General features: G+C 40.9%; 13 protein-coding genes across 19 annotated transcripts; 8 read left to right on the forward strand and 5 right to left on the reverse strand.

The window, feature by feature from the left end:
* Positions 1-43,841: 43,841 nt before the first annotated feature.
* Positions 43,842-50,227, forward strand: TTLL4B (Tubulin tyrosine ligase-like 4B). The gene is made up of 7 exons (XM_002059230.4): positions 43,842-43,999; positions 44,535-45,191; positions 46,130-46,583; positions 47,346-47,726; positions 48,169-48,355; positions 48,419-49,598; positions 49,858-50,227. Exons 2-7 carry the CDS (start codon positions 44,562-44,564, stop codon positions 50,026-50,028), a joined length of 3,003 nt encoding a protein of 1,000 aa, XP_002059266.1. The 5' UTR covers positions 43,842-43,999; positions 44,535-44,561; the 3' UTR covers positions 50,029-50,227.
* Positions 50,228-50,742: 515 nt separating this feature from the next.
* On the forward strand, positions 50,743-59,402 carry LOC6635694 (lysine-specific demethylase RSBN1L). Of its 4 annotated transcripts, none has more exons than XR_004304747.2 (10): positions 50,743-51,203; positions 51,317-51,662; positions 51,752-52,029; positions 52,789-53,877; positions 53,938-54,078; positions 54,140-54,279; positions 54,916-55,055; positions 55,239-55,529; positions 55,589-57,214; positions 57,479-59,402. XR_004304747.2 is itself a non-coding variant. In XM_032438662.2 (10 exons), exons 2-10 carry the CDS (start codon positions 51,084-51,086, stop codon positions 57,121-57,123), a joined length of 4,080 nt encoding a protein of 1,359 aa, XP_032294553.1. In that variant the 5' UTR covers positions 50,743-50,953; positions 51,074-51,083; the 3' UTR covers positions 57,124-57,450. The 4 variants fall into 4 exon arrangements, 3 of the variants coding, with proteins under 3 accessions (XP_032294553.1, XP_032294552.1, XP_032294554.1); XM_032438662.2 differs by lacking the exon at positions 57,479-59,402 and having other exon boundaries at positions 50,743-50,953; positions 51,074-51,203; positions 55,589-57,450; XM_032438661.2 differs by lacking the exon at positions 57,479-59,402 and having other exon boundaries at positions 55,589-57,450.
* Positions 58,359-60,673, reverse strand: ScpX (Sterol carrier protein X-related thiolase). Its single transcript, XM_002059232.4, has 5 exons — positions 60,517-60,673; positions 59,938-60,261; positions 59,685-59,875; positions 58,750-59,630; positions 58,359-58,684 (listed from the first exon to the last, which is right to left on the reverse strand). The coding sequence occupies exons 1-5, from the start codon at positions 60,559-60,561 to the stop codon at positions 58,494-58,496; spliced, it is 1,632 nt and encodes a 543-aa protein (XP_002059268.1). The 5' UTR covers positions 60,562-60,673; the 3' UTR covers positions 58,359-58,493.
* Positions 60,674-60,729: 56 nt separating this feature from the next.
* Positions 60,730-68,452, forward strand: LOC26530634 (zinc finger protein 431). 2 transcript variants are annotated; one of them, XM_032438668.2, is made up of 2 exons: positions 60,730-61,317; positions 66,527-68,452. In XM_032438668.2, the coding sequence occupies exon 2, from the start codon at positions 66,581-66,583 to the stop codon at positions 68,450-68,452; it is 1,872 nt and encodes a 623-aa protein (XP_032294559.1). In that variant the 5' UTR covers positions 60,730-61,317; positions 66,527-66,580. The 2 variants fall into 2 exon arrangements, with proteins under 2 accessions (XP_032294559.1, XP_032294558.1); XM_032438667.2 differs by lacking the exon at positions 60,730-61,317 and adding an exon at positions 65,413-66,464.
* LOC26530823 (oocyte zinc finger protein XlCOF28) lies at positions 62,117-65,328 on the forward strand. The gene is made up of 3 exons (XM_015169073.3): positions 62,117-62,271; positions 62,351-62,777; positions 62,844-65,328. The coding sequence occupies exons 2-3, from the start codon at positions 62,430-62,432 to the stop codon at positions 64,905-64,907; spliced, it is 2,412 nt and encodes an 803-aa protein (XP_015024559.1). The 5' UTR covers positions 62,117-62,271; positions 62,351-62,429; the 3' UTR covers positions 64,908-65,328.
* Positions 68,453-68,487: 35 nt separating the features above from the next.
* On the reverse strand, positions 68,488-69,603 carry cag. The gene is made up of 2 exons (XM_002059233.4): positions 69,223-69,603; positions 68,488-69,162 (listed from the first exon to the last, which is right to left on the reverse strand). The coding sequence occupies exons 1-2, from the start codon at positions 69,315-69,317 to the stop codon at positions 68,574-68,576; spliced, it is 684 nt and encodes a 227-aa protein (XP_002059269.1). The 5' UTR covers positions 69,318-69,603; the 3' UTR covers positions 68,488-68,573.
* A 253-nt stretch (positions 69,604-69,856) lies between these two features.
* LOC6635697 (zinc finger protein Paris) lies at positions 69,857-71,381 on the forward strand. Its single transcript, XM_002059234.4, has one exon. It carries the CDS (start codon positions 69,995-69,997, stop codon positions 71,222-71,224), a length of 1,230 nt encoding a protein of 409 aa, XP_002059270.2. The 5' UTR covers positions 69,857-69,994; the 3' UTR covers positions 71,225-71,381.
* Positions 71,382-71,447: 66 nt separating this feature from the next.
* LOC6635698 (protein YIPF6) lies at positions 71,448-73,019 on the forward strand. The gene is made up of 5 exons (XM_002059235.4): positions 71,448-71,608; positions 71,678-71,894; positions 71,968-72,139; positions 72,587-72,744; positions 72,809-73,019. The coding sequence occupies exons 1-5, from the start codon at positions 71,591-71,593 to the stop codon at positions 72,919-72,921; spliced, it is 678 nt and encodes a 225-aa protein (XP_002059271.1). The 5' UTR covers positions 71,448-71,590; the 3' UTR covers positions 72,922-73,019.
* On the reverse strand, positions 73,016-79,644 carry Tps1 (Trehalose-6-phosphate synthase 1). Of its 2 annotated transcripts, none has more exons than XM_015168899.3 (5): positions 79,411-79,644; positions 78,511-78,690; positions 74,121-75,554; positions 73,441-74,062; positions 73,016-73,366 (listed from the first exon to the last, which is right to left on the reverse strand). In XM_015168899.3, exons 2-5 carry the CDS (start codon positions 78,642-78,644, stop codon positions 73,127-73,129), a joined length of 2,430 nt encoding a protein of 809 aa, XP_015024385.1. In that variant the 5' UTR covers positions 78,645-78,690; positions 79,411-79,644; the 3' UTR covers positions 73,016-73,126. The 2 variants fall into 2 exon arrangements, with proteins under 2 accessions (XP_015024385.1, XP_002059272.1); XM_002059236.4 differs by lacking the exon at positions 79,411-79,644 and adding an exon at positions 79,186-79,338.
* Positions 79,645-80,759: 1,115 nt separating this feature from the next.
* Positions 80,760-81,727, forward strand: Psf2 (DNA replication complex GINS protein PSF2-like protein). The gene is made up of 2 exons (XM_002059237.4): positions 80,760-81,070; positions 81,132-81,727. Exons 1-2 carry the CDS (start codon positions 80,826-80,828, stop codon positions 81,532-81,534), a joined length of 648 nt encoding a protein of 215 aa, XP_002059273.1. The 5' UTR covers positions 80,760-80,825; the 3' UTR covers positions 81,535-81,727.
* Positions 81,712-82,881, reverse strand: LOC6635701 (uncharacterized). The gene is made up of 3 exons (XM_002059238.4): positions 82,723-82,881; positions 82,082-82,657; positions 81,712-82,015 (listed from the first exon to the last, which is right to left on the reverse strand). The coding sequence occupies exons 2-3, from the start codon at positions 82,633-82,635 to the stop codon at positions 81,775-81,777; spliced, it is 795 nt and encodes a 264-aa protein (XP_002059274.1). The 5' UTR covers positions 82,636-82,657; positions 82,723-82,881; the 3' UTR covers positions 81,712-81,774.
* Positions 82,882-82,981: 100 nt separating this feature from the next.
* Vps53 (vacuolar protein sorting 53) lies at positions 82,982-87,934 on the forward strand. Its single transcript, XM_032438664.2, has 5 exons — positions 82,982-83,263; positions 83,445-83,926; positions 83,987-84,499; positions 84,563-85,731; positions 86,290-87,934. Exons 2-5 carry the CDS (start codon positions 83,834-83,836, stop codon positions 87,194-87,196), a joined length of 2,682 nt encoding a protein of 893 aa, XP_032294555.1. The 5' UTR covers positions 82,982-83,263; positions 83,445-83,833; the 3' UTR covers positions 87,197-87,934.
* Positions 87,927-119,762, reverse strand: Traf4 (TNF receptor associated factor 4). Of its 2 annotated transcripts, XM_070209507.1 has the most exons (3): positions 119,477-119,762; positions 118,406-118,472; positions 87,927-89,850 (listed from the first exon to the last, which is right to left on the reverse strand). In XM_070209507.1, exons 1-3 carry the CDS (start codon positions 119,728-119,730, stop codon positions 88,654-88,656), a joined length of 1,518 nt encoding a protein of 505 aa, XP_070065608.1. In that variant the 5' UTR covers positions 119,731-119,762; the 3' UTR covers positions 87,927-88,653. The 2 variants fall into 2 exon arrangements, with proteins under 2 accessions (XP_070065608.1, XP_002059276.1); XM_002059240.4 differs by lacking the exons at positions 118,406-118,472; positions 119,477-119,762 and adding an exon at positions 98,559-99,128.
* Positions 119,763-121,896: the final 2,134 nt, after the last annotated feature.

A 121,896-nucleotide genomic window follows, 5' to 3' on the forward strand; every position in this document is an offset into this window, starting at 1 on the left:
CATTCGGGCTGCAGGTTAATAAACTGCACGACTCAAGATTCAATCTGCGCTCTGCACTGTGCGTTCTTCTGGTTGAGGCGGCGGGGGCCTGGCGAACGGGGAGGGGGGGGGGGGAGCGTATGTGAAATGTCGCATCCATCTAGTTGACAATTGTCGCCTGACATTTCACAGTTGCACATTTCAATTTAACAAAATCTTCGACTACAATTGGCGACAATGCGACGCCAGTCGCCAGTTTAGTCATATCCATACCCTGAAGCCAAGGCAAAATGCCTAAAAGGGGTTTGATGTTTCAGATGGAAGCATCTCCTAAAGCATATAGATTTATATTTGTGTTGCTAGAGAGTTTAAATGTGGTATATATATTCATCGATATCGATATCTGTTTCCATTCCCTATTCCCATCGATAAATATAGATTTTATTACTTAATTTCTTAAACATATCTCGAGGACGTGTAGGTTATTGTATTGCATGGGAATTAAGAAAGTTTTAATTTTCAGATTCCTGCCTCCAATCCCTTTAAAATTGGCAAAATCTTCAATTTTTTTGGCAGCGCTTTGAGCTTTAGTATACGTTAACTTTTATATGCTATATTTGATTCCTGATATTTTCATAAAGATCGGTCTACGAATACCAGAGTTACTAGAGAACGCTTTACCCATATATGTTCTGGGACAAGTTGAAGAAATAAAATAAAAAAAACAGACACTATGCAATCTTGCGTTCGTTCTTGCTTTCCATACTCTGCAATCAGAGTAGCTCTTCAAAAAGGGTATCTTAAGAATGTGGAATTCTTCTTGACTTCATAAAGTATAAAGACTTAAGATCTGAGTTCATCTAGCCTCAACGAACTCGGAGACTAGACGAACTAGAGACGGAAAATTTGGTATGTAGGCTCTTATATGCCTAAGTCATTTAAAAAATAACTCAAATTCGCAAAAGAAAAAATATCAATACCTTGATTCTTATTGCCTTCAGTTGAGGGTATCTGAAAGTCTTGCCTTTCCGCCGCGTATGCTTGCAATTGTTTTGTGTATGCCCAGTAGCTGAGCATAAGAATCAGAATCAGAATGAGATTATCCAATTCAGTTAGTTAATGCGCGCATTTAGATAGAAGTACCACACATCGTATATATATATATAGACGAGACATATGTACTTATATATGTTCATGTCTTATCTGGTTGCAACATTGTGTTGTTGCAATTTCAATTGGGCTTTGTGGCATATGTTTTGCCTGCTACTCAATTCCATTCAAGTTGCCAATTATGCGACCATTATTCAATCAAAGTAAATTTATTTGTTTGTCTCAATTCCACGTAAAAAAAAAAAAAAGCTGAAAAGCTGACGAGAAGCCAGTTCGCGAGCCATCTCAGCTAAGAATCTGTTCCATCAATTTGTTCGCCTTACGCGACGGATTATGCTCTCTGTATAAACATTTCGAGTGAATTATCCTTATATATGATGTCACATATAGTTGCCGCAATTGCCAGTTAAGCTGAATGCGTCCGCATGACTGAAGATGAAGATCTCGCCGAAGTTCAAGAAACTCATCTGTTCGATGGACATAGCACAGATGTGTGTAAGATCCACATAGATCGCGGCAAATGGCGCCAGTTTTTCTGGTTCTTGTTGTTATGATTTATAAACTGCGACTGCGGCAGTTGCAATGAGAAGATTCATCGTGTGGCCAGTTTAATAGAAATCAACTGATTAACTGGGCCTGACTTATGTGGGCTAAGCTTCGGCAGGCTGAGGGTTCGAATCGCCGTGAATTTGGCACAAAAAATATATATTTAAATTTATAGAAATTTAAAGTGATTATCTTTGAAAGGAATGTCATAAATATTATTATGCATAACATTCTTCCTAAAAATAGATAATTATAAACATTATTATAGATAAAATTCGACCTAATAATTGAATGATTTAATTATTCTTATATTTTTGATTTTTTAATATTATTTGATTATAAGTAAAATTGAACTTAATTAATTGATTTAATCAGTCAAATAATTCCAATGCATTCCGCCAAGTTGGTTAGTTGGGAGTTATTCAAGTAATTTGCAGACATAAGGTCTCTTAATAATCATATGCCACTTAATATTTATAGCTTTTTATATAATTTGTATATTTATTTTCTTTCTGACGTCCTTATTTTATTATTATTTGATTTTCCCAACTTATTCCCGTGAAAAGTTCGCATTTGCCTCAGTCTACATTCGACAAAGCTGGCACTTAAAATTCCCAAACAGTTAAGCACAATGCTATTATCTATTTTCTTAGACATGCTCCAATCAAACGCTTTGAGCACGAAGTTTGGGGTTCGAGCCTCCGTAAGGGCATATATTTTCTATGATAAAGGCAAATGTTCTAATGATTTTTCAACTATTAGGACATGAAATATATAATATATAACTATAAAACCGAATAGGCCTGTCTCTTGTGGATTGTCTAGATAAAAAAAAAACAGCTCATGGCTCAAGTGAGCTGGCAACTTGTGTGTAAATAGATTGTGGCCAAAAGGCTGGCTACTGCAATTAGATCAAAATGGGGGGAAACAAAAGCTTCAATTGGAATGTTGTTACCAAAATGGAGAGAGAGAGGGAGAGGGAGAGAAACTGCACGCTTAACAACCCAGTCACGCCCTCCGCCAGGGCCACACCCATTTGGCAAATGGTTCGTCATCGTCATCGTCGCCGCCGCCGCCGTCTGCAACTGTTTGGGGATTTGGAAAACCGAAAGACTTCCAGACTCGACATGGAAACCACATGAAAAGGCAGGCAGCGAGTCTGTCATGAATTACAATGTTCAAAATCGCTCATTAGGAGCGAAATTTTTGTGTAAACTGAATGCGATAAAGATCGACTCACCTTCGCACCCTGCGCCGCCGCCGCCCCCCCTTCAATTCGAGCCACTGGAAAGGGGGAACAATGGAGTCGCGCGAGCGTGTGGAAATAATTTGGTTACAATTAAATAACAAAAGAATTTGTTTGGCAACTCTTGTGCGCATTTTGCGCCAACAATTGCTCGAAGCTCAGGCCAAGAGGTGCCCGGTGGCAGGTGGCAGCCAACCGGCGGCGGCATTACAAAGCAAAACTCCCCCCGCCCCCCTGCCCTTCCCTGCCCTCCACATGTGCCCCTCTGGCCAGTGCAGCCATTCATTGTCCAACGTCAGCTGCCGCGCTCCAGATTAAGTTCGCGGCGTTTATAATTAAGCAGCGGTCAGCAGCGTTGACGACGTCTGAAAAACTGTCTGTTTACCATAACAATGAGGGCGCGGCAAGGAAAACACCTTTACAGTCCAACCACCCCCACCCGCTCACCTGCCCGGCTGCGCAGGCGTATCAGGTGTTAATGTCTGTGTTTAGGGGCCTAAGTGAATAGCCGAAGAGATGTTGCCGACTTATTTGTGAGCTGCGCGCAATTATGGTCATTAGTAGACGTCTACCTAACCGTAACCCCTACCCCTCTGCCTCCCCCCCCCCACACTACCCGTCCCCCTCGTGCTGTGCGGCATTGTTCGGCTGCCGCTTTAGTTGCGGCTTGTTGTGTATCGATGTGCATGCTATAATTTGAAAAAATGATTTCTTCATGCCCAGTCACAGTCACAGAGACGCGTCACACTCATCATAATACATAATCATCATCATCATCATCCTCATCAGCATCAGCAACATCATCATCGTCATCGTCATCCTCATCATCCGCAACTCATCTCTGTCTCCGTCTCTGCCTCGTCCAATTATTACAGTTTAGCCCAAGCCGCAAGTCAAACAAAAGATAACCCCAACTGCCGCTCACTTCGGCACACTTACTGTTAAATTTGTATCCTCCTTTTAAAGTTTGACCAGCTTTTAATTATATTATGCAGCGCCATGTTTGTGAATTGCACTAAATTTGCCATGCGCATGCATATTAAAGATGCCTAGAAGCTTGATAGAGAGTTATTCGATTTCTGGAAAGTTCAAGTAATTGGATTTTATCGGGCAAATAATGTCTGCTTTTTGCTTAAAATAAAATTTAACCCAAAAACTGGTTCATAAATTTATAATATTCTTTTATCTCAATTTGTTTAACGCGCTTGCTTGGGTAACTTAAGTCTATCGTTATATATATATATATATATCTTTTTCGTCTAGAATGACACGGAAAATCTTTTGACCTTCTAAAAATCAATTTTTGCGATAAAATAAGTTCGATTTGGAAATTAATTGATGTAATTTTATGTAACTTAATTTATAAGGTTCAAATTTTTATGTTTTTAAAAACCTTCTTGTTCTTTTATTTATAATAATTCATTCAGATATGATAGATATATCAGGAAATAGCTAAGTCGAAGTAATGCATCTGAAAGTTCTTGAGATCTCCTCAATAGAAAATAAATACATTTAAAAAATTATAGCTGAAAACACTTCATATACAAATTCCAGATCTTTCTTTATGGAATCACAATCTTGAGATAATACTTTTTTATTTACATTAGATCTATAAAACAAATCAAATTTTTCTGTTTAATTAGTTCTATTTGCAAGAGTTTTCCTAGTGCAGTTGAGCCTTTAATCATATGAGAAGCAAATATTGTTGTTACCAATATCTGATACTTGCAAATTAGAGTCGGCAGCGAGTAATATGCGATAAGCCTTCCCATAAGAGACTTATAGATTTCGAAATGAACTTCGCCTGGTTGGGCACGTGTTAGATAACAGCTGAAATTGAATAGCTTTCGGGTAATTCCTGATCTTGCGCTCGGATTTCGATTATAAATCTTTTGTACTCCTTGGAATTTGCTAAGTTGCACAACTTTGCCATTGTTTCGCACATAAAGTGCCACATCATTTATCGTATAGATTTCAATGAACTACTTAGGGAACAGCATATCCTTTACCACAATGCAGTCATTAAAGGATAACTCACTCCTCGCTGGCCGCAACTGGCCAACAGCGATTGGGTCAATAAAGAAAATGGCAACACACGGGCAAAATTGCAAATGTTTTTCGCTCTTTTCTTTTCACTATTCGCATTGCTCAATATTATCTAAGGCAACAAAAGGTCAAAGGATCTGCAACTGGATATCCTGGAATAAACCGGCTTAAGATTGCCTTTCAACCGGCAGCTGTAGCCAAAGTCTATTTCTTTTCTTTTTTATTTTTGGGTAATACGAGCAATAATATTTTCTTAGTTCAAATTGGCTTAAGATTGTAATTTTGTACTCGTTTCTTGCAATACCCTGAATTCGTTTCAGATGGCTAAGAGGGGGTATATTGTTTAGGTGCAAATTTATGTAACGGGCGAAAGGAGGAATATAAAATCCTATAAAGTATATTTATGCTTGATCAGAAAGAACTGGAAGATTAGGAGGATATTGAAAGATATCGAAAGATATCGATAAAGACTTGAAGCTTCTAATTTATAATCCCCTTAACCAAACTCAAAAAGAGTTTATTATAGATTCTCGCTACGATATTTGTCTGATATCGATATGGCATTTGCCTCATATCGATAAACATCGATTTCAGATTTGATTTTTTAAGCATAACTCGAGAATTATATGAGCTACGAAACTTGGTATGTAGGTTCTAGTATATTATATATATTATTGCACTTTTATGCCACAGTCTAGGGTATCTACTAGTCTCCACTCCCAGTTGGTTGTTTTGTTGTGGGGTTGAGTCTGGGAATTGTTGTTGCAGCACAGCACTTGCAGCTGTTTGTGGCAACAGATTGTAATTTCCTGGGAAAGCTTTTTAGATTGCCAGCCAAAACACTTGAGCACTTAAAAAGGCGCATGAACATGAGCCAGGACTCCACATCCTGACTTCCTGGCCAGCCCTCGCTTGCGGCTTGCCAGCCTGTCCCTGTCCCTGTGCCTGTGCCTGTGTGAGAGTGTGTGAATAGTTTGATGTGTGCGGCAAACAAACTGATTGTTTCAATGGACGTTTTGTATTGTTGGGAAACAGTCGAAATGGACTCATTGATTCCAATTGACTGACTTTCATTGCAGTTAAGTGTCTGACGCTGCCAAATGCCGCGCGTCCTGCCACAGGACTCCAGGTCTCGAGCGTTGAGCCTTGAACGCCGCTGCCTTGTTGACTTTTTGGGCGGCGGCGCTGGCAGCTGAACGTTGATCGGGCATTTGCTTTTACAGCCGGGCATATGAGCTGGGCTGGGCAGCATGTAACACAAATGATGAGGAGAAATGAAGGTAAAACTTGAGCCACATTTGTATTAGTTGCTTGAAATTCGGATAAATTATATATATAAGTATTATAGTATGCTAAAGTGTTGCTTAGAAAAAAATAAAAAATAAATAATATGCTGGTCCCATCAGTGAGTAGGGTATCAAATATTCGGCAATCGAAGGCGCTCTGCTGCAACTTGGGGGTGACTGCTGCCTGCCGCATGGGTTCAAGTTGTCGAGTGCCCTGTTGGCTGCCGGCAAATGTGCCACACAAGTGGCTCACATCAGCGGGGGCAACAATATGCCGCTTCCCAAGAAATCGCAGAGCTCAGAGCTAGTCCAAGACCAAGTCCATTCAATTCGGGGCGGGCGCTGGCAAAGTTCAAAGTTGCCTGAAGTCGCTTCCGTTCAATTGACAATTGAACTTCTGGAAGCAGCAAACTGGAAGCGGGAGACGTGACCAGATGCTGGAGCTGATGCTGGAGCTGCCAGCTCAGGCTCAAGCAAGTCGTGTACTTAATTTCCCGTTTAAAACGCCATTCATTCAATTAAGCCAATGAATTTGAGGCACGCGAGAGACAGAGAGAGGGACAGCCAGAGTGAGAGGAAGAGCTGGAGGCTGCACAACAGATCTTCAAGTTGTCGTGCTCTCCACTTTTACTAATCAGACGCGGGTCAAAATATTTACCACTTGACCCTATTGATTTAATTAAATAGTTGCAAGACATTCAACCGTTTGTTGTCGCACAAACCCGAAACTCGAGGCCCCAACGACAGATACTCGAATATACTAAGTATATACAAAAACAAAAAAAATATATATGCACAATTTGTCGTCGCGATCTTTAAAGATCTTCGTCATCGGCTGTCAACACAGATTTCGCTTTGCTGCCCAACTAAAGACGTGTTAATTAACGAGAGTTAACTAATTGTTGTTAGCAAAATATTTTCGTAATTTGATACTAAATTAATGTTACGCTCAACTGGCTCGTTCTGCGCTTTTGTGTCGCGTACCCAACCCAATGCACCGTGGTGCTAGCTAAGCTCAAATATAATCTGGTTTTAATTGAGTTAAACAAAAGCTGGCTAATGAAGTTCACAGTTTGTTTGGAATTCATGTTCTTTGTTTTTAGAGAATATCTTAGAATTTTATTGTACCAAATTCTTTGCACATTTGCATTATTTTTAAAAGAATTTTCTGAGTTTATATTTTTAAAAAATATTTTCATTAAGCTACAAATGTTTGCATACTTAGTTCCTTTATTATATTTTTGGTATTCTATGTATTTACTTAATTTCTAAATCATCTTAAGCCATACACTTAAGCTTCTCAATGCGATTCGCATGGCTAAAAGAGAAACTTTAAGCTTTCAAGCTTTTTAATTGTTGGACTTATATTGAGTTATAGTTAAAAAAAAAACAGAATTTTAATTAAGTTATTGTGGCTTTTTAGTACAATTTTAGTTAATTTAAAGCCAATGTCACCTCTCTCTGCAATTCTTATTGCAGCAACATATAAAATATCAGCTCTCTATAGAATTCTCATACAATGTAAGCCCAAAGAATATTGTGTAAGTTGTTGTGGTTTTCATATGAGCATAACATTTAAAATAGTACCTCTCTATGCAATTCTCATAATACATTTATATTTATTTACAAAATCATTTACGAAACTGCCATTAATATTACCATCACATTTTCAAGCTAGAATTGTTGATATTTAAAAATTGTAATATTAATTGTCAAGTCCCTCACTCACAATAATTCCCATCGATTTATCAGCCTTGCCCCACTGTGCCTCCAATGCCGCTACCAAGCAAACGTGGTTGTCAGCTTTGTTGTTGCTGTTGCTCATGTCTTGAAACTGGGAATTGGATACCTGAGCAGTGGCCAATGGCCACAGAAATGTTTTGTTGTGTTTGCAATTCGCGCGCGCCTGCCTCACGGTCTCCACTCGGCGTCTGTCTTTGGGGCTAAAGCGCGGCAAAAAAACAACCAAAGCTGACGAGGGGCTGGCCAGAACAGACAGGAATGAATCGTTTTAGGGCAACGCCTTTAAGGCCTTATTGTTTTAGCGGTACGCAACCAGCGCCAGGCAGAGAGAGAGAGAGAGAGAGAGAGAGAGAGGCTGCAGCAGGACATGCGTTCCATAAATCAAAATCTATAAATGTTTTAATATTCATGAGCAACGTGTGAACAGACAGGACTAAAAAGGAAACGACGCAATGTATTTATTACATTTATTGCCATATTTATTCACATGACAAGGAAGCGCTGCAATTTAACGGCATGGCTGGAAAAACGGGAGCAGGCATTGCGACATATAAATGACAAGGACACACCCATATTTAGCACATTTTAGCATTTGGGCACAATGGCAACTGTGGCCAGGATATGCGCTGCCTGCGCCCGCTGCATGCTGCCTCCTGGTGGTGGTTCATCCTGAGCAGCACCCTAAATTTAACAATCACAACGCGGGTTAAATGAAATGGAGAATGCCATTCCTAATTATGTGTTCCTCCGCTGTCCAGCACCCTCTCCCTGTCTCTCACTCTCTACCCATCTCTCTCTCTCTCTCTCTCTCTCTCTCTCTGGCTGTTATCCTGGGCACCCTTTAATTTTGTTTGCAGCTCGGTCTGTCGTCGCAGCCATTGTTGCTGCCAGCCGCAGGATCAGGCACATTTCTGTTTCAGTTGCTGCCCCATTTTTTTTTTTTTTTTTTTTTTTTTTGTTGCTACATTCGCGCTTCCTGCCGCAGCCGAAGGATTCGTTTTTGTCCGCCAGCCGCTTTTATTTATTTGTGTTTATAATACAACAAAATCAGCTACGCTTGCACCCTGCTCGGACATGGCCGCTGCCTCAATATCAAACTGGTTGCCACAGCCTCAGCGTCAGCCTCTGGCTCTGGCTCGGCCTCACCCCAGTTGGCAACTTGCAACCTCCCGTTTGCCACGGCTTCGATGTTGGCTTTGACTGGCATCGTCGACGTGATGTTTACATTTATGGATTATTGTTTCCGTATGTCCTGGGTCCTTGTTTTACGCCGTCGCACCGCTTGCCGCCTCATAAGTTCCGCACAATCATGCTCATCAGCAGTTTATTTTTTTCTCTCTCTCTTCTTTTTTTTTTATTTTTGGTATTTGCGTGCCATACTTCACTGTGCACAGTGGGCCGCAATTCAAAAATATCTGCGCCCGTCTCAAGTGCCGAGAGCTGTTGCTCGAAAGCACTTCACATGCAAAGTTTTCAACGTGAAAGTGTTTTGCAATTTTGTCGTGTGAGAAAGTTTTCAACTTTGTTCAGTTTCCTTTAGACAGCTAATTGGAATAAAGTTTACGATTTATCTATATCATAGAAGAAATTGAGCCAAGTGTCTAAAAGTTTATCAAGCTCTTAGTTTAATTAGGCTCCTTTTATCCTACAGAATGTAGCTGAGCCCCAGGTAGCTTCAATTAATAATCTTACAAGCTGCATTTCAATCGAGCCCCTCTATGCGCTTCTCATTTCTTCATATTTTAACAGAATCATTTTTTTTTTCTATATGAAGCCATAATACACCCTCACAACAATAAAAATGTGCTTGTGGAACGTATTTGGCTGCCGTATTTAAATTAGGTTGTACTCATTTCTTATACTTTTGCACCACTGTGCGTTCTGCAATTGCCAACATCAGCATTGACGACTCTTTCGTGAGCTGCTCCACCTTTTGGCTTTGCGTTTTCCACTTGAGTTGCATTTGATTTGCTTGCGACGGCTGTTTTCAAAGTTTTCTTTGATTTAACATACACACACACACGCTTGCACACACACACTTTTGTTTCAGTTGCTGGATTCTTATTGAGATTCAAATAAATAAAATAATATTTGGAATTTCGCACCCTAAATACCGAGGCGAGTTTCAGTTGCCCGTCGCTTGGCTACCCGTAACCCCTGCCTTTTCCCCTGCCAACTGCCTTACCCGGGCATTAGTTCGGCTTTATAACTGTTAAAGAGACGTTGACGTTGAGGTAGTTGTTAATATTTCTTTATACGTATTTTTTTTTTATGATTGTTGTTGCTGTTGTGATTCGCTACGACATTACACACATTACACACACACACATATATATATACGCACTTATATATATATGGCATTCTGCGCTGAGGTCTTAATCTGACCAAAAGTGTAAACCAGGCAAGCAACCCCGAGGGGGTTTCTGCTTACGCGGCATATGCATAGGTCCCCGAGCAGCGCATATGTTGCGAAAGCAGCCCTCTCTCTCTCACACACACACTCCATCTCTCTCTCTCCCTTTCTCTCTGCTGTCTGTGGCGCATTACAGGGATTTATATTACGCTCTATTGACTTTTGCTTGCTGCTGCCAAGTGGCCTTTGGGTAACGAGTGGGCTTAGTCGTGAATTTGGGATTGGGATTCGGGTTTGCGATTGGTATTACCATGTATCTCCCCCTCTCCCTCGCTGTCTCTTTCCTTCTCCCTCTAGTTTTGGGGTGTTTGCCGTAAACGCAGATTAAGACATTAATTTAATTGCCTGACATTGTGAGGTGCGAATTCTGAGGCGGCACAGTTGAAAAAAAAAAAAAAGAAATGCATTCTTGCTTGTTGTTTGCGCATTTGATTAGCGGCTCCTGTCACACTGTCAGTCGGCTAAATTCTGTGTTGATTTATGTACTGTTAGTAAATGTTGATTTTTCCCATGGTCAACACGACGGCAAACACGGCAATTGGCTGTGGGTTGGGGACAGGTTTTTGCACTTCTTCACACAGCAAAGTTTGAGCCGAAGATTAGAGAAATAAGCAAGACGTAGAAAACTAGAGTAAAGGAGAGATAAATTGCGAGAGAAATTGAATAATATTACATTTATTTAAAGAGCGAAAGAAAGAGAGACGACGCGAGAGAGGGAGAGAGAAAAAATTCGTAAATATAACTGATAAATTATTTCTTAAAATCCTTTATTTTTGTTTGTTTGGTTGACGATAACGATAACAAGCTGACATTACAATCATTTACTTATCGATAGTATTTATCGATAATTTACGATATAAAATTATTTGTTAGCCTTAGTAACAATCATTAACTTATCGATACCGATAGCTTTTTAACATGACGATGATTAACTTATCGATCATTATGAGCCCTTAAGGAGGCTTTTTGTGGCATCTTTCTCTCTCTGCTGCTCTTTATATGTGATAAAAAGCTCTTAAAGCTGATTAAAGCTGCGGTAGATGTCTTAAAGCTCAAAAAAGCTTTGGAAACAGTATCTGAATGGGCAACTACAGCCCTGTATTAGCTTTTTAACAGACTATTAAAAGAAATTAAGTTTGCCTTTCGGAAAGGACATATTTATATATATTTTATATAAACCGAGATTGTTTTATTTTAAGAATTGTCTAGATGAATCTAGTCTAAAGTGAGACACCCTTAATATAGTTAAATCTACTGCAAACATATTTGTACATTTGCTACCAAAATGGACTTAAAACAATCTAATCCAGATCCCATCTGGCCACTGAAATGCTACTGATTCCGAAGAGTCAACAAATTGAGACATTTACTTGGCACTTGGCCTAAAGGCCAAAAACTGTTCGTACCTGTTCGCTGTAGCTCAGCGGCACTCGGGATCAGTTAAGTGCCTGGCAACGAAAATATTATCAATAATAATTTTCACATTTTCAACTGCAAATTTCACACACACACACACACACACAAGCACACACAGAGCCAGAGAGATTGAGAGAGCCTAAGCCCGAGTATGTGCAGTCTGGAGTTGGTTAAGCAGCTAACTTGGCCAACTGTCCGAGTGGCTGGCAACTGCAACTGCTTCTCGTAAATCGCGCTGTGAAGCCAACAACAACAGCATTCGAGGCACAACTGGCCTGGGCAAAAAATGTTAATTAACTTTTCAATCCTTAAATAATGAATGATCAACGCATCCGCGGCGACACGCTGAGTTCCTTTTTATCACTGAGCCTCAGCGAGTGTCTCCGCCCGAGCCTGGCCGCGCCAGTCCCAGAGTCAGAGCCAACTAAATGAGCCGCCGCCAACAACAGCAGCGACAACAAGCAGGAACAGCTAAGCACAAAACAACGACAGCTGTATACCCTTTTTTCACATACATAGCGATCGATTCGTTAAACTCTTAAGATAACTCTGTTAGTTTTCTGTCTACTATTCGACTACCCAATTAACATAAGAGATATGCGTGATAGGGACGTGAATTAAGAAACGATAATTATCGATTTTACGACAATGTTAAAGCTTATCGAAAGGAAAGACAAACTTGCTTGGACTTTCATACAAATCTATTATGAATATTATTATAAGTGGAAAATCGATATTGGCTTATATTTATAGAAAACCATAAAAAGACGCAGGTCTTATACTATTTGAAGCTTTCCCAAGCAGTTGATTCTCAAAAACCGATATTTATCGTATTTGGGAAGGGAATAAAAGACAAACTTTCTCTGTATGTGATCTGATACGATATGTCACATTATCTATAGTTCTCTTTATGCTATGTATAGATAATAATCCAATAATATTTATAGTTTATCAGTCTTGGGAAGTGGAAGATTTGTATGAAAATAAAATAAAAGCTTGCTGTGCGTAAGAAAATCCTTGCAACTACCCAAATTAAGAGTGTTTATGGTGCCCAAGCGACTTTGCTCTTCTAATAGATCGTTTTAGCTGCACTTAATTGTGCTTCCTAAAAGAACATAACATTTTTTTTTTGTGATGGTAGTTAAATTATCAAATAATTTAATCAGAGTTAACGCGACTTGTGTAATTAAAAAAATATTTCTTAGCTAATATATAAAACACAAATCAACCTAAAAGAATGTCTTTAAGCTTTAAGGCTTTATAAATTTTATGACAAAATTATAAGACCTTCTCGAAGAGTATAACACGAGGCAGATATGCACTCTCCCGTTGTTGTTGTTGTTGTTATTGTTGCTCTGCTGATCTGGTGATATTGCCTTATATATAATTTATATGCAATACGATAAATTTATGCGCTGTGCGCGCGCATGCGCCTACCGTCGAAGGAGGATGTGGCGGAGCAGGAGTCAGAGCAGGAGTCGGAGCTGCTGCTGCTGCCGTCTAGTTGCCGGCACGAATCGCATTCAAATGCGAAAGGGAACGTCTCTACTATGGCCAAAATGTCAGCGGGTGAGCCGAGTGTTTACACGCAAATTTACACTCTCATTTGTTGCCAGCGAAATTGTGTTGTTGCACATCCGCAAATCGGTGGCTGCCGCTGTCGTTGTTGCTGCCGTTGCAAGTTGCAAGTTGCAAGTTGCCAGTTGCCAGTTGTCCCGGCCACCGCTTGCCATAAATAAAGTTTTGTATTATGCGCACTCGCATTTGGCAGCGCATCCCACAACAGCACCCCCTCTCCTCCTGCCCCCTCTCTGCCACTGCTGTTAGTAGTTTTGGGGGCATGGCAATTATCGCTCACTGTGCTGAGAAATTGGTTTTTGCCACTTCGCACTTTCATGATTTTCAATCACGTTCAATTTTAATTGAAAATATTTTCAAATGCTAAGCAAGAAAATAAATAAATAAAAAAAAAATATGAAACGAAACACAACAAAAATAAATAATTGCAACATTGTAGCGTGCCACATGCAGAACGTACTTGCTGCAGCTTGCAACGAGTCTTATGATATGTGGCAGCTACTGTGGCGCGTTCTTACAAAGATGCATCCTGAGGCATAAGAATATGACTGATGGGAAATGAATTATTCTTAATTTTATTAGTTAGTATTTTAATGAAAATACTTATTAAATAATATATAAAAATTGACAGTTTTTGCTGGGCTTTGAACCAGCGACTTTTCGCTTCTTAGTTTGACTCCTAGCACATTTATGTCGCTGCGTTATTCTTGAGGTGTTTTATACAGACTTAACCCCATATTCGTTCTCTAAAGTTGTTTCGGAACTTTAAACCAGCGACTTTTCGCTTCTTAGTTCGACTCTTAGCACATTTTTGTCGCTGCGTTATTCTTGAGGTTGTTTTAGACTCTGACCAATCTTTTACGCCACAATCGACCTCTACATTTGTTGCTGAGCCTTGAACTAGCGACTTGTCGTTTCTTAGTTCGACTCTCAGCACATTATGTCGCTGCGTTATTCTTGAGGTTGTTTTAGACGTTGACCAATCTTTTACGCCACATTCAATCTCTAAGGCTTAGCTATGAGCCAAGAGGAACAAATTTCTTAGTTCTTATCCCTTAGTCGGCGCAATCTCTTTTATGCACATGTAGATAATATGTACCTAAATCTATGTGATCACAAAGATATGATCGAGCGACAAATCTGAAAAAACAACATTTTAAATTGATTTATAGTTAGTTTTTAGCTGATGTAATCTTTATTTGAATAGGCTTTGAGCAGACATAGTTTATTTACCCCTACTCTATCTCTCTCCGTCTCTCTCTCTCTCTGTCTCTCCCTATCGCCCTCTCTCTCTCCCTTTCATTACACGAACTAATTTGCATAGTTTTGCCTACAACAATTAAATAGCTGACCACATTTGCCCAAGGCACGCCTTGCCATATAGAGCACAATAAGCTATATCATGGCTCTGTTCTGGTACTAAGTATATAAGTAGTCCATCTCGCTCGCACCCGTTGCCACTCTGCCGTGTCTGTCGGGCTCGAACAATTGCATAGACGATTATAAAACATAATACTCTACGTATTCGCCAGGTATTTAGACGCCGCCCCGAGTCTGGCACCTCTTTGCCAGCTCGTGCTACCCTCTTGGGTAGCCTGGGCTGTTTGGGTCGGTTGGGCTCCTTGGCCCGGTTAGTTGCATAACGTGTATGTAAAATGTATCGAGTTACGATCGCAGATAAGCTGCTGTACAAATACATATATAATATTTATACGCAAACTTGCTCAAACAACCAACTGACAAACGGACAAATGTGAGCTGTGTTCTAATAAACAATAAAACAAATACACGCAATTTGAGATGGCAGCGTGAGTCGTGTTTTCTATCGTTTACGTGTCAATTAATCGCACTTTCGTGCGTGTTCGCGGAAAGTTGGGTTATGTGGAACAATGTGAAGCTAAAAATGATCAATTCAATGGAATAAATTGAATACTTTTCTAGTTAAATATTAATATAAATAGAATTTTATATTTATTTCAAAAAATATTCAAATTAAATGATTAAATTCCTAGCTAGACGTAATATTCTTAGCATTTCCTAACAAAGGTCAACTTGTTTTAATATTATTTTCCTTTGCTTTATTATACTTTCGAGTTTCAAGAAATTTTGTTTCTTGACATTTGCCCATTTTCGAATATTCCTTTGAGCTCGTCTCGTGCTGCCTTTTTAACCATCTCTAAATGAAATACAAATTATTTGCTGGAATGGGAAACTGCAAATTTGTAACGATTTTCTAATAATCAACAAACGACCCTCCCCTTGTTGATACGCATACAAAACTGATGTAGATGTTGTGCCTGGGCCATATCTGTTGAAAATCGCAACAACAAACACAGCGGCCAACAATGAAACCAGAGAAATCTCAACAGAAATGTAACAAAATGCGGATTACTCCGCCGAATACCAAATGCCGCATATATATGCCAATCTATCGAGTTCCAAGTCCGAGTGCGAGTGCGAGTGCGAGTTTGAGTCGCACACATTAATGAGAATATTGTTAAATTAGTGGGCTTTGAAATGTGATATGCCCAACCACAGGCCGGGCACAGAGCCCGAGGGTCCTGCTCCGACTGCTTGACTTTGCCAAACGAGCAGCTGTGTCACCAGAGGGTAGATCAGGGCAGGGGAACAGGCAGAGGCTAGAGGTTAGAGGGAGTTGTACATTACATTTGCACATTGGATTGTAAATGTCATAAAAATGGGTTATTTCTATAGCTTCCCAATCTCTCTCTCTCTCTCTCTCTCTCTTTCTCTCGCTTTCGCTCTCTTTTACGCTTCTGAGCTTTTTGAGCTGCTTTTGGCCCAAAGCTGCCTTTAATAGGCTTATGATAAACATGACACTTGACTTTTGTGTGCGCCGCCGCCGCTGCCCAAATTGCCAGTTGACACTCAATTTGACACATGAGACCCGCAAAATGCCTTCAACTAAAGCCGCGTCCTGCGTCCAGAGCACATCCTCAACCTCAAGTGTGTTTGTGTGTGTGTGTGTGTGCTCCATGGCAACTCGTCTTGGCTAATGATGTGTGTTGTGTGCCCGTTTGCGGGCTGACTTGGGCCTGCATTCGGTTACGTCTACAATTTCCGGGCCCAGACATATGAATAGCTGAGCATTCGTCATTATGGCACCCAGCACACAGCTGACTCAACCGGCAGTTACAATTACAATTACAACAACTTGTTAGAACTTGCGGATTTGTGTCGAGTTGTCTTCAAGTTTTTGTTTGTGTTTGGTTGAGCATGCTTCAGCAGCTGAAGGGTAGTCGGCATGAAATAGAGCTAAAACTGTTGGGGAAAAACAGGAATATAGCCCAAGTAAAAGTGCTCTGGCAAATGCAAACAATCCACACTATGTAAGGGATATGCATTCCTGATTAACTTGGGAATGGGCTGAAGTATACGAAAAGTGAAATGGTTCCAATCTGTGTATAGTTAAGTAGAGACTACATACCAAGTTTGGTATAGCCCACCCTTATAATCTTCGAGCTTTTAAGCCTTTAATCCAAATCGATATTCATCGATATTAGCAATATGGACAAAGATATCGATAAGATATATTACACTCGTTCTGTATTTGGCATAGAAGAATATATATTTCAAATCTTAGGTATATAGCTTTTGTAGTTCCCGAGATTGAGCAATAAATAAGAGTCAATCATATTTTTATAATAGGAATAATATAAAATGTATTTAGCCGAGTCCGGACAGTACAAGCTACATAATATGGCCTGGTCTTATATCACAAGCCTGCCCCACAATGCCCGACAACTGCATTTGGAATCCTCCATCTATAACTCACAATGGTTAAGCCATATTGTGCTCCACATAGCTTGTTTTATTGGGCCGGAGGCGCTGTCGACACCGTCGCCCAAATCGTTTCCAATTGATCCACATTGGGCATCGAAACCAAACTAAGCGGCACCTCATCAACACATCAGCATTATCATCAGCATCGGCGAGCCATATATTATTTGGTCGAATGCACATTGGGAACCCGGCATAATGCTAGCCATAATAATAATAATCAAAAAAAAAAAAAAAAAAGATTTCAAACCTTTGGGTTTTTGTGGCATTAACAACTCGCCTCGACGCATTGAGGTACAAAAATATTTATGATTATGAGAAATACACGGCAGGCTTATTATAAAATATACAACAACTTTTCCGAAATCAAAAGAAAAATCAACCAAAGCCGACGCACAGCACAGCCGACGATCGACTCGAACCGAGTATAGAGTTTATTTAAATATTTCTGTTCCACCAATTCTCTTAAGTAGCCTCCAAACGGTTCGCTCAGTCGCTGTCGTTCGCTTTTGGCCATATCGACAGGTAGCCCAAATATTTATAGTGTTCAATAATTGAGATACACATTAATGAGTCTGGACCTGGTGCTGGAGTTGGAGTTGGGGTGAGGGTTCGCCTTTTCGAGTTTCGAGTCAGAATAGTAGTAGCGCCCATTATTTCATATTGAATAGAGCTGGCTTTGCCCTTTCATAGTTGACAATCAGGCGGGCAATACAGAATTCTCATGCATTTGGTGACTAGAAGGGTCAGCCTCTAAGTTTCCGATATATATAGAGTATAGACTGAGCAGCCGACATATACTGTCGTGCGATGTCTGTTAATGTCCATTTTGTAAGCTCCCATATACCAGACGCAGATTTAATGAACCTCAGTCTACTTTACATAAATATATATCTATGCATATGGATGTATGTATGAATGACAAAACACAGTCAAATTGTAGTCCATTTTTTTTTTAATTATCGCCCTACTATGCGATTCTCATCAATTCAAGTAAGGCTTTGGGCTTATATTGTATCCGCTTATTCTTTTTCTCTTATTAATTCTCTTGCTGTCTAAATATCTTACAATCTCTTTCCATCTCTCTGTTTCCCTTCCTCTTCTCTCCTCTGGCTTTTCCTCTCTTCTCTCCTTTCTCTCTCTCTCTCTTTCCCTTATATTTTATGTTATGGATAGGACTTTTATCAATCTTTTTAATATATATCCTATTCCTATTATATATATCCTATTCTCTGAAGATTGTTCGAGAACTTTGTGCTCCAAGTATATTATAAATGGCATTTATTTAATTTCTACCTTCATCTGAAGAGTATATTGGCTTTCGTTGTTTGAGCATTTGGTGTGTATACTCATCGTGTTTTCAGTTCGATTTTGGTTGTCTGTTGTTGTCATTGTCATTGTTAATTTAAATAATAATTTTGCTGTATATTTTAGATGCCAGCTTGGCTCCAATGTATCTGCATCTGGGCATCTCTATCTGTATCTTTTGGGGCGCTCGCTGCATCTGCAGCGGTGCCTTTTGTCGGCTCGCATTCGCTTTGATTGCGCTGCAACTTATTAGTTGTTGTTATTTGTTTGACTAGACACAGTCATATATAGTTGGTATCTCTCCTGAGAACTAGGGGGGCATTTGTTATAAAAATGTCGAATCGGTTTCGGGGCGAGTTGCCAGTTGGAAGCTGCCGCTGTCTGTGGTGATAATGGGACAAATGTCGTGAGTAGAAATAACCGGGCTTATAATCTTCAGGTGTCTCTCTCCCACTCTCCCTTTCTCTTCCTCTCTCATTTGTGGCCTTTTCTTTGGCGTTGTCAACATATCTGGCTTATATGTGAGTCAGAATTATGTGACGATCGTTCGCTCTCGCAGTCGGCCTTTTTGAGGTCCGCACAACTTGCCACATGTTGTTGCAGCTTTAATAAAGACATCAGCCGCGTATAATTATGGATTTGTAGTAGCTGTCCCAGTCTCCACTCTCCAGTCTCCTCCGACTCTCGACGATTCTCTTGCACACAAATGCAATTCGTTCAGCTTCGTTTTTCAGTGCCTTCCTTCATAAGTCGTAGATTGGCATTATTGTCATGAGCTTGGCTCTGGACGTTGTCTGGACCCTCGCATTCCTCGCCGCCTACCCGTTGCAGTTATCACTTAATTCTATTGCATTCCATTTCCATTTGCAGTTGCCGTCGCTTTTGTCGTTTATTTTTTTTTTCTCCTCTCTAAACCAGATACGATCCAATGCAAATGAGCTCTATTAAATTTATATCAAATATATGCCCACTTTTGGCTACTGCGTGACTCTTCGCCAGATCCACTTAGAGGGAAGCTAGTTCAGCTAAGTGCAGTTAGTCTCTGGCTTTTAAAATCTAATAAAGGTTTTGTTTTCGGTTACTGTTATGCCTGAAAAGCTATCAGAATGTTCGCTTTTTGTTTACTGTTTCGAGTTTTTGTGATAAGAGAAAAGTGCATTTGTGAGTTAATTGTGGTAAAACAATTTAATTAGTTTGTACCAAATGGCATATGCCTCATATTTCTGCAGACTGAGCGGTAATTGGAAGCATGTGATATCAAGTGCTTAAAGGAATTTATATTTAAGTGAGGTTAAATTATGTTTTAAGATTTGTGTAGATTATGCTTTTGATATAAAAGATTGCACAAGGCTTGTTGGCAATTAAAAGCGAATAAAGTGTGCACATAACTATTTTATGCCAAAAAGTGGTTGTTGTTTTTCAATTCAACAGTAATAAAAGCAAAAGTTTATATGTTTATCCTGCTCTGTTATATGCTCAATAGTTTATAGACCTTTGAGATACAATTTATGGGAATATATATATATATTTATCAAAAACTAGCTAAGGGCTAACAGAGAATAGTTAAATGAGAATAAAGTGGCATAAACTTATAATCTTGAGCTTTTATTGTATATACTACTTGCTGTCTAAAAATATCTCAAGTTTTATGCCGTCGCAATTCATGAAATATAGAAAATCTTTGAATTGTCTTTCTCAGTAATAACATGAAGCCCGAACTAATGGCTGCAATGGAAACTGTCAAATTGATAATGATGCAATGTAGTTTGTTTTTTAAGAATGTGTCTCGAGTTACTTGGGTATGTATAAGACAATATACTATATACCTATATATACTATATACCCCATGGGTTTAATGGGTTTGATTGACTTCAAATTAAGCCAGGACGAGCTAATTATCCAGTTATACAAAAACAGAAGCAATTGGCGAACACTCATTAAATTGTTCTTAAAAATATGAAACTTTCTTTTACTGAACGCAATTTTTTTTATATTTTTTATTCGCAGTTGCAATTTCATAAATATTCCAAGCCAAATCGCATGCGATAAACTTCAACTAACTACTCAATTGATTTACAGACAGCTTTGAAGCTCGATTGTAGCCTGTTTTTCTCATGAGTCTCTGCCATTTGTATCGATGCGATTTTCGATCTTCCCATGAATTGCCATCCAGCTGTTTGGGAACTCGAAAAAAAACGCTCGTTTCTAATAATAATAATAATAATAATCCCCACAGCCGTTGACAAGCTGCGTTGATATGGCTGTCATAAATACATAGATACGAGACGCTTTAATCCGGCATCTAATGGCCGACAAACACCTCTTATCTGTGGCGACACCCCCGTCGCTCTGTGGGGCTCCGTCAGGGGTGAGGGGGAGTACCGGGTGCACAGTTTGTGCAACGATGTTGAAACATATTAAAATTAACAAATGTGTTTTAATCTCCGACAACAAATTTGAATTGTATTTTGTTGGAATGTGTGCTTCTTCATTTATTTATCTTGTTCTTATTTTTTTCTTGTTCATATTTTGAGCAAAATTCGTTGTCTCGAACACCCGCTGCTCGTCAGGTAAACTCCGGGACAGGACAGGGAACAACTGAGAGCCGTGATCCTCCTGTGCGCTGCTGCCCGGTTAAATGCGAGTTGTTGTTGCTGCTGCTGCTGCTGCCATTGTTGAACAGGTCGATCGATCTATGACAGATGAGATCATGTTGACTTGGCACAAAAGCAGCCCGGGGCAGCAGTTCCAGCAGCTCCGAGTCGTAGCTGCCGGCGTTCCGAGTCCTGTTGCTTTCGATGATGTATCGCTTTGGCGTTGGGCACACTCGCTCGCCCTCTCCCTCTCTCTCTCTCTCTCTCTCTCTTCATCTCACTCTTACTCCTTACCCTGCCCAGTTGGCTTCACGCTATGCTGCGCTCCTCATCTCTTGCACAAATTCTCATTCGAAGTGACATTTATGCCATGCTCTACACATTCCAGGCGATATGATTTGACTGCCTTGTGAGTTTGAACCAGCGGCCTCTCTCTATACAATACGCTACTTGCTGCCTGCTGCCTGCTGATGGGTTCACTCGCCCTGCCACAATAGCTGTTTATTGTTGTTGATTTGTGCCTTATTTGTTGACAGTTTATTTGGCTTATCAATTGCATTCAGCCACGTTTTGTCAAGGGTGTGCAGCCACTTTTCGCATTAATCCTACTGTTTTTTCGCCCAAAAATTAGCATTCCATACACTGAGCACAATTTATGAGCAAGAAAATTTATACTTATGTGAGGAATATGCTAAAAACTAAATTTAAACAATAATAATAATTAAAATACAATTATTTATTATTATTAATACAAATAATAATAATAATAATGAGAAAAACAATTATAATAATATTAATAATAAAAATAATTAGAATAAATATTATTATTAGCCTAGCCAAAACTCTAGATATAAAGAAATTTTCCTTAAACATTTGTCTGTATTCATATAGAAGTTTTAAAATCAATTATATTTTACCTTAATATTTTTATATGCAGGGCTGCAAGGGCTGTCGTTCCGTTCGTGGTTTGAACCAGCTTCCTGCTTTGATATTCGGTTCCTGAAACTGGTTTTTCAGGTCTATAAAGCCAAGTTTTGTTTGAAATTTGAGTCATAATTGTCATGAATTTTAAAAATGTTATAAAAACAATTCACAGTATTTGATTTTCGAGTTTAAGCTTAATTCTTTCTCGAGCTACAGACTTGGTTCAAGTTTCGGTTTATATCAAAAAATAAACTAATATTACGGGCTCGAACTGGCTCGATACAATCCAATTTTAACTCGTATTCATATAGTAACAATTCTTAAAGCATTTCTCTTTAATTTTGCCGGCTCCCATTTTTTGTTCTTGCATTAACCAGCTGCAATTTCTCTCAGTGCACAGCACAATTTGCATGTGCCTAGTGCGGCTTGTGCAGATTGCCAGTTGCCAATTCACACACAAAGTCACAACTACATGCACACACACACACACACACACAAACACACACACGCAAATTGAGTTCAAAGTGTGGACATTTTTTTTTCTTCTTCGGCAACAACAACTGGAACAGAGCCTTCTGGGCCTGGGCCTGGGCATGTCCAGCTGACATTTTTGTTGTGCTCTTTCATATCAGCAGCTCCGCCTGTTTTGTGCGAGCTACCTTGCAGCTCCTTTTGGGCTGTTTTCGTTCGCCAATACCCTGTTCAGCAAAGACAAGAGAGCGTATATTCGGCGTAAGGCTAGACTGAAATTTCACAGTTGGACTACACACATTAAAGCGAGTCACAAATATTTGCAACTATGTCCATAAATTGCAATAAATCTAAACTACGCTAATTTACAGTAGAGCTTGGCAATTGGTAAACTGTTTGTTTCTTAATTTTTTTTTGAGTATTTTGTTGACCTATTTTATATTTATATAAGATTTTCGGCTCCGAGCCTAGATTTCAATTGATGTCTGGTGTTTTTCTACATTTTCTTCAGATTCTTCTCGAGAATTTGTATTATCTTTAAATTACAGTTTGAGAGATGGCAATATGAGCAGATGTTTTTTCTCTTTTTTGCTGCTTTCAACTCTGTGTACAGAGTATGTGACAGTCATTAACACCCGACTCACATTTACATTTATTTCATTTTGCAACTGTTCTGGACACTGGACAATGGGCAATGGCTGTGCAATTGTGGGCCAGTTTGACGTATGCGCATTTCTTGTGTTCTGTTTGTTTTCCAAATCGTGTTGACAGCCCGTAGAAGAAGAAGAAGAAGCAGAAACAGCAGCAGCAGCAGTTGCAGTTGCAGCAGTTGCAGTTGCAGCAGTCGCAGTTGCCCCGAGCAGCAATCAATCAAGTTGGCCTGTTCCACATAACTGGGATGGATTTTTGTACAGTGCCCCATGGGGAATTTGACAGGGGCGTGCAGTTTTTGTTGTTGTTGTATTTATTTGTATTTATTTATTATTTATTTTTTTCTTTTTTTGGTCACAATCATCTGGAGTAACCGCATTCGGCGTAATCAATTGTTGCTACCATAATTCCACAGGGGGGGCACGTGTGGCAACAATAGATTCTAACGGTTAACAGCTGTTGTTGTGCCTTGTGGCTGGTCAAGCCTCGCCCCCTCGCCGCCCCCCTGGTGCCCTGCTTCCCCCACTTTAAAGGTCTCCCCACAGCGCCGTGCATAATTACAATTTAATACCTAACAAAAATGTAGAGAGAGAAAGAACAACAATTCAGCTTCAACAACAACACCAAGTTTACCCTACAAAAAGTACAACTCATACTCGCACTCACACTCACGCTCACACACACACACACTCATAGTCATACTCATAGTCATACTCAGACTTTATTCATATACACTCATACGAGTATCATTTGGCGCGCCAAGCCGCTTTGATCACAACAACAATGCTTGCCACAACAAAACAACTTCTTTGGCTTTGTGTTGCCCCTTAGTGGACCAGGGAGAAGGGAGTGGGTAGAGGGGCACAGAAGAAATGTGTGTGTGCGTGTGTTTGTGTGGAAAATAAGAAAAGAAATCCATCTTCGCGAGCGTTTCACACTGATCACACCACAAGCCCAATCAGTGTGTTTCAGTGTGTGTGTGTGTGTATGTATGTGTGTGTGTGTGTGTGTGTGTGTGTGTGTGTGTGTGTGTGTGTGTGCAGCTCCATTTAGTCACACAATGGCCGCCGCGGCAGCTATGGCCAGTCGTAGATATACCCTATAAAAGCGTATAAGCAGGGCATGATGTGCCTAAAAGCTGTGCAAATTTCATTAATGCAAGCTTTGGCCTCACAGTGGCTGCCACACTCTTAAATACCCTATAAATTTCAGTCGCTATTCAAATTTTATTTTGTAATGTCAAGTACAGGGTATCTCACACTGTACACTTTACAATACCCTATAAATTTGAGTCGAAAGGGTAAGGGGAAGGACATACATTCATTTTCATAAGTAATTTATCATATTAACCTTTTAATATCTTTTATTTGACTGAACTCAACCTCTGTACAGGGTATACTCGCAGTCGAGCACGCTCCATTAGCCATCTATGACTCTTTTGTTTTTTTGGTAGTAGCCCGCGCCGAGTGGTAAAACATTTCGTACTACTTGAATCATACATTTGTAAACAAATACGGCCAAGCGGCAGCCCTGACTCCTCCCCTCCCCTTCCCACTCGGCTAGCCTGGGCCAAAAGCAAGCGGCATTCCGTTTACAACTACAATAAGAGCAGAGCTGTATTCGTATAGTACCGCAAGTATGTGGCGTTTCCAGGCATCGTAATGATAATGGATGGCACATTCATCGCACATACCAGACATACTCCACCCGGGCACAGTGGAACGAATGTATGGCAAATGCTGATGAAATTCAAATTGACGAAAATTATGATGTAAGGAGAGCACAAACATATAAATGGAATTTTCTATGAATTTACAGTAGAGTAGTTGGCCAGACTCTGTAGTTAATAGTATTCTCTCTTCTTTTACAAAGAGTCATAATTTGTCATGGCGAAGATTTAATTTCAGCCTTTGGATAACATTTAGCTGTGCTTAGGTCTTCGTTAAAAAATTATATATGATAACTATATGAGTCCCAAAATATAAACTAAATAATATATATTATTGGGGGTCGAGGATCCTGAGATTTGCTCATTTACTTAGTTTTACTAATTTTTACTTTTTATATTATCAAACAATATATATAAAATTATTATGACTCTTCTTAAATGCAATACAAACTTACAGTCTTAGTTATGTTTTTTTTTATTTGATCAATTTTCTATTTAATTTTTACTTCACTTAAAAATTGACTTCAACACTCGTTATGCCTGCCCCACTGTGGCCCAAGCATGGTTTCCAAGTGCTTTGGCCCAAACAATTCAATAATACAATAACAACAATCATAATAATAACACAAAACACCAGCAACAGCGGCTACAATGAGAGAGTATTACAACAAACCAAACATGCAATAACAACAACAACACGAGAGAGTTTAAAAGCGCAACCACATCAATACACCCCCACAAAAAACACACTGAGAAAGAGAGAGAGAGGGGATCGGGGTTGACGGGGGGCTGCACATATAAACATACATCATAACGCACCGACGACGCCGACGACTGATGAACGTCGCGACGTTCAGGCCGAAACGACCTTATTCCACTCACAATCAGTCAAAATTGAAAATTTATTGAATAACCAACTGAAAATACAGCAACAAAAAAATAGCAGGCAAGTACCGACTGCGCAATACCCTGTACACGATTTGATTTGAGGACTAAAGCAATCTAAAAGCTGACCAAGACCATTTACAATTTATGGAGGAGGTCAAGCTAGGCTATCAAATTCCAGCCAGCCCTCGATTGGGCGCCCCCAAGACTTTAAACCATTTTTTTTACCAAGCCGGTTCAAACTCGGAGTTTAAATATCTTTTGGGTATGAACCGATCCCTTGACCAAGCACAAAGACAGCCAAACCGAAACCCTATTCGAAAATTAGTTTCATTTTTTCAATATCATAGAAAGGCTTTTAGACATTGATAAATACTTATTGCTTCGAACCAGCGACTTTTCTTTAGGGCGCCCCAATTGGAACTTTCGAATAATAGTTTCATTATTTTCAATATCAGAGAAAGGCTTTTAGATATTTATTAATATTTACTGGTTCGAACCAGCGACTTTCCTTTAGAGAGCCGCATTTAAATGAATGTCTTTTCAACTCTTCAACTGATATAGCTCTTCTTACTTTGTGAACAGCGTATAAAAAAAAATTGTATGTCTTGCCGTGATCTCTCTGTGTGAGTGTGTGTGTGTTTATGTGAGTGAGTGTGTGTGTGTGTGTGTGTGTGTGTTTGTGTTAAGATCAACAAAGGATTTCTTACCAAAATAGCTCGTGTCAAAAGACTTTGATCCATTAATCAATATGGCGCAGCCGCCGTGTGCGAAGGTTTTGCCAGCTTGCCTCCCCAACCCCAGCGCCCCCCCCCCCTCCCCCCTGTACGCTGCCCCCCTCTGAACTGTTTGTTGTAAGTTTGTTTGATGATGAGTCCCCGAGACAGACCCCCAGTCAGTTCCAGTACCAGTCGTCAGTTCAGATACAAAAGCCCGACTGCGAGTATTTACCTTCTTTTATTGTATTTTTTTTTTTTCTTCTTGGTGCCCGGTCAAGATCATGATGAGGCTGTTATTTGTTGTACTCGTATTTTGGTTGCCCGATTCACGGTAGGTATTCACAATGTGCCGTGCCGTGCTGGGCCCCTACCCCCTTCGGCATCGCCTGCCGCCCATTGTTGTCGTAATGCTCGACAAACCATGTGACATGTGTAAGTGATAGCGTTAATGCCCGCTCTTAAGTAGTAATTACTACTACAATTGGTCCTTGAAGTTGAGTTTGTTGAGTTGGGTCCGTCTCTGGAAAACTATAGAAAAGACAACACTTAGGAATTTTTCTAGGTTAATTACAACTTGAAAGCTTACATATTTTAATTGGGTTCCTTTTTTCGTATCCTAACAAACATTTAAAAATGAGATTTCCTATACATACGACTGTTCAAGCCGATTTTCTTTATTTTAATGGTTTATTCTGAAACCAAGAATATTATTAGTTTCACGATGTAATAATTTCCCTGATCGCACTTGATTTAGTAAAATTATAGCTATTTTGAGTGTAGGATGTGTAGAAAAGCCCGAAGAAACCTTAGAGAGATATAAGATTTAAAAAAAAAAAAAGAGAGAGGGAGACAGTAAAAAGAGTAGAGAGGGGCAGAAAAAAAAGAAAGAAAGAAATGTTAGAGGGACAGAGATAGAGAGAAATAGTGTAAAAAAGGGAAGCGAGAGCGAGATAGGAATAGTTTTTATTTAAACGAAAAGGCCACCTGCCACTCTCCTCCCCGATTCTCAAAACATCAGGTAGGGCCCTTTTAATGAAATTTCAATGTCTTTGATTGTTATGTGATAAGCAATTGCTTTAACTAAGTGTATGATAAGAATTTAAAATGTTGCAGGAAGTAATAAAAACGAAGGGACGCCTTCCTTACCGATTCTCAGGAGTGAGAGTCAGGCATACATATTTTTATGTTCATTGAGCCGGAATGCGGATGAATGGATAATTGGTGAGTAGAAATGTAACTTTTTAAGTAAGTCATATTAATTACTAGTGAGAATACCCCGGCCAAATCATGAACAAAAAGACAAACCTTTTGAAAATCGAATGAGATTTGACCGAGTTATGGGGGTGGGAACTTTAGACCTATGTCTATATAGGATATTTGAGACACAGTTTTGACATAAATTTCGACCAAAAATGATGTTGCAATATTTGGATGCCAACTTCATAAAGAGGCCAAACCATGAACAAAAAGACAATCCTTTTGAAAATCAGATGAGATTTGACCGAGTTATAGGGGTGGGAAATTATGACCTATGTCTATATATGATATTTGAGGGCTCAATTTTGACATGAATTTCGACCAAAAATGATGTTGCCAGATTTTGATGCCAAGTTGATTAGCAGGCCAAACCATGTACAAAAAGCCAAACCTTTTGAAAATCGGATGAGATTTGACCGAGTTATGGGGGTGGGAAATTATGACCTATGTCTATATATGATATTTGAGGGCACAATTTTGACATGAATTTCGACCAAAAATTGTGTTGCCAGATTTTGATGCCAAGTTGATAAGGAAGCCAAACCATGTACAAAAAGCCAAACCTTTTGAAAATCGGATGAGATTTGACGGAGTTATGGGGATGGGAAATTATGACCTATGTCTATATATGATATTTGAGGGTTCAATTTTGACATGAATTTCGACCAAAAATTGTGTTGCCAAATTTTGATGCCAAGTTGATAAGGAGGCCAAACCATGTACAAAAAGCCAAACCTTTTGAAAATCGGATGAGATTTGACCGAGTTATGGGGGTGAGAGCTTTGGACCTATGTCTATATAGGATATTTGAGGGCACAATTTTGACATGAATTTCGACCAAAAATTGTGTTGCCAGATTTTGATGCCAAGTTGATAAGGAAGCCAAACCATGTACAAAAAGCCAAACCTTTTGAAAACCGGATGAGATTTGACCGAGTTATGGGGGTGAGAGCTTTGGACCTATGTCTATATAGGATATTTGAGGGCACAATTTTGACATGAATTTCGACCGAAAATTGTGTTGCCAGATTTTGATGCCAAGTTGATAAGGAAGCCAAACCATGTACAAAAAGCCAAACCTTTTGAAAATCGGATGAGATTTGACCGAGTTATGGGGGTGAGAGCTTTGGACCTATGTCTATATAGGATATTTGAGGGTACTATTTTGACATGAATTTCGACCAAAAATGATGTTGCCAGATTTGGATGCAGAATTGATAATGAGGCCAAGCCATGAACTAAAAGCCAATCCTTATGAAAATCGGATGAGATTTGACCGAGTTATGGGGGTGAGAGCTTTGGACCTATGTCTATATAGGATATTTGAGGGTACTATTTTGACATGAATTTCGACCAAAAATGATGTTGCCAGATTTGGATGCAGAATTGATAATAAGGCCAAACCATGAACAAAAAGCCAATCCTTTTGAAAATCGGATGAGATTTGACCGAGTTATGGGGGTGGGAAATTTGGACCTGTGTCTATATAGGATATTTGAGGGCACAATTTTGACATGAATTTCGACCAAAAATTGTGTTGCCAGATTTTGATGCCAAGTTGATAAGGAGGTTGAACCATGAAGAAAAATACAATCCTGTTGAAAATCGGATGAGATTTGACCGAGTTATAGGGGTGAGAGCTTTGGACCTATGTCTATATAGGATATTTGAGGGCACAATTTTGACATGAATTTCGACCAAAAATTGTGTTGCCAGATTTGGATGCAGAATTGATAATGAGGCCAAGCCATGAACTAAAAGCCAATCCTTATGAAAATCGGATGAGATTTGACCGAGTTATGGGGGTGAGAGCTTTGGACCTATGTCTATATAGGATATTTGAGGGCACAATTTTGACATGAATTTCGACCAAAAATTGTGTTGCCAGATTTTGATGCCAAGTTGATAAGGAAGCCAAACCATGAACAAAAAGCCAAACCTTTTGAAAATCGGATGAGATTTGACCGAGTTATGGGGGTGAGAGCTTTGGACCTATGTCTATATAGGATATTTGAGGGCACAATTTTGACATGAATTTAGACCAAAAATTGTGTTGCCAGATTTTGATGCCAAGTTGATAAGGAAGCCAAACCATGTACAAAAAGCCAAACCTTTTGAAAATCGGATGAGATTTGACGGAGTTATGGGGATGGGAAATTATGACCTATGTCTATATATGATATTTGAGGGTTCAATTTTGACATGAATTTCGACCAAAAATTGTGTTGCCAAATTTTGATGCCAAGTTGATAAGGAGGCCAAACCATGTACAAAAAGCCAAACCTTTTGAAAATCGGATGAGATTTGACCGAGTTATGGGGGTGAGAGCTTTGGACCTATGTCTATATAGGATATTTGAGGGCACAATTTTGACATGAATTTCGACCAAAAATTGTGTTGCCAGATTTTGATGCCAAGTTGATAAGGAAGCCAAACCATGTACAAAAAGCCAAACCTTTTGAAAATCGGATGAGATTTGACCGAGGTATGGGGGTGAGAGCTTTGGACCTATGTCTATATAGGATATTTGAGGGTACTATTTTGACATGAATTTCGACCAAAAATGATGTTGCCAGATTTGGATGCAGAATTGATAATGAGGCCAAGCCATGAACTAAAAGCCAATCCTTATGAAAATCGGATGAGATTTGACCGAGTTATGGGGGTGAGAGCTTTGGACCTATGTCTATATAGGATATTTGAGGGTACTATTTTGACATGAATTTCGACCAAAAATGATGTTGCCAGATTTGGATGCAGAATTGATAATAAGGCCAAACCATGAACAAAAAGCCAATCCTTTTGAAAATCGGATGAGATTTGACCGAGTTATGGGGGTGGGAAATTTGGACCTGTGTCTATATAGGATATTTGAGGGCACAATTTTGACATGAATTTCGACCAAAAATTGTGTTGCCAGATTTTGATGCCAAGTTGATAAGGAGGTTGAACCATGAAGAAAAATACAATCCTGTTGAAAATCGGATGAGATTTGACCGAGTTATAGGGGTGAGAGCTTTGGACCTATGTCTATATAGGATATTTGAGGGCACAATTTTGACATGAATTTCGACCAAAAATTGTGTTGCCAGATTTGGATGCAGAATTGATAATGAGGCCAAGCCATGAACTAAAAGCCAATCCTTATGAAAATCGGATGAGATTTGACCGAGTTATGGGGGTGAGAGCTTTGGACCTATGTCTATATAGGATATTTGAGGGCACAATTTTGACATGAATTTCGACCAAAAATTGTGTTGCCAGATTTTGATGCCAAGTTGATAAGGAAGCCAAACCATGAACAAAAAGCCAAACCTTTTGAAAATCGGATGAGATTTGACCGAGTTATGGGGGTGAGAGCTTTGGACCTATGTCTATATAGGATATTTGAGGGCACAATTTTGACATGAATTTCGACCAAAAATTGTGTTGCCAGATTTTGATGCCAAGTTGATAAGGAAGCCAAACCATGTACAAAAAGCCAAACCTTTTGAAAATCGGATGAGATTTGACGGAGTTATGGGGATGGGAAATTATGACCTATGTCTATATATGATATTTGAGGGTTCAATTTTGACATGAATTTCGACCAAAAATTGTGTTGCCAAATTTTGATGCCAAGTTGATAAGGAGGCCAAACCTTTTGAAAATCGGATGAGATTTGACCGAGTTATGGGGGTGAGAGCTTTGGACCTATGTCTATATAGGATATTTGAGGGCACAATTTTGACATGAATTTCGACCAAAAATTGTGTTGCCAGATTTTGATGCCAAGTTGATAAGGAAGCCAAACCATGTACAAAAAGCCAAACCTTTTGAAAATCGGATGAGATTTGACCGAGTTATGGGGGTGAGAGCTTTGGACCTATGTCTATATAGGATATTTGAGGGCACAATTTTGACATGAATTTCGACCAAAAATTGTGTTGCCAGATTTTGATGCCAAGTTGATAAGGAAGCCAAACCATGAACAAAAAGCCAAACCTTTTGAAAATCGGATGAGATTTGACCGAGTTATGGGGGTGAGAGCTTTGGACCTATGTCTATATAGGATATTTGAGGGCACAATTTTGACATGAATTTCGACCAAAAATTGTGTTGCCAGATTTTGATGCCAAGTTGATAAGGAGGTTGAACCATGAAGAAAAAGACAATCCTGTTGAAAATCGGATGAGATTTGACCGAGTTATAGGGGTGGGAAATTATGACCTATGTCTATATAGGATATTTTGGGGTACCATTTCCACATGAATTTCGACCAAAAATTGTGTTGCCAGATTTTGATGCCAAGTTGATTAGGAGGCCAAACCATGTACAAAAAGCCAAACCTTTTGAAAATCGGATGAGATTTGACCGAGTTATGGGGGTGGGAAATTATGACCTATGTCTATATATGATATTTGAGGGCTCAATTTTGACATGAATTTCGACCAAAAATGATGTTGCCAGATTTTGATGCCAAGTTGATTAGGAGGTTTGACCGAGTTATAGGGGTGGGAAATTATGACCTATGTCTATATATGATATTTGAGGGCTCAATTTTGACATGAATTTCGACCAAAAATGATGTTGCCAGATTTTGATGCCAAGTTGATTAGGAGGCCAAACCATGTAAAAAATGCCAAACCTATTGAAAATCGGATGAGATTTGACCGAGTTAGGGGGGTGGAAAATTTTGACCTATGTCTATATAGGATATTTTGGGGTACCATTTCCACATGAATTTCGACCAAAAATTGTGTTGCCAGATTTTGATGCCAAGTTGATAAGGAAGCCAAACCATGAACAAAAAGCCAAACCTTTTGAAAATCGGATGAGATTTGACCGAGTTATGGGGGTGAGAGCTTTGGACCTATGTCTATATAGGATATTTGAGGGCACAATTTTGACATGAATTTCGACCAAAAATTGTGTTGCCAGATTTTGATGCCAAGTTGATAAGGAAGCCAAACCATGTACAAAAAGCCAAACCTTTTGAAAATCGGATGAGATTTGACGGAGTTATGGGGATGGGAAATTATGACCTATGTCTATATATGATATTTGAGGGTTCAATTTTGACATGAATTTCGACCAAAAATTGTGTTGCCAAATTTTGATGCCAAGTTGATAAGGAGGCCAAACCATGTACAAAAAGCCAAACCTTTTGAAAATCGGATGAGATTTGACCGAGTTATGGGGGTGAGAGCTTTGGACCTATGTCTATATAGGATATTTGAGGGCACAATTTTGACATGAATTTCGACCAAAAATTGTGTTGCCAGATTTTGATGCCAAGTTGATAAGGAAGCCAAACCATGTACAAAAAGCCAAACCTTTTGAAAATCGGATGAGATTTGACCGAGTTATGGGGGTGAGAGCTTTGGACCTATGTCTATATAGGATATTTGAGGGCACAATTTTGACATGAATTTCGACCAAAAATTGTGTTGCCAGATTTTGATGCCAAGTTGATAAGGAAGCCAAACCATGAACAAAAAGCCAAACCTTTTGAAAATCGGATGAGATTTGACCGAGTTATGGGGGTGAGAGCTTTGGACCTATGTCTATATAGGATATTTGAGGGCACAATTTTGACATGAATTTCGACCAAAAATTGTGTTGCCAGATTTTGATGCCAAGTTGATAAGGAGGTTGAACCATGAAGAAAAAGACAATCCTGTTGAAAATCGGATGAGATTTGACCGAGTTATAGGGGTGGGAAATTATGACCTATGTCTATATAGGATATTTTGGGGTACCATTTCCACATGAATTTCGACCAAAAATTGTGTTGCCAGATTTTGATGCCAAGTTGATTAGGAGGCCAAACCATGTACAAAAAGCCAAACCTTTTGAAAATCGGATGAGATTTGACCGAGTTATGGGGGTGGGAAATTATGACCTATGTCTATATATGATATTTGAGGGCTCAATTTTGACATGAATTTCGACCAAAAATGATGTTGCCAGATTTTGATGCCAAGTTGATTAGGAGGTTTGACCGAGTTATAGGGGTGGGAAATTATGACCTATGTCTATATATGATATTTGAGGGCTCAATTTTGACATGAATTTCGACCAAAAATGATGTTGCCAGATTTTGATGCCAAGTTGATTAGGAGGCCAAACCATGTAAAAAATGCCAAACCTATTGAAAATCGGATGAGATTTGACCGAGTTAGGGGGGTGGAAAATTTTGACCTATGTCTATATAGGATATTTTGGGGTACCATTTCCACATGAATTTCGACCAAAAATTGTGTTGCCAGATTTTGATGCCAAGTTGATTAGGAGGCCAAACCATGTACAAAAAGCCAAACCTTTTGAAAATCGGATGAGATTTGACCGAGTTATGGGGGTGAGAGCTTTGGACCTATGTCTATATAGGATATTTGAGGGCACAATTTTGACATGAATTTCGACCGAAAATTGTGTTGCCAGATTTTGATGCCAAGTTGATAAGGAAGCCAAACCATGTACAAAAAGCCAAACCTTTTGAAAATCGGATGAGATTTGACCGAGGTATGGGGGTGAGAGCTTTGGACCTATGTCTATATAGGATATTTGAGGGTACTATTTTGACATGAATTTCGACCAAAAATGATGTTGCCAGATTTGGATGCAGAATTGATAATGAGGCCAAGCCATGAACCTAAAGCCAATCCTTATGAAAATCGGATGAGATTTGACCGAGTTATGGGGGTGAGAGCTTTGGACCTATGTCTATATAGGATATTTGAGGGTACTATTTTGACATGAATTTCGACCAAAAATTGTGTTGCCAGATTTTGGTGCCAAGTTGATAAGGAAGCCAAACCATGTACAAAAAGCCAAACCTTTTGAAAATCGGATGAGATTGGACCGAGTTATGGGGGTGGCAACTTTAGACCTATGTCTTATAGAATATATGTTTCAGTTTACAGATATTTATAGCTATATGTGCATATAGAGCAAACTAAAAGTCTTAAGTTTCTGAGGGAAATTTATATAAGGAGTCGGGTACTTTGCATTATATATGCACAGGCGTTTTTTAAATAACTTAAAAAAAATTACCCGGCATTGAGCGGCTCAAATGAAAACTGATGAAAATGCATGTGGTACTGAAATCAAAGCTTATCAACCACTCAGCATATTCTTTTACTTTTCCAAATTTCAATGTACTTAGTTCCTTGAAATTCAAATTTCTAAGTAAGGATATTCTATACCGGCGCTTAATGGGCAACTTCGGGCCCATCTACTCTGATTGCGATCGTTGTTGTTGTTGTTGTTGTGGCTGTTGCTGCTGTTCAGTCAAAATCGCAAACCAAAACAAAACCCAAACAAAGCCCAGTCCCCAAGTCCGTGTGAAGCAATAATTGCCCCCTAATCTCTTTCTTGCTCTCGCTCTCTGAAGAGTTCCACGACGAGTCGAGTCCAATGAAAAGCGAAGCGGCTTTTGTTTTTGTTCTGCTTATTTACAAGGCAAACAACGAGCTAAATTAAGCTTTTTTTCTGCTCTTGGATAGGGTATTTTAATTTTAAAATGAAGGAACGCCCTCCGACATAACAGGGTATATATATTATCTTGATTATCCTTGATTATCGAAACCTAGCTGATATTACCTATGATATCTGGCTAAGCTTAAGGGCTTTTGGCAGGAAACTTTGCTGGGATTTGTCTTTCTGTTGCAGGCTGTAAAAATGTCGTAATCGTTGGGATCAAGCGACTATATAATGTAGCTGCTATAGGAACGATCGGTCAGAAATTTATTTTTTGTTTGAACAATTTTTCTGTTTTTCAAGATATCTTGAATATCTTAATATCCAAAGTTCGGTATTTACGAGTTTTTTACTGCTTTTCACATATGAGCTAAGTCTTATCCATATCGGGCTACTATATCATATAGCTGTATAGGAAGAATCGGTTGCAAAATGAGATGAGATTTTGAGATATCTTCTCCATGCTCAGCAATCATGAATTTCTCAGTTCTCCAGCTGGTCGCACCATTATACGATATGCCTCCTATATGATTATTCGATCACTTACTAAACTTCCGTATAAAATCCCTTCGCAGCCAATTATCTGCAAGGGTATTTAAACGTCGGCTTGCAACGATCTACCCTCTCTTGCTGCTAGTTCTTGTTGCTGCTGCTGCTTTTATTGTTGTCATAATTATTGTTTAGTGGCGCAGGATGCGCTGCTGCCAGCCAACTTGTGTCCTGGCCGGATGCCAATTGACCCCCGCAACCGCGCCTACTCCCCCCTCCGACCCCAAACCCGCCCCCTGCCAAGCGGCTGCCTGCTAAAATACAAATGTTGTACATAAATCGCGCGCACAAACGAATGGCTGGCGATTGGGTCTGCGGGATTAAAGAGCAAAAGATATCGAATTACACACCTGACGACGCGGCAAACAAACCAAAACCCGAAATCAGGCAAGGGCAACAGGGGGCAGCGTGAGGGCAGCGGGCGGCCGGGAACAGACAAAAGCTAAGCCAACGTATTTTATGGTGAACTTTCATTCGGAAGATTTTCGCATTGCGGCCACAGAACGCAGCCTCCAACATTTGCCAAGTGTCAAAGTCAGCTGGGCAGCCGGCTGGAGGGGCTAATAACCACATCGATGCAGTGCATCCAGCTTCGGCATACTTTATGGGCATTAAAAATTCAAGTGGCAGCAATTTTTTTTGTGTTGCTGCGTTTGGCAACTTCAAAAAGCCAAATGCCGCAGCCACGCTGAGCCGTAGCTGGCAGGGAGCTGGGCACAGGGAGCAGCGTGCAGGAGCTGGAGGAGCACCCAATTTAATGTGTCGGCGTGTTTATCGGCTAATGAAGTTGACAACACGCGGATTAGCGCATTTAGTTGCCAACTGCTGCGACTCCAGGCTCCAGTTGCCGCAACTGCCGACTCCCGGTCAACTCCTTGGCCAACTCTTGGCCAGCTCTGGGCTAGCTCTTGGCATTAGCGCAAACAACATAAGTTAATAACGATAACGATGAATATTATTTTTATGCACAAATTGCGGTCCACAGTCGAACTGCAATCACCTCTCTCTCTCAACCTCTCTCTCTCTCATCCTCCCCCTCTAGCTCTCTCTCTCTCTCTCTCTCTCTCTCGGTCGCTCTCTAGTCTAGCGGTATTTAAAATAAATAGCTGCCGTGCTAGCTTAGGCCTTCCCCAAGCCGCATGTGCTTCGGACTTTAGCTCTTTATACCCTGTACACATTAAATTTTAGCCAAAGGGCATGATATTTCCCAAGTGACAGCCCCAAGCTAGAAATTAATAATCAGGGAAGTGACTCATACGTTCTTAGAAAATATATATATTATCATTCATTCCTATTAAAGGTTCTTTCTCTTCTTTCCATCAAGAGTTGATGGATCAGTTCGACAGTTAAAGAATTGTACAACATTTTACAATATTTTTAAAAATATATAGTTTAAAATATTTGGTCATATATCAAAATAAAGCCCTCTTAACTATATACTCCAAAAATATTCACAAAAATCCGAACACAACAGCAACATGATTTAAGAAAGAATTTGCATTAGGCTCTAAATATTTCAATTTCTTTTCAAGTTGGTCAAAACACCAAGGCTTAAACTCCAAGAGTAAGCAGGTTGTCTATCATATATTAAGAACCCAGTTCCTTCATCCCCTTCTGTCTCTACCCTTGCAATGCCTTATATTCAGTCGTAAGCCATAACCACTTGAGAATTATAAGCAAGAATCCTATTTACGCTCAGCTTTACAGCATAGCCGACCGTCGTGCATTTTAAGTTCGCACTTCACTGCATTATTTTTATTTGTTATTCATAGCAAATGTAAATTGTTGTCTTTCGTGTTTGTACCCAGCTCCATTTCGATTCCATCTGGTTGCCTCCGCACGGCCTGTGGTGACACCGCAAGTTATACGATGTGATAAGACAATAAATATTTTTACCATTTACAGTTCAATTATGAATTCGTTTGCCATATAAGCCACATAAATTTGTCAAAGCAACGGCTGTTGAACCGCGTTTCGGCGAGGGAAAGCCCCTAGACCCCTAGACATTATCTCGTTTTCTTTTCACCGATATTAAGCTTTAATTAGTTGCTTGGGCTTAATTCCCGAGGTTCGATTATCGAAAGTGAAAATCACAAAAATATGATCTTAAAAATTAACGTAACTTCACAAAAGTTAGCAACAATTTCCTGAAAAGAGTAAATAGTTATTTTAGAATTCGCTTTAAAAAGTGTCGCATTATTTTGATCACAACTTATTAAGATTCCTAATTTATTTCGCCTCTGAATTATGCATATAAATATATATTCTTTTAAATGTGCTTTATTAAAAGAACAATTTGAAAGAATTTGCATAAGAATTGAGGAAGCTTTTGTTAAGATGTTCAGAATTATGATATTATGATTACGACTTTAGCACTGACAAAAATAAAAATGATTTAAGTTGAGCGCAAAAATCAACTTTTAATATTATATTAAAGAATTCAAAAATAAAAAACAATTAAATAAAAATAAAGTTAATTTTTTTTACTTAAAAAAGAGTTAGTAAAACTAAAAACCAATCAAAAATTTAGGCAATAAATTATAATCATGAGTTACGAACGCGTATAAAAGACAAGCGAATATTACCCGGCGTTGTCCGGCATTGTTTTGTATTTAATATAATTTATATCATATTTTTATTGTTATAATTTGTTTATTTTTAAATATTTTGATAACTTGATATATTTCTTATAACTTAGTTGAAACTTTGCCCATAAAAAGTTGTTTCGAAAGAATTCTTGTGAATTCCATTTACGTTAACTTCAGCTGCGAGTGACAAAGAATTTTCCCAATGGAAAATAAGGCAAATATTTATAATAATTATATACAACAAATTGAGTATGAGCTGGCGCATCGGCAAATCGGCAACAACAAATGAAATCATTTCGGGCAATAGTGAGACGGTGAAAGAGGGGCAAAGAGGGGGGATGGGGGGAGCCATGGAAATACTCGCAATTTGTGTACAAACATGCGACAATGAAAACTAACTTTGTGGAAAACAAATCGTGCTGTTCGAACCGCAATGCATAAGCGTAGCCCTATAATTACAAGCAACCCCCCTCCATTCTCAATACCCCTCCCAAATAAGGATGAGCGTCATGCGTTAAAGACGTTCCATCAAAATTATATTGGGCTTGGAATGGGGTATGCGTACTTCATAATTCATGCATTGGAAACCTGAAATTAAGTTAAATTGCTCGGGAAACGCGCAAGCAGCCAGGTGCGTCCAGCTAGGGGGTGGTTGGGAGGGGGGCTGGCTCCTGGTCTGGTCTGGGGTGTTGAATGCCATGTAATTTAAGGCACGTTTTAAATTCTTCAAAAGCTGTGCGTGTGAATGCGTGTGTAATAGAGCGTCACCAGCTGCTGCGTTCACAGGTGCAGCGCCCATATTACCTGGCTTACATAATTTGTTGACCAAGCAGAGCCCATTTGGGACACCCCAACCCCCACCCCAAGCGATATACCGAACCCCGTTCAAATCTCGACCCACGCACGTCACGTGGCAGTTGCCTTGACTCTGGGCGCATCATCTGCCGCCGGCGGGCAAATTAATTCCCAGTTCTATGCTGTCAAAATATTGAATATCTTTCTTTTTTATCTGCATACATACCTAATATACACAGATATACACATTATATATTATCAAACGAGCTAACAGAAGAGTAGAAAGAAAATAAAATGAGAACTATTCATTTGCGAAATGCCGACAATTAAATACACTTAAAAACATATATTTTAATATTTAAAAGTATCTTCAAGTATCTAGAGAGAGAGAGAGAGACAGGAGAGAGAGAGAGAGGAGAGAGAGAGACAGAGAGAGAGAGAGAAAAAGAACTAGCTGTGACGCCTTGACGTTATGTGTGTGAGCGTCGAACCAGCAAGCGTGAAGTCGCCGAATCAAATCCAGCAGCAACTCTACTATAATTGACTCTATCATAGGGTCCTAACTGTGTTGGGATATATGTATGAAGAAAACAAAGTTTCTTATTGCATGAGATACGACTAAACCAAGAACTATATAGATCATCTTCTAGTGAAGGGCGCAAGAGACTCAGCTCTATTTGATAATCATGATAGATTAATTTCTTTAAGATATTGTGAGAAACTGAATTTTCGAAAAATAGTTCCTCAGACAGTCATATGGAGTCTATATTAATAGAAATTTGCTCATGTGTTGGAAGCCTAGTTTAAATAACTGGAAAAGCTGATGCTTCAAAGATCGGGAAAATGGTTTGCAAAGAATTGGAAAGACAAATAAATATGCACTTCAATGGATTAAAGACGTCTCCTTTCAGAACACAAAATAATAATGCCCAATGCTAGAGTATATATAAAAAATGAAGCAGAATTTCTCGCAATGTTTTTGTTGTCATCGTCAAACGCGGAGCGTTTAAAATTTCGCAGAAGCTAAAGGTAGTCAGAGCTGACAGCCCCTTTGGAACCAGAACCCGATCCAAGCGAGAGAGAGAAAGAAAGAGATAGCGTGTGAGACAGAGAGAGAGAGAGAGAGGGAGAGCCAAGCCCATAACGACTATAAATTTCCAATTTTATTTTAGCCGCCGTCAAAACGAAATACCAGAGTGGGTAAAGCTTATGAACATTTGTTTTTGTTTCTCTTCTGTTTTTTTTTTTTTGTATTTGAGACATCGTGAAACGAAAATAAGCTATAAAATTAATCGTCGACTTAGCTGCCGATTAAGTTTATGCGTCCATTGTAGATAGCATCCATTTTGTGCTGTATTTTCTAACCATGAACTTTGATGGGGCACTGCGACGCGACAGAGTCTCCAAATAAGGTTGGCTCTTAAGTCGAATGTATTGAATTTGGAAATCTCGACAAATTTGTCAAAATTCGCTTAACATTAAGACTATTTTTGGTAGTTGAGCTGTTTTAGTGAAGGAAGTTAATGGAAATAGTTAGGTTTTGGCTTGAGAATTTGAGATATGTTGCTTGAAGATCATAAGAAATAATGCTCTGAGTTTAAGAACATATCTTAGGCAGAAGATACATACTATATGTAGAAATAATGCTTATATATATTTTACCTTGTTTTGCAGCTTTCCTAGAATACAGCACCCACAAATGTTGATCTTTAACCTTTTCTTCCCTTGATCCCAGTCAAAAAATCAAATCTATTCTTTATTAACTCAGTTGTTTGGAGTTCGCTCCTTCTGAAATTTTCAGGGCTTAAATATGCAAGAAAACGGTGTGTAAATACCAAAGTTCAAGGCTCGAGCTTCAAAAATGAATCTTTTACAATTCTCTGATTAATAATGGGACTTAGCCCAAAATATAATCCTGGCTGCCAAGTTTAACTTACAAACAAGTACCAAAATCGATATTTATCGTTTTTAATTAAAACTAAAGAATAAATGTTAAGGAATAAAGAAATAATACTTATATGTAGTCTCTAAATTGAGTTCGCTCCCAGATCCAATAGAACTTTCCTAGATCGAATGCATCTACAAGTTTTCTAATGACTAAATGGGATAAAATGAAGGAATTTGATTTTCTTTATGCACTTAATTAATAGGATATCAACAGGGCGTTCTGGAGGTGCCTTGTCAAGTCTTGAATTTCATGTTGCATTGTGTGGGCGGCATTTGTGAATAATATCAAATTTCGATCGCATGAAATGCAATTAATTTGGCACAATGCACAAATGGTAGCATATATCCGACTAATTTGGATCTATTCAATGCCAGCTGAGGCATGTGTGTGCTTTGGGTCCGGCTCTACCTTTGTTGGCCCCTAAGCCTTTTTTGCCTATTTTCGGCACCTTTTTGATAAACCCGAGCTGCCACAAAAAAAAGGATTCGAAGATGCCCGCCCATTGATTAGAGCTCAATTTACACGGCTCAAGGTGTGCCTAAGACGAAACTGAGCTGCCTCGCTTTGCCATTATTCAATTACAAAGACTTTCCCCCTCCTTGGCCCGCACAGATCTGCACAGATTGTTCTACTTAAAAGTATATATAAAGATATATGCCCCACACATTCACATATGGTTTTGCGATTGCTTTCAACTGCGATCATATCCAGGCTATTCACGTGATTCGCGTCAGCTGGTTAAGTCTGCAAAACAATGTCCACTCGCAAAAGGTGTAAAGTTGGGTGTATCTTTTACCTAATCCAATACACAAAGAAAACAGGCAGATGCCAGGTTCGAGCACAGCACTTGGCAGTGCTCGGGCACAGAGCTCTTGAGTAATTGAGGCTAGAGCAAGAAGTTACGTTATGTTACGTTCGATTAGGTAAGATTAGGTTACAAAAAAGTTGGGTTATGTTAGGTTAGGTTAGTCATAACCTAACTTAACCTAACCTATAAATAATCTTTGAGGTTGGGTTAGGTCAAGGATAGGTTAGGTTAGCTTGGATTAAGTTAGGTTAGGTTAGATTAGGTTAGGCTGGGTTACGTTTAGTAAGGTTAGGTTGGCTTAAGTTAGTTTTTGTTAAGTTAGGTTAGGTTAAGCTAGGTTAGGTTAGGTTAGGTTAGGTTAGGTTCAGAGGTTAAGTTAGATCAAAGATAGGTTAGGTTAAGTAAGGTTAGGTTTGCTTGAAGTTTATTTTATTATATATCAAAATTTACAATTATTTAATTATTAATTTAATTTATTTCGCATTACTGCACTTAACTTTCCAAGCAAAGCGCCTGTTTTTGTCTCTTTAATTAATCAATCAAAATATTTATCATGTTATAAAATAAAAAAAAAAATAATATTATAAACAAAACAATTATTATTGTGTTAATTAATAATATTTAATAAACAAGCGGCGCGATTAGCGTGCGCACAAAAACCTAACACTGAAAGTGCAAGCGTATAGCTAAGAGTATGAGGCTGAGATTGAGGCTGAGATGGATGTTGAGATGGAGGTTGAGGTTGGGAATGGGCCACACACAAACAGGAGCTGCGGCAGCTTCTGGCTCAGGCACATGTCCGTATCTACATCTGCCATGCCGCACACACACACACACACACACACACACACACAGTGACGGGAACACGTTAAACAATTTGAGAGATGAAGATAAGTTCATCAGCAGCCGGGGCTGGACGGGCCAGTTGGACGGGCCTTTGGTCTCGTCTCGTCTCGTCGCTCGTCTCGGGTGTTGACGCGTTTTGTAGGCGGTGCCTCGAGTGCCGTTTAAACGCTCATAATGCCTGCCGCAACCTATCGACAGATTCATATCGACTCCCAGCCCCTGCCCCTGCCCCTGCCCCTGCCTCCGTCAGTTTCTTATGGTCCGAGCTGCAGTGCTTTTGAGTTTTGAGAGTTTTGCCGCAGGATCTGCGATAAATCACTTTGTACATCAGAATCAATAAAAAACAGAGAAGAAAAAAAAAACAAACAAGTGCATGCTTGAGCATGCCTGACTAGCAGCTACCCTGTAGCCAACCAGCTGAGCTGCTTTAAAAAGCTATTACTATTTTATTGCCGCATAGCATATAAATTAAATTGTTTCGAGATTTTAAGAGCTTAAATATAACACTCTAGGGATTATATGAAGAAATTCCATATAAATATGCGAAATATTCTAGCTCGATTTATACACAAAAAATTACAAAACCAAGTTCTTCTCTCTGACAGACAGATATGACTCTAGCGATTCAACGCCTGAATCTGATTGCGAATATATATTTTTTATAGAATCAAAGATGTCCACACCTTGCCAAAAAACGAATATGCCCCATTCTCTATGCTTACAGGGTATCAGAAGAACAAACAAGCAGCGAAAGGTGTTCAAATTGAAACGTTGATGCCTTCATCATGAGCGGCGTTTGATCTGAGCATTCGTTACACTCATGTAGGTCGGCAGCGGCTACGGGTGTGCGCGGTGTGTGTCCACAGGTAAGGCGCTTGGCTTGATTTATGTGCCGGGCACTAAAAACTATTTACGGCTCATCAAATTGATTGCATTTAATTGACATGTTATTTGATGTTTGTTTTAATTTAGTTGATATATGACGAGTTTTGATGAACATTTTTCGACTACTGCACCCGAATTTATATTTAAATGCGCGCTTAAATACTCGCCTTGCGGCTGGGCAGCACTGTTTGTTTGGTCACACTTTTCGTTGGGCCGCACTGACTGTCGCATTTTTTTTAGTATTTTTTTCACGTACACAAAATGATTTGTCATTTCAGTATTTTGCCAAGCCCGGTCACATTTATAAAGTTTGTTGTTGTCTGTAGTCTGTCCGGCTTTTTGTTTGAAATTAAATATAAAAAAAAAATTTTGTTTTTTTTTCGATCTAGTACTCTAATTAACAATACGCCGACATATTTTCGGTTTGCTTGCTTTGCTACACTTACAAAATTACGTGTGCGCGTGTAAATGTAAAAGGTGAGTGCGTGCAGGCTCCACACAACAACAGCAGCAACAACAACAACAACAACAACAAATGCAGCGCCACGCCGGCTGCGCAGCGGCGACCAGCAGCAACAACAACAACAACAACAACGACAACAACATTGGCGGCAGCGAAATTTTTGCGCGCGCTTCACTTTTGGATTTTGAAAAGGCGCGCAGAGAAACGCTATTTTTCTGTTGCCTTTTATAAATTGGCCAACGCCCAGCGATCTTGATTCCATTGATACGCTGCACATTTCAATTGTCTTTTAACGAGATCAGCGATCCGAGGAGAAGTGCCACGCAGAGGGCGGCGGGGCATGCGGCGTTGATCTTGGTGCTGTGCCATATCGAAAATAGCTTCATTGACAACGTACAGCGGCAGCGGCAGCGGCAACAGCCAGAGATCCACCAAAGTAGCTGGCTGAAGTAATGGCGCGCATCACATAATCCAAACAAATCGTGAAATTGGTTTTTTTTTTAAGCAATTTTATATGAATTTGTTTTTTTTTTTTTTTTTCATTTGCAGTTATCCAAAATTTTCTGTGGAAAACCTATGGCACAGATCACAACTGAGAAAAGGACAACGCCAACGATGCGTCCACATACGACAGGAGCCAATGTTGCCTCTGCCGCGTCCTCGGCCACAAAAGAGAATACGGCAACGCGGCATCATGCGACCCAGTCGCGTGGCAAGGGCATCGAGATCTTAGATTTTCACGAGTCCTGGTTAGAAGAGGTCGAACTCTATAAAGACAAGCTGGTCATGTGCAAGCAGCTGGCACATCATAATCATCAATCTGCACACCAATCGTCGCATCAGTCACATAATTATAATTCCCATGGAACGCAGCGTCTGTCCAATCATATGCGCAGCTCAGCCGGCCACTCCTCGGTGGCAACAGCAGCTAGCTCAGGCATCTCAACAGCGGCGGCGGCAGCCACAGCCGCTGCGACAGCAACAATTGCAAATGCATCCAAATCGGCCAGGGGCCAACTGCAGAAATCCACAATACAATCATCAGCGGCGAACAGGCGTCCAAAGGCGTCGGAGGCTTCAACTGCTGCCGTTGCCACTGCAGCACCCGTCAAGTCGCCGCCACAGTCGCGTATCACACCCAAGTTGAACTCTGTGCCAGCGCCAGTTGTAGGCGTGCTCCAATCTGAGCCGTACAAGAAAGTTCAGGTGCGTAGCCAAACAGAGCTCTCAGCTCCCACTCTACATATTAACTGCATAGCTCTCTTTGTGCCCTCTAAAGATTTTCTGAGAGATTCAGCTACATTTGCTTTAGCCTACGTTGTGTTTATGCCAGCCTCCTTATCCAAAGTTGCTATCTATATATCTCACAAGAAACCCAGCTGCATTTCTGTTCATAATCGAGCCCTAAGCATGATCCTTCTCAGATCTTATCTATAGCTAACTATGCTCTACGGCTGACTAATTTAAGGATCATATCTATTGATGTATTTGCATTAGTTAATGTTATATTCGTAATCGAAGCATGATACTTCTTTGATCTTGATCTTACAAGAAACCCAGCTACATTTGCATAAGCTAACATTCTGTTCATAATCAAGCCTGAAGCATGTTCCTTCTTAGATCACAGAAGCTGTTGTCTTTTCATATAGTATAGTCATATATAGTTTTGATTATTAAAAGCAGACGAATTCATGATATATCTGATTTGTCTGCTTAGTTAGTCCCAGTCTCTTTCATCAAGCAACCTACATTAATTATTTTCAGGCTTACAAGCAGCCTCTTGCCTCTTTCAAGGCTTTAACTGTTTGGGAATTACAAATGTCAAAACCAATTTTTAAAAAATGGCCTGTTTGCTTTTATCATACTCTGCTTTAATCCAAAAAAGTTTTACTAGAACTAACATATCTGATTTAGAGGGTATTAAATCTTTGGCCATTTCCATTTCTATTCTTTTTTTTTTTAAATCTTCGTAGTGTCTGTTACAATAAAACTTTACGTTTACTTCTGCACGCTTAATAAATGTTCGGCTCGCCGTATATAGTTTTAAATGTTAAATGTTTAATGTTTCCACTTGTTGCATGTGCTACCGCTGCCTGTTGCCTGTTGCCTGTTGTCCCGCTTTTGGCTGCAATGCTAACACACAGATGCTTTTAAAGCGTGCACGTGAGGATGCTCTTGCCAAAAATGCAACGAATAGCAGCGGCAACAGCAGCAGCTGTAAGCGTCCCAATAACATCGGCACGGCCTGCCCAAGTCCGCCCAGAAGTGGATTGGCCCGCAGCTCCAGTGCGACAACGATAAAGGCCGCCAGTAAGATTGTTGTCAATACGTTCCATGGCAGCAGCATGCTCAATGGACAGCAGCACGACGAGAAGAGCAAGATACTAACACAGAATGGTCTAACCAAATCAGCTGCCTCGGCCCTGGAGACCTCGCTCTATGCCTCGCTCTATGCGCAGCCATCGCAGTTGCCATTCCAGTGCATCAATTCGCGTATCGCCTCCGGTGAGCATACAAGCAATTACATGGGCGTCTCCTTGAACAAATGTGTGAGCATCAATCATGAAGGACGCCAGAACGATGATGATCCCTGCGCTGGTAATTTCTATTTTCATCTATATAAAACTATATTTATGTGCCGACTGACGGATTGACCGATTGAGGATCAGCATAAAGCTGAAACCGTGTTCCGTGGCATTGGCAATTTTCAACAAATTAGAGCAAATTTATTTGATACTTATTTCGCATTTTTTCTAAAATCCACTGCTGCTCGTGGAAAAAGTTTTCTAGGCGAAATTTCGTCCGATCGGCTTCGAACTCATTTTTTTATAGCTCAACTTAAAAAGTTAATAAATCGATTTTAAATATCCACACAACACAATTAGGAAAATGCATTGTCCTTTCTTCCATCAATCCGCTTCAAACTAATTTTTATAGATTCCGGAAAATCCACCAAGCGTGAAACTTGGTCTTCAAATAAAAGAGAAAAGGCAGAAATCAATTTTAATCCTACTTCAAAATTGTGAAAATTAGAGCAAATTTATTGTTTCACACTTTTTCTAAAATCCACTACAGCTCGTGGAAAAAAGGGGATTTAGCGGACTTCTAGGCGAAATTTCGTCCGATCGGCTCTAAAATTTTTTTATACAGCTCTACTTAAGTTCAAAAACTGCGTTGTAATTCTGTTTTGTACTTCCATCAATCCGCTTTGACAAATTTTGTTTTACGGAAAATCCGTGGAAATTGTGCTTTAACCTAGTGTGTAAATTTTAATTGTTCTCCCAACTGAAAATGGGTTAATATATAATATATATGTGAAGACTTTTTAAAACTAATATCTTGCATACATCTGTCGCGCAGCCATTGATGAAATTACCAGCTACGACGACTCGGATTCGGATGAGGACTATGTGGGCACACCGTTCTATCTGGAGGACGACAACGATGAGACAAGCCAAAGTCGTCATATCCGCCTTAAACTGGACAAAGTACCGTCCAAGGCTTCGGTGGCGACCACAAATACAACAGACTCTGAAGCATCTGTATACTTTAAGCCTGAGTCGATATTGTCACCCAGCCTGTTCCCGAATGTGCCGCCCTATTTGAATTTCACATCGCATGCTGACAAGGGGCCGCCAATGCCGGCTACACTGCATCGTGTGCTCAAATGGAAGCTCAGCCCGGTTATGCCAAAGATTGTAAAGCGCGTCGTGCTCAATTCAGGCTTTCGCATTATCAAAAGTAAGCATTCAAAAAAAAATAAATACTAACGGACTGTTGGACTGATTGTTGATATGTGCCCCGACTAAATGATGAAAGCTTGAAGCTAGATTTTATTCAGCAGTAGCTTTTATTAGATTCCGTAAGAGTACGAGATTTTGTTTAATTCCACCCAAAAGTGTGGAAAATTCGCGGAAGACAGTTGTCTGCAACCTTTTTGTTTGTTATCCGATTCGTGTCTAACTCACTTTTAAAGATTTCTGAAAGGCGTTTCAAATTTTCCACAAAATGTAATCCTCCTGAATGGGCAACGTTTTAAATTCCGTCTGATCGATTTCAAATACACGTTTCACCCATTTACAAAACGGGTGGAAAACTATTCTTAATATAAAAATAATACTTTGCCCTGGCAACAACGTGTTATATACTCTCTCATATATTAATAAACATTTGTGTTAACCAGACACCACCGACTGGATGGCTGTGTGGGAGAAGCACATGAAGAGTCCAGGCTTTCGTACGATACGCTCGCATCAGAAATATAACCATATGCCCGGCTCGTTTCGCATTGGACGCAAGGACACAATGTGGCGCAGCATTGCCAACAATATGAAGAAGTTCGGCAAAAAGGAATTTGGAATCATGCAAAAGTGAGTCAAGCTCAAAGAAATATACTTAAAATGAATACGAGTTAAATAATGCACTCATCGCAGATCGTACATAATGCCTGATGATCTGGAGAATCTGCGTCAGGTGTGGCCCAAGAACGCGTCGAAGCTGACCAAATGGATTGTTAAGCCGCCGGCCAGTGCACGGGGCACCGGGATACGTATTGTGAACAAGTGGAGCCAATTTCCCAAGGATCGCCCGTTGGTGGTCCAAAAGTATATCGAACGTCCGCTGCTGATCAATGACAACAAATTCGATATGCGTCTGTATGTGGTGCTGACCTCCATAAATCCGCTGCGGATCTATATGTTTAAGGATGGGCTGGCGCGTTTCGCCTCGGTCAAGTACAGTTCGGAGCTGGGGAATCTGGATGAGCGTTGCATGCATCTGACCAACTATAGCATAAATAAGTTTTCACAAAACTATACGAAAAACGAGGATTTCAATGCGTGTCAGGGACACAAGTGGACACTGCAATCGCTATGGTCCTGCCTGGAGAATCGGGGCGTTAACACGAAACGCCTGTGGGCAACGTTACGGAATCTGGTCATCCGGGGCATTGTCTCGGGCGAATCTGGCCTGAATCGTATGTATCGGCAAAATGTAAATTTCCGCTACAATTGTTATGAGCTATTCGGTTTCGATGTGCTGCTCGATGAGAATCTGGTGCCCTGGCTGCTCGAGATAAATATATCACCGTCGCTGCACTCGGAACTGCCGCTCGATTTGCACGTGAAGGGCCCACTGATACAGGCCGTTCTCAATACGGCGCTGTATCAGGTGCCGCCCAAGTTGAACGACCGGCAACAGCAGGAGATACTTGAAGAGCTGCAGATGCAGGGACCGCTTGTCCACGACAAACGCATCTTTACCACCTGCCTAACAGCCGAAGAGGTGCGCAAGCACAATCATTTCACCAGTCGTGCCATTGAGTTTCGGGAGGAGTATGTGGACACCATACTGGACAATCTGTTGCCAGACGATGTCCGTTGCCTGATCGTTGCCGAGGACGAGCTGGCACGCTGTAAGCCGCTGGAGCGCGTCTTTCCCACACAGGGCACACATGTATTTCTGCCTTACTTTGAGAATGCGCGCTACTATAACCGCCTGCTGGATGCTTGGGAGACCAAGTACGCCAAGAATCGTGAGCAGGGCATTGCATTATTGACGCGCTTCTGCAAAGATAAATATCATTTGCAGGTCTCCGAAGCAGCCATGGAAAAGGTAAATATTATTAAGAAAACCCCTTTATTGAATTTAAACCCTTTTCACATACTTGTGCAAGCAGAGCGATAAAACAGGTACGAGCTCGCTTCGAACTCGTCTTTGCTCGAGCTCGAACATGTTGCTAGCGTAGAGTAGATCGAACCTGGTTTGTTTGAATATACTCGGGTTTGATTGAATTGGTGCAAATGATTTAACCGATGCAGGAAACTAGAATCAGCTGCTTGACCAACTTTTATTTTTGTTTTTATTTTTAAAGGAACCAAATGTTGCCCTTACCGAGATAGACATGCTGCATGTGAAAAAGGAAGAAATTCTGGATAATCCAACAAATTTACCGCTTATTAAAGCCGCTGAGAGCAGTGATGCAGCAATGCAAGCTGCCATGGGCTACAAATCAAGAAGTCCAGAACCGACCAATATTCATTAAAAAAATAATATATCGAAAGACTGACTAAATTGAATGAGCGATTAAGCGAAACCAAAGTTATTTTCTGTTTGTTGTTTCGTGTGGGTGCAACATAAGAACAGTAACAAAAATAACTCCAGTCTTCTTTTAAATTCACGTTGAATTTCCTGCAAAATTTAAGTTAAAACATTTCTGGTTAATATATTTTCTACTCAACATATTTACATCTTCATTTATTTGCGCTTTTCGAAACTAACTTGGCCTTCGCAACTTTATGACAGACTATCGATACAAATTATCGATATAATCACCGGAATATTATTGTAAGTAAATTCTGTTAAATAGTGTAATTTGTTTCTGTATATTGCTGCTGCCTTAAAAAGTACAAATTGTATAGAAAAGTTTCTGTTTTTAAAGGGATAAAAAACTGATTGTTCATTTTTAAAACAATTGGGAGGAACTACTTGTTGAATTTTGATCAAGTTAGCTACAATATTTATGCAAACATTTTTGCATTCTCGTTTATTTTTAAAAGAACAATATATAAAATCGGTTAGGCAATTTCTTATTTTTTAAGAAAATATTTGCAAAAGTGTACCAATCATATAAAACGCTGATGCGCAAATTAAAGTGCAACGATATTTTATAAAATTAATTCGCACAAGTTTGCAATTTCGAAAAGAAAAAGTATCGATACATCGTATATCATCGCAACAATGCACGAGATGGACCCATCGATGCATAGCCAGGCGAAGAGAAGTTGCGACAACCCTAAATTATCGGCAAGGCAAACAATGAATGCACGACGTACGACGACGGCTCGTTCTAGAACGAAAACGCGAAATTGTTATTAAAAACTGAGCAAGCGTAGAATTACGCGCAAGTACCCGGTCACTTATACTAATGCAAGTGGCAGTGAACGCCAAGCAACGGCAACAAATTGCGCGTGAGTTTTAGATAGCTTCCTGAGTAGCGTCACGTAGACGGCAAGCGACTTGCAAATCGATATTCACACTCACTCACATACACACACACACACACACACACCTAAACGTACACCCACCAGTACAAACAGTATGGAAACCACACTAGAAGGCGGCGGCGCTGATGGCGAAAATAACATTTTGCCGCTGCCAGCCATGTGCCAGGACTCCGCCCGAAGCCCGACCGATGCCGCAGTAATGCCCCAGACAGCGGTAAGTTGACGTCGTTGAGAACGGCGACGTCATAAACTGCCGCCCGAAATTTTGCGCCTAATACTTATCCATTCCACATATGCACGGACACACACACACACACACACTTGCAGACACAGACTATGATAAGCAGCGACGCAGCAGTTGCTGCGACGGCGTCGTCGACAATGGCAAACAACGACAACAAAAAGTCGCAATTGGAGAGCGAAGAAGGGGCCACAGTGTTGGGCACCGAGCACCAGCACATGCACAATAACAACAACAACAACAATAACAACGAGAACAGTGCTAAAACTAAACAACAACAAAAAGAGCAGCTGTCAGGCGATGGCAATGCAAATACCACAACAACAACAACAACAACAGCAGCAACAGCAAGAACAACAACGAATTGTGTCAAAGTGACGGCGGCAGCGGCGCCGGCAGCGACAGCCGCCGATTTGGACAGCAGCAAAACGGGTGAGCAGAGCTGCCAAGAGCTTCCCCCCCTCCCCTCCCCCCTTGCATAGCTCTCTTATTTTTGTTTTGATGCAATTTTCTGCCTTTAGCAGAGCGCAATCACAAGAAGAAGAAAAAAGATAAGGAACGCGAACGCGATGACGATAAGCGACACACAAGCAGCAACAGCAGCAGCGCCAAGGATCGCGAAACCAACAGCAACAGCCTCAAGAGCAGCAACAGCTCCAGCGGCAGCAAATCCTACACAACAAATCGTCACAGCAGCGACCACAAATCGAGTTCCAGTTCCTCAAGCGCCTCGCGGAGCAAAGACAAAAAGCAACACAGAAGCGATCGTGATAGAGAGCGGGAGCGCGAAAGAGAGAAGGTAAATAGAATGCAGCGAGAGAGGGAGAGTGTGTCCTAGACAGTGTGGCCAACTGACGCTACAAAAAGTAGCCGAATCCAATGTTAAAAACCGCTATAAATAGCCGTATTGCAAATAATAAGACATTAAGCTGGCAAAAAGTAGCTAAATTCAGCTACAATTTAAACTATGCCTCTAAAAGCATTGCCAAATGGGCATAGCTAGAAAATAGCTAGAAATAATTGACAACTTTAAAGCTAGAAAAGTCGCTATGGTATATTTATTATAATTTCTTATTTAAATTTAAGGCTACAGCACAGTTTTTTTAGATAATAGAAAAAACAGTCGGAAAGGGTTAAAGCTAAAATGCTTATAGCAAAATCTTGATCATTTTTTACGTGACAGAAAAATATAAATGCTTTTTGACGGCAATTATAAGAAATGCAGTCTGCGAAAAACTGCAGCTGTATCAAATTACTCTAAAAGAAAAGAAACCAGTTGAAAAATTCGTTTCTCAACGGAAAATGTTCTGCACTGCAAAATATCTGCAACAAACTAAGCAATTTACCAGCTGCACAATTCTCCCAATCTAACCACAAAAGTATTCAATCCAAAGTTAGCCGTGTCTTCTTAAATTGAAACCATTTTAATTAGCTGATGAATATGGTTATTTATATTAATTATTGTATTGCAAAACACGCTCAAGTCAAGCTGAATGCTACAACTTTTTTAATATGCGTTTAGTCCGAGTATAATAATAACAATTATAATTAACAACAGATACCATCGTCAGCGTCGAGCTGCTCATCGAACTCGCACTCGGATCGCCGCCGCAGCTCGGACAGCAGTCGCGGCAGCAGCAACAACAACAGCTCCAACAAGCTGCTGGTCATTAAAGAGGAGAAGGAGCGAGAGAGGGAGAAAGTGTCGATCGTGGAGTCAATCAAAGTGGAGGAGCCACAGAAAGAAAGTGGCGCGTTGACGGTACTTAACCACAGCAAAGACATCAAAACGGAAACCGAAATCAAAAAGGAGCCGATGGAAACGAAGCCATTGGTAAATGGCGATGCATTCAAAACATTGATAAAGACACGCGACGAGGTCACGCGACAGCTGAGCTTTGGCGCTGAGGCAGCTAAGCCCAAGGAGAACAGCAGCAGTAATGGCAGCAGCCAATCGTCTTCCATTTTAATGCCATCGCCGGCGCCAAAAACAATCAACAACAACAACAACAACAGCAGCAGCAGCAGCAGCGCCAATCATCATTCCTCCAGCTGCAGCGCGCGCAAATCCTCGTCCTCCTCCTCCAGCAATTCGTCGAGCAGCCATCACAAGACTTCATCGACTTCCTCGTCATCGTCCTCCTCGTCACGGCATTCATCATCCTTTTCATCGCGCGACTGCTCCAAATGTTATAAGCGCTCCAAGATTCGCCGCAGCAGCGTGGGCGTCCAATGCATCCAGCATGCGCCCGCTGCTGGCGCCTGGCAGACCAACTCTTTGCCCAAGCCCATGGCAAATCGAAAAGCGCCCGCCGGCCTTGAAAATCTCAAATACGGTCATTACTTTCAAGTGGAACAGTATCCCAATGGCGGCGCTTCGGTGGTGCATCTCTATCAGCATGAAATCGATGCACTGCCGCCACACGAAATGGAGGAGCTGGTGGATGAGTTCTTCAGCGTGTGCTTTGCGGAGGATGAGCAGGGCTATGCACACCATGTGATGGGCATTGTGCACGATGCCGCACGCTATATACCAGATCTGCTCGAGCACATGGCCGAGAACTATTCAACGCTGACGGTGAAGGCGGGCGTGCTGGGACGCAACTCGGACATCGAGACGTGCACGATGGCCCAATACAACGAACAGGTAAATGACGCACTGCATCCTTCAATCGGCAATTTATACTAATCTCTCATTCGCTTGCAGGTGGTGCGTAATTATTGCCAGGGCACCTTTCGCTATGGACCGCTGCATCAGATCAGTTTGGTGGGCAAAGTGCACGAGGAGGTGGGCGGCTTTTTTCCGGATCTCCTGGGACGCATCGAACAGAATCCCTTTCTGCGCAAGGCAAATACACAGCATATACATAAAAACATCTAAATAATAATTAATAATCCACATCCTTTAGACAATGCCCTGGGGTGTGAATTCCATACTGCAAACGGATCCGCGTCAATCGAACGATGGACCCATTCTGTGGATACGCGCTGGCGAACAGCTGGTGCCCACCGCGGAGCTGAACAGCAAGACGCCCCTCAAGCGACAGCGGTAAGTGCCATTTTTTCAAATTTACCCATTTGTATTTATAGAAACGTATTATACTAAACCCTCAAAATTATGTGCCTTTTGGTCCTTATTTGTTATCCAAAGAAAAATAATAGCTAACAAATCTTGTAACAATTTGATTAATTTTGTAAATAAATGTAATTGTTTTAAATATAAAATCTGTTAATTCTTAGTTTTAATTTTATTTATATTTAATATACACAACTTATATAGATAGATATAGGCAAATCTGATTACCTTGTTCAAATGATATCTTGCTTTAATATTGTATTATCTAAAGAAAAGTGTTTCTGTTACTTATATTTTAGTATGCTTAGATATATTTATAAAATAATGGTGCAACATTTTATTATTCCCTAATTTAAACCAAAATTTTATCAGTTTAACATTAGGCCTTAGCTTAGGCCTTCCGACTTCCATACTTTAGTCTGGGCTTCAAACTAGGAACCACCTTTATGCCCGATTATTTATAAAGATAAGCACATTACACTTTTTCTAGGAAATAGATCATTTCAATTTGTTTACGAGCTTTTACTAATACAAAATTAAGCTATATCTAAATTCTTTTAGGATTTCTCTTAAATATCGTTAATTAATTTGAACTATTTTGCCTTGCAGTACACGCATTAATGAGCTGCGCAATTTGCAGTATCTGCCGCGTTTGTCGGAGGCACGCGAAACCATGATCGAGGATCGGACCAAGGCGCACGCGGATCATGTCGGACATGGACACGAACGCATCACGACCGCTGCAGTTGGTGAGCTCTATAAATGAAAATGCATCTCAAACTCCAAATGCCTCCAACTGTTTTTTTTGGTGCCCATATTCCTATCCTGCGTTAGCCAGAGTCTCACCCTTCATGCTAACGTCCCCTTTAAATCTCTCTACTTCTTTTACTCAACATTTCATCTTCTAATCTCATCTCTTTGCATCTTCCCAGGCATACTCAAGGCGGTGCACTGTGGACAATCATATGACCAGAATCGCATCACCAAGGATGTGGTCGCCTTTGCCGCTCAGGACTTTAATACGCTGGTCGAGATGCTTCAGTTGGATCTGCACGAGCCGCCCATTTCGCAGTGCGTGCAGTGGATCGAGGATGCCAAATTGAATCAGCTGCGCCGCGACGGCATTCGCTATGCCCGCATCCAGCTGTGCGACAATGACATCTACTTTCTGCCGCGCAACATTATACACCAGTTCCGCACCGTGACGGCTGTGACGAGCATAGGTAAGGCGCTCATCCTTAGACGAGTTGGGAACGCAATTAATGTTCCGTTTTCTTGTTAGCTTGGCATCTGCGCTTGCGTCAGTATTATCCCGGCCAGGAGGTAATCAATGAGCAGAACAATCCGGTGCTGGCCGAGACGCCGCACTACAAAGAGAAACAAACCATATTGCCCCATCCCATTGGCCACGATGATTCCGGCAAGAAGACGCCCTCGAAACGCGCACATGACGGAAAGGCCAAACGCAAGCTCATCGACTTGGATGGCAAGGAGCGTCACTCCAGTGAAAGCAGCCAGGATGATCATGCCTCCTCGGCAAGTGCCTCGCCCACGCAACAGACCAACAACAATAACAACAGCAGCGGGAGCGGCAGCGGCGGCAGCAGCGGTACGCCCAAAAAGAAACCGAGCAAAGATGACTCCAAAATAGACATGCGCAAAATGGTTCTGGAACACAAATACAAGCTGACCAAAGCGGCGGCCTCGGAGCATGCCAAGCCATGCAGCAAGGACAAAGAGAAGTCCAATCGTGATAAAGACAAAGATAAGGATAAGGAAAAGGAGCGCAGCAAAAAGTCGGAGCATAAAACGGATATGCCAACGCCAGCAAAAATACCGCGCCTGGCCAACGAATCAGTGGCAAGTGCTGCGCCTGTCGCCCCACCAGCAGCTGCCACGCCTCTGCCGCCGCCGCCGCCGGCCTTGCTACCGCCGCTGCCGCTAGTGCCTCAGACGCCCTTCATCCATCGCGAAGCGTACGTAAATAGCCTGAATCAAAAGGAGCCCGAAATCAAAATACAGCTCAAAATGGTATCCGATGAGCCCAGCAAAACCGAGATCGCCAGCTGCACGGCGCCCGTATCGCCGGCGCCCAATCCCGTTGAGGATGTGGCCAACGAGCTGATTGTGGAGAGCACGCCGCAGCTGGTGGTGGATCACGAGGAGGAGGTGACAGAGCTGTGCGAGGAAATAATTCCACTGGACATACCTCCACCCGACCCTGCACCAGCTCCATCGCCGGCAGCCACGCCAGCGCCACCATTGCCAGTTGTGCGCCTCGCGCAGCCACCCTTGCCAGCAGCAGCAGCTGCTGCCGCCCCACCACCCCAAGTTGTTAAAGTTGTGCTGCCCGCTGCAACGCTGACACCGCTCGTGGGTCGCCTCTCGGCCGTGGTGCTGACGCCGCCCTTGCCGCCCATGCCATTGCCACCGCCGCCGCCGCCGCCACCACCACCAGCCAAGAGCCACAACAACAGCCAGAAACCAACTCCAACAACAACAGCAGCAGCAGCAGCAGCAGCATCATCAGCCACAACAACAACAGCCAGCAGCACCACCTACAAAACGTTCAATTTGCCCTCGCACAAGATCATTTTAACGGGCAGCAGAGCTGCAGCCAAGGCGACAGCCGTGACGCCAGTCGATCTGCTCGGCTCCATTATGGCCAGCATGGACAATAAGCCCAGTATCACCAGCTCCAGCTCAGGCAGCGCGTCCTCAGCCGCGAGCACTGCCCCCGGCCCCGGCGGCAGCAGCACGGCAACCAACGCGAATCCATCGCTCTCCTCCTACGCCAGCTCCAACAACAGCTACTGAGATTGCGCTGCCAGCAGCCCAGAGGCTTCTCCCGGCGTTGTCCGTCACATCGCCACAATAATTGCAGCTATATAGGCAAGAAAAAGAGAAGGTATTGTTGCAAATTGTTTATTATTATTATTATTTTTTTTTTTTCTTGTAAATTGTTTCGATTTGGCCACGTGATGAGGCCACGTTGTTGGCGTCTAACGCAAGCGGGCGCTTTCACAGTTCGCCCGAAAATCGTTTATTGTATATAGTTAAAGGGGCGGGGCGTGCCGCCCCTTATATATTATATTTGATAACTGTAGTTGATTAAGCTCAAAAATGCTAAAAATTACTTTTAGACATGTAGTTTTTTAATTTATTACCGCAGGCACATTAAGATACACACACACACACACACACACCACACACAACATTGGCAACTGTTAGAAGAACTTTGAGATACTTTGGTAGGCGCGTAAAATATATATATATTTATATATATAAATCTGTATATAAGCATAATGTGCGCGCACATTGGCCGCGTATTTTTTACAAGTCAAACTAAAGTGCAAAATGCGCCCAGTTATAAATCTTTTAATTTTGCAACTTTTTCCTAACGACTTTTCGGCAGACACACACACACTCATATATATATATATATATATATATATATATATATATATAACACACATATATAAATGTAGACTTAAAGCCAATGCACGTTGAAGAAACAATAAAGATTCGGATCGTACAAAAATGCAAGTGAAAAAGCATCTTTAATATGGTCAAAAGAAAACTAAATAAATAGAATGATTTTAAAACAAGCTGGAACAGATATATATATATATAATAAAATATATATAAAATATAATAAAATATAAATATCTTCCACAATTAACAAATTCGGCCTTAACTTGACCAATGCGAGAACAATCAGTAAGTCCTTCCAGCTAAAGCAAAATTAAACTGTTTTTTGTTTTTAATCTTCAAATTCAAATATCTCGGATAAACAAAGTCAACTCGAGAACTCATTTTCTTAAATAGGATTAAAGTTGATTGTTGTTGATTTCAATCTATTCCATGAATGGAATCTAAAATTCCAGTTAAGATTCATGGGATAGATTGGACTTGGCATATCTTTCCAAAATCGGACTTCATTTAACTAAAAGTTATGGAAATTGCGATTTTGAAAAATGTTGTTTTAACAACTCATATTAAGGCCGATTTTCGTGGCATATTGCCCTCGTTAAATAATGACAATTTAAAAATAATACAAAAATCAAATATTTAATAGCTAGAAAATAATACATAAGAATCAAATGTAGATATAAACCAAATTTAAGCTACGTTTAAGTAAACCAAACCAAGGATAGTGGCAAAGGCCAAGGGAATGCTTGGAATATTTAAAGCTTGGAGCGCAGCTCCTCAATGCGACCCTGCGCCGAGCGCTGCAAGTCCATCAGCTTCATGGCAAAGCCCATGTTGCCCTGTATCTTGATCTTGCCCTGGAAGAAGGCCTTCTGGGGCGGCAGCTTGCCCGTCAACAGATCAAAGACATCATCATCGCTGATTATAAAGGTGACATCACATTTTTCTGCAAATGCAATTGGATCATTAATCATAAGCTATTCCTCATTTCCTTAGGTGTTTTTCACTTACGTGTGCCATTGAAGATGACCTTGCCCTTGCCCTGCTTGGCATCGATTACCCAGTAGCCCGTCTGTCCTTGGGGTCCATTGTTCACCCTAAAGCCGTATACAGCGCGCACCTTCTCAATTAGATTGTCCTTGTCCTCCTGCATGGCCTGCTCGAGCAGCTTCAGCAACGGCGACACTTTGAAGCCCTCCTCACTATCCGCCAACTTTGCGCCAGTCAAATTGTGCCTGACGCGGCTGGCACCTGGAAAACCCAGGCGATAGAGTGCCACCACCACAGCACCTCCCAGACCCAGGTTGTGCTGCAGGGCCAGCTGGACATTGGGCACCTGGCGCTTCTCGGCGAGGCCACGCAGCTGCCAGCAGAGCTCGGCGCATTGAGCCAAGCCAGTGGCGCCCAGCGGATGGCCCTTGGAGATGAGACCGCCACTGGGATTAATCACAAATTTGCCGCCATACGTGTTGTCGCCACGATCGATGAACTCGCCGGCCTTGCCCTCGCCGCAGAGACCCAACGCCTCGTAGGTGACCAGCTCATTGGCCGAGAAGCAATCGTGCAGCTCCACGACCTGCACATCCTGCGGCTTATAGCCGCTCTTGGCGAACAGGCGTTCCGCGGCAAGCCGAGTCATGTCGTAGCCAGCAATCTTCATGAGGCTTTTGTCGGCAAAAGTCGACTCTGGGTCGCTAGCCATTTCCATGCCCACAATCTCCACGGCCTGCTTCTCCAGACCATGGCGTCGCACGAACTGCTCGGAGGCCAGAATGGCGGCTCCAGAGCCATCCGATGTAGGACAGCACTGCAGCTTGGTCAGCACGCCCTCCACCACCTGCGGCGACTTCATAATCTGCTCCAGACTGTATTCATCGCGGAACTGCGAGTAGCTAATCACAAAACCGATTAGATATAGATCTATAACAATTGGTAATTGCACTTACGGATTATTGACAGAGTGCTTGTGGTTCTTCCAGGCGATCTTGCCAAAATGTTCCGGCTTTGTGCCGTACTTCTTCATGTGTTCCTTGCCGGCATTGCCGAAGATCTGGGCAGCCATGGGTCCAGGTCCGATTTCCGTCAACGCACCCATTTCGGTGATGTGACGCTCCATGGGATTGGCACGGTCAAAGTACTAACAATGAAGAGAGTTCTGTTAAGCATTTTAAGCCAAGTCCAAAATGGATTTCAGCATACCTTTGATGATAACGAACCGCGCTCCATTTTCTCAAAGCCCAGAGCCAGCACACAGTCTGCGCTGCCCGCCTCGATGATCTGCTTGCCCAGGTACAAGGCACTCGAGCCCGTGGAGCAATTGTTGTTCACATTGTAGACGGGAATGCCTGTCATGCCCACTTCATAGACCGCACGCTGGCCACAGGTGGAGTCGCCATAAACATAGCCGACAACAGCCTGTTGCACATCCGTGTACTGGAGTTTGGCATCCTGCAGCGCCTTGGTGACTGCCTCCTTGGCAAAGTCCGGATAGCAGACGCCAGCGCGGCGACCAGGTTTCTCGAACTGGGTGAAAGGTCAAATTCATTAAGTCCAAATGCTAATACTTATAGCCAGAGTATTTAATCGGAGATTTAGATTACGCAGCAACAACAAGATTTCTACTTTTATAGAGAGATTGAAGTGCGACGTAGTTCAAAGTCCGAGTGCGATAATTGTTGCGAAGTGCATGAAGCAACTTGTGGGGCAGCCTCAGCTTTTGCTTTGTTGCAACGGTCCCAACATATTTACATGGATGTGCTTTCGTGTTTCTTTATTTACCTTGGTCATGCCAACACCAACAACATAAACTCGGGTTTTGGTCATTTTGTTGCTAATACTTAGTTAATTCGATGGACAAAAACAAGTGCAACCGCAACGGCTCGGCTTTAATCAATTAATGAAATCCAGTTAAGGCCCACAAAACAAGTATCGCTGCCGTTATAAGAAACCATCGATAATCACAATCGATACTTTTAAGCAACGTTTTACAACACTGGTTCGTTGAGCCGCCAAATGTGATAATTCCTCCAGCCGGACTTACGCAGCTCGTTCTCATTGCTAAAAAAGCGGACAATGTTATTTTGCCAGTGAAAACCTGATGGCACTGCATCTCAAAGGAATCCTCCACATCGCAGCAATCCGCATCCTTGCTCATCGAAAAAAGAGCAGCCAGTCGGTGCTAATACTGTGGCGGCAGCTCCAGATATGCGATCTGTCCATGGCTGTGCAGCGGTCCGCTCAGCGCTCCATGAATGCAGCATGACGCAGCAGTAGGAGGTTAGTTCGCTGCGCTAAATAAAAGTCCAATGCACACTGGCACGATCCTGCGGCGACAATTGACGCAAATCCTTGCCGTCCCACAAATCGTCGCAGCAGCAGTCCAGCTTAATGTCTGCGGTGCCCTGTCTAAAGAGCGACAGATAGCCGCCGGGATTCTAACACAGCACCACCGACAAGGAGTGCGGGAATGCAACCTTCAACTTGGACGACAGCTGCAGCTGGCAAAGCGTATGTCCCGGCGCACCACATCCGTTTGCTGTAAAGTTAATAAAAGGAGCTGAAGAGGCGTTTCAAATAAACGTAAGTTATTTAAAATATTTTTTTTAATTATTTTTTTTTTTTATTTTTTTTTTTAACATATTTTAATGGCGAATAACTGTTTATGTTAACATACTTTGCTATTACATGAAATCGCTAACAGTTGAAATGTTAAGCTGCTGTAAAAGCTATTGTTAACACCCCTCCGCTCTGTGCCAGGCATTTATTTACATTTTAATCATTTATAAGTTAGGATACAAAATTCTTTAACGTACTAGCTAGCGCAGGCAATGTGGGCTTGAATATTAAGAAATATGGTGCCTATTTCCGGCTATCACAAGGATCAATTACAAAGGCGAAAGCTCCGCAACACCGGCAGAAGCGGCAGTTTCTTTGTTGTTGGTACATTTTGCACCTGTTGCTGCAAAATGTGTTCTGGCTTCGCATTTTACCGCAAATAGAAAATTACTCTCTCTCTCTATGTTTACATATTGTTCGTTTTGGTTGTGCGAATTGCATGTGTGCGTTGCCAAGTGCCTGTTGCGCCGCTGCCAGTATTTTGCTTACAGTTGGCAACGCTATCAACTCGGCGCTAAGGGTGTAGCAAAATAATCGAATTAGAGATGAACGCGCTTCGAATTGCCGATACCTTTCGAATATTGCTCGCATTTATTTCTGCATAACTTTCACATTATTATCCTATAAATGGTAAATAGCACTAATTGAAACATTTTAATTGCCAATTTCGATTACGGGCACTCGTTCAGCTGCAAAACTGCCTGTGTTTTGGTCTGGCATTACGATACTTTGTGCTTGTCATCGGTGATGTATCATCGATAGGCCAACTATCGTGGCATATTCTGTGAATTCGATTGTTTGTCCATACATTTTGTGCATCTTTTGTTGTTGAAGAATTGCAATTTAACTATATTTGACTAAGTACAAAAACAATCGTGAAATACATTATTTGTTTTGGATTCTGTCAAACAGTATAAAGTATGTATAAAATGTTATCTGGCTCACGCTCCTAAGCTTGCATTTCCTATATTTGTCTCGCCTCCTTTCTTCCAAAAAGGATTGGCAAACCTGGACGATCAATTTTCATTGTCTCTTCAACTTGCACTTGAGATTAATTCAACGAAAAAACTAACACGATGTACAATAACAAGAGAAAAGGTGTAAAGTGTAGAATTAAAGCATGCTCGCGAAGCTACAGAAACGGCCCGCTTGTGCGACTGTTCAAATTTCCCAGCAATGACGCTCTTCGTCGCGAATGGATCGCGAGTTGTGGACTCCCACAGGATATTGATACGCGCAATGCGTATCTTTGCGATTTACATTTTGAAAAATTCTGTTTTTTCAAAAAGAAAATAAGATCAGAAGCAGTGCCAACCCTGCATTTGCCAGAGCCTTCGAAGTCGAACATAGACATACCAAAAGCACCGGATAATATGGTCGCAAGCCCGATTCGTAGGCAAGCCGACCCGATTGACAATATTCCGGTATTTATAAATAAATATACAAAAGTAAGCAAGGGAACGCCTAACGTTAATGTATGTATATGCTAGATATGCAGTCGCATTGTGGACAACACAACAGATGTGGAATTAGAAGTATGCCGTGCCTGCATGACCAGCTCAGTGGCGCTCGTGGATATCTTCGCCGATCAGAGGCAACCCAGTCTGGCAGATATGCTAAACGAGTGTGTCGCCTCGATCATCGTCCAACGAAATGATGAGCTGCCGCAGAAAATATGCCTCTCGTGCATTTGTGATCTACAAACGGCATTTGATTTCCAGCGCAGGTGTGAGCAAAGCCATCAGAAGTTACGGGAAATGGTTAATAAACGTAAGATGGAACCCGCAATAAATATGGAAATGGCAGACGAAGACATGGACATAGCTCGGCTCAGGATGGAAATAGACGAATTGTTGCGCAGTGGGGATAAATTGCCAGAGGATCAAATGGAATTCCTGCCTGAAAATGATAACAACGCAAATGCACCCCTAAGTATTTTCAGTTCTCGGGATGTTAGTACTATACCCGCCTATAACTCCAATCAAAGGCAGTCTAGCCTTCTGCTGGATGGCACAAATCCAAGCAACAGAGAGGTTAATGTCCGGTCCGAGCTGCTTGAAGTAGAAAGCTGGGAACTGGCCGGCCGTTACAATGAAATAGGCTGCAGCAAAGATGTAAAGGATAAAGAGGATAACATTAAGGGGCAACAAACTCAACTAAGCTCAAAGAACTACGAAGAATGCAACGCAGAGCGCAGTTCTCTTGCTGTTGACGAGCCTGGAATAGATACTAAAACTAAGCAATTTATATGCCCACACTGCCAGAAAGATTTTGTAATTGAATCCACCTTCAAACTTCATATTCTTACGCATACGAACGAACTACCGCATCAGTGTCCTCACTGCCCCAAAGCCTTTAAATATTCCGCGAAACTGCGCTCACACATCTATATTCATGGAGGTAAAACGGCCTTCAAGTGTCATTACTGCAGAAGATACTTTTTAGAGAAAGCCAAGTACGATGAGCACACGCGTTATCATATTGGGCGCCAGGCTTACAAATGTCCACACTGTCTAAAAATCTTTACTAATTCTACGTATTTTAAAAACCACCTTGCAGCCCATTCTCGAATAGAAACTAAGAAAAAACAATTTATATGTGCACATTGCCAAAAAGCCTTTAAAATGGAATCTTCCCTCAAACTTCACCTTCGTAAGCATACGGGCGAACGACCGTATCGTTGTCCTCACTGCCCCAAGGCCTTTAGACAGTTCAACGGTCTGCGCTTACACATCTTTTCTCATGGAGGTAAAACAGCCTTCCAGTGTCCTCACTGCAAAAAATGCTTTTTAGAGAAGGCCCATTACGAAGAACATAGGCGGCATCATATTGGGCGCCAGGCTTACAAATGTCCACACTGTCCAAAAATTATGTCTCGTCCTTCAAGGTTAAAAAAGCACATTAGAACTCATACCGCCAAAAACAGTGAGGTAATTGGCCAGTCTGAGCAAAACTCGAAGCTGACCGAGCAGGAGAATGAAACAGGCTGCAGCAAAATAGTAGAGGATAAAGAAGATGGCATTAAGGACCTACAAACAGAACTAAGCTCAAAGAGCTACGAAGAATGCAACGCAGAGGGCCTTGAATTTACTGTTAAAAAGCATCGAATATATCCAACAAAAAACCTATTTAAATGCCCACACTGTACAAAAGCCTTTGTATTTAAATCTAGCCTCGATATGCACATTCGTACGCATACGGGCGAACGACCATTTCAGTGTCCACATTGTCCCAAAAAATATACACTGTTCGCGGGTCTGCGCGGACACATCCTAAGTCATGAAGGCAAAACTTCCTTTAAATGTCCTCACTGCAGAAAATACTTTGTAGAGAAAGCCAAGTACCATGAACACACCCTATATCACATTGGGCCCCAGGCCTACAAATGTCCACACTGTCCAAAAATCAGTACTCATCCTACAAAGTTTCAAATGCACATTCGAACTCATCTCCCAAAAGTCAAGTCCAAACAGCTTGAAGTAAAAAACTCGCAGCTGGCCGAGCAAGATAATAAAATAGGCTGCAGCAAAGTAGCAAAGGATAAAAAAAGATAACATTAAGCAGCAACAAGCAGAGCGAAGCTTAAAGAGCTACTAAGAATGAAGAATTGATATGCCCACATTGCCAAAAGGCCCTTAAGAGAAAATTTAGCCTCACCCTGCCTCAAAGAGTTTTAAACAGTTCATGAATCATTTGCACAACCATATCTTTACTTATGCAGATAAAGCTCCCTACAGGTGTCCTTACTGCAGAAAACACTTTTTATTGGCCACCGAGTGTCTACACTGTTCAAAAATTCTTGCATTATTCTGACTTGCTCAAATCGCACTTAAGAACTCACACCAGAAAATGGTTATGAATTAAATTTAGGATAACCACAGTCCAATATAATCATAAATATATTTTTATATACATCAATCATCGAACAAAAAAAAACCACTATCATTAAAATGGTTTTATAATTGATAACATAAATTCTGAAAAGTCTATTTTGCATATGGATTTAAACATTTTTAACATGTTTGTTTTAAAATTATAATGTATGTATTATGTGTGTTAATGTATCCTAATGTATGTGTTTCACATTTTAAATACACAATAGTCTCCGCCAAATAGAAAAATCGATATATTTAATGATTCATCATCGATAGATAACTGCTAATCGATAGATAACTCTCGCAAATTCATCGTCAAATAGTATCGTTTCTGCACGACACGACAATTTCTTATGCCTACTCGAATTATTTGGAAATTCCTTAAGTCAGGTGACCAAATCTGGGAATTACCGGTACGCTTAGCACAAGTAATGTAGCTTTGGTCTATCTCGCTTTGTGAATATTAACCGACATCACTAAGCGTTAATAAAATCGTTAAATCGACAAAAAGATTTTGCTATATTTGTGCAAATATAGTTCAAGACGAAGACGCTTGCTTTAAATTTTTTTTTATGACCTGCGCAAATAAGTTTGCTTAGTGTGCGTCAAACTTCGAGCATCCTGTCACTTTCTTGCTGCATGTACATATGTTTGTTTAATTTAATGTAGAGCCCCGAGATGCATCTTTGTATGCATGCTGGTGTATATTGCTGTCTCGCTCGCACTAGTTGAACAGGACCCAAGAAAAGCTCGATACACATCTGTTTGAATGCATATTGCAAAAATGCCTCCTTTCCTGCGACAGTAAGAAGAATAGAACCGATTTTAGTTGACAAAGAGCCACGCAAAGAAGTGGTTGACATTGAGCGATTTATCTGACGAACGAACAATAAGAACGCAATGAACAATAAAAAGCGAAGTGGTGTCAAGTGCATTGTTAAGTCGTGCAGGCGCAGCTACAGGAAAGGCTCTTCGGTGAAAATGTTTCGGTTTCCCAAAAAGGAGAGCCTTCGCCGTCAATGGATGGAAAAATGTGGCTTGCCCCACGATTTTAAGAAGCGTGCGTTCATTTGCGATTCACACTTTGAAAAGGAGTCCATCGGCAAAAGGTTCTTAAAATCGAATGTAGTCCCCACCCTGAATTTGTTTGACCCTTCAGAAGCGAATATAGTCACTTCTGAGGAACTGGGCGGAATCACAATTTGTAAAGATGACGACACACTCGAAGATATTTCGGTATTTACATATAAATATACATATGACGAAACATTTGTATGTTTAATGATAATATATGCTAGATTTGCAGAAGCTTCGTGGACGCAACACCAAATGGGGAAGTATGCCGTGCCTGCATGACCAGCTCAGTGGCACTTGTGGATATCTTTGACGATCAGAGGCAGCCCAGTCTGGCGGATATGCTAAACGAGTGTGTGACCTCCATCGCAGTCAAACGAAATGATGAGCTGCCGCAGAAAATGTGCCTCTCGTGCTTTTGTGATCTACAAACGGCATTTGATTTCCAGCACAGGTTTAAGGAAAGCCATCAGGTGTTAAACAAAAAGCTAAATGAAATTAAGGTGGAATCCGCAATAGATATAGAAATGCCAGAGGAGGACATGGACATAGCTCGGCTCAGGATGGAAATAGACGAATTGTCGAGCAGTGGGGATAAATTGTCAGAGGATCAAATGGAATTCATGCCTGAAGATGAGTGCAAACCAAATACACCCATAAGTACTTTCAGTTCTCGGAACGTTAAAACTACACGAGACAATGAAATAGGCTGCAGCAAAAATGTAAAGGATAAAGAGGATAACATTAAGGACCTACAAACTGAACGAAGCTCAAAGAACTACGAAGAATGCACCGTGGAGCGCCACGAAACTTGCAATCCTCTGGCTGTTGACGAACCTGGAATAGATACTAAAAAAATGAATAGATACTCTTGCCCACAATGCCGAAAAGCCTGTACGTGTAAATCTACCCTCAAACTTCACCTTCGTTCGCATACGGACGAACGCCCGTATAAGTGTCCACACTGTCCCAAAGCCTATAAACAATTCACGGGCTTGCTTTCACACATCTATACTCATGGAGGTAAAACTGCCTTCAAGTGTCCTTACTGCAGAAAATACTTTTTAGAGAAAGCCAAGCTCGATGAGCACGCGCGCTATCACATTGGGTACCGGGCATACAAATGTCCACACTGTCCAAAAATCTGTACGGCTTTTGTGTATCTCGAAAAGCACATTCGAACCCATTACGGAGAGAACAGCGAAGTGTGCAATCCCACTGTTGTTAACAAACCTAGAATAGAAACTAAAAATGGCAAATTTATATGCCCACATTGCCCGAAAGCGTATACGCTTAAATCCTCCCTTAGAAATCACCTTTGTACGCATTCGGATAAACGATTATTTAAGTGTCCACATTGCCCAAAAAAATATAAAATGTCCTGGAATCTACGCATACACATCCTTACTCATGAAGGGAAAACTGCCCTTAAGTGTCCGCATTGCAGAAAATACTTTTTAGAGAAGGCCAAGCTCGATGAACACACGCGATATCATATTGGGCACCGGGCTTACAAATGTCCACACTGTTCAAAAATCTATACTCATCCATCATTTTTTAAAGACCACATTGCAACTCATCCCACAGATAACAGTGAGGTAAATGTCCAGTCTGAAAGTGTTGAAGTAGAAAACTCGGAGCTGGCCGAGCAAGACAATGAAGTGGGCTGCAGCAAAGCAGCAAAGGATAAAGCAAATAACATTAAGAAACAACAAATTAAACTAAGCTCAAAGAGATCCAAAGAATGCAACGTGGAGCGCAAATCTCTTGCTGTTCACGAGTCTGAAATTGATGCTAAAAAGAAACAATTTGAATGCTCGCAATGCCCGAAAACCTATAAGAATAAATCTTCGCTCAAAATGCATATGCGTACGCATTCGGACGAACCACCGCTTCAGTGTCCACACTGTCCCAAAACCTTTAAAAAGTCCGCGAATCTGCGCACACACATCTTTACGCATGCAGGTGAGACTCCATTAAAGTGTCTTTACTGCAGAAAATACTTTTTAGAGAAAGCCGAACACGATGAACACGCGCGCTTTCACGTTGGGCCCCGGGCTTACAAGTGTCCGCACTGTCCAAGAGTGTGTCATCGTAGAAATTTGGGAAAGCACATTAACACTCATACCAAGAAATGTGTTGAGGAATAAAATTTGGGAAATTCCAGAAACACAGAAATAGAATTGAAATTATCGACCCTTTTTGTCCGCTTAAGAGGAGTACGACGAAATTTAAATGGTTTAATAATAAGTTGTTGTAATACATAGTTCTCTATAAGTGCTTACATTTTAAGAGTCTGTTTTGCATATGGTTTTCTAGATTCTTTAAATGTTCAAAAGCGATGTGGTCGTTATTTAGAAATTGCTTTAAATTTGCAATGTATATTAAAGCGCTTTTAACCGTCTTTAGCTCACAGGAAAGTTCAGCTACAAGATCCGTATCCGTGTTGCTGTTGTCATCAATTACGAATACCGTATCGCTACTATCGATTTCCGTTTCTAAAAACTGATGAACATCCAATGGGTTTACATCGGCTGATTGTGCTCCTGGTTCACATCGCGAATTAATGTTGTGTCTCTTGCGCCACCTTTGGAGCCAACCGTTGGAGGCTGCAAAGTCGTCAATGCCGAGGCTCGTTGCGAGCTCCTTCGCTTTCTCTTGTATAGCTGAACCAGATATTGGAGTATTATGCGCACTGCTAAGTTTACAGAACCAATCGTAGCACATGGAGTCGAGTTTTTTGCCGTCTGTATTCAGGAAACTTCTTTTCGTATTGATGTTTTCACCGGACAACCATCTCGACCGAATTGTTTCTCTGTCGCGAACAATGAGCGCAGCTTGTGTCTTTCCTATGTTGAACCTGTTAACGAATATATTTATGGTTTAATTTTTTATCAATTTTCTTTGCATGCAGTTTTACCTTTTGGCTAATGCACGCACTGATGAATTAGTTTGATCATATGCGCTTATAACCTCCATTTTTTCCTTTAAACTAAGTACTTTTTTTCTTTCCATTCTGAAGTTTTCAATATAAAGGCCGGTAAAAGTAATACTGAAAAAAACGCTGTTTGGGTAAATCCCCAAATTAGGTTTCGGTTTTTGGTTTTGTTTGCCTCGCGTCGATAGCTAAAGGATTTCCTAAAAATGAGTTGTCCGCTTCATGTTGTAAGGGAGTCCGTCCAAGAGGTTAGATATTCACATAGACAGCTTCTTTACTGAGCGCTAAAATGCTCACATTAATGAACATCTAATTCAGAAATGTGAATAAATTGGGTTTTGTTTTTATTCTGGCATATGTATACGTTGTGTTTATCATTAGTGATGTGGCATCGATTCGATAGTTCTTGAGATGGTCCATCTTTGGTTAAGTGTTGTACTCGATACCTTAAAATTGTTGTTTACATTGCCACTGGCTTATAACACTCCGGCGTATGTTAGTTATTGCAAGAAATTATCAAATTAAATACTTTAAATTGCAATGTCACATGATTTCATCCACGAAATTACGTGCACTTCAAACAATTCGATTTAAAATGTTTTCCGCCATACTTTATGCTTGTCATCAGTGATATAATATCGATAAGTCAACTATCGCGACATACTCTCGAAAATTTGATAGTTCTTGATTTTGTCCATCTCTTGTTGTTGTTGAATTGTAATTAATATGTATAAGGAAGTTTCGCTGAAATTTAATGAACACAACCATGGAACAAGTATGCCGCACTTGCATGACCAGCTCAGTGGCACTCGTTGATATATTCACCGATCAGAGGGAACCAAGTCTGGCAGCTATGTTAAACGAGTGCGTCGCCTCCATAAAAATAGAACCAAATGATGAGCTGCCGCAGAAAATGTGCCTCTCGTGCATTTGTGATATACAAACGGCATTCGCCTTCAAGCGCAGGTGCGAGAAGAGCCATCAGGTGTTAAGCGAGAAACTTAAGAAATGCAAGATGATGAGTGCAATTAAAGTAGAAATACCAGAGGAAGACATAGACCTGGCGCGGGTTAAGATGGAAGCAGACGAATTGTTGAGTACTGGCGACAAAATGGAATGCAAACCTGAAGAGGGGAATATTGATAGCTCCAATCAAACCTCTTCTAGCACTCTGCTGGATAGCGCAAAACTAAAGAACAGCGAGCTGAATGTCCAGTCCGAACTGCTTGAAACAGAAAACTGGGAACTGGCGGAGCAGGACATAGATCTAGGCCATGTCAAGGTCGAAAAGGATAATGAGGATTATATCAAGGAGCAACAAGCTGAAACTGAAGTTTTCAATCCCACTGCTGCTGGCGAGATGCCTTCTGGCATAGATATGAAAAAAGGCCAGTTTATGTGTCCGCACTGCAAAAAAGCATTTACTCAAAAATCCCACCTCAATGCACATATTCGTACGCATACGGGCGAACGGCCATTTCAGTGTCCACACTGCTCGAAGGCGTTTAGTCAGTCGTCGAATCTGCGCAAGCACATCAGCATCCATTCCGGTGAACGTCCCTTCAAGTGTCCCCATTGCCTGAGAGCGTTTATGCGGCACACGGATCTTCAATACCATGTCTCCACGCATCCAGGCAAACAAATCTACAAGTGTTCGCAGTGCACAAGATACTTTATCGAGGAGGCCGAGCTGGAGGAGCATATGCGGTATCACAGCGGAGAGCGTACCTACAAGTGCACAGAGTGCCCCAGGGAATTTGTCTATGCCTGGCAACTGCAGCGACATATTCGAACGCACACGGGCGAGCATCCCTTCAAGTGTCCACACTGCCCCAAAAATTGTATAGATAAGGGAGATCTGGGCAGGCACATACGCTCCCACACCGGCGAGCGTCCGCACAAGTGTCCGCACTGTCCAAAAGCCTTCACTCGCGCTGCCTATCTCAAAACGCACATTGGCACTCATGCCGAGAGTTCGTGTTAACAATTTTAATTTAAAACAAATTATTTTTCGAGATACTCAAAGATAATTACATATTTATTTGTATATATATATATATATTAGTATTTATTCATATAGATAGGAACTAAATATTAAGTAATAACATTCAAAATTGTTTAATATAAATATTTAAATCAAACTCAGTCAGCCTTTAAAAGTATTCACATTCAAAAGCTATTCGAGTCCACTGCTTGAGCTTAATATAAGTATCGATACCAAACGGTAATAAGTATCGATAAATTGCATGCGATAACTTGAGAAGAAAAAGTGTTGGCAATTGATTGCATTGAACGAATCTATGATTTTTTATGCCTGCACGTAACAAAAACAAATAAGAGCAACTTCTAAATGGATGCCAGATTGGATGTAAGTACTTAAAGCAAACAATCGACAACAATTGGCAATACATATTTATTGTCTTCAACGAATTCATAGATGTTTGAGGACGTCAACACATCGCCCTCTCTGGAGGGTGACATGTCCATACCGGGTAAACGGACTACAACAACAACAACAGCACAGCACGGTGTGCCCGAATACAATACCCTGGACGAGCCCATACGCGAAACGGTGCTAAGGGATATGCGCGCCGTTGGCATCAAGTTCTATCATGTGCTCTATCCCAAGGAGAAGTCGAGTCTGCTGCGCGATTGTACGTCATCAGAATGCAGCCAGTTGTTGAATGCGTCAGCAATTTGTAAAATGTGTGCACTTTCTGTTTACAGGGGATTTGTGGGGTCCATTGGTGCTGTGCACATTTATGGCCACCATACTGCAAGGCTCCTCGTCTGCGGACAGCATGTCCGACAATGGACCAGAATTCGCACAGGTCTTTGTGATTGTTTGGATAGGCGCAGCCATCGTAACGCTCAACTCCAAGCTCCTAGGTGGCAATATGTAAGTATATATATGTCTAAAACCATATACCATAAACTGTGTCTACCCTTGTGGACAATCGGCTTACGGATGTTAACTTGAAAAGCGAAATATTTTGTTAACCAAATACTTTTTCGCATCGACTGGTTCTTTCCATGTCAGCTATATCATATGCTCCTCCGATATCGATAAGCCTTTGCTTTTATGTAGGTCGCATATTAACAATTCTAGCTGCCGTCAAGATATTCAAAGTTCTTCATGACCGATGATTCCTTTTATCTCAAGTTAACTCAAAAAACAAAAGAGTTCATACACGAACTGAATAATACACGAATATTATTGGTCCTACTTGACCCCCTTCATGATCACAAACAGATATTGACTATGTTCTTAACGAGCATATATCAGGTCGGAGTCGTCTTCTCTGCTCGACACACTTAATGACAAAATTCGAAAACCTTTTTCTAGCTCGTTCTTTCAATCGGTTTGTGTGCTCGGCTACTGCCTGACGCCCGTGGCGCTGTCTTTGATCATCTGTCGCATCATCTTGCTGTCGACGCAGACACGTTTTCTCTTCTTTCTGCGCTTTGTGACCACAACGCTGGGCTTTGCCTGGGCCACATATGGTAAGTTGGCCTGAAGTACATGTGGCTTATAATAATAATAATATAATTTCATTTAATTGTACAGCATCGTTCATATTTCTGGGCCAAAGTCAACCGCCGCATCGCAAGCCGCTTGCCGTGTATCCCATATTTCTGTTTTTCTTCATCATATCATGGCTAGTCCTGTCCCATAATTAGTTATTAGTTTAAGTTTATTAACTGAACCGCAACTTTCCATAGCATAACCAAATCGATTGTAAATTAACGTATTTAATTTGAGAAATTGTGTAAATTGTGGTTTTTTGATTTATTTTATTTACTTTACTCTTAAGATCTTACAAATTATATATATATATATATTTATATATATGTATGCATATATGTTCGATTGACTCTGGCCGCGCTACACGTCCAGGCTGTTGGCTGACGTGGCCACCTCGAGGGACATTTGCATTTGGACGCCATCGCCCTTGGTGGGGCGATAAGTCAACGAATTGGCGCGCGCCTTGCGGCCCATAAAATGCCGTTCCACCCACTTGAGCAGCGTGTAAACGGAGTCAGTCGATGGCAAGCGATGATCGGCAGCGGTCTTCACAATATCCGAGGAGGTGACGCGGAACGTGCGCGCCATACCCTTCAGTGCCTGTGAATTGTGTATCGATTAGTATGTTTGCCAGTGTGTCTCTCGTTAGATGAGCTCAAGGCGCAACTACTTACCACCATGGCATCCTCATCGGTGTTATCGTCGCCCACATAGATGATCTTGATGCGTTCGTTCCAGTCAACGCCAAAGGATGTGCGCAATATGTAAATGGAGGCGCGACCCTTGTTCCATTGTACCGGCGGACGCGCCTCGAGCGCGCAATGCGCCTCCGTTGCCCTGAAGCCGTACTTTTCGATCAGGCTGCGCGCTTTGTCAACCATATCGGGACGCAGATGTGTGGGTGTCTCACGATAATGGAATGTCAGCAGTGAACCCTTGTTCTCCACCCAGGCGCCGTCGCGGCACACCGAATCCTGCAGCGCCTTGAGCAACAGACTGACCTTATCCTCGTACTCAATGGGCATGGGATGCACAAACTTGCTGCCATCGGGATGCAGAATTTCCAGACCATGATTACCCGCATAGGTGATGCCCTCGATGCCGACCATTTTCTTAACATTATCGACATTACGACCCGAAATGACGGCCACATAGACATCCGAGTGATTGGAGAGCTTAAAGAGAACGTTCTTAATCTCGGGCGATAGCGTGGCCAAATCCGGATGCGGTGCAATTGGCGCCAGAGTGCCATCATAGTCCAGCAACAAGGCCAGCTTGTGATTATAACCGATGTATCTGAGGCGAGCAAAACAATTGGAGTAAGTGCAGCCAAATGGCAGGAAATGGAACTCACTTGAGTAAGTAGTCATCAAAGTCATCCACGGAAACCGGCTGCATAATGGTGGTGCCCACATCGTCCATCTCGAGGGCGCCGACCGCCTTCAGGAAGCAGCGCATCCAATGGCTAACATCGCATTCGGCCTCGCGACGACGCAGACGTGCCATGCGCAGCACACGCTCATCCTCGGGCATGGTCAGAGCACGATGTATTACCTCGGCGGCCTCGTTCACCTCGTACGGATTGCAGAGCAGCGCCTCGTGCATCATTTCGCCGGCGCCGGCAAATGGTGAAATTACCAGCACCCCGGGCACCTCATTTATCTGGCAGGCGACAAACTCCTTGGCCACCAGATTCATGCCATCGCGCAGCGGCGTCACCAGGCAAACGGCTGCATCTCGATAGAGGGCGGCCAGCTCATCCTGACTCACATAGTCGTAGATATAGCGTATGGGCGCCCAATTGGCGGTGGTGAAGCGTCCATTGATGCGTCCCACCAACTGATCGACCTCCTCCTTGAGCTCACGGTACTCCTTGACATCGGTGCGCGATGGCACCGAGATTTGCAGCAGGCTGACCTTCTCCTTGTGCTGCGGATACTTGAGCAGCAGCGCCTCGAACGCCATCAGGCGGTGCACCAGACCCTTCGTATAGTCCAGTCGGTCGACGCCGAGAATGATCTGTTGCTTCGACGTTTTCAGCACCTTGGGCGCATTCTGGGCAAGATTCACGAAACGCTCGTACGGAATGCCAATGGGCAGCGGCCGGATACGCACCGTGCGTCCGCCGTGCTCCACCAGCAGATTGTTGCGATCCACACGACAGCCCAGATTGCGTTGACAGCAGTCGACAAAGTTCAGGCAATAATCCTGTATATGGAAGCCAACCAGATCGCAGCCGAGCATGCCCTGCAGTATCTCATCGGACCAGGGCAGCAGCCGGAAGATGTCCCACGGCGGAAAGGGTATGTGCAGAAAGAAGGCCAAACGACACGGCAGGTTCTTCTCCTCGGCATGCTCACGCACCCAATTGGCCGCCAGCATCAGATGGTAGTCGTGTATCCAAACAATTGGCGGATTCTTTTCGCTGCCATTGTTCTTCGCCAGGCACTTCTCCAGCGCCTCGATGGTGCGCACCGCAAAAAACTTGTTCACGGTCACATAGTCCAGCCAGTGCTCGCCGCCAAAGTTGGCGCGGCCCGGCATCGAGTGGAAGAGCGGCCAGAAGATCTTGTTGCAGCAGCCGTTGTAGTAGCTATCAAAGATCTTTGCATCGATGTTAACCGAAACCACTTGATCGGACTTCAGGCCAGCCGTCGGCGTTTGATCGTACGGATTCGATTCCGGTATGGCCTCATTGGGATCCTCCAGATGTATGCCCGACCAGCCCACCCACAAGCCGCCGCCCTTGATCACAACCGGACAGACGGCCGTAACAAGACCGCCGGCGCTGCAAAACAAACATTCGATTCAATGAGCTGGACTTAAGGGGAAGAAGTATGTATACATATATCAAACTTTTACTGGTTGATTGATTGATTGATTGACTCGAGCTATGGTTGACTGACTGATTGATTGAATACCTGGCTGACTGGTTGATTGATATTTAGACAACTGGATTGACTGACCGATTGATTGACGGACTGACTGGCTGATTGATTGATTGGATTTAAGCCGACAGAATGACAAACTTCGAACACACTTATTGACCGACTGATGTCTTTGACTGACTGACTGATTGATTGACGGACGCACTGATTGATTGCATTTTTGGCCGACTGACGGGCTGACTGACCGATTGATTGACAGACAAACTGATTGACTTACTGATGTCTCTGACTGACTGATTGATTGCATTTTTAGACGATTGCCTAACTGATATGTCAGACTTCCGCGCTGACTGATAGTCAAACTGACTGATTAATTAACAAGCTGACAAGCTTATTGACTGACTGATATCACTGACTGGTTGGTTAACGAACTGGCTGATTGAATTATTGACTTACTGACTGACTGACGGGCTGACTGATAGACTATCTGACTGATTGATTGATTGATATACTGACGGACAGACTTAATATTGCTTAATACTGACTGACTGATTGATTGTTGGATTGATTGATAGACTGACTGATTTACTGACGGACTGACTTAATGATTGCTGATTGATTGTTGGATTGATTGATTGACTGAATATCTTTAGGACTTTGTGTTGATTGAATAATTAGGAAAAGATTTTAAGGAAGCTTTGTTTAAGCCGGTCTCATTCTGGTAGGATTTAAGACAGTTTTAATGAACATTTTTTTCTATGCAAAATTGTATTGAAGACGCATTTCAATATTTCCGGAAAATTCTCGCCGCCTGGCTGGAAATGGCACGAGCAAGGCCGGGCCACATAGGCAGGTCTATATATATATATTTATATTTTATATGTATGTGCCTATACTTGTATATGCAAAAAGATTCAGTCCCAGCCCCGTTTTATGCAGGGTGCATCACAATGACACTGACACTAACCGCACTGATAAGCAACAAACCATAAAAAACAGCGACCGTGCCTGATACGCTGCAAGTGTAAACAACCTCGACTCTGGCCGGCCCAGAGGCCAATACCAAAAAAAAATTATAAACATATATTACTCGAAAATCGAATTTCAAAAAAAAACAAAAAAAAAAAAGCCCCCCCAAAATTTCAAGTCCCAGCCGCACGCAGCTTTTTGTGTGTAGGGTCAGTGCGAGAGATGTGTGCACGTGATTTTGATATTTTCAGTGTCAGGTTCGGAAGCCTTCAAATGACGCCTCCTCTATTATTGACCCCTTTAAGGCAACGTTGTCTCGCCTTCGTCGTCGTTGTCGTTGTCGTTGGGCAGGGGTTAGGGGTCAAAGCCGCCTAATGGGCATCGCTGAGATAAGGGCGGTCGGTATTATTGAATTTGTTTTCTAATTTCATTACATTTCCATCCAATTTGCTAGACTTTGCATTCCGCTTTGCTCATCCCAAATACCTTCCCTCTTTCGCCCACTCTGCCTCACTCTCTCTCCCTCTCTCTCTCTCTCGCTCTGTGTATTTTGCGCTGATAAGACGCTGACAGCCTTATAGGGCACTAATCACCAGAAGCGTGTGGAAACAATATCATCTCTCCCTCTACATATATATATATTTAAATAAATGTATATATATATGTGTATGGATTGTCACATAGGTAATTCGGTTCCCTATCGAGGGGGCTTTACTCTGCGGCTTATCTTTGATGCAAATTGTATGCCCAACACATGAACTGGGTTAGTTTTTGAGAAATCAAAGAACAATTCGGGAAAGTTGACTTTAGCTGGAGCTTTGCTTTGCTCTTGTCACGAGATTTTGATAAGTATTGTTCCATGGAAACATTTGTGTGTTATAGTATATATTATTAATCTATATAGTGGATTATGGCTTTGTTTTTTTTTTTTATTTTGTTTTGTCGGACTAACAGACAGGACTGTACTCGTACAATGAACTTTTACCGTTGAATTGCTTTGCTTTGCAGTGTTGAAAAGTCGCTTGAAAAGTTTTCGCTCAGTGTTAAAGTTGCCGTAAAACGCATTCAGTTAGGTTATATTTTGGTTAATTCAAAAAGAATTAATACCTAAATAAAACTTCTGAATTTTTAACTTTTAGCGTTCTTTTCATAGAAAGATGTACAGTCACAAAATGTAAACACTTTGTTCTAATTGGACTGTAAAAAGTCCTTGATATTATACACTTTTTTGTTTTAAACTGATTTTTATTGCACACACGAATTTAGTTCAACTTAAAATTGAGTTTTGAATGCAACAGTTTTTAAAAGGAATAAGGCACAGTCTATGCTAAAAAAATTGGCTTAAAATCTATTTGGAACATTTGAGAAATCGAAGAACAATTGAAAATTCTGTCTCCTTGATTTTTAACATACCAACTGAAAAGGGATTCTTTTGTGAATGTTTAATTGGAACTTTTTCACGTAATATTGGGTAACATGTATTGAACCAAGGCTCTAAAAAAAACCTGACTAGTTCTCAATAATTCGTTTTTCAAACCGAACAAGACTTGGATTAAAATCATAAACCAATTTCGTTTTAAGAATTCATTTTAATTTAATTTTATATTAATCCAATTAAATATTTAATGAATTCTTAGAACGAAATATTATAAGGCCGGTCGAGATCTTTAATTTTATATTCACCATTAAAACCGAAATGACTCAGAACCATTTTTGAGCGGTTTTACGAATTTGAATTTGGGTCCCAGCCTTGATATATTTAGTTATCACTTTTAAGAAATATATTTCGGAAAGACTTTGCCTCACTTTTTGATATGCTCAGTTGCAAGGAAGTTCTTTGGACACATGCTTGAAAAAATAAATCGATTTAATGTTTTGATAACTCACCTGGCTCTGCGTTCGAGCTCCTTGGTTTTGGGATTGCGTATCAGGACAAAGGGCAAACGGTTGGAGACAACGATCAGGCTGGCCTTGGTCGATGGTTCCCCGGCATTGGTCACAATGATCTCCGTGTCGGGCATTTTTTTATTTTTGTTTGTGGTAGATTTCAGTCCCAGAAGCTGGATACTATACGTATTTATAGAATAAAACAATGCACACGAATAAATATCACTGGGAGTCTTGGCACATAGTTAAAAAAGTTTGTTTCGAACAGGATATGGGATACGGCAGTCGAGTACGGCTGTAGAGTACGGCTGTAGAGTACGTCTGTAGAGTACGACTGTAGGGTACGGCTGTCGAGTACGGCTGTAGAGTACGTCTGTAGAGTACGACTGTAGGGTACGGCTGTCGAGTACGGCTGTAGAGTACGTCTGTAGAGTACGACTGTAGGGTACGGCTGTAGAGTACGTCTGTAAAGTACGGCTGTAGAGTACGCCTGTAGAGTACGGCTGTAGAGTACGGCTGTAGGGTACGGCTGTAGGGTACGGCTGTAGTGTACGGCTGTAGAGTACGTTCGTAAAGTACGTTCGTAAAGTACGGCTGTAGACTACGACTCTTGAGTTTGGCTGTAGAGCACGGTTGTAGAGTACGGCTGTGGAGTACGGCTCTTGGGTAGGGCACCTTATGTTCGAGCCGTGGACTTGTTTGCGCTGCGGTGTGTGGCTAACAACTAATTGGGCCACACGAAATGCACTGGCTGTCTGGGCTCTGGGCTGTGGTCTCTGGGTCTGGGTCGCGTCGAGAGATGCAACGAGCTTGACGTCTGTGTGGACGTCGCTTATCAATGAGACGCTTCTATCTATCTCAATATACTTATATATACGGACGGACAAAGCGAACGCTTACCGTGCTGCAGTCGAGGCAGGTGGACGCACTGAGAGTGTGAGGGAGCACGCCGCCAAAAATCAAAACAAAACCAAAAACAATTTAATGCTCCGTGATCTACAAGTCCAAACTGCAATTGGTCGGACTGGAAAAACTATGTGCTTCGGTGTCTCTGTGTCTGTTTTTCCAGCTGGCTTCTGAGCTGTCGATTGCCGATTTCTCCCGGTAGCCAGCTAGCTCCGTACTCTGCCAAAAATAGACGAGCACTAATGCCAATCTCGTGCTCAACTCGCATTTTTCTTCAAAAAAAAAAGCAATGCCTATGTGTGTACTCAGGTTCCACAGAGTCCACACGAAAGATGGCTTATCAGAAAATCATCGTTCAGTCCCATTCGAAGTATAATCTATTAATAGGTCGCAGCGTATTATGTATGTGCGAAAGCGTGCCACAAAGAGTGCTTGCTGGAAGTTTCACTAGACTTCGAAACGATGTTGGGTGGCCAGTTGGGGACTTGCACTCCTCAAGCTAGGCCTGAAGCTCAGGGAGTACAAGGCTTACAAGGGCACAAAACTAGGCTTAGATTAATCTGGTATTAACCGGCTGTGTCCGGTTTTATCAGCCCGACAGCGTTTGTCTTTGAGAGCGATAAGTCAACAAGTCGTTATTCTTGTTGTTTGCGTAGTTTTTGTACACATAAATGTACATCTATATTTAGACTTAAATCTGGACTTGGCTGCAAGCTGCATTGAAACAATGCATCGCTTAACCCTAACTTGACCTTGTCGTAACCTTAGATTCAGCAATTAATTGAACATTAGCGCATTTAACGCTCAGTTAAATAGTTAATAGAGAGAGAGAGAGGGAGCCAAAGCTGATAAGATGATAAGAGATGCCTGTGCTGTGCAATCGTTTGCATTGTTTATGCAATGCATTGAAGATTTAGATTTGGCTAATTACGTAGGGATTAGGTACAGTCTCTCTCTTTATGTGTCCATCGCAGTTGCTCTTCAAGCATTTGTGAACTTGAACGCTTGATCATGTCTGGCATTCATGCGCTTATCATGACGCCAAACCTAACGTTGACGTGATTTGCAATAACATTTTCGAAAATCAAAGCTTAGTCATGTGCAATGCTGCATCTGATAACCCGTTCAAGGGTCGTTTAAATGTTTATTTATTTATTTAAATACTTCCATTTAATTTGATGGCGACATTTGTCTTTTTGACGCAAGCTCTATTTGCATACGCGTAGCAAATTTTCAATTTTCAAAAAGAAAAAGTAACGGCCTTTTCGCTGTGTCTCAACTGACATAGCAAGCAGCTTTTGTCGGCCAACTATCGATCGCATTTATCGGCGCGCTTTTCAACGATATCGATAACTGTTCTTTCGCTTTGTCGGATTCGCTTTGGCATTGAAAAAGTAATAACAATAAAAATGGATCCTTCAATTATTGAGTTTATTGGCGAGAAATCGATGATTAGCATAATACCCAATTTCTCCAATGAACCGCTTCATCTAATTTATGGCTCTGTGGGTCCATTTCGCGCCGGCTTTCCTGTGTATGTGCCGCTCTGGCTGGCGACGCACTTGCGAAAGCAACAAAAGTGCCGCATTGTGCCGCCGGAATGGATGGATCTTGAAACGCTGGAGGAGATTAAGGAGGAGGAGAAGCGTTCCAAGTGAGTTGATATGTGACAAACCCAATTTTAATGTCACCTGGCACCTGTCCTCCCTTGACAGATTCTTCACAAAGATGCCCAGCGAGCATTACATGGTGGTGGCCCAGCTGGTCATGAGCACGGCACCAGATGATGTGCCGCGTTGCGAGGAGTTGCGCACAATTATCAAGGACATTTTCGACATACGCGAATCAAAGCTGCGCACCTCGATCGATGCCTTCATTAAAGGCGAGGGCACCTACGCCAAACTGGACAATCTGACGCTGCTGGAGATACACAGTGTGCGCCCAATTCTGCCCTATTCCCTGGATCACATAGCGCGCTATCAAAGAATTGCCACCGCATCGCAGCGGGATACTTCCATGCTGGGATTGAGCACAACGGGCGGCGGCGGCGTCTCCGGCTCCGGCTCCGGCTCAGCCACGGTCACGGGCTCCATGAGCAATTCCTTTTTCACGCAGTAACTGTTCATGATGTCGCTCAGACGTAAGTTTAAGTTAATTATATGTATTGTACAGGCTTGGCCAGTTCTATGGTGAAAGCTCCGTTGAGGATACAGAAAGGGTTTGCCTAGTTAGGGAAGCTGTTTGAAGAGTCTTCACTGTAGTTCCTTAGCATTTGCTTCTTCTCATTATAATTCGCCCTTTTTCAATATTACGTTTTAATTAATTTATTTTACAATTTTGCATAAGAATGCGATTTGATTATGCGTGCGGTGCTGTTGCCACCGATTCGGGATGTATTCTTTTGACGTGTCTGCACAGGTTATCCCAACGTGGGGTAACAAATTTGCAGCCAGAGATAATGCAGACGTGGAGGAGAACACCGTCGCTGGGATTCTCCATATGCTTGACAATGTGTCGCTTAATATTATAACAGCGATTCGTGCGATAGCTGCAGGTGTTGCACGCATACGTTTTGGTTTTGCCCTTCTGATAGTTTCTTCTGCAAATGTTAGAGTATTTATTATGAGCACAAATTGTGTTGGGAAGTGTGTTACACTAGGCTTACTTTGGCTTGCCAATGCTGGGCTTTTTTATTTTGGATTCCCTGTTCAAATTAGTTGTAAGCTGATCAATTGATTCCGCATGCTCATCATCAGTTGGCATTGATGCTTGGTCATAATCTGCAATTGAGTCCAGATCCTCTTCGTCGAGTGCATATTCTACACTTGCCACAGATGCCAGATCCTCTTCACTTGGCATCGGTTCCGCCTCTTCACTTGGCATCGGTTCCCACTCATCACTTGGCGCTGGCTCCTCGTCCTCTTCACATGGCATTGCTTCGGCGGCATCCTCGCTTGTGGTTATTGTCGTTCTTGTCTTTTTGACACCATGTAGTCGTTGCATGTGTCGATTCAGATTATCCCAGCGCAACGTTGAGAAGGAGCAGCCCGCATATGGACAGATGTGCTGCAGTTCCTTGGGCGGTTTCTCATAATGATTAACCAGATGTCGCTGAACATTGTAGGCGCGATTTGTCTGATAGCTGCACTTGGAACATTTATATATTTTAATAGGCTTGGGCGCCTTCTTTGGACCTATGACTATCACTTCATCTTCCATGTTGATCAGTTTGCAGTTGAAGCTAAAAGGAAGCATCGAGATTAATGGGAAATAGCTCAAATCCGGCTGCTCAAAATGTAAACATACCGCCAATTGGTACAGATTAAAAACGACTGCAGCGCATTTATTGATACTTGCTCATTAAAACGCTTGCCAGAAAAAATTAATTTTATAAATATATATGTTATCTTTTATTTGTTAATAAATTTCAAACAGCTGTGCGCAATGTGACCGCATTGCCTGCAGCAGCCACAATTTTAGACGGTGCTGCCAACGTGTTGCGACAAAATATGCGCGACAATTTTAGTTTCGTGGTGAATGGCAAAGCGAAAAAATGGCGCGTAAACGGGAAAGTGAAGAAATTGTTCAGTGCAGAAAATTAATAAGAAAACGTTTGAAATAACATGACTATTGCATTCAACTTCGTATATTTGTGAAGTTTACCAATAAGCGGCTGAAAGCTATTCAATTGTTGGTGTGTCTGATGCTGCGTGCACTATTTCCAATGGGCCTGCACAATTGATGCCAAACTAACTGGAATTAAGCAAAAATGTAGTACAATTTCCTTTTTTCCAATGTGCCGCATTTTGTGTCAAGTGCCGTTATTATTATAAGCACGAATTGTGCGGTAAGTGCATTTCGAAATGGACATGAATAAGATTTCGACCCGGCTTTTTTGAGGCTCTTCCTAACCCACATTCCTTGTAAAGTGTTTCCAATGCAATGCAGACTAGTTGCATTTTTAGTGGCTTTTTAAAGTGTTGGATGTTTCACTCACAGCCGCTTATTAATTTTTGAACTCATTTCAGATAAAAATTGCAGCGCAAAGACAGCCTAGCGCAGGAGAATGCAAACAAACGTTGGCAAAAAATACATAACGATCTTGTAAAGGCAGATAAGTCTTGTTTTATGCTTAAAGTCAATTTATAAATGGGCTTAAACATGCTGTTGCGCAGTAAAATTGATGCATAAAAAAAAGCAAATTGGCAAACATTACATGTGCGTAGTGTGACCGTGTATTTTGTGCATATTGACATCGATAGATTTGCCTGCCGATATTGAAGTTATCGATATTTTGAGTAACAGCTGTTCGACAAATAATATGCGTTGCGCTGTGAATGGCAAATGTGACGCGTATGGCGAAAATTTGTGGGAAAAATAAGTTAAGTGAAATTGAGGAAAACAGCAGATATACAACATGAGCGAGACTGTGGCAGATGCCACTGCCGTTCAAGTGATGGGCAGCAACAAGATACACTTTTCCAAGGAGGTGAAGCAGGTTATTGACAAGGTGAGGCAAGCCAAGCAGCGACAAAATCGTGGCATAAATTATGAACAATTTTTTTGTTAGGTGCTGAAAACAGACGAACAGGATCCAATGGACGCACCAGATTTCAACACAGTGGATTACATTAATCAATTATTTCCCAATGAGCAATCGCTGGCCACAATCGATGAGACAATACAGCGCATGCAGTGTGAAGTCTCGCTGATTGATGACAATATACGGTCCGTGGTGCGCGGCCAGACGAACACGGGCCAGGATGGTCAACTGGCGCTGTGCGAGGCACAAAAGGTGATCAGTTCGCTGTTCAGTCACATTATCGATGTGAAAACCCGCGCCGAACGCACCGAGGAAATGGTCAAGGAAATCACGCGCGACATAAAGCAATTGGATTGCGCCAAGCGGAATCTGACCTCGGCCATAACCACGCTGAATCATCTGCATATGCTTGTGGGCGGCATTGAGAGCCTAAACGAGCTAATTGAACGGCGCTCCTATGGCGAGATTTTGAATCCACTGCAAGCCATCACTGAGGTGAATCAACATTTCCAGCAGTACTCGGACATTGACGAAATCAAGGTATGAACCGAATCATTTATAATCAAATAGGGGCCAATTAATCACACACATTTTGTATTCCAGAATCTCTCTCAGAGTGTGGATAAAATTCAAGTAACGCTGGCTCAGCAAATAACAGAGGATTTCAAGGAGGCATTTGCCAACAAACCCTCCACGCAGCACAGATTGGGCTTAAATCAGCTGGCTGATGCGTGCAAAGTGTTGTCCGTGCTGGATGCCAAGGTGAAAAAGGAGCTGCTCAAGTGGTTCATAGCACAGCAGCTGGAGGAGTATATGCATTTGTTTCACGAGAATCAGGATATTGCCTGGCTGGATAAAATAGACAAACGCTATGCCTGGCTTAAACGACATCTGCTGGACTTTGAAGATAAATATGGCTCTGTGTTTCCGTTAGACTGGGAGGTCTCCGAGCGCATTACAGTCGAATTTTGTCGCCAGACACGCCAACAGCTGGCACAGATCATGGCCAAGCGCACCGCAGAGATTGATGTGCGTCTGCTATTGTTTGCTATTAACAAGACGCAAGCCTTTGAGCAGCTGCTCTCCAAGCGCTTCACGGGCGTCACCCTGGGCGCCACGCCCGCCGAACAGACTCGCGTCCTAACGCTGCCAGCTGCGGCAGAGGCATCGCTTACCGTGACCGTATTCCATGATCAAATTGGCCAGTGCTTTAAGCCCCATCTGGACATTTATATACGCAGTATTGATCGAAATTTATCGGAGTTGCTTGAGAAGTTCATTGAGATGTCCAAGGAACCGTACAAGTTTGCAGAGGCCAAGACAACAGTCTATCCCAGCTCGGGTGATCTATTTGTCTTCTACAAGAAATGCATGGTGCAGTGCAATCAGCTGAGCAATGAGCAGCCCATGTACGATCTGGCGCTGGTCTTCAAGAAATATCTGCGCGAATATGCCGCCAAGGTGCTCGAGGGTAGCACGCCCAAGCTGGTCACCAGCAGCACGGGCAGTTCCATCGGCAAAAGCGTCTCCCTGTTAACGCGCGACATGCAAAATCTGTCGACAGCCGCCGGTCAGGTGTTTCACAACTTTCTCAAGGAGGGCGACACACAGCGTTTCAGTCGCGACGATCTGGTGCGCATTTGCTGCGTCCTGACCACCGGCGAATATTGTCTGGAAACAGTGCAACAGCTGGAGGATAAACTCAAGGAGAAGGTTACCGCCGCCTATGTCAGCAAGATAGACATGAGCGAAGAGAAAGATGTCTTCCATCGGTAAGTCTAAACTCTCTCCAATTGACAACATTATCCATATACATATATATAGATATATATAGCAGACTCTATGACTGAACTGACTTATTCACTCATTTTCCATTTTCACAAAATTTTCATTTAAATTTACCTTGTACTTCGAAATATGCGCGAAGCAATTTTGTTTTTTTTTTTTATCAAAAGAACTTCAAATTTATTACAAAATCTTCACTAACAATTTTTGGCGAACAAACTTTTTATTCCATTTTTTTTTTTGATTTGTTTAAAAATTACTTTAAACTATGTTTCGACAAATTTGGAAAATCCGCACTTCAAATTATAAAACGAGGAGAAAAACTGTTCAAGGCTCTGCGTAAAAAATATTCAACAATTATTTTAATTGATTTTGGAAACTTTCTGTTTTTCATTGGATATTCGAAAACTCATTAATTTTAAACGTCTCGGAGCATTCATCTCATCAATTTCATCAAATCCATTCAGCAGCACATTAGGAAAATTTATGGAAAACAGATGTTAAACAACTTTGCAACATTCATAATGAAATCTTACCTTCTTCAGCATCATTTCCAATTGCATACAGCTGCTCGTACAGGATCTGGAGGCAGGCTGTGAGGCCTCGCTGCAGGCAATGGCCAAGGTGCAGTGGCAGCACATCAGCAACGTGGGCGATCAGAGCGCGTTCATCAGCAGCATTTGCGGCAACTTTAAGCAAACGGTGCCCGCCATACGGGACACGCTCGCCAGTTCCCGCAAATATTTTACGCAATTCTGTCATCGTTTCGTGGCCGCGTTCATACCCAAGTTCATTAATGTGCTGTATCGCTGCAAACTGACGTTGTCGGATGGCTCCAATAATGTGCTCGGCTGTGAGCAGCTGCTGTTGGACACGCACTCGCTAAAGACGGCGCTGCTGGAGCTGCCGTCGGTGGGTTCGAGTGTCAATCGCAAGGCGCCCACCAGCTACACCAAGGTCGTGGTCAAGGATATGACCCGAGCGGAGATGATTATCAAGGTAGTGATGACGCCAGTGCAGCCGCCGGCGCATTTTACGCAGCAAGTGCTCAAACTGTTGCCGGACATAACCATAGCTGAGTATCAGAAAATCTTGGACATGAAGGCGGTCAAGCGTGTGGATCAGCTGCAGCTGATCGATCTCTTCAAGCACACAGCCTCCGCGGCCGCAGTCAGCGGTCTTTTGGAGCCAACCAATAGCGAGGAGGAATCGCTGCCCGTTGCCAATGAGGTGCCTGCGCCAGCAACAGAGGAAACCGAAACAGATGCGAAAACCAATTCGTCGTCTCTAGATGCCACAACGGCGCCCGCAGCTGCAACGAATGCGACGCCCAAACGTGCATTCATCTTCAGCGTGGGCAGCTTTACGGGCAGCGCGGACAAGAATGCCGATGGCAGCTCCCAGACAGGTATACGCAAGCTGGAGAGTCTGCTCAAGAAACGTTTTCCCTAGTCAAGTCCACTAACTAACTAGTAAATACAACAATCAAAACATTCCATTAGTTCGATGTAATTTTAAACAGCAGCAGCAGATGTTCCACATTTCAACGAATCGAAAGCCTAACTTGAAGTTAGTATTTGTTTCTTAAAGAATTTACAATGAATATTTGGAGATACTTTAAAGAATGTCAAGGCTATTTATTTTCATGATTGTCAAGTAACAAAATTATTGAATAACTTGTGTAATATTTAAGAAAGTTTTGAATATCCTTTAAATTAATATGAGTCAAGAGAGATAATTCTTGAAAAGATTAAGTAATTTAATTGGAAAAAGAAACCAGTCTCGAACAACTTTAAATATTTTTTTAAGCTGGAAAAAAATGGCAAATATTTGTAAACTTTAAAAGAAAACAGTTTTCAAATTTTCTTTTGTCATTTATAGAACTTCTTAATTATTTAGAGTTGCCTTTAGGTTTTTTTTGCATTTTAATGTTTGACAAAAGAACTCAAGTTCTTTTTTGCAAAAGATTTCGAGCGAACATCCTGAAAAATATGTTTCGAATGAAGTCAAATATAAAACTCCGAATATAGTAGTTTTTTAAAGATAACTTTTCCGAAGAGCTGTCATCAATAAAAATGTTTGCAAGAAACGATTTGGCAAGAGTAAATTCTATGATAAATGACAAACAAAAAAAAAAAACCAAAAATTGTAAAACAAAACGAATAATGAAAAGCATTTCATGTTGGTTTACTGGATATTGTATTTGCTTTTATTGTAGACTTGACTGCTTAGTGTTAAAAAAACATTTAACTTATGTGACTATATTCAAAAATTGTATTCTTATGTGTTCGTTGTGCTAATGACTACGACAATGTTCGCTTAAAGTTCTATGTGGAGCGCTTACAAAAACTAGGATTTGCTTTTTAATGCCTATGTACATGCAAACTAGGTTTAACTAATTCAAAAATCGTACGATCTATAATTTGAAGATCTTTTGAAAGTTTTTAAAGTCGCCCAATGGGTGCGCACAAAAAATACAAATCTCTATAACAAAAGACTTAAGACACGAACTAAACAACTACATTGATAATATTTCGAACAATTATTTCAAAATTTTTCTCTTTTTGTTTGCTTTTGTTAATTTAATTTTGTTCTTTATGGTCGTTATGTTAATATGCTTTGGTTTAATTCCAGCACTGCAAAAACCTATATTGATATCTATATATATATATATATGTCTGTATATGTATGTATATAAGGTATATGACTATTACGCGGTAGGCGTGGCAGTTCAGCATTCAAAGGCCAGTTAGAACCAAGCGGCTAACAACGCCCGAAGCCGAACGCTTACTTAAATATTATGTACACAGGCCCAGCCGGGTATACACACTCTCGCACATTCAAATACACGGTATTTAAGAAAGTCGAGTGCTCAGGCTTAAGGCTCCAGGAAACTGTGCGAGCTCTGCTTAGACGGCGACAATCTTGCTGGGATCGACCTTGACGCGCAGAAAGACTGTATCGCTCTTGATGAACGGTCGGCTGTGCAGCAGCTCGTGCGAGATGAAGCGTGGAAAGCCAAAGCCCAGCTGGTCGGGCTCATTCGATGGCCGCTGGAAGTTCTCCCAGGTGGGATCGGGCACAAATGATTCGGCAACGCCGCCCTGGCCGCTCTGGGCGCCCTGCTCGAACAGCGTGAATGTAATCGAGTGGGAGAAGGGCCACTTGAGCAGCGCATCATATTCGCCCGGCAGCACCTTAATGTATACGGAGACATGGGTATTCTCGCCGGGTCCATTGCCATTGAGAAACATGGACGCCTGCAGCTTATAGCCGTACTGTGAGGTATAGAATGGCGGCGAGACCAGCTCGAGGCCATCCTTGCCGCGTGCCTCGTTCATCTTGGCCGACCAGTCGGTTATCTTCCAGAGCAGCGTGCCCGTATAGTTGATCGACAGCTTTGACACCGCCGACTTGAGCATTTGTATTTGCTGACCCTGGCGCGTGCTCAGCGCCACCATCAGCGACAAATGCGCCGCGGCGCTGCTCTCCAGATGCGCCTCCAGCAGCTGGCGCGGTCCCTTAAAGCGGCAGCCGGCCTCCTTAAAGCTGCAGGCCAGCGCCAGCGATTGGCATTCGTCGCGCAGATGCGCCTCCAGTTCGCCCCGTGCTATCGGACCCGCATCGCAGCGCTGCGGACAGGCCAATGGGGTGCGCGGACACTGGGCCGCGTGCAGCTGCAGCGTGTCCGCCGAGAATTCGCGCTGGCAGTGGGCGCAGCGACGCAAACGCTTGGCGCAGTCCTTTGATTTGTGCAGTGTCATGCGACCGCGCAGCACACGCTGACCGCACTTGGCCTCACAGTAGACCGGCTCCTGGCCGCAGCTGCCGTTGTGCTCCTCCAGTCCGGCGCCCGAGAATTCGCTCTGGCAGAATTCGCAGCGTGTACGCCGCATGGTGCATGTGTACTGCAAATGATCCGTCATCATGATGCGCGGTATCTGTGCGCCGCATTTATTGGGGCACTGTGTGGCATCGTGCTTGCACGTGTTCAGATGCCCCTTCAGCTTGCGCAGCTCATCGGACCATTTGCAGCCCTGCTTGTGGTGTATGCAAAAGACCAGGGAGCCCATTATGGCCTGTTTTGGATCTGGACCGGGATAAATCTGCAAGGGGTAAGTGATAAAATGTTTCAATTAGTGACTGCTCAAAAGATTCTATAGAATTAAACATAGATATATGTATAACTTCTGAAAGCAAAGTATCTCACAGATACAATATATTGCGCAATCAATATCTATCTACAACTATCGGCTAAGTATTTGGCTGAAATTTCCCACTTTAAATTTATATAGTTTTTGGGGGGTTTCCTCTTCAGAATAATGGGAAGTGTATCTAGGAGATACAATATCTTCACTGTCTAAAAAGCTTTACAAGTCTCTTTTGTGTGCTTTGTGAAAGATAACAAATGTATCTTTAAGATACAAACATTTTTCGTTTTGCCGCAGTTGAAAAGTATCTATGAACTACAATATCTCCGCCATATCTTAGATACATTCCCTTTCCGTGCACTTGTTTAACTCTTACAAATGTATCTATCAGATACAACATAACATTAGAAGTTATGTATATGACGGATACAATACCTTTAGCGCCTATTGCAAATGTATCTAGCAGATACAATATCTGAAGCACTTACTTTGTACTTGACTTTGCCAAAAACGTTGCCAAAAACCCATCGAACCTAACGGACGCACTTGCAACTCTTGACTGTTAAATATGCCGCATCAGGCGAACACTTTTATAGCTAAGCTGATGCTTGTTCCTGTTTCTATTTTCGTTTCTGCTGCTGATAAGCCGATATTCGAGGATGTTTCTCGCTTATCTATTTAACGGAACCAACCACTTTATTGGTTTTTTGCTTTGCCCGTGGAAGCCAGCTACCTAAGCGATGTGCTACCTGCACACCTCGCACCTCACGCATCTAAGTCGTCAACAGTTTACACATGACTGATCATGTTCTTAGACACACTCGCACACACACACACACACACACACCGATGCACACTCACACACCTAGGCACAGGCATGCACTTCCTGTCTACCATTTTGGGCCTGCGCCTGGGCTTTGCTTGAGTGCATTCTGTGCATGCGGCTTGTTCTGAGTTTTCTTATGCTCGCTACGCCTTCCTTTTGCTGTTGCATTTCTCTTAATTACAACAACACAACAACAACAAATGGCAAAAGGGGGCGTGGCCAGCTGGGCAGCTAAACATCCGGCGAGCTTTTCCATATCGTAATAAATTGTGCGAAAATATTTATGACTGGCTATTGAAGTAATTAAAACAAAAAACGCTCAACCCGTTGATGCATACATGTGCATGTATGTATGCATATGAGAAAGTATTCAAAGATGCGTCTGCCTTGTGTGTGTGTGTGTGTGTGTGTGTGTGTGTGTGTGCAATCCCCCCACAAATGCGCAGCTCCTAACTGAGCGTCGCGACATTTCCGGTTGACTCTTTTTAATTGACCTTATCTGCAGTTTGGCGGCGCCCGAGCCCGAGCCTAAGCCCGAGCGTGGCTTGACTTTTGATAAATGAACATGTCTCGACATGTCGCACACAACAACAACAACAACAACAACAAGTACTCTCAGAGAAAATGACATGAAAATGAAAGATATATAATAAGCAATTAACACATGAGCCGAGCCCCGGTTCGCTCGAGCTCTCTGGAATGGGCGTAGAGCATGAAACAGAAGCAGAAAAAAATACAAAAAAAAGAAGAAACAGATATAATAATACATACATACACATGTATATGTATGTATTTCTAGGGAATTGCCGCTTGCTGGTAATTTAATTTAACGTGAAAACAAGTTTTGCGCTGTTCTTAATTTTATTTTTGATGTCACTAAAAATCTGAACTATGGCCAGCACCAAAATTTGTTGGTGAACTCTGCGTAATACCGAGACAAAATGGACCAATTAGCCGGCTTTGAATTGGGTGCAGTATATATGTAGATATGTATAATTCAGGAAGTAACGACTGCCACTCAGCTTGGCGATAAAATAAACAAGATGTTGAAAATGTTTACACAAATTGAAAATGATGTGCGGCAGGCAGGCAGGCTGGAAGAGCATTTGCTCTTGCTCTTGCTCCTCCTTAGTTTATGCACCGACAAGCGCAGAGATCAAAAAGCCGACTGTTTGTCAACGTGGAACCAACTGTTTACAGGGAAATCAAACAGTTTCCCAAAAAGGAGACGAGGCAGTGGAATTGCGAGAGATCATTGACTTTTCATTCAGGCAATTGAGTTTGCTTTGGTGCGGACCACACAGCTTAGCCGAAATGATTATATGCCTAAGATAATTATCTAGAAATTGAGCACCGGAAATATATATTAAAATATAATAGCTCAGCTAAGTGTCAATTCAACAAAATGTGAACTGCCTTGAGACACTCGACATAAACAAAAATAAAAACAAAAATACAAATTGTGCTGGGGCGTCTTTAACTGCATTGAACTCCAGTTCAGGTGATTAACGAATAAAATTAAAAAAAAAAAAACACTTTGCCAAATTTTACGTAAGGCAAATGAAATAAACTTTAAAAGCGTGTTATATAAAATCAAATGATTTTAAATTCAATTTGTGCGTGCACACCATGAAAATGAAAGCGCAGACAAAATATAAAAGAAAAAACTTAAAAAAAAGGGTAAATAAAGAAATACAACAAAAACTCAGGCAGGTTGTCAAATCAAAAAAAAAAAGGGCTGCTTTTAAATAAAAAGTCAACAAACTAAAACAAAATAAAGTAAATAAAAAGTAAACAATCAGCAAGAACAGCTTATCGCCGGCACACAGAGTCTTCAATGCCCTAGAAATCATATAGAAATGAAGGCTATAAAACTTATATATAAATGTACTTACATATATATATATATATATATTTAATAGATTTTGGTTATACTCAAAAAGGCAAATCAAAGCTCCGCCCAGTTGGGTTAAGATATCCTAAATATACAGCGATCAGGTAGAAAGATCTTCGACAGTTTTACAGATACGATGTGAGAATAGTTGATGAAACTATCATTGAAAACAGAGCCTATGACAGCTATAAGATATAGTGCCCCGATCTGACATATGTACTAACTGCAACAGAAAGACGAACTTATGCTAAGTTTCAAGAGTTTGGCTTTAAAATTGAGAGACAGATACACAGAGAGACAGACGGATATGACTATATCAGCTGTTGTTGCTGATCTAGATTATATACAGAACTTTTTGAGTTTGGGAACAAATTCAAATACCCTTTCCAAGGCTATAAATAAGGCTTTCACTTAAAAAGACATTTTATGCATAAACGTTCCTTTTGGGAGCTCTATATTAAGATTTTATCTAATATATTTTATGTTAGATAAGTAGATATATCCATAAAGATGTGAAAGATCTCAGTTCTCGAACGATCCTTAGTCAGTCTAACATGCCTATATCAACTAGTCTGTTGATACTGAACAGGAATATATAATTATCTTCCCTGCGCTACGTATTTTATGATCAAATTTAAATACCCTCTGCTAAAGTAGCTCCTGGTTGAGCAGAAGGCGTGGCAGCAGGGCAGCACTTCAACGCACTTGGAACATAAAAATTAATTTTTGAAAAAAAAAAGAGCGCGGCAAATGCACTTTTGTATAATTTTAGACAACAAAATCGATGCCCGCTTCTTGGCATGGGTCTACTTAGCATTGTTCGGGGTAGGGGGAAGAGAAAACCCGAGTGATATTTGTGTATATCCAGAAAGTTCAAGGCGCTCGTAGATATTATTATGGGGCACGGCTGACAAGCGTGTTTTATTTTTGGTTGGCTTTTTTTTATGGCTTTTGGTGGGGTTAGTTGGTTTCGGGCTCCAATCAGGCCGCAATTAAAATCGATGCCAACGCATTGTTTATGTTATTGTTGAAAGTTTCTTGAAGCACCAACAAAAAAAAAAAAAGAAAATGAAAATTCTTTTTGGGCATATATTCCACTATATTAATAGACTAACTTTGGGGGTGCAAAAGTGCTGCTGCTGCTGCTGCATTTTTCCTTTTCTTATACTTATTTCATCTTCTGTGAGTTGCAGGCCTGTTTTTTTGTTCATTTCTTTTAATATAGAGTGCATACATGTGTTATTGAGCGATCGATTTGCTGGTCTGTTCTGCTTTATAAACTATCCATGTTCTTTGTTTTTATAGCGGCATTATGTTGATATATGGTGTAGCATATATATTAATTGGGAAGGATTACGAAATATCCATATTTTCTGATAATAAACTGGTTGACAGCTTCGATTGTTGAGTATGTTAGTATATGTGAAATATTTCTAATGCCTGGAAAGCTTTTGCTCCATTTCAAATATAACATAGGTATTGTTGTAGTAAAAGAGTGTTGAAAAACGAAAGAAAACAAAAATTTGCTTTGATTCGACTACTTTTGATTTAAGTCTTAAGTATAATAGCATATGTATTACTTTAAAAGTCTAGCTTCTATTTAAATCTATATAATTTCTTCTGTTTATCGCACCTAAACATTTGTGCATTGTTCTTAATTTCGAAGATTTTCCATTTGTCAACAAGAGCGCACGATTTCTCAAGCTGCTAACTGAAAGATCATCAAATGTTCCATTCAGCTGACAGTCTGGCAACCACGACCTGGGGCCGGGGCAGGCAAGCTTGCCGGCACCTTGCCACCTATTAGAACTGCACCGCGGGCCACTTCCGTTGTGCTTGCGTGCTAACCAAATGCATTTTTGAACTAAAGTAAAATTCCGTTTTTTTTTTTGTTGCCGCCTTGTACAATGGGCACAGGGGCAAGCACAGTGGGACAGCTAGAGTTGAAATTGGGAGACAAATAAAACTCGCTCGCTCGCTAGGCTACTTTTCTATATGTGGCGTACGTGAGCACTGGAATAAGCTTATGTTTTTTATGTTTATGTTGTTGTGGTTTTTGATGTTTGCCTTAACAATTTTCAGCGTTCATATGACAGTCATTATGAGCTCGGCTCAAAAACAGTGCTAAATGTTTTTATATCAAATTAGAGCACTTTGGCTTATTTGCTAGAGCTCAAAGTTTCCCACAGTATTCTGTGTTGTTATGCTCTTCTTCTGCTTCTACCTGACGCGAAACAGCTGTGCAACAGGTTTAAGTTATGATTGTTTTTGTTAATTTGCTGTTGCTGAAATAGAACGCCCCTCGAATGGGCGTGTCGATTGCGCTGACCTAATAAAATGCAAGGGGCAGGTTCCCAATGCGCTGTCTAAAATGCAGTGTTAGCAACAGAAAAAAAAACAGCTGATGCGCAGTTTTATGAATTTCACAAAGAGCTGCAAATGCTGCAACAACAATAGCATATACAGGTACATACCACACACTAATACATAGCTAAGTGAGCGCAGACAGCTGCAAAAACGAAAACAAAACAAAGGCAAAGCCAGCAAACGTGTTTTGAGCGCTGTTCAACACAGTCGAAGAGACAGAGAGAGAGAGAGAGAGAGAGAGAGAGAGAGAGAGCGCGGCAGAGCAGCTGTTTGTTTGGGTTTTTTTTCTGATCTGCGATCTGCACCTGCACGCACACAACAACACTTGCTGCTGCTGCTGTTGTTGTTGTTGTGTGCATTTATTTTGGCTGCCAACTAAATTGCAAATATCAAATGTTCTAAATGCGCTGCGGCATGGCGTTGCCACACTTAAGGCGCACTGGTGTTGCCCCACTTGTAGCATCGCGATGTTGCAATTGTTGCTCTGCTGCAGGTGAACTTTGTGCTGGTTTTTTGTTTCTGCGTGCAAGGAGAGGGGGAAGGTGGCAGCTTAACAGCTGCTGTCGTGTTTTGTAATGCCCAAAATGAAAAAATAAAAAAACTGCTGTTCCATGCGGGCAGCAGCTGCCTGGCAGCGCCGGCAGCCGGACAGGAAGCGGCAGCAGCAACTGCTGACGCCGCATTTATTGGCCACGTTTGGGTTCGTCGTCTGGTATTTGGCGCGACAACAGCAGTTTTTGCTGTTTACGGTAAACAGTGTTGCAAGCTTCGCTTTTTTCTGGCTACTTTTAGCGGACAGCGGGAGCTCTAGCTTCATTTTTAACATGTTTTGTTGTCAAAACAGTTTTGCATATATATTTAGAATTATATACAGATTTATTTGCAGTATAGGTGACGAGTTAATCATGATATATCATAATTTTTATTAGCAAAAATACCCATAAAGTGAGCGTAGAAATTTGTTGGCTCTTTCTTTTTTTATGTAAACTTGAGCTAGCTTTTTTTGCACTTCTCAACACTGCTGGCCATATATTTTGACCGCCACATTCTTGACCAGCTCGCCAAGAGAAAACAGTTGATTCAGCTCAAGCACACACACACACACATACACAGAAGAACACATCAAGTCTGATTAACAGCTGGGTGTGAAATGCTAATAACTGGCCAAAAGCTAATCAAAGTCAAAAGTCGAAAGCACGTACCGCGCCAATCCTGAGACAAACTGTGGGAAAATCGTTTGCAATTGGAGCGTCTGTCGATGAAATTGTGGGAAATGCTTTAACAAGCTGACGGGAAATGCTTGGCCCAGCAGCCGGATGCAAGCTGCGAGCTGCGAGCGGCGAGTTGGCCAGCTAACTGGACTAGCTGCAGTTATTTGTGGCATGTGGCTGGCCAGACGCCTCCGCAAACCGGTTAACTGGTTTACCTTTGGCCAAGGATGTTTGGCTAGTGTTGGTGGAAAAGCCGCTAAAACAACTTTTCCAGCCAAAACACGAAACTTGTTTTTGTGCCACGAAATGGCAAATCGCAGCGACTCTCTGCGACTTATATAAGCGCATTTTTCTAACGGTTCATTTGACTTGGCAGTGTTCGATACGCTGGGCAGACGACGCCTTTCAACTTTGCCATTTTTCCGGTGAATGCGGAGGGGGGCTGGTGAATAAGGGGGGGGGGGGGGGGGGGGGGGGGCAGCAACAACAGTAGCGGCGCCAAAGCTGACAGTCACGATTTACCATAGAAAAGTGTGTGGCATGCTTGCTGTGGCACGTTTTGGGCCAATTGCCCGCAGTTGTCGTGGCCTGCGGGTGTGGCTGTGGCCAAGATACATATGTATATGTATGCATATTGGTAACAGTGCCAAGCACAACGTCTTGGCCAGCATCTGAAAAGGAATGCACACACTTTGATCTTTCAGCAAATTGCTGTAGATTTTCTAGCCAAGGCACATGTGTGGCATTTGGTAAGAAGATTTTGTTTGAGTACAAATGAGTTTTGGGTAACTTTTGTATATATATCAGATCTATGGCGATATAATGTATTGGGCTCTTTTATCAAATGAGAATGTTTCGACTGGAGGATTCTTCTAAATTTTCAAAGAATGCGAATTTCTGCAAGTCATAATTTACAAACAAGACAGGATTAAATATTGATTGTAAGCGTGATATTAAATTGAAATAACTGAAAAAATGCCCTTTCTTCTTTAACTTAAGATCATATTTATAAAATATTAAACAATTCGAAGAGTTCCTATAAACATATATATGCTGGGATAGACTTTTCTACTTTGAAACTTAATCCTTCTTATTGGTTTACTAAATATCAATATGATAAAAAGGCAATACAACATTGAGAAAGATTTGGTAACACAAAGATAAATATATCTTTCTTTGCATTTAGATAACCCAAAATTCTGGTCTATTTCTCGTGTGAGAAAGTGTATTCTATATGATTGTTTGCCCTTGCATTTCTCTAAATGCACATCATATAATATGTTTATATCTATCTATAAATATTATATAGACAACGCCTCGAATAACCCGAAATAAACAGCGGCTATCAATTGCCTAGATAAACAGACAGGAATCGTTAACGATCTTTTGGTTTGTTTATGTCGCATTTGCAATCATTTTCCCAGGCTACACTTGAAGATTTCCCTTGTTCGCCTCGCATGGCACCATGTGCTCCGTGTGGCACCGACAATTGCCCGGCCACGTTGTGCACATGTGTCGTCTACAAGCCGGGCGCCCTTCGCTGTCCCATGCCCAATTCCCATTCCCATGCCTATGCCCAGCTCAAGCGTGGCGACATCCTGTTTGCTTTTCAGTTTTCTTCTTTTTTTTTTATATGTCTATTTTGTGACACATGTGTCTCCAGATTTATCCCTCTCTGTGTGTGTGTAAGGAGCTCTGGCAATTTGATTGTGCGGCATTTGCCAAATAACTTGTGACTAGGTGGCAACCACAAGACTGATTCGATACGGTAGTTCATTGGAAATAGAAACAGCACGAAATACAAAGTGACCAGATATTAAAATTGATATTAAATTAAATATTAAATGTATTAAAAAAAAATCAGTTACTTAAGTGAGCGAAAATGTTCTGAATGGGAGTAAAATATTTGTTTAAAATTTATTTTTGAGATTAAAAAATAATTCTTCAAAAAATGAAATTTCGTTGTTGTTTAACGCTCTCTTTTGACAAAGCTTATATATTAATTGTTCCAATTTGCGAGCGACCACTGTAGTTGCATTTATGATCTACAAATATAGCCGAGAAATCCGAGTGTTATCAATTAAATGCTGCTGTTTTATATATTCCTAATGCCAAAGCATACTATATCATTTATCAGTTTTATGGTCTATTTGCTTTTGGGAACTGATTGATTGTTAAAGATAAGCCGCATTCTGGGGCTTTCGTAATGCCAATTGCAGGCGTGCCTAGGGAAATGGGTCAATGAGCTTTATCGTAGTGCCTTTATCAGTTAACTGTTTGTGCAGCTGCTGCTTTGCTCTGCTCTGCTCTGCTCGAACAGGAAGTTGAAAGTCCCTGTCCCGCCCGTTGCAAACATAAAACTTACGATCTGTTCCAGTTCCGTGATGGGCATATTGTTGATGTTGTTGTTGTTGTTATTGTTGCCCGGCGTTGGTGAATTGTGCGAAGCGGCCGATGAATGTGACGAGGACACGGTGGAGGAGGTGCTGCGCGATGTGGCACAGTGGCTGTGACCTTTGGTCTTGTTGCGCGGCGGCGTTGGCGGCGGCACCGGGCTGGCCAGTGTGGAGCAATCCTTGGAATTGCGATTGGGCGACAGGCGTGAGGGGAAACTCAACGTTTTGGTCCACTGTGCCAGGCTGCGTACCATTTTGGTTGATTTTCGTTGAAACAAAGTGCTTCAATAAATTTATTGTACTTTTCCGGCTTGTTTCGGTTTTAAACAACACTGTTTATGATTACGTTTTTTAATGCAGTTTCAAACACTCATTATTTGTATTTCACAATTTTGCGTTTGGTATTTCAAAACTTTGCTCAACTCGCACGACGCACGCGCGACTTTGTTGAAATTGTTTGGTCTTGTTATTATTATTATTTATTTATTATTTTTAAATTTGATAAACGCACGAATTACGAACCGTTTGCGTCGCTCGCTCGAAAGCAACTGAAATGACGCAGTCGCTGCGCAGCAGACCTACCCGCCATCAGACCCGGTCTCAATCGCACACAAACACACACACACACACACAGTTACTCTGTGCTCACACACATGCGCAATGGTGAGTTGTGCAAGGGAGATAGCAATAAATCCAACTCGACTGCATTGCATTTTAGAGCGAGAGCAAAGTAGCTAACAGAAGTAGAAGAGGAAGCAGCGGCGGCGGCAGCGGCAGCGACAGCGCCTCGAGCAAAGTTTCCTCTATGGGGAGAGACGGAGACTCAGTTTGTCAGTCTCTCAGTTAAATGATGTTGATGAAATGATGAAATTGGCAACAAGCCAAAGCTGTTGCTGTTGTATGTAAAGAAATATTGAGAGCAATTGCTGAACCATGCAGGCTGCAAATGGATGGAAATGAATGGAAAAGAAGTTCCTCTAGAGGCATTCCTAAGAGGTCAAACCCGAAATGATATAAAAAAAAAAAAACAACTCAAAAACAATAAAAAAGAAGCTATTAAAATTTATACTGTATATAAACAAATGGAATTAAAATTAGGTTAGCTTCTTATGGTTTTGACAAAGAAAAGAATAGGAATAAATAATTTGAAATGCTTTCAAGAATTATTTCAATGAAAATTAGCAAAAATCAAATGGCATGTTCTGTATTAAATTCGAATGCTTCGGTTCTACAGATAATTCCAATTTACGACAAATTCTTATTTCTGCAGGCTCTATTTTGCATTAAATTATTAAAAAATTTTGTTTCTTATAGGAGGTGACAAATACACATTTATCAAAAATATTTATGAAAGTTATTTATGAAATTTTAGATTAAAGGATTTAAATTTATGGTAGCTATAATTTAAAATATATGGAAGATGATAATATAGAAGAGATACTTCTAAAAACTTGATAGTCATTGTTTCCTATTTAAACAGTTTTTTTTTTTTTTTTTGGATATTTGGCATTTTCAAGCTCGATTCGAATTTAAGGCGTATATCAAAGATTTCAAAGATTTTCCATGCATAGAAACAAATGATTTTTACTCGAACAGTTGGCTTATAGTACATACTTTAAATTAATTCTTAAATTAATGGTTAGATTTAAAGTAAGGACACTTTTGAAACTGCAATAGTCCAGAATTTTATAGAACCAACCCCTAACACTTTCCGCTCAATTTGACAACAGGACACTCGCGGGTAGCTACAGTAATTGTCATGTATATATGTTCATTCCAAATGTGGTCTGATGATGGCAACAGCAAGCAGCTGTTGGCTGTGTGGCTCGAGGGAACTGGCTAAAAAGGGGGTTTGTCAATTATAAACGAACGCACTTCCGTTGGCCACATACCAAAGACCCACGCAAGCATCAATACACACACACACACACACATACTTACACGAACACGAACACACTCCTAAAAAACCGGCAACAACGGCCTTGCCAAGGTTGACTGAACATGTTGAGCTCCGGCCCGTTGCCGAAAAAAAGTGGCATAAAACAAAAGACGGCAACAAGAAAAGTTGTTGCCCGGGCCAAGAAAAGAGAGTGTGCCACAGCAGCAGCTGAAGAGAGAGAGAGAGAGAGAGAGCGAGCGAAAGAGATCTCTGTACTTAGCCAGGTCAAAATGACTCCCTCTCTCTCTTTCTCTGCCATTATTTCGCTCTCTCTTCGGAGAAGCTCAGCACTGACAACATTTTCATCTGGTTAGGAAATGGGCTCGAAACTCATCTGCTACGCATCGAGCTCTGAAAGCTTGTATACCCTTTACACATTCATAATGATGAAAAGCTGGGCATATTGGTTTTCTCTGAGTGAATGTAACAGGCAGAATAACAGGCTTTTGCGTTCCCATAAAGCCTATATATAGATTCTTGAACAGCAACAATCCCATAACCTATAAGAGCTAAAGACTTAAAATTTAAAACGTAGTTCCTTTGATAGCATGTTCAGATCGATTTGCTTTAAGATATCGATAACTCGCCTCGCTTTCCTGAAATCGATAAGAATCGATCAATCAACAGCCTGCTTTTTATACTTATCCCGAGGTTAATAGAAGTTAGAAGCTCAACATCTATTACTTATAGAATTATTTCCATTTTTTTTCGGATATCTCTCTTCGTTCCCCCGTAGTGTAAGAATTGCATTTCACTGGTCTTTGGTATTAACACGTATTCTGAGAAAAAAAAATTTTCAAGAAAGTTATAAAGAACAAAGTGTGGGCCTGAGGATAGAAGAAGCACAGCCGTTGCATAAAGAGCATAGACTATGGCGTGTATGTACATGCTTGTGATGCCAACTCGTTGTAGGGTATCTCCTAGTCGGGCATTGTCGCCTAAAGAGCTCTTCTCTTTTTTGACTTGGCGCCGAACGTATGCGCTTCGTTTGCTTTTTTGGCCAGCTGCTAATTAGTTGGCATAGCTGTTCGCATTCCCGCCAAATTCCAGAGCATCTTGCCGTCACATGTCGACCATAAACGCTGCAGATGCATTTTCCTTTTGCCAATCAGTGCGAATGGCATTGTCCTGCGCAGGACATTGTGTGGTCGCCAAGGATACTGGAAACTGGCATCTCTGGCAAATGTGTGTCTGCCTGTGCGTGTGTGTGCGTGTCTGGCAGCTGTTTTATTTGGTCGAAACAATGCGCTTATTGACAGTTTGCCAAAGGTGTCACACGGGTTGACACAAAGGACACACCGTAAAGGATCCTGTTTAGATCATTGTATATACAGTATTTATGCCTGCCTGAAAATATGTGGCAGCTTGTGCGCATATTTCCGGACTGCAACAAATAAAAGAAATGCCTTGCATTTCAGAAATTCTGTTTATTTATTTTCTATATACGTACTTTTTAGAAATTTCACATTTGAATATATGCTCGATGGAGAAATTACGCATTGTTCTACCTGTTAGTCATACACGCTGTAACATGCTCCTAAGCATAATGCAAATACAGCTCTTCGAGATGAATGTGTTTGTTTAAATAGTTATGTCGTCATGTATGAATCATTGTCAACTCAAGTCAAGAATAGGTAATAGGAAATATCAATATATCACATGTTTTATATGGTATTTATAACGAGGTGCCTGTTATTTGTTCAACCAGAAAAGATAGATGTTTAGAAATATCACTGCTTTTAGCCTGCGACCTTAGCTTCGATTTTGGAACTCTCTTGATACAAAATGGTATTGCGGATAAAGTACATGATAATTTGAACAAATTTAATAATTTTAGTTTTATAAAATTGTAATTAGACATTCACAGTTGACCAAAATGGTATATATTTTCAAGAGTTTGCAAAGATCATTTGTCGAATCTTTTTTTGAGTTGCGAAAATCGTATAGCTCATACAAAAATGTTGCGATGTAAGGGGGTGGGGAATTATAAAATAGGATATTTGGGTGTACCTTTAACTCATGAATTTCGACCAAAAATGATTTTGCCAGATGTTGATGCATAATTGATCTAGATGCAAAACCATGAACAAAAAGCCAAACCTCGTAAAAATCGGATGAGATTTGACTGAGATATGGGGTCGGGAAATTTTGACCCATGTCTATATAGGATATTTGGAGTTACCATTAACACATGAATTTCGACCAAAAATTATGTTGCCAAATTTTGATGCTAGATTGATTTTGAGGAAAAACCATGAACAAAAAGCCAAACCTTATGAAAATTGGATGAGATTTGACTGAGATATAGGGTCGGGAAAATTTGACCAAGTCTATATAGAATATTTTGGGGTACCATTAACACATGAATTTCGACCAAAAATGATGTTGCCAGATTTTGATGCCAAATTGATTTAGAGGCAAAACCATGAACAAAAAGCTAAACCTTATGAAAATCGGATGAGATTTGACTGAGATATGGGGTCGGGAAATTTTGACCAAGTCTATATAGAATATTTTGGGGTATGATTTTCACATGAATTTCGACCAAAAATGATGTTGCCAGATTTTGATCCCAAGTTGATTAAGAGGCAAAACCATAAGCAAAAAGCCAAACCTTATGAAAATCGGATGAGATTTGACTGAGATATGGGGTCGGGAAATTTTGACCAAGTCTATATAGAATATTTTGGGGTACCATTAACACATGAATTTCGACCAAAAATGATGTTGCCAGATTTTGATGCCAAATTGATTTAGAGGCAAAACCATGAACAAAAAGCCAAACCTTATGAAAATCGGATGAGATTTGACTGAGATATGGGGTCGGGAAATTTTGACCAAGTCTATATAGAATATTTTGGGGTATGATTTTCACATGAATTTCGACCAAAAATGATGTTGCCAGATTTTGATGCCAAGTTGATTAAGAGGCAAAACCATAAGCAAAAAGCCAAACCTTATGAAAATCGGATGAGATTTGACTGAGATATGGGGTCGGGAAATTTTGACCAAGTCTATATAGAATATTTTGGGGTATGATTTTCACATGAATTTCGACCAAAAATGATTTTGTCAGATTTTGATGCCAAGTTGATTAGGAGGCAAAACCATAAGCAAAAAGCCAAACCTTATGAAAATCGCATGAGATTTGACTGAGATATGGGGTCGGGAAATTTTGACCAAGTCTATATAGAATATTTTGGGGTATGATTTTCACATGAATTTCGACCAAAAATGATGTTGCCAGATTTTGATGCCAAATTGATTTAGAGGTAAAACCATGAACAAAAAGCCAAACCTTATAAAAATCGGATGAGATTTGACTGAGATATGGGGTCGGGAAATTTTGACCAAGTCTATATAGAATATTTTGGGGTATGATTTTCACATGAATTTCGACCAAAAATGATTTTGCCAGATTTTGATGCCAAGTTGATTAGGCCAAACCATGTACAAAAAGCCAAACCTTTTGAAAATCGGATGAGATTTGACCGAGTTATGGGTGTGGGAAATTATGACCTATGTCTATATAGGATAGTTTGGGGTACCATTTCCACATGAATTTCGACCAAAAATTGTGTTGCCAGATTTTGATGCCAAGTTGATTAGGAGGCCAAACCATGAACAAAAAGCCAAACCTTATGAAAATCGGATGAGATTTGACTGAGTTATGGGGTCGGGAAATTTTGACCCATGTCTATGTAGGATATTTGGGGGACCATTAACACATGAATTTTCGACCAAAAATGCTGTTGTCAGATTTTGATGCCAAGTTGATTTAGAGGAAAAACCATGAACAAAAAGCCAAACCTTATGAAAATCGGATATGATTTGACTGAGTTACGGGGTCGGGAAATTTTGACCCATGTCTATGTAGGATATTTGGGGGTACCATTAACACATGAATTTCGACCAAAAATTGTGTTGCCAGATTTTGATGCCAAGTTGATTTAGAGGCAAAACCATGAAAAAAAAGCGAAACCTCGTAAAAATCGGATGAGATTTGGCTGAGATATGGGGTCGGGAAATTTTGACCCATGTCTATGTAGGATATTTGGGGGACCATTAACACATGAATTTTCGACCAAAAATGCTGTTGTCAGATTTTGATGCCAAGTTGATTTAGAGGAAAAACCATGAACAAAAAGCCAAACCTTATGAAAGTCGGATAAGATTTGACTGAGTTACGGGGTCGGGAAATTTTGACCCATGTCTATGTAGGATATTTGGGGGTACCATTAACACATGAATTTCGACCAAAAATGATGTTGCCAGATTTTGATGCCAAGTTGATTTAGAGGCAAAACCATGAAAAAAAAGGGAAACCTCGTAAAAATCGGATGAGATTTGGCTGAGATATGGGGTCGGGAAATTTTGACCCATGTCTATGTAGGATATTTGGGGGACCATTAACACATGAATTTCGACCAAAAATGCTGTTGTCAGATTTTGATGCCAAGTTGATTTAGAGGCAAAACCATGAACAAAGAGCCAAACCTTATGAAAATCGGATAAGATTTGACTGAGTTACGGGGTCGGGAAATTTTGACCAAGTCTATATAGAATATTTTGGGGTACCATTAACACATGAATTTCGACCAAAAATGATGTTGCCAGATTTTGATGCCAAATTGATTAAGAGGCAAAACCATGAACAAAAAGCCAAACCTTATGAAAATCGGATGAGATTTGACTGAGATATGGGGTCGGGAAATTTTGACCAAGTCTATATAGAATATTTTGGGGTACCATTAACACATGAATTTCGACCAAAAATTATGTTGCCAGATTTTTATGCCAAATTGATTTAGAGGCAAAACCATGAACAAAAAGCCAAACCTTATGAAAATCGGATGAGATTTGACTGAGATATGGGGTTGGGAAATTTTGACCAAGTCTATATAGAATATTTTGGGGTATGATTTTCACATGAATTTCGACCAAAAATGATGTTGCCAGATTTTGATGCCAAGTTGATTAAGAGGCAAAACCATAAGCAAAAAGCCAAACCTTATGAAAATCGGATGAGATTTGACTGAGATATGGGGTCGGGAAATTTTGACCAAGTCTATATAGAATATTTTGGGGTATGATTTTCACATGAATTTCGACCTAAAATGATGTTGCCAGATTTTGATGCCAAATTGATTTAGAGGTTAAACCATGAACAAAAAGCCAAACCTTATGAAAATCGGATGAGATTTGACTGAGATATGGGGTCGGGAAATTTTGACCAAGTCTATATAGAATATTTTGGGGTACCATTAACACATGAATTTCGACCAAAAATGATGTTGCCAGATTTTGATGCCAAATTGATTTAGAGGCAAAACCATGAACAAAAAGCCAAACCTTATGAAAATCGGATGAGATTTGACTGAGATATGGGGTTGGGAAATTTTGACCAAGTCTATATAGAATATTTTGGGGTATGATTTTCACATGAATTTCGACCAAAAATGATGTTGCCAGATTTTGATGCCAAGTTGATTAAGAGGCAAAACCATAAGCAAAAAGCCAAACCTTATGAAAATCGGATGAGATTTGACTGAGATATGGGGTCGGGAAATTTTGACCAAGTCTATATAGAATATTTTGGGGTATGATTTTCACATGAATTTCGACCTAAAATGATGTTGCCAGATTTTGATGCCAAATTGATTTAGAGGTTAAACCATGAACAAAAAGCCAAACCTTATGAAAATCGGATGAGATTTGACTGAGATATGGGGTCGGGAAATTTTGACCAAGTCTATATAGAATATTTTGGGGTACCATTAACACATGAATTTCGACCAAAAATGATGTTGCCAGATTTTGATGCCAAATTGATTTAGAGGCAAAACCATGAACAAAAAGCCAAACCTTATGAAAATCGGATGAGATTTGACTGAGATATGGGGTCGGGAAATTTTGACCAAGTCTATATAGAATATTTTGGGGTACCATTAACACATGAATTTCGACCAAAAATTATGTTGCCAGATTTTTATGCCAAATTGATTTAGAGGCAAAACCATGAACAAAAAGCCAAACCTTATGAAAATCGGATGAGATTTGACTGAGATATGGGGTCGGGAAATTTTGACCAAGTCTATATAGAATATTTTGGGGTATGATTTTCACATGAATTTCGACCAAAAATGATGTTGCCAGATTTTGATGCCAAGTTGATTTAGAGGCAAAACCATGAAAATCGGATGAGATTTTGCTGAGATATGGGGTCGGGAAATTTTGAACAAGTCTATATAGAATATTTTGGGGTACCATTAACACATGAATTTCGACCAAAAATTATGTTGCCAGATTTTGATGCCAAATTGATTTAGAGGCAAAACCATGAACAAAAAGCCAAACCTTATGAAAATCGGATGAGATTTGACTGAGATATGGGGTCGGGAAATTTTGACCAAGTCTATATAGAATATTTTGGGGTATGATTTTCACATGAATTTCGACCAAAAATGATTTTGCCAGATTTTGATGCCAAGTTGATTAGGAGGCCAAACCATGTACAAAAAGCCAAACCTTTTGAAAATCGGATGAGATTTGACCGAGTTATGGGGGTGGGAACTTTGGACCTATGTCTATATAGGATATTTGAGGGCACAATTTTGACATGAATTTCGACCAAAAATGATGTTGCCAGATTTTGATGCCAAGTTGATAAGGAGGCCAAACCATGTACAAAAAGCCAAACCTTTTGAAAATCGGATGAGATTTGACTGAGTTATGGGGTCGGGAAATTTTGAGCCATGTCTATATAGGATATTTGTGGGTACCATTAACACATGAATTTCGACCAAAAATGCTGTTGCCAGATTTTGATGCCAATTTGATTTAGAGGAAAAACCATGAACAAAAAGCCAAACCTTATGAAAATCGGATAAGATTAGACTGAGTTACGGGATCGGGAAATTTCGACCCATGTCTATATAGGATATTTGGGGGTACCATTAACACATGAATTTCGACCAAAAATGCTGCTGCCAGATTTTGATGCCAAGTTGATTTAGAGGAAAAACCATGAACAAAAAGCCAAACCTTATGAAATTCGGATGAGATTTGACTGAGTTATGGAGTCAGAGATTACTGTACTATTCTATATACTTACTATACAATACTATACTAGACTTATTATACTTTATCATAATATTTGCTATACTATACTATTTTTTATATACCATCCCATAGTTATTATATTATTTACTTCTGTAATGTTTTGTAACAATATCAATCTTCTGTTGTGTGGTATTTTTTCAATATCTTTGCAGAAACTATTTTGATTGGCATTTAAGAATTTCGTAATAATTAATTTTCTATGCGTTAAATCATTAATTACAAGAAACAAAAGGGAATGTAAATTGGTTTTAGTGCTTATGAAATGTACAAAAAAACCAATAGTTGCGATATTTTTTTTCACCGAAAGCCGAAAACTGAATGTCCATTAACATTTCAGTTTTATTTCAACAAATTCCAGCTAAAAAAACCTGGTCTATTTTGATATTTTTGGAGATGTTAAGTACATCCGTTTACAATCAAATATTTCCTCTCCCACTGCCAATCAAAAACTGATTTGCTTAATTAAGAGTTTGAGAACGAAAAAAAACACAGTTGAATTAATTTTTAAAAAGAAAAAAAAAAGTAAAAATAAAATGTTCGTATCGTGGGCATTTTTTGACATGAGGAAACCCTCATGAGAAAAGAGCGGCAGGCATGCGCCTAACCATTAATCTCTTGCTCAAACATTTAACATATAAACATGAAAGAAGCGATCAAATATTTGTGGCCAGAGCTGATAATAGTTGGCTGGCTTATCACAAATCACAGGCTGCCAGTTCTCCAGTTGGAGAAGTCGCAACCCGCAATCATTCAGTTTGTCAGTCCGTCAAATGGACCCACATCAGTTTGGGGCTCGATATGTTGATTTGCATGGGTTTTTCTGGGCGTGTCCAAGATGTTTGCTCTGTGGCATATTTTCCTTTCATTCTCATTATCTTTGGCTACTTTTTGCTTCTTCTGTTTTTATTGTACTTATTTTTGTGGGCTCTTCAGATGAAAATATTTTCTGCGGCTTATCTAAATTCCCGAAAACTCAGTTGTTTATTGTTATTGTTGTTTTTGTGTGCGCGGCATAACAAGCGCTTTTGTTTACAAGCAAACAGTTTGTTGTTGTTGTTTTTTATTTTATTTTACAAATCAACACCTCGGGCATCAATTACCCAGAGCGAGATGCCTAACAGCTCGGCGCGTGTAAGCGAGAAAGAGAAGGCAGCTGCGAAGAATCTGCGGAGGCAGCGCTGCATGAATCATGCTCAACTCTGCACTGTGTGCATTTCTCAGATCCGCTCAGACTCGCTTTATCTACACTAATTAAAGTGTGACCGACCGACCGACCGGGCGACGGACCGACGGACCGTTCCGGCAGCCATGTAAATCCTCAATGCTATTTATTTATGATCTTTTATTATTCCACTGATGACAAACTGAGCGAAATGGCAAAAAGCGAGCCTGGGCAACCGCACACGCCGATCGCTATCCCTAGCCCAATCCCTAGCCCAAACCCGATTCCAAGCCCTTGGCTCTGAAAGGTCTTGTCTGGCATTAGATGCGCCAGAAGTATTTGGTTTCTGGGAATGAAAATGATCACAGGCTGAGCTGAGATAGATTAGCAAAAACCAGTTTACTTAATATTATAAGTGGAATTAGATCTAAGGACTTTTAGGTAAATTATATTTTAGGAAAATTTTTAAAGAACTATACAACAATTAATTACCTTTCGGAAATTACTTTTAAGCTAAGAGTCAAATAAAAAAAGGGGAAGTATATAATATTTTCGTGAAGGATTAGATGCAAAGTTGATTTAAAAATTGATTACATGACAAAATGTTGATCATTCATTAAAAACTCTTGGTTGATATTTGTATAAAATGTTGAGTAAGTCATTTTAAAAAGGTTTAAATATAGCTCCGATATTTGCCAGCCTTTTATTTATTTTGAGCAACAATTTTTTTCATTTTGCCTTTTACTCAAAGTCTTTTCCTAATCTTTAATCTATCTTAGGTCTGTAAAACTTCCCCTAGACTTTGTCTTTGTCTCGTTACCGAAGCCCGACGATCTCATTAGCTGTAAAGTTATGTTTCATGTGCCTTAATAATTGGAATGCGTCTGGGTTCATGTGTGGCATCTATCTATTTGGTTGTTTTTGTCTATGAGCCGCAGCTGACATGCACCTGCCACGTTCTCTCAGACCTTGCAACTTCATTAGAATTAGCACCCCCGAATGTGTTGCATAGTTTACACAGAGCGACAAGTAAATATTTTGGTATTTAAGAAGAAGAAACTAAATAGGTGTCTGGTCTGGTCTGGTCTGGTCTGGTCTTTTGGCTGTAGCTAGTCAAGCGCCGCTTTGAAATTGGGTGCACCCGGAAACAGGTGCACTGTTGCACAGGCCTTCAAGCATATTAGGTAACTCTCGAGGAAACTCAAAGCCATCGATTTAAGTGACACAAATGAAAAACGAAACACGCGTTAATTTTCCAGCGCAGCGCGGGAAAATTATATAAAAAAAAAACTGAAGCAAAGGTGACTCAAGGCGAGAAAACAATTGGAACAAGTAGTTGAAAACGACTGCGCCATACTCTGTTTACAGATCCATCGAGTGCTTAGGCCTGATGGCTCTAAAACTGTTATACCTTAGAAGTGATAGTCAAACTGTGACTGGGCAATATATTTTTATTATTTGATTTATTTGTAGCTTACATTTTCGCTTGAATCTTAAAGCTGAAGACTGCTCTAGCTGTCAAATTTGGCTGTGAAACAGTGAAAAGCATAGATATTGCCTCTTAGTGGGCGTGGCAATTCGTTAAGAGTGGATTTGCAGGCTTACATATTCCAAGGTTCAATTCCCTTTCCCCGAACACAAATAGACAAACAGTGCACAAGACCCATATGCCCGTTTTGGCCTTGTAAACAGTGTATAAGTAAAACCGAAATTCTTTGGCAACACACAGCTGACTAATCGCGCATGACTCAGAGCGTGTGTGTATGAGTGTGGCAATTAGAGAATGTTGCACATTAATTACAGGTGTTCGGGGGCAACTATAACAAACTGGAGCAGGCGGCGGTTTGTGTGCAACCAGTCGAGTGGATATCATATGCATGCCGCGGCACTTGGTCCACTCGCTGCAGTGTGGGAAAATGATACAAGCCAGCCCCCGACCACGCCCCCCTCTCAGGCGCAGTGGGTTGCACTCCAAATTTAACATTTGTAGCGCGTTGTGCGCTGAAAAACAATTTTCTCCACAAATCACAGTTGCCGACTTTGCTGCTGTTGTTGTTTTCTTCTTATGTCTTGCTATTTTCTTCTTATTTTTTGCACCTTCTGCTTTTGCTTTTGCAACACTTTCACCTGCAGATTTGGCACGTAAATGAGCAGATAAGCCAAAGCAAAGCGGAGCTAAAACAACATTAGCTAGCGGCAAGCTAAGTATCTAATAGATTTGTATACCCTGTAAATGGTAAATGAGCTGAAAAGTTAGACAGCAGTTGTGTGTAAGTGCTTGACAGTGTGGTTAAATATACATATATTTTAGCTTCATACATTTTCTAAACTTGATTTATATCTGACCACATGCACTCGAAGACCACAAAAGATGGGCTGACTTAAGGAATGTTAAAAAGGTTCAAAAGTTCATAGAAAAACCGTTGACTATCGATATTTGAATGTGTTCGATATTTTGCAAAACTAATAATTAAATGAAGTCTACAGATATATTCCGAACATAAGGGTATATCCAGACTTTAGTCTCAGACTTAATTATTAAATAAGAAAGTTACTTTAAAGCTTTTTAAATTATTAATCGATTAAAACGATCGATCGATAATGCACAATGTTCGATATTTTGCAACACTGGCAATTAAAAACTTATGCAGATATTTTTTGCATATAACAGCATATTTGCAAGTCGAGCACAACCGACTAAAGTATTTTTAGTGAGCCTTTTTTTAGCATTTAAGATTTGTTTTTGCTCATTGAGATTGGGAAATCATTCAAGACTTATTTTTTGCCTAGTCTGAAGTCTTTTGTTGAGGTTCTGCCCACTGACAGCTTTTGTCAACTTTTGCTGGCAGCTCGTTTGGGCAATGTTCGTTGACCTCATTTGAGATTTCTGTGTGAGTGTGTGTATTTTAATTTGTTTTTGTTGGGCTTTTCGGTTGGCAGTTAATTCACTTTCATTGCGGGCTGTCTTATGCTTTTTAGATGGGCACGGCTCAGTTTTGATTAAGTTGTGTCATGCAACGCTGATTTAATTATCATCAGGCTTATTTCCATTGTAAGCAGCCCCGAAAAAAAAAAAATACTAACTAACTAATGAGGAAGTGCTGTGAATTTTCGAGTGAAAAGCCAAAAGTAACCATGTAATATATGACAACAATAGAAAGCTGAACATATCATACTATATGAGATGAGCTTGTAACCAGGCACCGTCAATTGGGTGAGTAGGTTGTGACTGGGCTTAACCAGAAAATTAAAATGCTATCGATAGATGTTTTTTCATAATATGCAATTGACGGCAGTGACAAATACAATAGCTAGCAATTGAAGTAAATAAAAGAAAAAAAACAGTCTTACGGTCAGTTAATATTTCCATTATTTGCATTTTGCAACCATATTTCAAATTATTTGCAATTTTCTTCTTCATATAAGGTGGCCCTTCAGGATATTCTTAGTGATTTTCGTTAAGTGCCACAGCTTTTTACTATAATAAGAAACAATTTACAAAACAGCTTTCCTTTTGGATAAAAGAATTTCCTTAGCTCCGTAAAATATGATAACCCAGAAAAAGAATTAAAGATTATGATTTTTGGAATTTGTATATCTCAACCATAGCTCAATACAATTCCATTCGCTTAAAGCGGTTTAATAAACATGTCACAGTTTTTCACATAAACATTTGTGTGTTCCTAGAGGACCCCATGCCATGCCCAGCACATGCCGCTAGCCACAGGACTAAACCGGGAAGTGTGTAAAACATGTGACTGCTGACAAGTCCTTTGACAGGACTTTCCCAAAAAACACACGCTGTGCGGCGATAAAGTCAAGTGCGGCCCACAGCTAATTCTGGCTAAAAAGCGACTAATGGCCCAGAGAAATTTGGCAGAGTGAAATGCAGAGAGAGAGAGAGGAATATAGAGGGAGGGAGAGAGAGAAAAATAGAGAAAGATACAGAGGCAGAGAAATCTACAGCGAGAGTTACAGAGATACAGAACGATAACAACACAGAGAGAGAGAGAGAGAGAAAGAGAGAGAGAAAGAGAATGAAAATTCCACATAGAGACAGATACAGAGAGATAGGCTTAGAGAGGAAGAGAATGAGATAGATTGAGAGCAAGAGCGAGATAGATAAAGAGAAGAACTGAGAAAAACCCGGAGATAACCTATTTCAGATTGGGTTCATGTGCGCGGTTCATTCACCAGCTTCGGTCGAAGGCAGGTAAAACCCATTCGGTTGTGTCTTTGTATCTCAAATATTTTGGTGTGTATTTTTATTTCGTATCTCTTTTTTTTTTTGTAGTTCTCTTTTTTTGTGAATGATTTCCGCTGATTATGATAAACAGCGCAGCTAAAAAACACAGCCAACCGAACGCGGCCCAGAGAAATGCGCAAAAGTTCACGCAAATAAATGATGTTTAACTTTTGTTTTTTGTTGTCGAATGAAGCTGTGTGCGTGTGTGTGTGTGTGTTAGAGTAACTCATTTAAAATGCAATTTTCGCATATTAATTTTGACAATAACATTTTTGTACAAATAATCAACCTGCGTCCACTTTTGTGTGGGCTGGCATCGAAAAATTATTTAAATGCCGCACATTTCCTTTTCGTTTTTTGAGCGCAGATGGAAGTGCGGGGAGCTTGTGGACACCGAAGCGTGGGATCTTTAGCCAGTTTAGAGTATGAACGGCCTCTTTTAATTGTTTCGAAACCAGTCTGTGAAGTCTGGAGAGTGTGTGTGCTTGTGTGCTGTGCGTGCTGCTAGTCGGCAGCAATTTTATTGACAATTGTCCGTTCTCTCGACGAAAACTTGGAATATTATCAGTTTCTCGTGCCCCGCATGCTAATGAGGGAGCGCGCGCGGATCGGGCTTCAGGAGAGGCCTATAAAACATGAAAGCAACAACAAAAACAATTCACAGAGCCCAGCTGCTATAACCATTCCCGCCGCCTCCCCCCGCGTCAACTGATCCCAGCTTGAGTTTTTTTCTGTCACGTTGTTTGTGTTGTGAATTTGCGTTCCGTCGAACTATCTAGATAATTATGAGGAGTTATTTTTTTGGGTCTGATAAAGCTTGGATACTCTTATAGATATATATATATATAAAGCAGTTGTCAGGTTTGTTTGTTGGGACCTTCTATAAGATATAGTTGTCCGATGTCGTAGCGTTTCTGATTACAGATAAGGCTCTGTAGCAATTTGTATCTGCTGGTTTCTGAGTTTACATAGATACACCTGGAAGATCGTGACCTTATGGACTCGTCTTTCGTATACATTCACATTTCCATGCGTTGCACAAGCCATGACAAAATTATAATGCCCGCTACCCTATAACATAAAGAAGCAAACAACATTTATTATTGTCAAAATATGCTCAGCTATTGGAGCTCACGTTTTAATTTTTTTATAATGTCACTAATTTATTGTACGTGCTGCACTACAAAGCACACACAGCTCGCACCGTTGGCCCGACTTTTGGCTGCGACCCATTTAGGTGTTTTTAATAATAACATGAATTCGAGTCGGCGTTGGGCAGGGCTTGGGGCTTGGGGCGTATCGCAACTGTTTGCATTTCAATGAGAGGGCGCTCTCTACCTCCAAAGTTCAAGGCACTTGAGGGGCCGGGGCCGCGGCTGGGGTTGGGTGTTAGGGCGGCAGCTCTCACATGGCAGTCGCATGTTGACATATTGTCAGGCACTTTGTCAATTGGAAAATTAGACAGTTGCTGACGCGAAGCTGGCATTTATTTGGTCTATTGAATTGAGAGAGTTTTATGGGCAAACAACTGGTAAAAATAATAATGTTACCTAAATATGCAGCTTATTTTCACACGGTATTCAAAAGTATTTTCGGTTGTTCCAAGTTCTCTCACAAGTAAGTTTACATTTGGTTGATGTGTGAATTATATTTGGAATTGATAACTTGCGATTGTGATTAACAAGCCACAAAGAGTTGTTAATATACCTTATGCTTGAGAAAAACATGAATATTTAAAATAACAAAAACAATTTTTTATTGGAAAAAAACCCTATCAAAAATGATTTCTTAGCTTTATGCTCTTTGTTCCTTTAATTTGCATATTTGCAGAAATTCCGTGCACTGTAGTACATTAAATAATTCTAGCATCTTTTACAGGGTATCTATATTGAGCTGTTTTCTTTCAAAGGATTCTTAGTCCTCTTGCTCTTCATTTTAATTTTAGGTCCACATATAGGGTATATTGCACTAATGTCAACCCCTCTATTATTTGTTCTTCCTTTACCCTAGAATACTAAACTAAATGTAGGGTATCTTATAGTCATTACGTTTACTCCTTTAGTTTTTCGCACATCAAATTCTATTCAGAACTATCTTTTTAAGGCACAACAACATTTAGTCCAATACTATTTAAAAAGAAACGCTACAGGGATCTCAAAGTCAAAACGTTTATTATTTTATGAGCTTGCAATACCTAAATTTCCGTCTAAAACAAGCTTTTCCCGTTGTTTAACATAGAATGCCAGTAAAGAGTTCGTATTCAAAATCGTTTTCAAATGTCTACAGGGTATTTGGTAGTCGCATTCTTTGGTTCTCTGTCTTTCACCAACTCGAATCCCATTTGGCACTATCTTTCCCAGGCGTAAATCAAATAATAAAATATAAAAATTCAAATTATGCGATCGTTTGCTAACGATCAACTCAAGACCTCGAGACTCCCGAAATGTCAAGCAATTCTAATTTATGGAACCCGAAAATACCGTCCCCCCTCCCCCCGTGCTGGCAATGAAACAAACAAGTGCGCTGATTAGTGGCCTTATCATTGGCCACTGTTTGCGCCTGACCAAGTCAGCTGGTTGTCAAATATTTGACTCCAGAGCCATCAATCCCGAATCCGAATCCGTATTCGAATCCGTGCACCCAGTTTTGAAGCCCCGGGCGAATGAACCACAACCGGCAGCCCATACACAGGCCATAAAACCCAAGAGGCGTACAAAAATATTTGATTACTGATTAGGCGAACAGCGAGACGGACAGACAGGCAGACAGACAGACAGAAGAGTGTTTGACTTGCGTGCACTCACTTGCACTTTCCACATTAGATTAGCGATCATGTTAGAGGATCGTTGGGTGGCTTGGTAGGGGCTCAGATTAGGGTTCACTAACTTCTCGCTTAGCTAATTGCAACACGAGACGGGCTGTCAATGCTGTTGCCCATTAGAGATGCGTCGTCTGCTTGCCACACGCTCAGCCCAGCTCAGCTCAGCTTCGATCGTTGCGGTTGCCACAAAAATGAAATCGAATCAATGCTGAATGCCACCTCGCATGCATGTGCAACGCATTCAAGCGTTGTAATTTGCAATTTTATGCGTTTTACACTCGTGCTCGCTGCGTAGTATCTATGTATCTGTATCTATGACAAGCGCATCTGTGAGTGCGGCCAATGCACGCAGCGGCAGCAGCAGCAACATCTTGCCACATGGCAAGACGGCATATTTGCTGCCTTTGCGGTTGTCCGGTCTCAAATGAATCCTCCCTTTGGGGAGATCTAGCGGAGCTCAGCTGCCTGACTAATGATCACATAGTAGCTGGAAACGGCTCTAATGTTTATAAGTGCACATAATTTCTGAAAATTGCATAAGAGATTAGATAAGTTGGCGAGCAAAAGAGTTATGTCTTTAAAGGGGTACTGTCTAAAGTCTTTGATATATTCCCAAATATAAGAAAAAGAATCACCTCCTCTTGATTACTTTTTCAAATGAAATAAGTTAAAACAGTTTTGAAGAGAATAAATAGAAAGATACATGTATCCGCATATATAATATCGCTATTATTATAAGTTTGGAAAGCAGGCAGAGAAGTAATGAAATTTTCCAGGCTTAAACTTAGTGTAAATAAATAATACAACTAGTCTTAGCTTATTGTTATTTCGTATTACTTCGTTTCATTCCACAAGAATGCTTCAAAGTATTTTCCTAAGCTAATGCACTTACCTGAATCACAGATTAAAATATTTCAACAACGATTCATCTTCAAGATATTTTGTAATATTTCCGCTGATAACAAGAATATTAAAGGGAATTCGATTTAAATTATTTATCCCAGTTTCACGTATAACAAATACTCATAACTATTCGATTATACTACTCAAAAGTACGCGTTGGCATGCGTATTGTACGCAGTTGTAAAAAAGATATCGAAAGCAAATAAAAAGACTTTTGATTGCATTTGTGCATCCTCACAGTTTTGAGTTGAAGCACTAATCATGTTCATTCTGGCAGTATACTCAAAAGTACGCGTTAGAACGCAAGTACTCTCTTTGTACTCGCTGTGAATAGCTCGCATTAAAACGCTTAGAAAGGAATTGCAATGGAATTTTTGTAATCTGTCCCGTTATTGACTGTACTTGCAATGCTTAGGACCATGGCATCGACTTTCGAGCCGGAAACTGCGTCGCAATAAACCTTACAACGAGGCAACGAGCAATGACATTTACTCGGTTATCACCTTGCCGCCATCAAAGCCTGGCACTGATGAAAATTACATTCAATTAATGCAGAGCTAACGAAGAGGACGCGCCCATTAAGGACGCACAGAGGCAGATGTTTGGCTAGCTATAGGGAAAAAGGAGAGGGATATTGAGAGAGAGAGAAAGAGAGAGAGAGAGAGGGAAAGGGAGATGCAGACAAACCTGTGCCGGCTCCAACAAAAGGACAGGCAGCCTGTCGAACTGTGAGACGAGCGCGCCAAACGCAGGACAAGGCCTGTAGCCTGTAATAACACAAGGCACAAGGACCTCAAGACAGACGCGCCAATATCCTTAGCCTGCTTTAGGTACAGGCCGCGACGACAGATGTTTTCATAGACATACCAAAGCAGGTCATTGCCTGAGGATGCGCTGCGCTGCATTGGTCCTGCCAGCCATATGTATAGAAATGTATCTTAAAGATACAGACGAGGCAGCTGCCACACTTGAAGATCGGGCTGTTTACAAATCGAACTTCGTCGGTTGCGTCTTTTGCTCTTTTGTCTCGCTAAAAGTGGTTGCCACTGGCTCCGATTACATGCCGCGCACTTCGAGCTGCAGATACAGATACAGGCACAGCTACAGATACAGATATATATGCATAGATACACACAGTAGGCACCCCAATATGCTGATGTTTTGTTTATAAATAGTTGGCCATGAATTTTCTTTGTGTTGTGCGTTGGGCTTGCTAAAAGATTTTTATGATCGTCGCACAACTTGAACAAAATAATTTTCATTTATGAAAAGCAAATCAAGAAAACCGATCGACGCGTAATTTGAGTAGTTTCTCCCCTGTTGAAATTCGGAGCGGTTTCTTTTTGCCCCTTTAAGACAGAGGAGTTCTCTTTTTATACAGGGCTTCGAAATAATTTCCCAAATGCCATTCGATTTGATTAATTAGTTGAACTTTGATGGAAGAAGAAATGATTTGTTCAAAGGCAGGTAGCTTTGATCTACATGCATATTTCTAACAGCGGGACGGCTTGCGGGTTTCTCATATATCTGTTGATCGATTCTGGGAACGCTTCATTTATAATTTAAATATCGGCACAATTACTTGATACGGTTACGCTTATTTAATAGGCATTTCGAACTCACCTCCTCGTACGTATTCTCCCTGGAACTCGACTGTGTGCTGCTGGCAATTGAGCGTCGAAACATTTCACTGTTTGTAAATATATCAAAATTAAATATAAATACAAATATAAATAAAAGTGAAAATATCATACTTAGAAAAATTTGAATTGATAATATAACATAATAATATCGTACTCTTTAGTATGTTAGATTCAAGTAAATTGAATTGAATAATATTTTAAGCTGAGAGAAAAATACAATTGAAATTAATATAATGAATTATAATCGTATCTATAATCGCATATACGGCTGCAATGCGTTAAATTATTCTCTGTATCTCGAATCACGCTTTACGCATTTGGTTTTCCATAAACCCTGATTTCTGATGATCTTTCGTTTTGAAAATAGCTGGAAAACCGTAAAATATATTTTTGTAGCTAATTATAATATTGAAGGTATTTACCACAGATCATCAAAAGTGTCCAGGGCGTGTTTAATCGAAGGCTTTATTCAATAGACAAATATATTGATAGTATATACGATATATCACATAAACTATCAAGGTTTAACTCTCAATCTAAAATTTAATCTAGCTATTTAACAATGGTTTTATTGTACTTTCACAATTTTCGTTATATGTTATCGTTTGAGTAGAAGGAAGAATTTTTTGACAAAAATATACATTTTAATTTGAAAAAAAAAATTTTTTTAATCATTATTGTTTTTGGAGACTTCTCTTAAGTCCACAACAATATGTTAACCAATCGATTTATATTTCTCGTTTTTCTTTTATCATTTTCTCTTATCATTTATAATAATAATTCGATGGCACAATCTACACCTATTCTGCCTGTCTGCCCGCGTTTCCTTAAATCCTTTTCAACTGATTCGAATTCGAATGCGACACGTTTGAATACCCATTAAATACCAATTAGTCGTTGGGTGTATGCAAATCGAGTGCCGTGTCCAATGTAATGCCAAACGCGACCCACACGCTAACAATTAGCATAATTTATTAATACCGAATAAACTTGTTTTAAGCAACTAAATTATATAAAAAAAAAGCCAGATCTTAGCTGTTAAATTGTTTACCTTAATCGCTGGCAGGCAGTGGGCGTGTTGACAGTGAGATTGGTCCTTGAATCGCTTAGATGGGCGATCGAGTTGCATAAGCTATTGTTCATGTTGTTGTTAAGCATTATATTGTTGTGTTTGTTGTTGCTATTGTTGCTGCTATTGTTGTTGTTGTTGTTGTTGCTTAGCTTGGTCGTGTGACCGGAGGCAGCAGCCAGCACCGTGGCGGGCATCTTGCTAGCTTCAAGCTGCCCAAATATGGCGCCTCTCATTAAACAGTCTTTTGGGGTTGGCCACCTCCAAACTGTTGTTGTTGTAGTTGCTGTTGCTGTTGCTGTTGTTGTTGTTGTTGTTGTTGTTGTTGTTGTTGTTGTGTTGCGGCCCACACGACGACGGCACACGAACGCGTTGCCCAATTTGGAGTGTTTAGCAGCGGCGTCTGATTGCAAGTTTTTTATTTTTTCTTTGTATCGCCGGATTTTTAATTTATGTGCATTAGCTAAAATGTTGCTAATTTTTTCGTTTGTTTAGCGCCATTTTCGGACGTAAAAATGAGCCTGATAAATCAGCTGAGCAAATCAACTTTCAAGCACAAAGCACACGTCGTTTAATTAACTCGTTGCCAAAAATCAGAAATGACTACGCGACGGGACGTAGTTTATTTTGGCCTTTTAAGGCGGGCGCCTGCCAACGACACACACACACTCACACACAGATATGTTAACAATTATGACGCAACTTTAACGGACACTTGATACAGGTGCTCTGTGTGGCAGACAGCATGTGGCAAGTTTGACAACAAGTACGACTTCTTGCTGCGCCGATAACTAAAACAAAACTGATTTATGTCTGTCACAGCGCCAACTGTTGCTGCTGCTGCTGATGTTGCTGCTGTTGCTGCTGCTGCCAATCCCGCTGCCAGTGGACGACAATTAGTTCTACATGTCGTCACACGTCGTAAGCCACAGGAAGCCACAAGAGAAGCAACAACAAGGGAGCTCTGCCTGCACTTTCATCTCACTACTTACTTGCGCATTTTGCTTTGCTCTCGCCTTTCTGCTATTCATACTTATATTCATATACCCCCCATTACCGTGCGCCACATCCCCCTTTACCCGTTTTCTGCTGTTGCGGTTGTGTAATGCGACAACAAAAAGCGATCAGATGTCCTTCTACGGATGTGCGCTTTGCTCTTTCTTAATGATCTTCACTTCGACTGCGAACAACACCAACAACAGCAACAACAACAACTGGAACAACAACAACAACAACTGCTCCATGTTGGGGCTATCAGAGCTGGCAGCGAGAGTGAAAAGTTGGTGCGTTGCGATATCTCCAGAAGCTGTCAGAAATATTCTCAAATTTCTATATATCAAAAGCGAGCAGGAAAGCATTTTTTCATACTCGTTTTTTTTTTTAGGATATTTTTGCTTATATTTTTTAATTGATGAAATTTGATAATAGGTCAATATTAAATTAGTTAATGAAGATGGTGTTCAAGAAAAGTCGGACAGGACTGAGACAATGCTTGATATAACTGCCGATAATAAATATTTGATAAATGTTGTATATACCTAAAGAAAATATGACGGATGTTAACTTACATAAATCTTTCAGTTTTGATAGCTGCAACTTTTTTATAATAATACACTATGCTGAAGTAATGTTAAGTTACATAAATCTCTTACTTTTGATTTTAAAATGGTCATCACTGTTGCTGTAACTAATCTGGAATTCAGTGTTCAATGCCCACTGTCAATTGGTTGTCCTTGTCATAATATTGCTACGTATGGAGTACGCGTATCTATCATGCTCTCTGATGATAAACTACATTAATGCCCCTTAAGTATGACCATGTATGCTGGCAGCGCAATACGTGACAAGGGACTCTACGGCTGCCAGATGCGGCAACTATTGCTGCCAGCAACTAGCAACTTGCAACTTGCAACTGGCAACTGCTTGAGGCATGTAATTGCAGTTGCTCACACTGTCATTTACCACTCAAAGCTGACTTTTTGCAGCTAAACAGCAGCAGCAGCAACTGGGGGATAAAAAACTGGCGCTGCTTGTTGCAGGTTGCTGGTTGCTGGTTGCAGATTGCTGCTGGCTTTTGCCTCGGTGCATTGCTTTGGTTTCTGTGCCAACAGATCCTAAAGGTCATTGCTAATAGCTGAGAGGCTGTCTCTCCGTCCGTCCGTCTGCCCGTCTGCAGCATTATGTCTGGACACGGCGACACTTCCGTTTCCACTTTGCGGTAACAGCCCTAAAGATCTGGTCAAAATGTTGTTGCTGCTGCTGCTGCTGTTGCTGTTGCTGGCGGCAACATGGCCTGCAACTCGATAGCAACAGGATGAGTTGCGCGTTGTGACAGGCATCAACGGAAGTCAAACTCTTTGTGTACAATTTTTTTACTCAATTATATACATCTACCTACAAGT

This window comes from Drosophila virilis, chromosome 4, assembly GCF_030788295.1.
Source record: "Drosophila virilis strain 15010-1051.87 chromosome 4, Dvir_AGI_RSII-ME, whole genome shotgun sequence".
In the NCBI taxonomy this organism is placed as follows: Eukaryota; Metazoa; Arthropoda; class Insecta; order Diptera; family Drosophilidae; genus Drosophila; species Drosophila virilis.

Bases quoted from the DNA above. Each gene is read 5' to 3' on its own strand.
- TTLL4B (XM_002059230.4), top strand. From the start codon at position 44,562: ATGGCACAGATCACAACTGAGAAAAGGACAACGCCAACGATGCGTCCA. The intron at 45,192-46,129 runs GTGCGTAGCCAA...GCTAACACACAG, and splicing joins AGCCGTACAAGAAAGTTCAG to ATGCTTTTAAAGCGTGCACG. The intron at 48,356-48,418 runs GTGAGTCAAGCT...CACTCATCGCAG, and splicing joins GAATTTGGAATCATGCAAAA to ATCGTACATAATGCCTGATG.
- LOC6635694 (XM_032438661.2), top strand. From the start codon at position 51,084: ATGGAAACCACACTAGAAGGCGGCGGCGCTGATGGCGAAAATAACATT. The intron at 52,030-52,788 runs GTAAATAGAATG...AATTAACAACAG, and splicing joins GGGAGCGCGAAAGAGAGAAG to ATACCATCGTCAGCGTCGAG. The intron at 54,280-54,915 runs GTAAGTGCCATT...TTTGCCTTGCAG, and splicing joins ACGCCCCTCAAGCGACAGCG to TACACGCATTAATGAGCTGC.
- ScpX (XM_002059232.4), bottom strand. From the start codon at position 60,561: ATGACCAAAACCCGAGTTTATGTTGTTGGTGTTGGCATGACCAAG. The intron at 59,876-59,937 runs GTATGCTGAAAT...CTTCATTGTTAG, and splicing joins GCGGTTCGTTATCATCAAAG to TACTTTGACCGTGCCAATCC. The intron at 58,685-58,749 runs GTAAGTGAAAAA...TTGCATTTGCAG, and splicing joins GGTCATCTTCAATGGCACAC to AAAAATGTGATGTCACCTTT.
- LOC26530823 (XM_015169073.3), top strand. From the start codon at position 62,430: ATGTACAATAACAAGAGAAAAGGTGTAAAGTGTAGAATTAAAGCATGC. The intron at 62,778-62,843 runs GTATTTATAAAT...TGTATATGCTAG, and splicing joins ACCCGATTGACAATATTCCG to ATATGCAGTCGCATTGTGGA.
- LOC26530634 (XM_032438667.2), top strand. From the start codon at position 66,129: ATGAACAATAAAAAGCGAAGTGGTGTCAAGTGCATTGTTAAGTCGTGC. The intron at 66,465-66,526 runs GTATTTACATAT...AATATATGCTAG, and splicing joins ACACACTCGAAGATATTTCG to ATTTGCAGAAGCTTCGTGGA.
- cag (XM_002059233.4), bottom strand. From the start codon at position 69,317: ATGGAAAGAAAAAAAGTACTTAGTTTAAAGGAAAAAATGGAGGTTATA. The intron at 69,163-69,222 runs GTAAAACTGCAT...ATTCGTTAACAG, and splicing joins GTGCGTGCATTAGCCAAAAG to GTTCAACATAGGAAAGACAC.
- LOC6635697 (XM_002059234.4), top strand. From the start codon at position 69,995: ATGAACACAACCATGGAACAAGTATGCCGCACTTGCATGACCAGCTCA.
- LOC6635698 (XM_002059235.4), top strand. The intron at 71,895-71,967 runs GTACGTCATCAG...TTCTGTTTACAG, and splicing joins GTCGAGTCTGCTGCGCGATT to GGGATTTGTGGGGTCCATTG. The intron at 72,140-72,586 runs GTAAGTATATAT...ACCTTTTTCTAG, and splicing joins AAGCTCCTAGGTGGCAATAT to CTCGTTCTTTCAATCGGTTT.
- Tps1 (XM_015168899.3), bottom strand. From the start codon at position 78,644: ATGCCCGACACGGAGATCATTGTGACCAATGCCGGGGAACCATCGACC. The intron at 74,063-74,120 runs GTGAGTTCCATT...TGCTCGCCTCAG, and splicing joins TTTGATGACTACTTACTCAA to ATACATCGGTTATAATCACA. The intron at 73,367-73,440 runs GTAAGTAGTTGC...CACAATTCACAG, and splicing joins CCGATGAGGATGCCATGGTG to GCACTGAAGGGTATGGCGCG.
- Psf2 (XM_002059237.4), top strand. From the start codon at position 80,826: ATGGATCCTTCAATTATTGAGTTTATTGGCGAGAAATCGATGATTAGC. The intron at 81,071-81,131 runs GTGAGTTGATAT...CTCCCTTGACAG, and splicing joins GAGGAGGAGAAGCGTTCCAA to ATTCTTCACAAAGATGCCCA.
- LOC6635701 (XM_002059238.4), bottom strand. From the start codon at position 82,635: ATGGAAGATGAAGTGATAGTCATAGGTCCAAAGAAGGCGCCCAAGCCT. The intron at 82,016-82,081 runs GTAAGCCTAGTG...TAACATTTGCAG, and splicing joins CCCAGCATTGGCAAGCCAAA to AAGAAACTATCAGAAGGGCA.
- Vps53 (XM_032438664.2), top strand. From the start codon at position 83,834: ATGAGCGAGACTGTGGCAGATGCCACTGCCGTTCAAGTGATGGGCAGC. The intron at 83,927-83,986 runs GTGAGGCAAGCC...TTTTTTTGTTAG, and splicing joins TGAAGCAGGTTATTGACAAG to GTGCTGAAAACAGACGAACA. The intron at 85,732-86,289 runs GTAAGTCTAAAC...TACCTTCTTCAG, and splicing joins GAGAAAGATGTCTTCCATCG to CATCATTTCCAATTGCATAC.
- Traf4 (XM_070209507.1), bottom strand. From the start codon at position 119,730: ATGAGAGGCGCCATATTTGGGCAGCTTGAAGCTAGCAAGATGCCCGCC. The intron at 118,473-119,476 runs GTAAACAATTTA...ATTTACAAACAG, and splicing joins ACTGCCTGCCAGCGATTAAG to TGAAATGTTTCGACGCTCAA. The intron at 89,851-118,405 runs GTGAGTTCGAAA...TACCCCTTGCAG, and splicing joins GGGAGAATACGTACGAGGAG to ATTTATCCCGGTCCAGATCC.